This window comes from Anopheles nili, chromosome 2, assembly GCF_943737925.1.
Source record: "Anopheles nili chromosome 2, idAnoNiliSN_F5_01, whole genome shotgun sequence".
NCBI lineage: Eukaryota > Metazoa > Arthropoda > Insecta > Diptera > Culicidae > Anopheles > Anopheles nili.
In genome coordinates, this window is record NC_071291.1 from 16,574,774 (window position 1) to 16,713,334 (window position 138,561).

General features: G+C 48.2%; 16 protein-coding genes across 16 annotated transcripts; 9 read left to right on the forward strand and 7 right to left on the reverse strand.

Annotated features, from left to right (window-relative positions):
- Positions 1-16,547: 16,547 nt before the first annotated feature.
- LOC128721502 (ATP-binding cassette sub-family F member 2) lies at positions 16,548-19,688 on the forward strand. The gene is made up of 3 exons (XM_053815258.1): positions 16,548-16,608; positions 16,940-17,101; positions 17,180-19,688. Exons 2-3 carry the CDS (start codon positions 16,969-16,971, stop codon positions 18,892-18,894), a joined length of 1,848 nt encoding a protein of 615 aa, XP_053671233.1. The 5' UTR covers positions 16,548-16,608; positions 16,940-16,968; the 3' UTR covers positions 18,895-19,688.
- Positions 19,689-19,846: 158 nt separating this feature from the next.
- On the reverse strand, positions 19,847-27,659 carry LOC128731805 (uncharacterized). The gene is given in 11 exon segments (XM_053824947.1): positions 19,847-20,102; positions 20,169-21,111; positions 21,205-22,680; positions 22,838-24,751; positions 24,818-24,929; positions 25,006-25,474; positions 25,544-26,074; positions 26,141-26,938; positions 27,008-27,303; positions 27,367-27,487; positions 27,575-27,659. Coding segments are annotated over 11 exon segments (6,810 nt in total). The 3' UTR covers positions 19,847-20,037.
- A 665-nt stretch (positions 27,660-28,324) lies between these two features.
- Positions 28,325-29,518, reverse strand: LOC128730705 (uncharacterized). The gene is made up of 2 exons (XM_053823786.1): positions 29,334-29,518; positions 28,325-29,267 (listed from the first exon to the last, which is right to left on the reverse strand). The coding sequence occupies exons 1-2, from the start codon at positions 29,516-29,518 to the stop codon at positions 28,325-28,327; spliced, it is 1,128 nt and encodes a 375-aa protein (XP_053679761.1).
- A 1,196-nt stretch (positions 29,519-30,714) lies between these two features.
- On the forward strand, positions 30,715-32,710 carry LOC128731153 (arrestin domain-containing protein 17). Its single transcript, XM_053824251.1, has 5 exons — positions 30,715-30,835; positions 31,373-31,710; positions 31,803-31,985; positions 32,059-32,244; positions 32,316-32,710. The coding sequence occupies exons 1-5, from the start codon at positions 30,715-30,717 to the stop codon at positions 32,511-32,513; spliced, it is 1,026 nt and encodes a 341-aa protein (XP_053680226.1). The 3' UTR covers positions 32,514-32,710.
- A 111-nt stretch (positions 32,711-32,821) lies between these two features.
- Positions 32,822-35,175, reverse strand: LOC128732087 (X-ray repair cross-complementing protein 6). Its single transcript, XM_053825249.1, has 8 exons — positions 34,969-35,175; positions 34,292-34,908; positions 34,076-34,216; positions 33,741-34,016; positions 33,574-33,671; positions 33,218-33,495; positions 33,025-33,153; positions 32,822-32,953 (listed from the first exon to the last, which is right to left on the reverse strand). The coding sequence occupies exons 1-8, from the start codon at positions 35,173-35,175 to the stop codon at positions 32,834-32,836; spliced, it is 1,866 nt and encodes a 621-aa protein (XP_053681224.1). The 3' UTR covers positions 32,822-32,833.
- Positions 35,176-36,285: 1,110 nt separating this feature from the next.
- On the forward strand, positions 36,286-53,229 carry LOC128731393 (cytospin-A). Its single transcript, XM_053824510.1, has 14 exons — positions 36,286-36,453; positions 36,576-37,075; positions 40,993-41,716; positions 41,838-42,014; positions 42,101-42,202; positions 46,920-47,774; positions 47,841-48,150; positions 48,634-50,067; positions 50,278-50,429; positions 50,524-50,739; positions 50,808-50,934; positions 52,144-52,272; positions 52,541-52,815; positions 52,893-53,229. The coding sequence occupies exons 1-14, from the start codon at positions 36,286-36,288 to the stop codon at positions 52,980-52,982; spliced, it is 5,259 nt and encodes a 1,752-aa protein (XP_053680485.1). The 3' UTR covers positions 52,983-53,229.
- On the forward strand, positions 44,214-46,429 carry LOC128731395 (uncharacterized). The gene is made up of 2 exons (XM_053824513.1): positions 44,214-45,958; positions 46,061-46,429. Exons 1-2 carry the CDS (start codon positions 44,302-44,304, stop codon positions 46,285-46,287), a joined length of 1,884 nt encoding a protein of 627 aa, XP_053680488.1. The 5' UTR covers positions 44,214-44,301; the 3' UTR covers positions 46,288-46,429.
- Positions 53,230-55,003: 1,774 nt separating the features above from the next.
- Positions 55,004-59,075, forward strand: LOC128731394 (probable ATP-dependent RNA helicase kurz). The gene is made up of 4 exons (XM_053824511.1): positions 55,004-55,078; positions 55,145-58,506; positions 58,656-58,858; positions 58,936-59,075. Exons 1-4 carry the CDS (start codon positions 55,004-55,006, stop codon positions 59,019-59,021), a joined length of 3,726 nt encoding a protein of 1,241 aa, XP_053680486.1. The 3' UTR covers positions 59,022-59,075.
- Positions 59,076-59,105: 30 nt separating this feature from the next.
- LOC128731396 (5'-AMP-activated protein kinase catalytic subunit alpha-2-like) lies at positions 59,106-61,411 on the reverse strand. The gene is made up of 2 exons (XM_053824514.1): positions 60,719-61,411; positions 59,106-60,632 (listed from the first exon to the last, which is right to left on the reverse strand). Exons 1-2 carry the CDS (start codon positions 61,193-61,195, stop codon positions 59,403-59,405), a joined length of 1,707 nt encoding a protein of 568 aa, XP_053680489.1. The 5' UTR covers positions 61,196-61,411; the 3' UTR covers positions 59,106-59,402.
- Positions 61,412-62,425: 1,014 nt separating this feature from the next.
- LOC128732044 (ribosomal RNA processing protein 1 homolog) lies at positions 62,426-65,150 on the forward strand. Its single transcript, XM_053825205.1, has 3 exons — positions 62,426-62,656; positions 62,742-62,968; positions 63,044-65,150. The coding sequence occupies exons 1-3, from the start codon at positions 62,458-62,460 to the stop codon at positions 64,889-64,891; spliced, it is 2,274 nt and encodes a 757-aa protein (XP_053681180.1). The 5' UTR covers positions 62,426-62,457; the 3' UTR covers positions 64,892-65,150.
- On the reverse strand, positions 65,150-67,793 carry LOC128732045 (gamma-aminobutyric acid receptor-associated protein). Its single transcript, XM_053825206.1, has 2 exons — positions 67,612-67,793; positions 65,150-66,203 (listed from the first exon to the last, which is right to left on the reverse strand). The coding sequence occupies exons 1-2, from the start codon at positions 67,699-67,701 to the stop codon at positions 65,925-65,927; spliced, it is 369 nt and encodes a 122-aa protein (XP_053681181.1). The 5' UTR covers positions 67,702-67,793; the 3' UTR covers positions 65,150-65,924.
- A 307-nt stretch (positions 67,794-68,100) lies between these two features.
- Positions 68,101-69,887, forward strand: LOC128730715 (dolichol kinase). Its single transcript, XM_053823797.1, has 6 exons — positions 68,101-68,119; positions 68,542-68,783; positions 68,858-68,870; positions 69,129-69,247; positions 69,317-69,597; positions 69,671-69,887. Exons 1-6 carry the CDS (start codon positions 68,101-68,103, stop codon positions 69,885-69,887), a joined length of 891 nt encoding a protein of 296 aa, XP_053679772.1.
- Positions 69,888-69,982: 95 nt separating this feature from the next.
- On the reverse strand, positions 69,983-71,797 carry LOC128721488 (lysine-specific demethylase 3A). Its single transcript, XM_053815244.1, has one exon. The coding sequence runs from the start codon at positions 71,785-71,787 to the stop codon at positions 70,117-70,119; it is 1,671 nt and encodes a 556-aa protein (XP_053671219.1). The 5' UTR covers positions 71,788-71,797; the 3' UTR covers positions 69,983-70,116.
- A 4,428-nt stretch (positions 71,798-76,225) lies between these two features.
- Positions 76,226-79,554, forward strand: LOC128721487 (ribosome quality control complex subunit NEMF homolog). The gene is made up of 2 exons (XM_053815243.1): positions 76,226-76,284; positions 76,373-79,554. Exons 1-2 carry the CDS (start codon positions 76,226-76,228, stop codon positions 79,494-79,496), a joined length of 3,183 nt encoding a protein of 1,060 aa, XP_053671218.1. The 3' UTR covers positions 79,497-79,554.
- A 2,984-nt stretch (positions 79,555-82,538) lies between these two features.
- LOC128730726 (FERM domain-containing protein 8) lies at positions 82,539-112,136 on the forward strand. The gene is made up of 9 exons (XM_053823808.1): positions 82,539-82,606; positions 86,153-86,736; positions 107,251-107,582; positions 107,657-108,003; positions 108,655-108,816; positions 108,886-109,074; positions 109,147-109,276; positions 109,353-109,626; positions 110,425-112,136. Exons 1-9 carry the CDS (start codon positions 82,539-82,541, stop codon positions 110,550-110,552), a joined length of 2,214 nt encoding a protein of 737 aa, XP_053679783.1. The 3' UTR covers positions 110,553-112,136.
- Positions 112,137-112,871: 735 nt separating this feature from the next.
- On the reverse strand, positions 112,872-116,604 carry LOC128730737 (coiled-coil domain-containing protein lobo). Its single transcript, XM_053823819.1, has 6 exons — positions 116,572-116,604; positions 116,333-116,527; positions 114,165-115,180; positions 114,029-114,095; positions 113,630-113,842; positions 112,872-113,564 (listed from the first exon to the last, which is right to left on the reverse strand). The coding sequence occupies exons 1-6, from the start codon at positions 116,602-116,604 to the stop codon at positions 112,872-112,874; spliced, it is 2,217 nt and encodes a 738-aa protein (XP_053679794.1).
- Positions 116,605-138,561: the final 21,957 nt, after the last annotated feature.

Below are 138,561 nucleotides of genomic sequence, written 5' to 3' on the forward strand. Positions count from 1 at the left end.
GCTCTCTCTCTCTCTCTCTATCGCTCTTTTGCCCATTAGGCTTTGTCCTACCAGCGTACAGCCTTGTTCCCACCTGCCCGGGATATCCGATTCCTTTCCGTGCATCCTTCCATCCGGGAAGGATTCGTTCCACCGTACGTTCCTACGCCAGGGTATAACGTTTCCAGCCGAGTCTCGGGACATCTTCTACTTGAGCCCTTGTATGTGCGGGTGCGTGTGCACATACGATCACTTATGAGCCCTTCCCTCTAATGGGGCCCTCGTACGCTCTAAAGAGGAACACGAAGGACTTCCCGAGGGCTGCTGTTGCTACCATGTTTAGTTCCTTTAACACCGTGCTAATGATAATAATCCCGTCAAGTGGGCTCGAAATAATAACAATAATGCATTACGCGAGGATACGCGCGGGCCCTCGAGGATCCGGAGCCCACGAGGGATCCATTGGTGGCGTATGATGACAGACACTTACCAGCGCACGGCCGCTATGGGCCGTTTGCCGGGATTATGATGAACGAATAACACCGAGTCATTCGGAGCGGATTCGCCTAATGGAACGACCGCGTGAAGCGGGATCCATTACGCAATGTAATGGAAACGCATTCGTTTTCTGATGGAGCACATTCAATGGCGAAAGCTCCGGCATGACATGGGCGGGAACTTTTAAAACGCCACCGGGCGCCATGTGGCTCAGAGCGCGTGATGTTTCCAATTCCATCGATGACTTTGAAGCTGGCTGCTCGAAATTGCCGCGGTGTGGTTTTAGCACCTTTGTAGGGCCGTTGTGCGCAGCTTGTGGTTTCCCGTTCCGGTGATGAAAATGGCTCGAAACAGATTTAACCACGGGCCAAGGAAAAGGGCTTAAAAGCCGCTCCGTTAATTGGTGATCATTGTGACATTGGTCTTCGAAAATCCAAAGCGACCAAGCGACCTCAACGGCGACGCGACTCTCATGCGGGCTGCACTAACATACTTTGACGTATGCTAATGTCATTACCACACAACGCTCGAGTGAACAAACAAGACTTCCCAGGCGTCGAATTTCCAGACCGAAGCGCCAAAAAAAAACCTCGTTCCGTGCTGGTGTGAAGGGAATGGCGTGTTGAAGATACGGCCCAAAAAGGGCCTTCCATCCGCGTGCGAGCGATGGATTTGAAACGGAAAGTGGCTTGAGAACGACCCGGCAGGTAACCGGGAGTGAGTTAGGCAACAGATGGTGTCCTAACACGTTCTGCTGGGTGGTTTGCCAAATCTGGACGTATCGATATCGATATGGTACGCCGTATCAACTTACCCCGATCAGATTCTCCAGCTCGCCGAGCCACTCGTTGAGCAGCTTATCCGGATCGTCGGCCAGCCCCGCCATGATGGGAAGTCCTTGCGATTAATTCTGGGAAAATAGCGGAAAAAGAAAGCAATTAGAACGTGTATCAATTGAAAGCCAACTTGGATTGGAAACCCATTTTGGGGCCACCAGCATGTTATGTCCTTTAAGCAAATGTCATTTGTTTTTGAAAGCGTTTCTTACAATACATATTCAAGTAGCGTTTGTTGATCTGAAAAATTCATCATTTGGCGCATAAATTGATCATTAATACACGTTTTGACCAACGACAACCCGTTTTCCTCCTTCGTGTGCCGAGAAAACTGCGTTTGCTCATTCGTAGCTCATTTTAAATTCATTCAGCGGCGTGTACTTTGATTGCATAGCTTGCAGGCGCAATGCTCTGCGTGTTGCATACCTTCAGCTTTCAATCAACGCGCTTCAACAGCGTTGTTTTAAAAGCTTCTAAATGTTTCCCAACATGCTTAAAAACCTCCCAACCCACTGCTCCGCATTAAGCAGCTGTTTTATGTTGCTGTAGAACGATCTTCTGCAGTGGTGATTATTATTTCAAATGCATCATAAACCATTTCCTTCCTCCGGTTTGTTCCGAACCACTCGCAATCGAAACCCACCAACCTACCAGTTTACCGTGATAAAATTCTACTTCCTCACGCATGTAGCCCAGAGCTGCGTCGTGCAAACAATCCCGATCAAACAAACCCATCAGATTGGGAAAGTTCCGATTGCGAGCGCCTAGCGTCGGTTACACCAGCGCAGCATGGAATCATTGTTTACACTCCGCACAAGCCTTGTGGCCAATTTATCAAACTATCTACATCCAACCCGAGTGTGCGGTGCGTAGAATGGCCGATAAACTGGATCAACCACCGGCACGACCCCGGGACGGAAAGGGACGGATGCAGGCGTTGCGCAAAAAGTGGAACACACACGCACACTCTCAGGGAAAATTAATAACTTCCTGCCGCCATGGAGTGCATTCCAGCATATTGCATCGCAACCGAACGCACAAACAACGGGCCCCAGGCCGTGCAATTCGCATCTTCTGCTGGAACGGAAGAAGCCGCACCGAAACAACGACGCCACTTACGAACCCTTCACAAGGGGGTGCCACGGATTTTCCGCACCCCGATGGTTTCCATTTGGATGCTGGCCCTAAGAACGCCACGGTCTGGGTGCGTTGCGTGTAGGGCTATTTGTGCGATGATTTATTTTAATCCCGCCCGTGTTGCGTGAGTGCGGGAAATGGCGCGAAATACGCACTCCTTCCAGCAGGAATGCTTCCGCGCTGCCGGTTGGCGGGAATAAATTTAATTCATTGCGATTCGCTCAATTATAATTTTTCCATTTGTAGTCGGTACCAGCCGCCAGCCAAGATTCACACTGCCCGCGAACGGTGTAATGTCCATTACAGCACAGCTCGGGCGGGATTTATGTCGGCCGTGGATGGGATTTATATTATTTCTTGCATTAATTTTCACACGCATCCCCCTCCCTACGCATGGATGGGTTATTTTAGTATTCTACTCGAAAGACGAGCGCACGAGCAATGCGTAATGGCTCTTCTCGATACCGATACGTGGTGGAAATGCAACGTTTGACGCATTCTCCACAAAATGTCTCCTCCGAAGTGTCCCAACTCCGGGGTTGCCTTTACTCGGGAGGTTTTTCACCGTGGGGAGGCATTTGCATAGAGAAATCATAACCACCCATCGCTCACTCGACGTTCGCTTAAAATCTCGCCAGCACGCAATCAACTTGCGCAGTTTATGGCTTACCGCAGCAAGTAGAACGGCCCTCCTCTCTCGTGTTGGCTCGAAGGAAAAGAAGACAAACCCGTGACGTGACCCCTAATCCAGCAGAATGAAACAAACGAACGGGGTGGCACAAAGTGAACAAAAAAAAACCACACACACACACTAAACGGTGGTTAGGAGAAGGAAAAAAAACAGTGGAAAAGCAATTCACATCACCTTTCCCCAAACTGGTTGGCCCTTTTGGAAGCTCTCGCCCTTCTGCCAGCCCACCCCAAACAGGGAGCAAAAGTGGGTCATCGGAGAAAAAAGGCCAGGCTTGATAAACAAATCACTGCGCAGCCCAATTCATCCGGCAGCTTCCGTCCACCTCTGGTGAGCTCTATTCAAGAAAGTCTGACGCCCCACATCGAACGGCCCATCAGCGGAGAAGCTCAAGACAACGAACCTGTCACCCGGCTACCACCCCATGGCTGACGGCTTAATCCCCACCAGGGAAAAACCGGGTGCCCGAGCACTACCGGAATCGATCGGGAAGCCATCAAAAGCTCACACAACGGACGAGGACGACGACGACGACGATGATGAGCGATCCAGCGGGAACGATGATAAACGTTGCATAAAATTAAAAGCAACTCACCCTCCCGGGGGGGGTGGCTCCACGGCATGTCCACCCACCCGTGGCAGCTTAACTGTAAAAACTAGGTTAGTTTGTGGCCGGAAAAATGCGTGTCACCCAAGTCCACCCCAAGCCGAGCTAAAATGTGACACACACACACACACACAATGAACGACGCTTGAGCGCCAGAGCCAGAGATAGAGGGAAAAGAGCGATCAATAATTGGAAGCCCATTTCGCTCGCCGCTAGTGGGGGTGGGGGTGGGGGGGAGGGGGTGGTGGTGCTGGCCCTGGCAACACACAGGGTGGCCCTGGGGCACAACAATGAAAGCACAAGTATGACCTATAACACGCCGAGCAGAAGGGGGTCTTTCAGCTAAACGATCGTGCCGGCGGTGGAGTCTCACGGCGAGAGAAGCTCCGTTTAAGGGTTGGCACCAAGGGGGGTGGGGGGGGGCAGAGGGTGTTGAGGTAATGAGGCAGGCCGTGGCTATGGAACGGAACATTATCTAGCGGTGACGCGCTCCTAAGCAAGCTGGGGAAGCTTTGTGAGGTGAAGAAAAAAAGGGAAAACTAAAGCCCCAAGCGTTGATCGGCCGTCGATCGGATAGCATGTCATTATCTCGAAGGTTTAGTGCGGGCCCTTCCTGGCCTCCTCGCTGCGATGGCGCTATGCAAAATGGTTGAAGCCCCAAGTCGCCAGCCACATGGCAGTAGTTCCGCTCGAACGCAAGCCTCACGCGGGCTTGGCCGATAATGAAGCTGTTTGAGTTTCAAAATCAAGCGCGAAGAAAGTGGCCGAGGGCTCGAAAGCCTTGAGGGTAGAAAAGCATGGTGCTCGGAAGCGTACGCGCGGCCACGAGTGTTGTTTGGCGAACGACAAATATTTATGAACGCACTGGCGCAAAATTGGCATCACGCCGTCGCCACGCAACACGCAGTGGCGCGCACGATGCCCTTATATATGTATATGCGTACGAAAAGGGCCGCCGGCTTACGTGTGTGCAAATGTGTGCATCCGCTCCAGCAGCACACTACAGAGCCGTCAGTGAACGTGCGGAGTGTACTTAAAGACCACTTTCCTGCGGGGCCGGTTCTAGCGCTGGCGCCACGGCCCATACGGACCCTCAACGAAGTCGACGACGAGCTTTTGCGGGGAAAATTATGGCCGCAAATGCAAATGGCGGGCTGATCTCGCGGGCGCGCGCGCTTGCGAACGTTCGCTCACGCAGCCAATGCAAATGGGGCCACAGTGCCGTAATACGGTGGCGCCGTCTGGCGGCCAAAATGAAGCCATCATCAAAGGTCTCCGTCCTTGGTGGGCAGCGTTAGAGGGTCCAAATGGTGGACAATACTGGCGCACGATGGCCCATGGCAGGTGGGTCTGGGAGTTTCCGGTGAAACTGACACACACGACGCGAGATGTCACGTCAAGGTTCCGATGGGATTATTTAATTCCACGCCGTCACGACGGTGACAGTGACGTTAGAATGCAATGCGATGATGGACACGGTTGGCCGGCGTGTGGGAAAATTGTGTAAGCACGCGTTCAGCCGGGATAAGCAGCGGGATTAGACGAAGGATTCCTTCGTCCGGGAGGATTACACGGTTGGCTGTGGGAAAAGCCGCACAGCCTGGCAGGATCAAAAAAGGATCCCTAGAACGACTTTAAGCGGCCGTTAAGCCGCATTTATGGTAATGCCATCATTCTGCGCATTATGAAGGGCCTTCCAATGGCACGTTCGCGACTCAAAAGGTTCTCCCATTGCGGTGGCGGCGGCGGCGACTCCCTAAGTGACGCTAATTAAGCTATTCGCAATTGTTGCCATGCCGGTGCAAGATAATCGGACACATTCCGATGGGGCGCCTTTCCGTCGCTGATCGTCATCAATCAAGGCGTCATCATTCCCGACCTCGTGGCATGCGGGTGTCCGGCGCGACTATACGCGAAACGGTTGGCCAGTTGCGATTCAATCAAGCAAACTCACCCCCGTTACACTCGCGGAACGCGATAATCGCGTCTCGCGTGGTTCGGGGGGATTTCTTTGGAAAGAAAAAGGGTGCCCAGCTCGTTAATCAAGCCGGCCGGGGTGAATTGTGTGAAAAGGAAAGCACCCTTAGCGTTTCGGACCTTCTCGTCTTTTTGTGGAATCGTGTTTCGGGTTTTCTTTGCCTTTTCCCGATCCCAAAACCCGCCGGGCGACAAACAGATGCACATCAGATGGTGGAGTCCCGCATGGGGCCTTAATTCCGTCACTTTCGCTTGCTTCAGTCGGTCTCTGGTGGAACTGGTGGCGGTGGCGAGTGCTCACCAGCCGTACGTTTGACTTTGACAGGACCGGGATTAAGCGGGATTAAATGACGGACCGTTTCGTTTCTCACTCGCCGACCCGAGAGTTGTTTGGGAGTTGGAAAGGCCACGGTCGAGAGATAGAGAGACCCTCCGGGGAATCGTGTTTCACTGGCAAATTTCTTCGATCTTCCAAGGAACGAAACGGCCGCACGTTCGCTTTCGGGCCTCCAGCAAAGGGAGAGCATTCGTTGGGGTTCTGTCAGACATCAGACAAACAGCAGCATCGCGTAATGTTAAACAGATGTTTCGCCATTGGAGCTCTTCGTTTTTAACGCCCCGTAAGTGACCCGGGGGGAAATTGGAATTAGCAACCTAAGCTAATGCCCCGATAATTGCCGGTACCGTACTGTGGCGGGAATGCGATCGAAAAGGCACCGTCTGGTATTATTTCGGCACCCGTTGGCTTTCCGGAAGCCACACAAGCGGTGGACCGTTTGTTTGGTCCCGTGGGGAGTTATTACGAACGGGAAGACCTAGTCCAGTCCAGGACCTCTAAATGACTGTCCCTGGTTGAACAGCTGCACGCTTCGGTCCAGTCTTCGGTTCTCTGTGAAGCACGTAATTCACGGAAAGGATGCGGCTACAAGTGCGTCACGCATCCCTGACCAACTGTGAGCGTTTTTCCATCACAAAACTCCAACTTCGCTCCTAATCCGGAACGGTCTAGAAGACGGCGGAATTCGTCGGTCTTTAGGCGAAAGCGAGGCGGAGAAAAAAACAAACCTCCTCCCAAGTGAGACATTTACCACCTTTCTAGAGGGTCTCGGGAGCAGCCAAACCCAACTGCTGCTGGGTCCGATTCCGTACGAGAGACAGGGCCACCAAGCCACGCGTTCCGAGTGGGTATTCTAATTTCACGATTGCGCCTGCAGCGCGGGTTTACATTTCCGAGCCATCCCCGAGGGTGATATCCGATTCCCGGGATCCCCATCGTCCCTGGAATGTGTGGTGTCCCGAGAGAGGGCTGCTGGTGGTGGTGGTGGTGTGACATTTGCGTAGGGGCACTCCAGTTGGTCGAGTCGCCACGTGAGAAAGTTGATGGAAACGCAGCAATAAACAAACCCACTTTTCCGTCGAGTTTTATGGACCCAGACGCGTTGACGATGAAGCTGTCCAGTGGGCCGGCGACTGACCGCGAGGATGTCTCTCTTTTTTTTTTTTGAGCTCAGCTTCGTTCTGCGCACCCCAACGATATGTTCTTCGGTCGTGTTCAACACTGTGGCATCGCTCCCGGATGCATTTCAACGTGCATTCCTCGACCGGTACGGTAGCGCATCGGATGACATCGGACGTCATGTTGCATGAGAGGAGGAGTTCACACACTCACGGGCACACACACACGCACACGATGAAGATTGATGGACGCTTGGTGAAGTATTATTGAAATGCGATAGTGTCTCGACCTGCCCGCGGACCCATCTCGCGCGTGTAATGGGAGCTCCCACAAAAGAAGGAACCACACGCTGCAGCGTTGCCTCGTCGGCAGATGCCCTTCGAAGCGGCCATCGTACGAAGCGCACACACACGGGTGTGGGATCGGAAAAATGGAAAAAGAAAAACCCCATCCCCCAGGGCAGCGAAATCGATCCGCACAGCGCAAACCATCGATGGGACATTATGGCGATGTTTGGACAGCTCAATGGACAAATGGACAGCCAGTCAGCCAGCCGGGTGGTGGTGGTGGGGGTGGTGGGAGTGCACCGAAATGCCTTTAAACAATGTGTTAACATTTTCCGACATCACCAGAAACCGCGGACACAGCACTACCGGGTCGCAGGACATCCACCGAAAGGGCATCCCGCGAGTTCCGTACGGCTTCCGGAATGTGTCACGTTGCGCGATAAATGTGCGGCCATTTTTTATCCCCCTCCCACCCAGATCGATATCCACCCCCCATTTGCTAACTCCCCTTCCGGGGGTGACACTTTCGGTCGTTCGGAAAAGAGCAATGTCTATGCGTTTCCATCGCGAGGTGCAACTCGATCGTACCACGGAGCGGCACCTACGCAGGGTTTTTTTTTGGTCTCTCTGTCGCTTCCAACAACCGGCAGATGCTGAGACGTCTGATGATATTAATGGGGACCCCCATTTTCCCGCTCGAAGGCGTAAAAGCGCAAAGCGCAACACTCGAATCGTCACAAAGTGATTCTTGAAGATCGTAAACTTCAACTCCCTCCCCAACTGGATGGGATGGATGCAACCGTGGTGGGAGGAGTGAGCCGTTTGGGGGTGGGTGATTTTCTTTCATGGGAGGGTATGCTTTTCGACCGCACCGACAGAGAGAGAGAGCGAGAGAGTGCTTGAAGTGCAGGAGCAGGATGCAACAGCTAATGCTCGCGATCGATCGCGATCGTATTTTCGGCGTGCAGTTGTTTCTGTCGCGACTCATCCATCGTCACCCCCACCAGCCACCAGCCCGAGCATTATGATCATCAACATGTCGAGGTTCTCCTCGTCCCCCCCCTCCTCCTCCTCCACCCTGGTGGGTTATTTACGCGCGCCCAAACAAATTTGGCCCCTCTCTGCTCTGACCGGTGGAAAAAAAGCAACCAAAGGCAAAGAAAACGAAGACGGTCCATTTCCGCGCCGAAAAGGGCGCTCCACGCATTCCGCACGCGATGATCTCCGCAAGCATAGCAAACGCGGCGCATCTTATGCTTACAAGCGCAAGGGACCCCGCGTTCGGTTCGAGATGCACCGAATGAGGAGTGAGACCAAACAACAACAACAAAAAAACCCCGACAGAGTGCGTGGCCCAAACAAACGAAAACCCAACATAATGAATCATGTTGCGTCGGGTGGAGCAAGCGTTTCCGTCACCCCAATGGGGCACCGTGATCCACTTATACCAGCAAACGGTGGCAGAAGTGGCTGTTGGCAGAGCAGGAGATCAAGCAAAGGAGAGCTGAGTGTATGGCCGATAAAATTAATCCCAGAAACGCTACGAGGCGTCTTGCACCAACGATCGTAAAGCGGGGTAATCTGCATGACATGGTTTCTAATTTTTGTGACTCTCATACACGCACACACACACACGCGGTTCCTTGAGCTGCCCCATTTTGTTACTGTTATCGTCTTGATTTCGCGCACCCAAGCACCGATCATCAAAACCCGATTTTCTAGCCTCTGCGTTTTGTGTTTTTTGTTGTTGCTATCGAGCGCTTTTCCTTCGCCATCTTTTGTTTGTTTTCCACGCTTTCGTTCTGGCTTTCTGCCGCCATTGTAAACCTTTCTTCTCCGGTTTTCCTTTTTTTTTCCCCACTGTGGTTTGTTGCCGATACCGAGCGATTTGTTTGCAAGTTTATTTGTGCGCTCTTTTCGCGCTCCCTTCGGCCCAGCATCGCTCTTTGCGCCCTTTTGTTGTTCTGTCATCATAAATTGTACGGGCGTCTGAGTTCTGGTTTTCTCTCTCTCTCTCTCTGTATCTCCTCCTTTTTTTGTTATCTCGAAACGCCAATATCGAACCATCGGCGCTGGCGCTCCGTAAGGAACGCGAATCCTTGCCTTTCTGCTCGTCCTCCTTCGGCCGCATTGTTGGCGTGTGATTTTTATGGCCACGACACAAACTTATTTGTAATTTGGACGCGTGGAAAATGCACCGATGGCGGGTGGTGGAGCGTCCCTTCCGTCGCGATCGTGAATTCCGGATTCCCGCCCGGGACCCCGGGACTGATGGATCGGACGCGATATGCGACCACAAACTTAGACGAATCATCCCTCTTTTGAGCGTGTTGGAGTGGGGGGGGGGCATTCGTTTGGGCAGAAATTCCCAGGCCCCAGGGGTTGCCTTTTACGAGCAGCTTTATTATTATGGTGTTTTTTTTGTTGCTTTCCTTCTCGTGCGCTTTTTTTTTGTTCGATTGGCCCCATCTGCCCGTGCCCGTACCATTCCGTTGGCCATCCGCGAGTTCGTAAATTGAACGCCAAACATCCATATGCTCGAAATGCGTCTTCCCGCTATCGTCTAGCGCGATCAAACAAAAGCGATCTTCCGGAGGATGTGGAGGACTGGAGCCAACTCTTGGAACGGAAAAAAAAATCGTGGAAAACACGCTCTTGCTAAGATGCGGTTGGCCAAGCGGCCATGCTGTTCACTTAGAGACGAATCGACCATTGAACCATCTCTTTACCACATCGCAACCAGCGCAACCGTCTCACCTTTCTCTTTGGCCGATTCGCTCCCCCCCCCCCCTCTCACAAGCTCCCACCCCCCACGATCACCGAAAGCTGGAGGGGGGATCTTTTCTATGGCCGATTCTTCGACCCACCCCTCACTGGAGCCTATTTTAATGTTTCATTTCCATCTCCAACCCCTCTTTGGGTGTTCGGTTCCTTCCAGCCTCCAGCTCACCCCCTCTCCCTTCCACCCAGACACATACACACACACACACACTCACGTCCCAAATGCGCATAAGCAAACGGCGCGTGCTCACGCGGCACGGCTTAAGATACGCAAACGCCAAGCCAGCTCGAGCGCACACACATGCGCACCAAATAGGGGATGATGGGATGAGTGGGGGGCGAAGGGGGAAACGGGTGTCATGGAAATGAGGGGGGTGGGATTGGGAGCTCAAGAGCTCCATCGGCGACATGTAATAAAATAATCTCAACACCGCGACCGGCCAGGCGCGTGTGTATGGGTGTTCCTTCGTAGCTTCCCATTTGGTGCGCTCTCCGTGACCGACTGCTAACGACACGACGTTGTTGTCCCACAGCTTCCTCGGGTTCTTCGGTGAGGAGTCCGTGTTTTGGCCTTTTTTTTCAGCGCGAAACAAACCGCGCAAAGGCACACGGCCAGAGAACGCTAACGTATGGGCAATAACAATCATCAGGCGTTTGCGAGGAGGCGAAACACCGGCGAAGGCAGCTCAAGAAACGCGACCATGCAAAGCACCTCTCTATCGCGATCGATCGGCGAAGCGAACACTCGATCAGGCAAGTCCCTTAACCCACGGTTCGCCTTTTTCTCTCCACGATCTGGGCGACACATTGGCACCGTTCGCGTGGTGCGCCTCCACGCGCGTACAGTGTGTGTCACACATTTAGCAGCCCGCGGTGTGGACCTCACCTGACACGCTGCATGCACATCTGGAGTTGGGGCCACAAAACCTGTTTTGTTATTGCTTGGCATAAGAATAATATCATGCCAAACTATTAAAATGGAAAAAAAACAATGGTCGCTGATTGATTCGCTTTCCAGACCGATGCAAATGTCCTTTAGGCACACCCAAACGAGCGGTAGGGACGATGTGCGAAATTATGTTCGCACTTTGCCTGCCTTATCAGCCGCGATAATCAAACAAACATGCGACTCGGTGCATGTTCCCTGCTAATGCATTTCGATGTCGGTTCGCATACCAAAAGAACGAATCATCCAGTTGGCATCGGTTTCGCTCGAACCAGGCCCACGACGAATTGGCCCACGATAAGCGAATGGTGTGTGCCACACTGTATCGCTCGCTCGCATCAAACCAAAGCACCAGCAGTTCGGTGGGGACCTCACGAATGCAACCCACGGTAAACCCAATGGAGATCTTACGGCCGACAAACGGTCCTTAGGAAAATGAGCTTCACTGGGACCGGGTTTGGGCGATACGGGAGGCGTTTGAAGTGCGTCACCAACCACCAAGCACCTCTGCACCAAGCTTCATGGGTCGTGAGCATGGATTCGGTTCACTTACACGTTCCGGCATTATGCTGGTTGCACCGTTGCACGTTTAGCGCGTTCGAGACCTAAGCTACATCGGCTCGATTCGGACACCTTGGGCGAATGCGCAAATGTAAATGAGCCAAACCATGGGCACATCATATGGTAATCAATTTCACCGCCACGGCCTCAAAACGGGCCAAATGTTGCGCATCGTGTCGGCAGGATCGCGACCCATGGTGGGAAGTTTGTTCTAGACCAACCTTTGGCTTGCCAAGATGGCTCCACGCTTTGCCATTGCCAATCACACGCGGAACACCCTGATAGTCGTCTGCATGGTCTAGTTTTTCTAGCCAACCTAAGCCTACCCACCGACGGGGCCACCTGACGGCTTCTAGGAGCGATTGATCGATCGACTCTTCGGTCCAGTTGGTCGCCAAAAACCGGAATCAGAGCAGCGCCACCGTTTGATGTTCCGACCCCGACTGGCACGTTGCTGGAGGCACGAGGTTCGGGGGAATTTCAGAACGGGAATCTAAACGTGTTTTGGGTGGTTTCGAGAAGCCACCGGTCGCCTACGGGAAGGATCAACCTTGACGAACCAAACTCCAACGGTACGATAACGAGGAAACGATGTGCTTTGGCGCATTACTTGGTGGCTAAATATTCATCCTGATCGCCTGTTGGAAGATCACGCAAAGGTTCGCGGATCGTGTTGTGATCGTGCGAGGGATGTTTTTGCATCGGCAATTAACAAAGGGACATCTTTTCGCTATCAGCTGGCCCACCTACCTAACTATCAACAATATGGTTGCAACGTGCCGTGTCCGTGAAGCGATAAGCGGCGAAAGGCGGCTGCAGCTATAAAACTAAAACAAACAATGCCTACCGTTTACCCCAGGGGGCATAGGCGTTAAAATGGCCAATTCACCATTCCGAGATGGGGGTTGTAATAAAACGAGAAACTGCCAACTACTCGAACTGGCACTTTAAACGAGAGCGGAAAGTTAGCACCGTCCAAAATGGGCCTTTAAATTCTTTGAACGAACGACTGATTCAGAGAATGATACAAACCTTCCAACCGTGATTCACCCGTTTCTACTTTATCAGCAACGGATATTTGCCGTCAGTGAAATATGTCACGCATGTCAAACATCACATTAATTTCTGGCCTTCGCAAATGCACTCCGAGGTATGCTTTTCTGCGTGAAAAACAGACACATCCAGCTTAGCTGCCCACGATTGACAATTTCATTCGATTTTTGGGGCGACAATCTCGTCTCCGCACTCAACGAAGGTGATAAAAGTATTTATTGACTGGCATGAAACATTCATTATCATGCTCCGACGAGAGCCTCCGCGAGTGATAGTAAGGAAAAATAAGCCACGTTCCAATCAAAATGCCACCTCAATGTGACGACCGATGCTGCGGGATTGAACGCAGTTAATTGCCGATCACGCCCTACGTGGGCTCAATCCACCACCGAAAGGGCACCCTAAAGTGGCCTTCGAAGCAATCGACCATCGTTTGTTTTGATAATTTCATTAAAATACCATCAAAGCCCGCGTGCAGTGACCGAACTACGTCAAACCAAGGGTCTGCTCTTTCTCGTATTCCCTTTTGCCCGGAATCGAACACCCTTCCCGATGTCGTCGTGCTGAGCCAAGGCTCCCCGTGGAGCCGAAACACACTCACGGAAGATCCTTTCGGCCTTTCTGCCTCCCAGGCAGTGGGCTGATAAGGCGTGGGACGACCTGCAGTCGGATGCAGTTCGCTTTTCGAATCCCAAGCCCCCAAACCAGGGCGATCAGTTCGACTGGCCGTGGCGTGTCGATTGGCGTTTTGAGGGCAGTAACGACCCCGTTGAGCTCTCCTTCCCTCTCGTGAGCCTTTTCACACCTACTCATCTGCCCCGGGAAGGCGATTATTCACGGCCCGCTTCTCCACCCATTAATCGGCCCACGCGCTTGGTGGCCCACGGTAATCTATTTGCCTGTGCGCCTGTCTGTTGCACTCGCTTCGAACTCCACCCATATGGTCCTTGGCTGCACACATAATGCACCCGGCAGAGGGCAGCCCACACGAGAAAGCCCACACGCGCGCAAGCCAGGACACACATACACACATACATGAGAAGGACAAGCCCACGGAAATTGTAGCCCTGGAAGCTCGTAACACACGCCTGGAGTCACTTACCCACACACACACGAACGCGGTGGTCCTGCGGGAACTCGAATCCGTTGCCGAAGGCCGGACACCAGCCCGGCCGGATGGGGTTCACTTTCCCTTGGTTTTGCTCGGTGGGCGAGAATTGGTTCACACACAGTGACACGCCACCACACGGTCGATGCAATCCGGTGATCCTAGAGAAGGCCCTAGTGGCCTGCGCTCACTACACACTACACCAAAAAACGGGGAGCTGTAATGAACGGGAAGCTGTAAAGGTACGAATTGTATCCTTGCCGGCTACGGTCGAGATGTCCTTCGAGGGGCAGGATTATCGAGGTGCCAAACGGGTCAACACACGGGAGAAGCTGATAAATGTTGAGGCAGCCCAAGAACGCACACTCCGTTATCACGCCAATGGCCTTGCCCCACGCAGATACTACACGGAGCACAGGTTATCTGGTGTCTTATGTGAACACGGATACTTCCCCACCGAACACCACCAAAGGTGTCGCTAGCAGCTGGTACTGTGGGTGATGTCACGTGAAGGGTCTTTTTTTTTTGGAGTTCCTTCCGGCCGGAAGCTACACTGCATCGGGTGTGGGGTCAGCGTTCTCGAGAGAAAAAAAAGAAGCCCCCTCACGTAAATTCTGCACTCGCGAAAACAATGGCCGAGTGGGTGGTGTTCCACCCTCGGACACTTCCGTTTGCCAGAATGGAGAAAACTGCAATAAGAAACACCCGTTTGTACACTCGCGGTTGCTTGTTCAGGTTGCCACCACCCTGTGGATTGCGGGTGTATTTTTTTTTGTTTGCTATTTGCTGTCTCACTATTTGCGGTCGCAACAATCCGCAGGCATTTTCTTCTAGTCAAACCGAGCTATGAGCTTTGCAGCAGCCCATCGAGAACGCACCTCCCCCATAGCAATGGCACACCGCAAAAAAGGCGTCTTCCCCACGTCACAATCGCGCACATACACTCGATACTTCCGCTCGCTTGGCACCGTCCGGAAGTCCGATACAATGGCATCCCTTTTTAGATTGGTTTCCGACTGGACGCAGCCCAGGCCCACACCGGTTTCCAGGATGCGAAGGATCAACAACTTACGCTACGAACTTATGCTAACTGGGGTGTTTTGTTGCTGAAACAAAACTGAACACTAACGCACGGGACCACGTCGGAATGGGCCCTTGGCGGCGTGGAGCTTTTTTGTGCAACCCCACCACGGGGTTTTCTCAGCAGATTCCGCGTGCGCGACGATTCTCTCGCGCTCTCTAACGCTCGCACTGAGAAAACCGAAAAAAGAGAGAGAGAGAAAGTTCTCCCTCTCGGAGAGAAACCGTCCGCTGGCTGAGCTCGGGAATTGCGTGTAATAATAACTTTGTGTGAATTTGGGTGTCTTCTTTTGTTATCATTGCCGTGCTATGTCCGATCCAGATGATAATATTTTTCTTCGAGTTTCTTTTTATCGTAAATTTTGTCCCGGTAATAGATAAGATGGCATCTACACGGCCGCAGTACATACGCCATTATGGAAAGCACCGGAAAGCAGAACAGTTAGACTCAAATTGGCTGCAATAATGTGCAATTTCATGTAAAGACGTACTTGATAAATGCAACGAAACTATCTAGTGGCATTTAAGATAACATAAATTATGCATGCTGTAACGAGTGTTACTTCTAACGTCCGAAAAAATTGCATTTTTAAACGACCCACGTTTCGAATTAGAGCGTGGTTCGATATTTCTCTCTCATCATCTTCTCTGAGAAACGGCGGGAATTCTCCTGGTTTTGCTTCTCTTTATTGGTCTAAAAAGTACCCAACGAACAAATGGGAGCAATCTCGCTCTAAATTATCATGTGAGATAAATACCTGCAATACAGCACAAAAATCTTTTCGTTCAAATTTGAGTTAGAGGAGTAAATTTCTATTTATTGGAATCTAAAGAAGTTTTAGTTTATTTATTTATTTATTTATTTATTTATTTATTAAATCTTCTGGCTCGAGTGGCCTACAAGACAGAACAATCAAGCAAGACTTAACAAGATAACGCATAACAGACATGACGCAAAGTAAACAGAGTTATATGTTTATAACGAAAACTTTAAGTAGATAGACTCTTTGGTTTATCAGATACGAATATCCCGTCATAATGCATAGAAATATCACATTAAAAGTCCTTGTCCGTATTGTATAAGAGGACTAATCCTCCATCCTAGTTATACTATGGACCGGCAGCTATAGGCCATATGTCCTACAGTAGCAAATGATTATAATATCTGGGAAAACATTACATTGTGTAAATAAATAGTATAATTTCTGTTCTTTTACCAATTTTCCCACGTGGAGAAAGCACGTGTGTCACGATCATGAGCGTTTCGGTTCGCGTCTTGTTAATAAATTGGCGTTAAGATAAAGTCTTTGGCGTTAAGTTAAAGAAGTCTTTGCATGCGAAGTAAAAGGTCAACTTTAGTAAATTTTATCCAAACAAAAGTTCTACTAATTATGCATTGACGAACCATGCAAGTTTTGCCTGGAAATTTGAATCTATATCGCGCTCGTAGTGTTGTCGTCGTGTACGAGGTGCCGAACGATTTTGACATCTGTCAGAAAACATGTGTTTTTTTGATGCCTCCGCGCGCTGCACAATTTCTTCTTCTTTTGCAATCGTGCGGCCGATTTAGGTATAATAAGACGAGTGAAATTGTCCACTGATTTTCTTCTGGTAAATTTTATCGTATTACTGCAATCCTTCTTTAAAACCCGCGTTACCGACCGTTTCCGTCGTGTGCTTACAGAGTTCACATTTCCACCGCGTATCGAATGGTTTATTGTGCAACGTACGAATTGGTCGGTTGTGACGGAGACCGTGGAAAAAATTTGACGTTCCACCTCCGTTCGAACGAAATTCTCCGCGTACGGCTAAAATTCGCTTTCCCGGTTTCGCTTCGTTGGCAAAAATTATCTAGCGCACCGTTTGAGTGACTGCAATCTTACCTAACAGTTGCACTTTTTTGCATGCTCTCTTCCATATCACCCAACCCGAACGGGACCAGTTGTAGACCATCTCCACTCGTTCGACACAATGGCACCGGACAAGAAGCAAAAAGGCCGCAACAAGAAAAGCATCCCGGTGCAAAATACCAAGAAGGATGACAAGAAGATTGCGAACGGCGGCACCAACGGTGACGCGGCTTCCGCCGATATGACCGAAGAAGGTAAGTGGTCCTCCCGGAAGAGGTGCACCCTTTATTGCACCCGTTGGACTGATCGTAATTCTTCGACCCCATTTTTAGAGGCACTGTGTGCGAAGCTTGACGAGGAGGCACGAATCAACTCGGAAGCTCGTGCGTGCACCGGTTCGCTTGCCGTGCATCCGCGATCGCGTGATATTAAATTTTCCAATTTTTCCATCACCTTCTTTGGCTGTGAGTTAATGCAGGACACTATGCTCGAGCTGAACTGTGGTCGCCGGTATGGTTTGCTCGGTGCCAACGGGTGCGGGAAGTCGTCGCTTTTGTCCGTCCTCGGTAACCGTGAAGTTGCGATCCCGGATCACATCGACATATTTCACCTGACGCGTGAAATCCCTGCCAGCTCCAAGAGCGCCCTGCAGTGCGTTATGGAGGTGGACGAGGAGCGCATCAAGCTGGAAAAGATGGCCGACGCCCTGGTCGATCAGGAGGATGACGAGGCGCAGGAGCAGCTGATGGACATCTATGACCGGTTGGACGAAATGTCGGCCGATCAGGCAGAAGCCAAAGCATCGCGTATTCTGCATGGTCTGGGCTTCTCGAAGCCGATGCAGCAGAAGGCGGCGAAGGACTTCTCCGGAGGCTGGCGGATGCGTATTGCGTTGGCCAGGGCGCTGTATGTGAAACCGCACTTACTGCTGCTCGATGAACCGACGAACCATCTAGATCTGGATGCGTGCGTGTGGTTGGAGGAGGAGCTCAAGACGTACAAACGTATCCTGGTGATCATCTCGCACTCACAGGACTTTTTGAACGGCGTGTGCACCAACATCATCCATATGACGCAGAAACACCTGAAGTACTACACCGGTAACTACGAACAATTTGTCAAGACCCGCCTCGAGTTGCTGGAGAACCAGATGAAGCAGTATAACTGGGAACAGGACCAGATCGCTCACATGAAGAACTACATTGCCCGATTTGGTCACGGTTCGGCCAAGCTAGCCCGACAGGCGCAATCGAAGGAAAAAACGCTCGCTAAGATGGTGGCACAGGGTCTGACGGAAAAGGCGGTGGACGAGAAGCAGTTAAACTTCTGCTTCCCCTCGTGTGGCACCATTCCTCCGCCGGTGATCATGGTGCAGAACGTCAGCTTCCGGTACAACGATGAGACGCCGTACATCTACAAAAATCTCGAGTTTGGTATCGACCTTGACACGCGGCTTGCCCTGGTCGGCCCGAACGGTGCTGGCAAGAGTACGCTGCTTAAGCTGCTGTACGGCGACCTGGTGCCGACGTCTGGCATGATCCGCAAGAATTCCCACTTGCGCATCGCCCGGTATCATCAGCATCTGCACGAGCTGCTCGATATGGACGTTAGCCCACTCGATTACATGCTTAAGAGCTTCCCGGAGGTGGTCGAACGAGAGGAAATGCGAAAAATCATTGGCCGGTACGGTCTGACGGGGCGCCAACAGGTATGCCCCATCCGGCAGCTGTCCGACGGACAGCGGTGCAGAGTTGTGTTTGCGTATCTGGCGTGGAAAAAACCGCACCTGCTGCTGCTGGACGAACCTACCAATCATCTGGACATGGAAACGATCGATGCCTTAGCGGAAGCCATTAACGATTTCGAGGGTGGCCTGGTGCTCGTTAGTCACGACTTCCGACTGATCAACCAGGTGGCGGAGGAGATCTGGGTGTGCGAGAAGGGCACCGTTACCAAGTGGAACGGCAACATTCTCGACTATAAGGAACACCTGAAGAAAAACATTGCCAAGGAGGCCCGAATCAACACCACTGGGACGGGCAAGTGAAGTGCCGTGATAGCGACCGGTCATTCCTTCCCGTTATCCCACTGTTTACCTTCTCATCTAGCTTCTCGCCCACCTCCACACGACGCCCCATTTCTCCTTCTAACCTCGTGAAATCGAATGCGTTCAACGAGAGGATCGAACGCGTTGATCGTGCTTTACTCTTATATACATTCTAAAGGCTCACAAAATTGCAAACTCCCCATCCATTTTCTCTCACCTAAATCGTCAGACTGCTGCAGTAGCAGCAATTATGCCCTTGAAGGCGCAATCGTCATACGACAGCAGCAATAGAAATTCACTTAGTCCGGCGCAATAGCTAGCAATCAATCTTACCAAAACGCAACCGTACGTCTACATAGAGTACTGCTTCGATAAGAAAAAAATGGATTCAATAAAATTATAGCTCAAATTTATCAAAAAGCCACAAATCATCTCTCAACCGCATCGGATTCAGTAAGATAACGGAGGACCACTACCGTTCTACTAATTATTCTTGTCCCGTGTTGTTGAAAGAACACGCGGTAACATCCACCCTAACATCCCGCCAAACCTACGCTTGCTACCAAGCTGGACTAATACACGGCGACGCTGCATTGGCACGTATATAATTGGTAATTTATTAAACTATGTATTGCTCTACTGTGGTTTATTTTTTAACTACCTTATAAACACCAACAAAATGTACGTTTACATATATAGAAACGCAATAAAGTGTATCCAACTATGTTCTTTTTCCTTTCTCTCGATCCTCTTGCTCTAACTCCTGGTCTCCCTCTCTCTTTCCTTCTATGATCCTGTTTTCCTGGTTATATGGATACAACAGAACAGCTACCGTGTGTGGAATCTAAATATCCGATCATCGTTTGAAATGATGCTGCCTCCTGATGAAGAAGTCAACAAAATGAGTATACACATCGGAGCTTTTGGATGGAATAAAAACATACATAAGAACAACATTTGTGACAAAAAAAACTTTATTCTATTTCCAACAAACAAAAAGATAAAAAAATACATATGCTACATGATACTGGGGCACAAATACACTTTATGTGGAAACAACCCAACTGCATGGTCCACGTGGTACAAGAATCCTGTCTTAGGGGCGATATTATTGCGTTCATGCTACGCCCGCGTACATCCCACTTATTTCTTACTCTTGGTGAGTGGTCTTCCGCGCCGCTTGCGAGTGCTTGCAGGGTTAGATTCACCTAAAATTCAAATAATTGGATTTATTAATAACTCGTAACCGACAGTAGTCCTATCGTCTCTTATACCTTCTTCAGCAATCGGTTCCAACCCCATGGTGGATCGTTGGCTACTGGCATATACTAACGACTGATCAGAATCAGACTCAACCGGGTCGGTTGGTTTTTGCTGACTAACGGTTCGATTCGAGCTGCCCAGGTTCGAGCGAGCCGTAGTCGACCTGTTGGAACGGGACCGAGTCGACCGAATAGAAGACTGATTGCTCATATTCGATACAACCGATTCTGAGTCACTTTCGCCGGCTTCGGTCGGGTCGCGTGTAATCGTGTCCTTCGAACCTGCTCTACTGATACGATCAACCGACAACCTAGATCCGCTGGTGGAGGCTGTCGGTTCCAGTGATTTCTCCATCACTGCCAGCTGGTGTCGAGTGAGCCGTCGGTTCGAGGAGTAGTCCGACAATAATGAAGTACCAGATTCGGTCGTTACACCAGTGCCCACTCGCGATTGCACAAGTTCACCTGACTCTGGCGGAGGCACAGTTTTTGTCTTCTTTAAACGCATACTGCGTCGAGTGCTGCTTGCCGTAGAGCTGGCGAACGATCTCTCCGATGGTTCCGGCGGTTCCATTACTGGATCCGTTGGGCTGTTTGCGAGAGAATCAGGATGCTCGGTATCGTTTGATGCTTGCGAAGCTCTGCGCAAACGTTTCGGAGGCGTGCTGGTTGCAAACAATTCCTTCGCCAACGAACTAGCACGCGTTGAACGTCGCGGAGTGAGGGGTAGCATTGCATCGGGTGTCCCCGTTAAATTATCCATGGACGTATAGCGTCGACTACGTGAAAGCGATGGTGAGATGGGAGTGTTGGTCTCCTCTAGAGCCACGGATGTGGCTCGTACGGAACGCCTTCGCGATGGCGTGCGAGGTAGCTCGGGGGTTGCGCCCGATTTCTCCATTGCTGCCATCAGGCGAGTCTTAACATTAGTCCGTAATGTGTGTAGGGATTCCTCCTCAACGTGTTGCTCTTCGTTTGTAATATCCTTGGACACTTGCTGCGAAGAGGAGGATCCTGCATTCACCGTGGACTCTTGCCTTTCATCCACACTATTTATCTGTTCTACCGATGGACCATCTTCTGCTGGAGCAGGGACAGCAGAAGGTACGGATTCATTGGATTCATTCTCGTCGACAGTTTGTTGCTCTAACTTCGATGAGGTTGTATCGGAAGAACCATCGTTTTCTAGCAGCCCACCTTCATCATCAGATACGCGCAAGTCAATTTGCATCTCTTCACCTTCTATTTCCTCCGCCCTTGGTGTGTCCGATGGTTGCGCTTCTTGTGCGGCAGGGCTATGCGCAAGAGCTTCTGCTTCACTCTCATCGATGCTGACATTATCTTCGCTCCGATCCATTTGTTGCTCTGTGTTAGAGTCTACGTTATCGACAGCCATTTCTTGCTGCCCGGCTGATAGATTTAGCGCCCGCGCATCTTCTGTGAGCCCGTTCTCTTCTCCCTTGCTGTTTTTGCGGCTAGAACCATGTGCCTCGTCCGGCTTGACTGAAAGATTCATCGCCGGTACCTCCAGTTCATGGGCATTCTTCGGTTGACCGAACACCTTATCTTGTGTCGGCGTTTGTGCTTGCGTTTCGCGTGGCAACGTTGCAGTAGTTGACCCTGTCGTCGGTGACGTCGTCGTCGTCGACGTAGTTGCCACTGCTCCCGCAGATGCGTTCGATGTAGGAGCTGATAAGCTCAAACTGGAACTTGCGACACTGTCCGGCCACTGATCGCCACCTGCAACCGACAGATCTCTTGCGGCTACACCATCGGCTGTCTCAGTGCCGTCCTGTTGTGGGACGGATAAATCCTCCACTTCCGACGATTCCGCTTCTTCATCAATGGTGGGAGCTGCCGAACCTTCTCCTTCCATGCGATGCGTAGATGATGATGTTGTAGGCACCTGTATATAGTCCAGGACATGATCAGGATTCGCTACACTCTGTTGAACCTCCTGCTCTGCAACCTCTTGCTCAGCTTCTCCATCGTCATTTAACAAATTTTCCGGTATAGATTCACAATTGAACTCTTCATATTGCCATCCTAGAGGACTATCATCCACGTTGTATGCATCCTGGTTATCATCTAGCTCCCCATCTAGATGGATCGAAACCGGTTCGGAGAACTGGATCATTCCATCTTGTTTGTCACTGTCGCTTTCGGAAGACGATGTGGAGGAAGATTCATGGGAATCTGCAGGCGGATCTAGATGTTCTGATTTATCCCGATCGTCTTGTTCCTCATCGTCACTAAGATCGATCACTTCTAGCACGCTATCGTCATCTTGATCATCGTCTTCATCATCATCATCATCATCATCGTCATCGTAATCATTAGCATCATCGTCGTCGTCGTATGTGGTACCTTCTTCATCGTCATGTTCGTAATCATCTTCACCTTGTTCTTCATTATCAGCAATCGCATCAGAATGATCTTTTATCCCATCCTCTTGCTCTTCAGCAGAACCTAAGTTTGGCTCAACAATTGCTTGCAACACTACACCATCACATCTGTCGGAAACCTCATCACAGGGTTGCGGGTCTGACAGGAAAGGTTCATAAGTTCCGACAGTCATGTTTTCCGTATGCTTTTGTCTAGAGAAAAAAAAGATATTTTTATTTTTCTTGCCAAAATAACTCTGCCAAATGTCCTCACACCACATCGTTCTTTAACTATACTTACTCGGTAGCATTTAGTAATTGGTTCGGCAATTCCTCATCGAGGAATACTATCTCATCATCGTGATCGTGTTGTTCATCACTGGATGCCGCCAGTTCCACATCGCTGTCTTCCACAACGAACACATTTGCCTTCGATGGCAGTTCTTCATCGTCGTCTACTTGCATTTCTATATCCTGTTCCTGTTCCTCCACAGCCGGCTGTTGCGCCGAATGTCTATCTGACCTGCTAAAATCATCTTCGACAATATGATCTTCAATGATGATTGCTATATTGTTCCCACTGTGCTTTGACGTTTGAGATACGGGTGTTCCCGAACGAGATCGATGTATCGGGCGACGTCCAGCTGGTCCTCCTGACGCCAGCACCTGCTCCAAGCATGTGGGTTCCATTGTAACCTCCGGGGAGTAAAAGTCATCAGTGGACATACCGGATAAATCGAGATCACGGCGTATCACCGGGGTGGATGCAAAATCTGTTTCTGCTGTCGGTGTCGTGACTTCAGAAATTTGCTCCTGCGCCTCGTCGTCCATCACGCACGTGTCCTCAAGCGTTGCATCAGGTGGTAACTCAAACCGCAGTACTTTTTCTTCGCCTTCTGTGGCTAAGCGATCGTGTAGTGCTGGAGATACGTTAAGTCCTGATTGGGTCGACTTTAGAATACCCGGAGGCGTGTACGAGTCATCGTGCGATTCGGATGCGACGGCATCCGAGCAATTCAGGTTCTGCTGGTGTTGCAACTTCTTTGTAAATGGTGGCGTGGTCAGGAAAATGCTGGGTGAATGAATAGTAGATTTATTTGAATGAGAAGCCTCGGCCAAATTTGTCGTCGCCGTATCCGCACTAGCCGATGTAAAGTTGAACTTTGGTTTCATCGGTCGAAACTCCGGTATCACGGGGGTAGGAACGTCGAATCGGGCGAAATTTCTTACGGCGTAATTTCGCTCTACATTGCTGCATTCCGTTTCTATGCAGCGTCTTTTGCGCGGATTACCATACACGTCCTCCTCGTTCAGCATCGGTGAAGGAGCTTTATGGTCTGCCGTGAGGTCGTCAAATGATGCGTCGCACTCGCGCTGTCGCCGTTTATTCATCGACGGATCTAACCGCACCGGGTAGCATACGTTCAGGCTACGCACAGTTGGCCGACACTTAAACACTCCGAGACTAGGTTTCTCCAGAAAGGGTTGATCATGCAGTAAGCCCGTTTTCACGGCGGCCTCCTTGATAGCTGCGATCGAACGGTGCAATATACGCACTCGAAAATCAGCTCTATTGCGTATTAAACTCGCGCTGAGTGGTTCCAAGGGAGAAACCGAGGTCGGGCTGTGCTCCTCAGAGTTACACCTGCCCTTAGGACTCAGTTCACCCTGGTTGTGGTACGTTAGGTAGGCCAACTGTTGGCTGGTGGAGTCAAGTGCACTGTGGTACAATCCGAGAATTTCTTTGTGCACCTCAACATTCCGTCTCCTGCCTAACCTATCTACCAGCTGAACGGCTTGAACAAACTGAAAGTTCTGCAACAGATGGCCCAACATTAAACTGTCACTCAGCTCCAATTGACTGTCTTGCAAATGACGGTGCAGCACATGCTTCTCTTCTTCGGTGAGTGCAAACTCCAGCAAAGTGTTTGGTTTTCCCGCCCTAATGATGGCTTTGACGAACCAGACCAGTTGGCAACCATCCGGTTGTGGAGTGCGCCGCTGTAGACTGAATGCCTCCGAAATAAGATTGTTGCGTATGAGAGTTTCCAATTCGAGTTGCGGCGTAACTGGACTACCTGGAGCTTGTACAATTTTCAGAGCGAGATGAGGGGAATCCAAACGCAAAAGAACCGACACCATGAGCTCTCGGTGCCATTGCGGGTATTCCATAGCGCTGGACAGCGGTGAAAGGAAACATTCAACCGTATCCTGAAACGGAAGAGACAGAACTTCAATTTATTCCGATATACGGAGCATTGGTTACACTTCACCTACCGCCAAATTTCCATGATCCAGATGCCAAAAAGCTTGCACACGTCGTATCATACCAATTTTTAAATTAAATACACGAGAGAAATTCTCAACTTTACACACAATATGTTGATACCTTGTTGGAAAAAGCAGATCGATTATATTCTGGCTGTTACCATGATGTCGATAAGAATGTGGAAATTTGGTTTTACCTTTCTTCCTCCATCGCGGAAACGACATCCATAAGGAGATACATAAGGATCATCTGCTTGCGTTCGAGAGAGGTGTTTGGAATGAGCAAAATACGCAACGCTTTTTGCAGCGATTGCGGTGGATATAGCGGGTGGCTAGGAAGGGTGCTATCTTCGTGCCAAGCCTTTCGGAGAGTTTCTGCATCGAAGTCACGTTCAACAAGATTGTCTACGAAAAGCAGCCTATCCATAATTGGGACATCGGACAAAGTTTCTCTTGCATCATCTTGCAACATGCGTCGCCTTGCGCAATAAAATTCTGACAACCGAGAGTATGCGAACGGAACAAGCAAAGGAGAATCACATTCATTTTCATTCCCACTCTCGTTTCCTTCCGGGAGAATACCGATGTGTAGCATCCACTGGAGAACAGTTTGGTATTCCGCAGCTGCCGAAATCGAATCTGATTCTTTTGAGAGTCGTTCCTGAACTGAAATGGTATAAATGGAAATCGATTCATTAAACCTAGACCAAATCATCACTGCTGTTTCAACATTACCATTCGGTGGAATATATTCCTGACAGTCGTTTAAAATTGTCTGATATAATTCGGACAACTGTTTCATCTGACGCGTGCAATGCGAAAGAGCATCCTGTGTTCGGGTGTCAACCTGACGACCCGCTACATCCGTCAAAACCGATGCTAGCATACGGTTGCAAACCGTTTTCAATGTTTTCGATCGGTTCCAAATCCAGTCTGTCAGAGTCGAAAGTGATACGCCCTGCTCGGGATCCGCTCCCAAATGACTACCATCGGCCCACTGTTGAACACAACTTTGCAGAAACATTTGGCAGTTATATTCGAGACCTAAGGAAAGAATAAATTCACGTTGCTCTTTCGCAACACCGTCGGACGGGGAGATCGGTTCATGAAACTGGGGAAACAATGCCGCTCGGCAAAGCATCTCGTACAGTCCGGCTGGTTCGATGACGCTATTGGAACCGTCCATCTCGAGATACTCTAGCAGCTTATTTTGCAATCCACTCCATCGGTGCATCGATCGATTGAAGCCTTTAAAATTCAAGATATCTGAAAGAGAAAGATAACAAAAATTAACTGCCAATTCGCCATGATGCCAGTTAACAGAACACTTACCGAAAGCCAGAGAGCTCGGGTAGAAATGTTCCTCTGGGCGTTGTATTGAACGAAAGAGCACCAGCGATTGTTCGTTGATTCTAGCATGAAAACTCTCTTCATTCAGTTGGAATGCTACCATATGAGTGAGTTCCTGTTGCCAATCACAATCAAACGGCATCTCTGCCTTGTACCACTGATTCAAGTCGAATACAAGCACCGTCGTAGTGTCGTTGGATCCCAACCAACTCAACACACTCAACGTAATCGGCTCGTCTTCCTGGGACACTTTTTTCGTTACTGCTTGCACATTCAGAGGAATGCTTCCTGGGTCGTAGCTGGTCAGACAGAGCCGCGATGAGCAAGACAAAAACTGATCGTACACAAACGTACCTTGTTGGAGATATTTTTCCTCACACATTACCATATGCAGAAAAGCGAAAGCACCCTCCGGATGTGCATAAAATGTCCAAAGGTACAAGCAAGCCTTGGGATCATCGCTCGGTTCGACATAGTTAAGAGCCACTGCGGCGCAGTTCTCCGTGGGAGCAGCAATTCGATGCATAATGGAATGATGGACTAAATCCCATAACAGAATGGTACCGTCCGCGAATCCAATGCAGATAACCTTCAACTGTACTATATCCAGAATACACTCAACTGAGGCCTGCTCGTCATGACTGAGCTGCAATCCAAAGTATATACCACGATCTTTGATCGTTTCATGGTGTTTTTCCAGTTGCTTCAAATTTCCTCTCGAAAACTCTACGTGGCACTGCTTTTTTCCATTGCCATTCATACAAATTTCCATTTTAAATCCTATAACGAAATATATTATGTTAAACAAATTTGTACAATCAATAAAATACTGTTCTGAGCGATACATACCATTATTTGATAGCTTAACACACAAATCTATTAGTATAACGGTTCCATCTATCGTTCCGCAAGCCAAACAGCCCTGATATTTACTTAGCAGCCCTATCGAACATGAGCTGGGGTCAACAAATCGCAGAATGTTGATATTTTGTTGCATATCAATGCGTCCCAGTTCGCAGCAGCCGCGCAAGGATAGAAAAACTATCTGAGACTGTTCGGGTCCCACCCGCAGTGCCACGGCCAGTATAGCGCATTCTAGTGCCTGCACTTCCTCGACACATTCGATTGTACAATATTTCAATTTGCTGTGGTAAAAAAGGAACCATTTATTAGTGTAAACATGGAGGGTAGGTAAAAATGTTTCTCACCTTGTAGAAGCATTGAAATTGTGTGAAATAACCTTAAAGCTGGAATTGATGTTGAACACTTCCAGTACGGAACCTCGAGCATACCACGCAAGTCCATTTCGTTCTAGTATACCTCTTTTATCTGCAAGATGTACCCACCAGCAAGAATGGTTGATAAAAATATTACACCAATGTTTGCGCTTCAATTTGTTTCTTGTGGCGCACAAACCTTTGGCATCAGAACATTCGGCATTCCCATGCTCTCGCGTGTATTGCAGAACATTGACAAATGTTGGGCTAATATCGGACAACATAGTTATTCCTCCCACAAGCGAATGGTTTAATGATTTGACCAGAAAAACAATAAATTTATGCCAAAAACTATCACAACTTTTGTTCAACTGTTGTTTTCTCGTCCTTGTCCTGCGTTTCTTCTTTTTCTTCATACATACCGGTATGGCATGCAGTTGTCCCGCGCTGAAGCGTTTTTGACAGCTATGCAGCAGCTGCTACACGGACAAATTTTTCAAAAATGCAAACGAAAATTTTATTATAAAACTTATTATTTCATCAATTATGTTAACAGCTGTTCCACATTTGAATTTATTTCATAGTACCTAAATATCAAAAAAATGTTCACAATTTTTTGAATTTCATTTCAAATCACGAATATGTAACGGTTACCGAGGTGTATAGAGTTATGGTTGCACAATTGAAATTATGTTGCTAAGAAATCGTTATCTTATGGATGTAGCTTGCATGCGTGCATAATGAAAAAAGGTTTTAATACGTATATTTCGAACTATTTTTTATTCATACATTATGTATATTTACGATGCTTATATACGTTCAAATCATTTATTCACAGCCGACCATTTCTACTTCTAGAATAACCCAAATACCCATCGAGAACGTGTGGCCTTTGCGCTAAAAATAAATAAAAACCTGACATGAAAAACCAATGTTAATTACATGGTCCCTACTTACAATTTATAGTTGGGGTAGCAAAAAGTAGCGGGATTTGAATGTCACTTGAGGAGTTGGAACTTTCACTAGCATGCCTAGCTGAAAGTTTTTCCGTCGCATCAATTTCCGTTGCTCGCGTGTTTCTTGCTCCGGTACTGTCGGCGCACTGGAGCACGATTCTTCCATTGGTTGCATTTTGGCATAATTGGTCAAGAAAAAACTGCTTCCTTTGCTCATCACCTGGTTGTCCCTTGTATACTGCATTTATGTAATGTTGCAAAAAATCGTAAACATTTTCAACCTTCTCTTCATTGACGGCATGCACTAACGAGCCCCCGTGATCATTATCATGTGTTGTGTTGATAAAACTGGTATCATATAATTGGGTTTTCAAAAATTGGGAGTTAGGCCTACGAGGCAACGGCCACCAGGAATTATTGAATTTGTTCTTCTGCGTTACAATAGTGATCATTGGTGTCGTTAAATGCATGGGTATTTCGGTTACACTAGTAGTTTTTCTTGCCATAGGTGTGTCGGTGTAGGGCAAGATATTTAGATTATCTTTGTAATATTCGTCTTCAAATCCTGCATTACTTTGTTCATTCTCTGACATATTTCCACTATCCAACGATCTTTCGACGAGTTTCTGAAGCGTCATTAGAAGCCGTTTTTTTGTATCTTTCCGACAACAAGGAGGACAGGGATCCATAAGTCTTCGAAGTATCTCATATCGACATGGTTCATCATAGAGCGGTTTACACAGTTCACATCTTCGCTCCAATTCCGCAATTATTTCCTCCAATTCGGCAATCAAACGATTCTTCCACATATCGGGAGATTTAGTCGTTATTAACCCGCAGGCCATCAGCCTGTGACGGAAAAGTTCTGCCACTGAAGCTTTTCCTCTAATTGAGTGTAATGGTTCTTCGTCGTGTTGCTCTGAAGAAAAATATTCACTACAGCATAACACAAACGGTTATAGCATAATAGGTTTAGTCGCAGACTGCACAGTTAATACATACCCGTAATAAGGATGATCAATTTCTACGATTTGTCGTCGCAACTCGTCTGTTTGTCTTTTCATTTTAGACGGACTGGACCGGAAAGACCCCCGGCGCCTACCAAAAGTTTTGAAAATAGAAGCAGGTCGAGCGCATGCTATCGAAACTAGACATAGAGACACCACAACAGCGCGGACGATGATCATTCTGCCTCAATGTTGCTACAACACTTGTAGACAAAAAACCCTCGCTGTCTCTTACTTATGGACGTTTTCATTGCCATTCCATCGGATGCTTTCTTCGTCCGGTACACGATCAAATGAATTTATTGTAAACAAACGTGATGCTGGTTCAATCTCTAAGCCATCACATTCGAGTAACATTTAAAATTTAATTTGAACAAATTAAATATAAAACAAAGCATTGCTGGAGTTTGATATTGTTTTTGTCTGCCAAACAAAACTAACATGTCTAGAAATCAAAACATGAAGCTTGACTGTAGCTAGACGCTGCACGATGACCCTCACCATCTTCTTCGTACTAGAGTACACGAAAGACTTGAGACGGCCACAAGCGACGAACCTTTTAAAAAAGCTCAGCAAACAATACTCCACCACAGACGACGGGTGATGCGCAATGAAAGGGTGGGTGGGTGAGTGGTTTGGATGGAATAAACGTGACTTTGTGGAGCAAGCGAAAAAAAAGACGGATGGCCCTTTTGAGCAGAACAAAGATGGGTGTTCAAAAACGGTAAACATAAAGCATAACGTAGTGCGACGATGGAGCACAAGTGGGGATCACGTTTGTAAAGCTTTACATCATTTTATTCGTATCACGCATACATTGAGCTAGTCGCACCCATACATCGAGAAAATAAGGGTGGAATCACCCCAAACTGGTACAAACACCACTGTGGGGCCAACCGACACGAGACAAGGCTGAAAGTTATGCGTTGGTTCATTCGTCTGCTTCAACCTGGAACTTGTGGTGCGCTACAGAAGCAAGTTATGATTGAACAGTTATGGGGCATATGTAAATCAGTGATTGTGGTGTGTCTTGCTCGAGTGTAGCATAAATGTTTCCGTTGATCAACGATCGTTGAAGAATGGTTGAGTTTAGTGTTACTGATTGGGTTTGATTTGGTGTTATTCAGTGCCTTTGTTAATAATAACGTTTCAAATGCGAGTAGAACCATTGGTCTAGAGGAGAAACAATACTTGCGCATCCCATACACTCTTTGGTAGTGGAAAAGCTTCAAATCGGACGATCGTCAATCGTTGTGACGATCACAACATCATCAGCACCAGTACCGTCTCCACTCAATGACACCACGGTTGGGCGACGTTGAAAATACACATTACTCGCTCCAACAGGAAAAGTCTGCCGTTGGTAATTTTCCAGTATGCCACGAAAATTGCTAAAGTTTCTGATCCTCTTTGACAACTCGTCCCTGCTGTACTTTCCTGGACAATTCCTGTCCGGACGGGTACTGCTGGAGCTGCAAGATGATACACCGGTTCTGGGTAAGTTTGCGTATGCTATGTGGCGTAACGTCGTATGGGCTTGTGAGCTGAAATTGATTCTCCGCTAACCTTTAACCTTGGAGGCCGCGTCCAACGAGCTTTTTTACCACGCCTATGTGTCAGTCCTGCCAAGGTCCGCGCATGCTTGAGTAATATGCGAGCTATGCCTCCCCTTTGGTTTTTCTCATTTCAATCAAGTTGATTATATCGTAAGTTTTTCACAAACTACCTATAGCAAAATAATAATAACATCCAAATCTTACCATTTCCATACTCTAATTAAGTACAAAATGACAAACCTATACGATAAGATATGTACTATGTTGTTCTTATAATTTGCCAAGGGGTTATTTAAATAATTTTGAAAACTGCATTCATGTTTGCTGAGTTGGGCGACGTATCCGTTCATCCGTTCAGGATGACATCATAATTAAGGCCAAGGAAAGGGTATGGCAAACAGGGACGGACGAATTATTTGCTGAGGCTATTACGTAAACGAACGATTCAATTGATGATGGATGCTTTTCCCTTTTATAGGACTTTATTTTCATGTTGTTGGCGAATGCGTGGTGCGAGTGCGTTCGACCCGGCACGAGCGATCGTACGACAAGGAAAACTATATTGACTTTCGCATGAGATTGCTAGGCGACTCGGACAACCAAGGTCCTACGATTCTGTCCCCCGGTATTCATAGCTTCCCGTTCAAGCTCGGTCTACCGGTTGATCTCCCGTCGACCTTCCTTGGACGGTATGGTTGGGTGCAGTATTTTTGCAAGGCCGGTCTGCGTGAACCTTCCGGGCTAATTCACAAAAACCACCAGGTGTTTATCGTAATGAATCCTATTGACTTGAATCTCGAACAACAGTATCTGGCGGTAAGTGACAAACAAAAAATTTTTTACGAACGATTCGTATTACTATTCTTGCACTAGCAGCGATGTAACCAACGGTGTTCTTTTATTTCTAGGATCCTTTTAAATGTAACATTGAGCATAATCTCGGCATGGCATGTGTTGGAGGAGGGATCGTAAAGTGTAAGATAATTCTCGACCGAGGTGGCTACGTGCCTGGAGAGTCAATTATGATCACAGCGACTGTGACAAACGCTAGTAGTGTTACGATTAAATCGACAAAAGCTGCACTCACAGAGGTACGCATAGCATGGGTGCGATATGTTTCATGGAGGTCACACATCCTTTTGAATGCTTTACTATTGCTTACAGACGATACAGTACTTTGCACGTGATAAAGTCATTCAGACAGAAAAACGAGAGTTGGCAGTGATAGCCCGAGGAAAGATACGGGCTGGTCATAGGGATGAATGGCAGAACGAATCCCTCTACGTGCCACCACTGCCACCAACGAACCTGCGTGGATGTCATTTGATAAGAATACAATACGACGTTTGTGTAAGTACATGTTTCTTTTGAAACGATATGATATAGTTAAAAATGTATTTTTTCTATAATTTCCTCAACAGTTCTTAATCGAACCAAAATCGTTGGAAAAGCAAATCAAATTACAGCTGCCTATAACGCTCGGTACGTACCCCTTCAAAACCGCCGATGGTGACGACACAAACGAGTGGGCCGAAACCATTTACAAACCGGAAACACATTATCCGTCCACGTTGCCCATCTTTCGACCATGGTTGCATGAAAAAAATGATGAAAAATAAGCATACGACATGATCTAACTCGCCTAAACGGTCGACATAGTTGGTTGATTAGCGTAACAAGTAGCACTAGTAGGCTGCGCGGAAATGAGCAATGGCCGATCGCAGGTGGTGCCATACATTAAAAATATAGCCAATTTAATGAAAAGGAGAAGAGAAAAAGGGAATACTTATTCCTACGAGCAAACGCGGAATACATTGGGAGCAAATATTTCTGTGACAGTTGAAATTACAACATATGTAAAAATATTAAAACAATAAAAGATTAATATAAACTCTTATAATATTTATTCGCTCAAAATTTTTAAACAGCAATGGATAGATTAGTTATTTTCCAAATCTCGAATTTTGGCTGCTAAGTCTGGTTTTGTTAGCTTAGAAATCCCGGTAACACCTTGTTTTTGAAGGTATGCCTTCAACATAGCCACGGAGATATTCGTTACCTACAATAACACAATGAACAACAATGTGGCTACATTCATTGTAAGTTGATGGATAGTTAGAATGTACTTACATTGCCTTGTTTTACCATTTCTACAAGATCTTCGTCATTTAACGATTCCAACCTTGCGCTTTTGGACCTGGGTTCATTTTCATTATTTGCTCCTTCGTTTCGACGACGCTTGGCAACTTCCTCGGGATCCTGTAACATAGAAATAGATCATTACTGTTTGTTGCAAATATCATCCTCGTTGTCCGAACTATACCTCTCCAAACATATCCTGCATGCTGGCCATAATGGGTTCTAATTTTGAATCAATTTTTTCATTATCTGGCTGCGAAGCATCATATAGTTCGGCATCTTGCTCATCAAATAGCAGCGATTCGATATTGATAAACAGATTTTGCGGCAAAGGGTTGTCAAAGTGAGCGGGATGGAATTTAAATTTGATCTTTTTGATGACAAATTTGAACACATCTGTCTGCTCGTCGGTCACTTCAGGTATTTCGGCATCTTCAAGAATGGCTAGTTTTCGAATATCAGCTAAAATGTAAACGAAAGTTATTTAGATCAAATTAAATTATGGCGCCAATTGCTTGAACTGAACTAAATCTGTCTTACCGGTGAATGGAATGAACTTGACTCTAAAGCCAACAGGTCGACTGACTTCTCCGGATGGAACATCTGTCGATTCTGTTTGAGGTATCAATGCTACCAGTCTAGAAAAATACCGTTATACATTAACTGTTTGTAATTATTGGCGATAGTTAGTACTTTGAGATAGTTACTTTGAAGGTTGCTTTCGGCGCATAGTCAAAATGCATAAGGCCACCTGCTCCTTTTCAATGCATTTTTCATAAAGTGCTCGAAAGAGCGTCGTCGAGCCATTGATGTAACTTTCATTTGGATACAGGAACAAACTGGGCCTAATATGGTTGGTTGTTTTGACTGAAAAAGCAGGTTTGAATCCTAGAAGACGTATGCCTGGAGGTAAAATCTGCTTCATAAGCACGACTTCCTCTGGCTTGAACGACACGGTTTCCCCACCAACGGTTATTGATTTCCTAAAGCAAAAAGGGTCCGCATACAGTACTAATCGTAGAAATACTAATTTTACTGTTACCTCTGATTGCCTGGTAACAGCGCTTTGGTTTCTTCTTCTTCTCGTTCATCGGAAAACGTGCTAGCCATGTGCACTCGTTTAGAAACAATCACTTGGTTGGTTGATCTTAACAATTTAACCTTTTTAGGCATGCGAGGTTTTCTGCAAAAGCAAAACCGAGTTTAAAAATACCCATATGTATTTGGAGAACCATAGTTGAACAGCCTCGATACATGCCTCGATAACGAATACACATTAACACCAAGTGAAATAGAGTCGGATAGATGCCATTTTAGATGAACTATACTTCGATTTTGATAGTTTCTAACAAATAACCGTTGAAGTAATAGCTCCTTCGATCTCTGGTATACCGGTGCTGCAAATTCATCCGTATCTTGATTCAGCACGGTGCATATAAACTCTTTATAAAATTTATCGCAATCGAATGTGTCGCTCATGGGAACTAACTCAAAAAATATTTCCTTCTGCTGTAGATCTCTTGCCTTTACAAGCGTCTGCTGATATTCGCTGCTGCTGCTTTCGTGCGGTTGATCATTGCTGGTAAACAGCACGATCGTGGATTGCTCCAGTTTGTATCCGCAATGGGAAAACATTCGAGAACAAAGCCAAAATACGTTCGAAAGGTTTGTGTCGTGAGCATGCCCGTACAATGCATCAAATCCGAAAAAGTCGTCTGATTCACGCATTCCCCGTAGTTTGCGTATCATTTCAACAGACACGGCACTCAAAGGTAGATATATAGCGCACTGTTTTGGTGCAACTAGTCCCGGTTGAAGTGGTTCTCCACTCTCTGGCGTAGGACTGTTTTTAATGTTGTAAAACACTACTCCCATCTGAAAAAATAGTACACCATCTCTATTGGTTCAGCATTGCAAAGATATACACATACGTACCAAATCCTTTTCGTTGGTGACCACTTTATTCCGCATCATTGCTTCAGTAATGAAAAGAGTTTGTAGAAAGGCCGTATTTGAACCATCTTCAAACATATAGCCAGCACAATCGATAACCAATATAATTCCAGATCGGCCTGTAAAAGGTTCGTCATACTCATCGTCATCTTCTTCATCCGAGTGATTAGACCGCCAATTTGCACTCATGCCTGATAGTTTCACTAGATTTCGCCAACAATAACAAAATTAAGAGACCTTTGAACACTTCAATGGTTCAATTCGCACTGTGTGGGATGTCGTGTAAATTCCTGAAAGTGGCGCGAAGAATGTACCACCTATTATTTATAAACAAACCCGAGACCGGCACGGGCCACTGGAACGAGCTATGGATAACTGTCATGCGCTAACGGCACTCGCTGTCAACAACGCATTTTTTCGGATAAACAACAAACGGTGAAAATCTCCCGTTTGCGTTTGTCCTGTGTATTTTGTCCCAGTGTATTTTGTGTGGTAAAAATTGAATGGCAATCTTTCGCCAATTTGTTTAGTTCAAAAGTATACATTTTGGGTGAGTTGTATGCATTTGTTTATGTTGATAATTGCCAGTTTTGCCATCACTGCAATGCAGTCCCAGCTGATGTAAAACGATGCCGGTTGGATTATTGATCCATGTTTTTGTTGTAAATATGTATGTGATTTACATGTCCCTTTATTGCCTCAACGAATTGAAATAAATTACTTGTAATTTGAAAAATTGATGGAATCAGATAAGAAAATTACTCAATTATATGTGCAGATAATTTAATTAGTTAGTTTACAAAGAAATATTAAAATTGAAGTTTGTTACCGGTATTTTTGATAGAATAATTAAAATAGAAATAGCACTACTAACTAGTAATAATAAAATACTAGTAAATAATAAAACTAATACTAGTTATTGTATTTAGATTATCGATTATTATTCGACTCACCTTAATACCAGGTTGATATTTTGTTGAGAACAGCACCAGCTTTCATTCTCACTAGCTTCGCAAGGCCGATACGCGTAACTAATTACATGAATCATTTCCCCTAGCATGCCTAGGCTTATCTAATTTGTTGATGTAAAAGAGTATCGTCATGAAGAAAGATAATATTTCTTCCAATGTTTTGTGAACACAAACACAATTAAACAGGGGTCTGGAATATCTGAAATCTTATCAGTTGAGCGCACTTGAAGCCTCCATACGGCCAGTTGAACACACCATTTTTAGCCTTCTCGATAGTAGACAGTTGTTCGCCAAAACTTCACGACGTACGGTGAAAAAGAGTGTAGCTATGAGTACATTAAAGCAGAAATTTCGAAACGTTTTTTCGTGGCAGCACGATATTTACGATTTCGAACCTGTCGCTACAGAACCTAACAGTACTGTGCAACCTTCAGATATCCCCAAAAAAGAAATTAAAACAAATCGATTCCTGAAAGGAACCTCCTCAAAACCCACGGTATAGTATATAACTTTGTGACATAGGTTATCTGCAAATTAAGCCCCCGTACCTGTTTTTCAATATGTCTAAGAATAGATATAATTCTGTGCTAAAAACTGCTCACAATTTATCCTTTACAGATAGTGTCTAAGAAAGGAGGTACCAACCAAACTGCGAAAATCAATAAAAAGCGACTAAACCAAGTAAATATAGCTAGAAATTCATCGGTAACTTCGGCGCAGCTAAATGCTGCTGTTCCCCTAGTGAATATTCGACGGGCGCCATCAGATAGATCTGTCCTATCAGAGTTCGACAGACAGCTGCCACCTAGAACGCGGCCGGGAGCAGTTACTCGTCCTGCAACGGTAGCTACTCTGGGAACATTATCATCAGCCGTTCAATCCGTCACATCAAAAATATCGAGCCGTGAAACTTCCTCTATTTCTTCCACACTACCAAATACCGCACAAACAGGGATAACCGTTCTACGTAAAGCTCCTCCGGCTCCGGTAGATAACAACGGTGATAGTGAAAGATTGTTTCTACGTACACCTAAAAAACAACAACCAGGATCACCTACTACTCCAAACCGAGCCTCAGTTAAGCGAAAACCTTTGCTGAGTGCATTCGGAAGGCAAAGGTAAGCAAAGCGAACAGCATACAACATTTTCCTGTTGCTCAAAATGGAACATCCTACCATCCTGTTGCTTAAACCATTTGTCCGCTAGCATGATAACTATATTATTCTGCACACACGCTCGTATGGTTGCCCGGTAATGCCAAACGGTGTAAACTGGAGCAATCCATTTTACTTTCATTTAAAGGGGGGATTAAGAGGACTCTGTAGTTCTGTGGATTATCGATGTGATGTAATTAGCCGCACTGTATGTCCCCGGTATAATTAGTTTAAATTGAGACACGTAAACCCCTGCGGGTAATTCTAATTCTTATAGAACGCGGAGTGTGTCCTCGCAACTTTGCTGCGCGTAAAACCATACAAATGTTAAATTTCATTTCCAAAGGAAATAATAAGGTGTCTTATAGGCGGTAGCTTACCCGATGATCGAGCGAAAGAAGACACATTTCTATACTCGTTACTTGGCGCTTGAAATGCGCAATATTACGCAAGAAAGCGCCAGATAATCCTAGAGGGAAATGAAATGGTTGACTATAATGTAAAGTGCACTGGCGATCGAGAAGTACAGTTCACATTTCGAACACAGCCCAACGGTTTGAATTTCGGAGCCCGTTTCGGAGGGTAACGATCTACAACGGTTGACAGTGGTCGAATAAAACCGGTTCATGCGCATCGCTGACCTGACAGTTGGCTGCACCATTCGAACCGGTTGGTTGTTGCGTCCGATCGTGGCCGTGTTTGCTTGCGCTGACATTAAAAAAATGAAATGAAAAATTAGCCCCGTGCTCCGACAGTTTACGTTTTTCGCGGACGCTTCCATTTGAGTGCTACCGGAGCGGGTCGTGTTTCTCTGGCACGCCACGAAACCGTGCCGTACGCGGTGAAATAGTGTCGTGCATTCGTAGAAAGCATCCAAGATGGGCGACCCAACTTACTTATGTGTCTATTTACGAAAAACAGTGCATCGAAAACTGGACGTGTAACGAACGTTAGTGAAGAATGATCGCCTTGTGAATGTTACTGAAGCGGTGGCTTCCAGTTTGGTGGTTGATTCGTGAAAGCAGTGGGTTTCGTTTTGCGCAGATTGCTTATTCTTAAACGTGCGCATGCCCAACTAGGTCCGTGCGAAATAGTGTTAATATGTGGCTTTTTAGCATCCAAGCAGGCTTCCCTTAGTAGCATCGTTATTGTGGATCGCAAACCCCAACCACTATGGTATCGCCAAGCTGAGGGAAGAGACGTGAGCAAATTCCCGTTTCTGTTGACTTCTCCGATGCGATTTCCACGGTGGCTCCGGCGTTAAAAATCAAAGCTGAGACACTCGCTATTTCCCACAAATCTTCTTCTCTCGATGTCCGTCACCCTTTTTTTTCTCAAACCTAAAACTCAGCACACCCTTGCGCTTTAATTGATGGCGTGTGCTTTTGGCTATGGTTCATTATTATTTACCGTATGTATGTTTCTGGGCTGCTTTCTCTTTGAGAACCGAACCGAGGCACGTTTGGGTCCCGTCGTACACGCTCTCTAGACGGCCGTGTGGCGCCTGGCGATCGCATCGCCGTTTCTCTCGTGTATCTCCCTCAGTTTTCCATCCGTAAGATATTGGTCTGCGAGCAAATTGTGAGTGCATCCGAGCAAACCATCCCTCAGCAGGAAAAAGCGGCTCGAGTGCAACCGACAAGATGATGTGGTTCGCCATTGGCATAGCCACATCGTACAAAACCATATCTATCCCGAGCAAACTGCTGGAACGTCAGAGCGATGCACAAAAACACGAAGCTTAGCCCTTTTGGGCTATTTGTTTGTAAACAATCAGCATCCAAAACACGTTGGCGAAAAAACCAAACAGATAGCACTGACGAGTTTGGAAGCGGTCATGTTAAAGGTCGTCATAATTGAGGCAGCAATTAAATATGAGTCCCACGACACTAACAAACAGCGTGCTCGGACATGATGATCGTGAATTAGTTGAGGCAGAGAATGTTAGCTAACCGATGGGAAAGAATGCTTTGTGGCTTACGGTGAATTGAATTGCAAATCTCCAATTCTCGTTGCAGGAGTATAAGCGATCAATAGCATCGAGAATGCAGAAGTAGGGAAAATAACCGACACAATTTATTAGAACGTTTCCCCTAGAGTTCAGAATTGTAAACCATCTCCCGGACATCTCCACGTGCCGCTGAGTCGCACATTGTAGAAAAAAAAACACACATATTGATACACCTTTGCTACCTATTGTAAATCACGTGTGATGGCGCAACGCGGCACAAATTACGCGCCAGTTACACGACCCTGTTGGTAGAACAGCATTTCGCCTTCCTTCGGGAACACGTCATGGGTGCATTTGTTTCAAACAAGATATACAGGAAGTGGTGCGCTCGCATCAGAATAGGTGGGACACTCGGCGATGAAATGCGCGAATAGCTTTGGTTTTATTGGCGACAATTTTCACCGTGCCACGCTACCCCACGCCCACCCACATCATGGTCCAGGTGCTAGAAGGTGCCTGTATTGGCAGGGTTAAATTAATGTACCGCACTTTGCCACAAAACCGTGTAGGAGAAATAATTAAAAACGAAACACCTGTAAAGCGACGCATTGGCGGTTCGCTTGACTGGCGTTGATTGGATTCGATCGGCACAGCGAGACACACGGGGGTTTTGCGATCGCCTAGTCAGTCACACGTCACCGTGGCCGCTGCGGCCGTTGCGGTCGTTTGCGCACGGTCAGGTTGTTTAAGGAAACTGAACCTGACCTTGGAACGATAAGATTAATTGATGCACCTACAATTGTCGCATGCGGCGTACGAGAACTGCATCGCAGAGTTTCTGATGGGGGGAGATACTAGAGATGTAAATTCCCTTTTGCGGTTGATGTGTGTTCTTTTTTCCCCCCTTTCTCTCTCTCTCTCACCCCACGTGTGTACGCGTGCCACACTCGTTTTTTGCCAACCTTCAACTGCGGTGCGCGCAAAAGTGCATACACAGATGCAGTGCGCTTTCGGGAGGCGATCTTTGGCGATCTCTGATCCTCGCGTCGGAGTCTCTTGTCATGTGCGATGGGGTAAGCCGCCAAGCAGCGTATCAAATTGCTCTCGTTTACGGTGGCCTGTGTGATTGCTGCTATTGACGCACGCAGAAAAAGGGGCACATTGCACATACACCAAAGAACGAGCGCGTGCAAAACTGAAACAGACACATCACATGCGTGTGCAACCTGCAACTAGCGCATGGTGCAGCTTTTGTGCGTGGTTTGTTCCGATATCCTGACCCCCGGACCACGCCATCGCATGCGCTCGTCGGTTCTGCAGCCCGTTTAATCCAGTTTCAAACAAACTGCAAACCTGTTTGTGTTGGTCGGTTCGAGCTGGGGCATTTACGGCAGCTGAAACTGTCCTGTTTCGATAGACGCTTGCATTGGGATGCGGGTGATCCTCAGGAAAACCTCAGGCAACACTTCACATGTTGTCCTACTCCCCTCCCGGGATTCGTTCAAAGTTTAACAGGGGTCAATCAATGCGTTCGATGTGCGGCACACCAATTGTCGGAGGATACGCTTAAACCAGCGCACTAATTTGATTATCAATCTCCAGTGAAACTGAAAACAAAATAATGGCATTCCATCGATAGAACACAGACTACTCTGATCACGTTCTAACTAAGCTTGCAAGTTGAACAGTGTGCGAACAGGAGCACGAGCGAGTAGTGCTAAAGCAGTGATATTTTATCATGTCAAAAGAAAGTGGACAAGGTTAAGCAAAAACACACAAGGCAACATTGCGGTGTCGGTGGTACCGTCTAGCACACACATTCCACTCCTGCGGGAAAGGATTCCCGCCCCTCCTCCTCACGAGTCTGCGGCACCCACCACCCTGAGCAAGAGGATTAAACTATGATCAAACTAAAATCCTTGTTCCGTAGAGGCCAAGGTCCGTCGGGACCGAAACATCAGTCACAACAGCCGGCATCTTCCGCGGTCGGGTCTGGCCATGCCGAAGGTGCCACCGGTGGTGGCCTGTCGGCAAATGGTGGCGCCCTGCTGAAGAGTGCCGCGTCCGTATCGAGTTTGGATTATTCCGTTGTCTCCAAACCCGCGCAATCTGCCCGTGGAACCGGTGGGCAACGGTTCAACGGATCGAAGGAAAAGTTGGATCACTCGCATCATCATCACCATCATCATCAGCACCATCATCACCAACAGCAGCAACAGCAGCAGGCACAGCAGCAGCTTTTGTACACTCAGCATCACCATCCGAATAACCAGCACAGCAGGACGGCATCAGCACAGATAGCGCAAATGGCGACCGTGTCAACGAATCACCTGAACAAGCTGGCCTCAGGAGGTCCACTGGGTGTTGGAGATGACGGTGGGCATCTCCACGAGCGTGCCGTGGACGTTGCAAGTGGCATGAGCGCAAGCATGGAACAGCTGACCGCTATCAATTTCGTAGGCCCGGAAATGGGGGCCTCGAACCGGAAGGAGCACACCCAAGCGTCTCCCAGCACGAACGGTCGTGTGGTCGAGCTGCAGGTACACCTTGAGAAGCTGCAAAGCGAAAACCGCCAGCTGGAGGAGAAGATGCACGAGATGAGCAGCGGCCAGGATGAGCTGTTGCTGTTGCGTGACGAAATCGTAAAGCTAAAGGTAGGTACACTACTGCACACTGTACGGATGACGGCAGTGGCTTTGGTGTCCATATCGTTTGCCACAGTGTCGTTGACAGCAATCACCGAGTTTTGTGGTATTTCGTTTCATTTTTCCCCAGACGTTGCACGAGCACAGCACCGGCGAGCTGCACCGGTTGCTGAACGAGAACGAATCCCTCCGGGATCGGCTGAAAAGTGTCGTCCAGTCACCGCTGTCGGATTCCGAAAAGCAGCAGCTCATACGCAACACACAACGGTTGCACAGTTCCGCACCGGCATCGATCGCGCTTCCGAATGTAAGTGTTCCGGTTTGTCCGACCGGTCGAGAGTGACCGCTCGTCCTGACACGTTTGTTGCTCTTGGTCCTGTGGTTTGCTTACAGATCATGGATGCCGAAGGAACACCGTGCGTTACGCCCGACTGGGATAAGCAATCGTCTAGCAGCGAGATAGCAGTGGCGTGTTTGCAGGATAAAATTATTCAGGTCAGTCGCACGCATTCCATTACATTTTCGGGTGGGGTAGAGTAGATTGAAAAGCTTTCTTTTAAGAATGATTGATTCCTTACCTTCGATGGTAACGACAACGTGCGTCAAAGTTCAAAAAAAAGTTCTTCACAGTGTCGAAGAATTGTACTAATGTCAATTTGATGTTGCCTAACACATCACCTGCATGTCCAAGAATTGCCCAAACAGCAACATATTCACATATTTTTGGCAATCTTTTCAAATTACTCGAGATGTTATGGATATTTACCAAAGTTCAAATGCAGACATTCCTCGACCTACACTGTTTGGTCAACGGTTGGCTCTTGCTTGATAACGTGCCCCATAGTACAAACTGATACGACACAACTGTAAATGGGTACGTGTGTTTTCCGTATTTATTTTATTCCCCACCGTAAAGGCTCCCTACGCATTCTCAAGGTGTCTCAGGTATCATGCGCTGGTTAAAGAAGGGTGCGCCTTGGATGGTGTAGATAAGATAACCGGCTGAAAAAAGTACTTGGCGTCTTATAATGTTGCGGCTGTTTATGCAATCTGATTCACGGTGTCTAAGTTGGACGCGAGATATGTTAGTAGACATGGCATGTGAAAAAATATCGTTGAAATTCCAATTGGAATTGCCGCAATCAGAATTGTATTGGACGAAATGATGAAGAAAGGGGTAGAACCGAGTGCAGATTGAATAGTTTATTGGAATCCTATAAAAGAATATCCTGAAAATGTATCCTGATTTTGTTACATTTTCCGATGCTCTCCAATAGATAATTTATTTAGTAAGGGATTCTCTTGTTGAAAGCATGCCGCAATACGCACCCTCAAAGGACGCGCGTGCTATTAGGAATTATTTAAATGCAAATTCAAGCTTTTGTGCTCAAAAGGACACGCAAAAACAGGACATCTCATGTTCTCAATGCCTGTGTCCCTCTTCCTCTATGCGCTCAATGATGTCTCGTGTGTCCTTAAAAAGACATTCTTTTCGATTTGTGAACCATTGACGAGATGGAAAAAATGCATAATGGTCTTATGCGCTGATTGAAACTTACCGACGAGAGCGAGATAAATTCCTACTGAAACAGCTGTTTCTGTAGCGACCGTTCGTCCTGACAGCCGCCAAGAAACGGTCTCCTATGGCCGACCGTCACAGGAGCACGCTCACAGGCTACGTACATTTTTCGCTTTGTACCGGCATCGGTTTGTCTCCGTCCTCACAACGCCGTAGAGGGACCGGCTGTTCCCTTTTGTGCGTCGCTTTTTGCCCCCTGCATGTACGGCATTTAATTGCTAACTGCCTGCTTCCTTCCTTCGAGGGCACTTCCGATCTCTCTACGGCGACAACGTGTAGGAGAAAGAGGGAAAAAAAGCACACAGGCGGGAAAGCAGCTGGCCAGGCTCGCGGGCGCAAAGTAAAAGCAACGGACGCGCGTGGTCCCTAATGCATTGCGTGTATCGTTCGTCCCTCGATCGTTCTTGGCGCATGCGTGCGCACGTTACTGCTGCTGCTGGTGGTGGTAGTGGCGCGTGCTACGATGCAGGACGCAGGAGGCTCAATGCCTCGAAGAAGGGCACATTGACGTGGAAAAACATTGGGGGAAACAGCACCACCGCGTGACGAAGGGAATCGGGACATATAAAATCCTGGGTGGTGGTGGCGGTATGCGAGTGTAAATTTTTAACGAACTTTTGGCCGTGTCGCAGGCTTCCCCTTGGTTAAACTATGCGACCGATCCCCTGTGCCTGCGGTCTTTATGCTCTCTTTTCCGCTTGTGGAAAAGTTTTCTACAACGGATACGCGCGTACACACCACCACCCGAAACCATCCAAACGGCCGGCCAGTTGGATTTCTTGCTTGCGCAGAAGGCTTTTAACCGTTGCGCAGCAAGGACGTCGGTCTTGGGTTTGGTGCGATTCGTGGCTCCCTCTTGTAATGCCTTGTCTGTTCGCTCCCTGGAATCGTGAATCCGTGTTGCAAAGTGAAACAATAAATCGTGGGGTGCAGTTGTGATTTCGAACGTTGTTGTGCAAAAGTTCAAAACCGAGACGGCTTTTGTAAGTGTGTCGTGAAGAAAGTCACCGTTAAAATGACGTCACAGCATAACTACACCAATCCGGCCTTCTGCCAGCAGAGTGAATTCTATACGCCCCCCAGGACGCCTCACGTGGGGTCACTTATGTCGATCGCAGGCACCACCGGCTCGACGGTAATGCAGCGTAACGAGCAGCTAATGCGATCGTACAACCGCATATCGTCGAAGATCGTCAACCGCCAGCACAGTTTGGCCTCGTTCGACCAACGGAAGCGAACCACCGGTTCCCCAATGCCGGGAGGGAAGCCATTAGCCAGCACCCGGCTGTTGGATCGCTACGGTTCCGTCGGTGCAAATGCAACTCAACAACAGCAGCAACAGCAAGGCACAAGTGGCAGCCGCTATGCGTTGGTCCCGGTGGAGGAGATCCCCGTCAGTGTCGTGCGGAAGTATAGCGTCGTGAACGAGACGCAGCTGTCCCTTGGGAGCGTTCCAGGGATCTCACGAAGCGACGAGCTGCTCGATCGCGTCGGAAGCGTGCCAAATTTGAATGGCGGTACAAACGGCCGACGCCACGATCGCGCCGTGGATAAACTGAATCGAACCATGGAGCAAGACGGTGACGAAGAAGCGGAGGAAGTGGACAATCTATCACAGCAATTTTGTAGTTTGCCTCCCATGATGTCGTCTCATTCGACGGCGCTTGATCAGCATTCGAGCTCACGGTTGAAGAATGCCTTCTCGTCTGATTTCGGCTCAAAGTCTTTCATACTGTACGATCAGCGCAATAATCAGCGTTTCGAGATGGTACCGACCGAGGAGGACGAGGAGCTGGTGGACGAAAATCAGGAGATCATTCAGATGCACAATGGTCGAGCTCATCGGTACGCCATCATCCCGAGTGTGGCCGATGACGAGGACGAAACCTGTCTCAGTAACGATGGGAACGGTACCGATGAACCTCCAACGGCCATTCATCGGTCACCGTATGCATCGACCGTGCAGCAACGGTGTGAAAATTATAAACCACAGCTTCCAACCAACGCCGGAAGTGGGTCAGCTACGACCACTCCTTCCAAAGGGAATCCGGGTCGTGAGGAAACGACACCGACGAAAAAGAACCTTGCCACACAAAAGCTGCACGAGCTATTGACGACGCCACAAAAGAAGCCACCAGCAACCCCAAAAACTCCTTATCTCTGTGGAAGTCAGCCGTTCAGTGCAACACCAACCACTACGCCACGACGAGGTGCAATACCACCTTCTGGACCTTCAGGAATGATAGTTTCCAGCACACCGAAGCAACAGCATCATCATCTTCAGCCACAGCAGCATCCGCAGCAGCAGCAGCAGCAGACATGCATCCCGATCCCTACGACGGCCATCATAAGTCCCCGTTTGAATTCGGACATATACAGTGAAAAACCTCTGCCAGATCCGAAGAAAACGGGTAGCTGGGGTCCGGCTCCGAGTGAATCAAAGTCCTGGCAAAAGATGGCCAATGCTTCCGCCACGATCGGTGCCGTTTCGCTAATGTTGATCCTGTGCGGTTTCATGAACTCAGGCCTGAGCCTCTACATGACCTCAAAGTTGGGTCGCGAGTTTTACCTCGATATGGGCATTTTGGCTGGATTTTCCGCGATCGCGCTCGGTATACTTGGCTTCAAGTCACGCCAGTGTGACTGGCTGCCAAATCGCAACTATATGTCAGGTAAGATCTCACTGACCGAGGCGCTAAATTGGACGGCATGCTGTCCTTTTTGCGTAACATTTAGCTCACAATATATATGATCCTTTTTTTTGCTATCAATAGGATACGTGCTGGTTACCATCTTTTCCTTGCTCAATTGTGCTGCGGAAGTAATACTGATGACGATGCACCCATATCCAGGCACACCGCTGAACGATGTAACGACGGGCATAATTTTGGGGCTTTCGTCGTTGATTATTTTGCTGATCAGTCTCGGCGCGATAACCTCTCGTTGGTGCCGCGCGCCACCACCAGATAATCGCGTGGACGTATGCACGACTGGGCCGTGAATGACACACTCCTCGAAGTATGATGGGAAATCGATCCAGACGAGCCTTTAAAACCTTGGTATCGAAGTTGTTTGAAAGAAACATGGATGTGAGTTCTCCATGTTACGCTAGACACGGTTTATAAAGTGTATAATAAGTTAAGCTTGCTACAATATTTATTGTGAAACGTTGCAAACGTTGTGTAGACAACGGACAGGATGGAGATCTTAGTACTTACGATGTGAATAAACGCAATGAGAACATCAGAAGCTACAGGTTGTCGTTCATTTCCGCACAAAGTGTGTGATCACTGATGATGGTGGTGTAAGAGAGCCGTTTCCGCGTGCGTTTTTCCATCGTTCCATCCATTTTTCCATCTTTTATTCCCTCTCACGGATCTCGCGATACATTCTTTGTGATTACATTAATTATCATTAATTTTCGGTTGGCGCAATCGCAAGAATTTAGCGCATGGCAGGTGCAAACTGCGACTCGTCAGCTGTTTCCAAAATTCAGCTGTTGAAAGGCATGAATTAGGCTTACGACACGGTTTCTTCGTTTGCGAATCAATCATTCTTTGCTTCAAACTCTTTTTTAGCAACGTAACATAGGTAGCATTGCGTTTTTGTTTTAAGCAAATTCGTCCTTTATAGATGGAAGAAACACACTACTCGACCAACGAGGAGCTTCAGGCGACGCTTCAAGAGTTGGCTGATTTGCAATCACAAATAATGGAGCTGCAAACGGACAACGAGCGGCTCGTGGAGGAAAAGGACGTCATTTTTCAATCGCTTTGTCGGCAGACTGAAAAGCTTGAAGATTCGCGTACACAGATTGGCACGCTGCAAAACCTATTGCTGCGTGAACCGAATCAGCAGGACGTGACGCCGACCGATCGCGAACAGAAGCTGGTCGATCTGTTAAAAAGTGCCCAGGACGAGCGGGAAGGCTTGATGTTGAAACAAGAAGAAACAAACGCTGAGGTGAACGAGCTGAAAGGAATCATCGACGAGATTACTGGCCAAGTGTCACGGTCCCTGGCTCGGATCAGCATGCTTGAATCGTCCCTCGAAGCGGCAAACGCCGAAAAGAAGGATGTTAACGGTCAGCTTATGGAATCGAAGCAAGATTCTTCCGTAAAACTGATAGAAATCAGTCGATTGACCACGCTGCTTGAGAACGCCCGGGCTAAGATTGACGAACTCGAGCAGGACCGTGCGATGGGTGATAAAACGGATCTAGAGGAGCTGCTGGATGTTGCGCGGAAGGAGAAAGACCAGCTCGAAACGCAGGTTGCGTCGTTGCAGGAGCAGGTTTCCATCAGCCAGTGCGAAATTCAGAAGCTTAACGAACAGCTTGCCCGACTGAACGAAGAGTGCAAAGTCGTGCGCAATAACGCCAAATGTCTCATCTCAGATTTGGAATACAAGAATGAAACCGTAACGCAGGAGAAACAGAAAATTGCAGCCGACTGTCAGCAGTTCCAAGAGTCTATCAACGAGCTACAGGTAATGGGAACGAGCTCCTTTTTTCCTTTCTCCGAGAACGCATTTCTAATTTGCTACACTCAACAGGTTCAAAACAAATGCCTCCTGGAGGACAAATGCCAGCTGGAAACGCTGCTATCGGAAACGCAGAAGCACCTCGGTGAAACCGAGCGCCAGCTAATGGAAAAGACTGAGCAACTAAACCAAGAAACAAGACTTTGGAAACAGGAAGCAGACGAGTGGCAACACTTTCAATCCGACCTGCTGATGACGGTGCGAGTGGCGAACGATTTTAAGACTGAAGCACAAAACGCGCGCGAAAAGCTAGCCCTCGACAATAAGGCCCTGCGCGAGAAGGTGCGCGTGCTCGAGCAACAGATGGACCAACTAAACAAGCGTAAGTACACACATTATTCGGATGATTTAGGAGTATGCTGCGAGATTGTATATAGCGTTGCCTGAAGCTGTAATTTAGCGTTTTATGTATGACAATTTGCATATGCTACTTATGAACTTTACTGAAACTCGATCATTATTACACCAAAACGTACTTAGATAAAAGATTTTCTTCACTATCCTTTTGAATGTTTATTTGAACCTGAGTTTCATTCGTTTTTTTGCAATTTTTATCATGCTTGAAAATTTATTAGAAGTTGTGCTTGTGTAACAGCGTACATTTACTTATTTCTTATTGCAATTAAATGCTCAGAAACATTCTCAAATTGTGAATCCAGCTTAGAGACTGCTATGGATCACCTCTGCCGAAAGGTATAAAGACCAAAGGGCTGTATTATATCGCCCGTAGCATTTGTTTTCGATGATCATCAGCGCTTGGTAGTAATAGGAGAGGTAGGAATAATTTGCGTTTGATATTTCGCAGAACCGTTCAATGGTATCGACAGTGCAAACAATGTGCAGTTGAGTTATGAACGCCTAAACGTTCTCAAGCAGGATTTGTGTGCCTCGGTTGAGAATTTGAACAGTTTCGGTCGGAATGTGGACGAATTTTCACATCGAGTGGAGTTGCTTCGAAAGCAAATGAGCAACTTTCCTCTAGATAGAAAACCGCCTCCTTCAACTTCATCCGTAAGTGTGGCAAACGATATGGCCAAACCACAAGGAACCAAAGACAGCGCAGTGCGTGCTGGCAGATCAAGGAATGATACTGATTCGGATGAGCCACCTCCGCTACCGAAGACGGAACCACCAAAGATGGTTGTTCGATTTGCTGATGATTACTCCAGCGCAAGCGAAGAACCATCGGATAGCTTCGACTACAGCGAGTCAGAAAACGATGAACCGAAGGAGGTTAATATTGCAACGCGAAAATCAACACCATTCCAAAACTCTGACGATAACTATTGGAACAAGATGCCACCGTCGGGGAGTAGTAGCTCGGAAGTAAACGAAGCGAGTGCAACAAGCGATGGAAGCGATGGAAGTGATGACGATCTTTCCCAAGAAATTGGTGAATATGAGCTGATGAATCCACCTGCATTTCGGCCGATCACAACGCTCCAAAGTACAGAAAATTTGTCCCAAAGTTCGTTCGGTTTGTTGAAACCAATTGCGCGATTTGCGTCGAAAAGTACGCAAGATTTGCGCTCTTCTATGCAGGATGACGAAATGTATTACGCGCAGCATAAGCATCGGCATCGAGCCATCAACTTGGCAGACTTTGGTTCCGGTTTGCTGTACTCGAAGAGCACGAATGATCTTATCCTGCCTGACATCGATGGATTAGCGCAGCACAAGGCTTCGTGCAATTTGAGTAAATTTCGCCGGTTTCGCTACGAACGTTCGACCAGTGGTTCCAGTTTGAATAATTTAGCGAAAGTGGATCGTCAGGAGGTGGCTGTTCGTAAAGAGGCGCAAGAAAAGACCACGGCAAAAGATAATTATGCAAACGATGGTTTAAATTCGAACCTGAGTTTATTGCACATTAAAAGTCGACCAGATGAACCGCCTAAACCCGCGGACATGGAGTTGCACACGAGTGTGAAAAGATCGAACGAAAAGAAAAAATTCGAAGTTAAACCACAACCCCTACCGCGAACGGACAGTAATTCAAACGAACGCAAAACGATCGTATACGTAATAGACGATCAAACTAATCAGTTTGTGCTGGAGGAAGAGCTTCTTAGACGCAAACAAGAGCGGGCGAGACAAGCCCCAATCTGGCAGGCACCTGCTGGTTCAAACACCAAATATATTCCGAGTTCCGACTATCATCCAGCCTCCGAGAGACTGTACGAAAACATCCCATATCGTAAAAGTATAGTAGACAAAAATGTTTCCCTTAGGCATGATTCCAGTAAGTTTTTCTTTCCATCTCCGGTTTTCATGTTTGCTTGTATACTACTCTGTGATCCGCTACTTTGTACCGTCGTGTCGCTTTTTGTGTGTACTTTATTGAACTGTGTCTGCCATATTGCAAGATTGACTGATTTATTCCCATCTGCGTGCTCCGATCAGCTCAAAACTACGATCATTCAATATTAAATACGTCCCTTTTTGTTTGCAGTGCTGTCATCTAAAGATGCACAAAATTCTCTCATCACAACCGTGCAACAGGAAATGGCCGTACGGCGGCAGCAAAAATCGGCCATCCAGCGGCAAGATTCGAGGCTATCGGTAAAGAGTCTCATCGAGAGTATTGAAAATTCAGCAAAACAGGTCAGTTATCCACTACTCTGGCAGCAGAATGGAATACAAATTTGGTGTCTGTTCGGTGATTTGATGTGGTTTGATTCGTCTTTTTTTGTTTCAGACCAAATTAAATAGTGAGTCACGATGCAGCTCCAGTTGCAGCATCAACAGCATTCCGGCTGACAGCGATCCTACCGTTGTTGCAACCAAACATTCCTCTCTTGGCAGTGCGAACGACAACGCTAACAATAACAACAACAACAACAACGAAAAGGACAGTATCAGTAACAGCAAGGGTCACGTTAATGGCAATAGCAACGATGAAAATAACGTTATCGTAAGTGTTGATTTGTCAGCTTCAAAGAAGGATGTGTAATGATGATTCTCGCTCTCAAATTCTTTCAGCAAATTCCCGTACAGACACCGGCCAGCGTGCAAACCGCATTGCCAGCCAAAAGTCCCCTGCGCGAGCAACAGCAACCGACCGTGGGAAGCAATTTAAACAGCAATTCCAAACCTACCGCCCTAGCAGGTAAACTACGGCCACGTGTCTATACGAAATGGCCTCCAAAGTAGCTCGCACGTGCATGTAGTATTATTTGTAAACTATAAGCCTGTAGCAGTTGATGTTTGGGCTTGAGATTCTGGTTTATTTTATTTGGTATATTCGGTTTATGGTACCTAAGCTTACAGTTTTTTAGTGCCCTTTAGTGTAGTATAACAATTGATTTTTCTTTAAACAAATGCATCGAATAAATTATGACACTTTAGCGCTGTATATTCCCTAACCTCCTAGTGTAGTTTGTAGACTAACGTTAACAAAGAAACAATACATTATCCGTTACAACCGTGGTTTGTACAAGGCCCTACACGGCACCATGAGTATGTTAGGTACTACTAGGTGGGGCTCCAGAATTGTAGGATCGTTATTAGAACAAAAAAAAACAGTTTCGTTTTGGTGTTTGTGTTGGAATGTTTTAGCCACAATCATGTTCGAATAGTTAACGACATTTAAAAAAAACTTTAAACAGCACATGGTACTCGTTTGTTGCGCCATTTTTCAATCTAAACCAAATGTAAATAAACGCAATATAGCTGAAAATCCCCGAAAGCACAATTAACAAGGCATATTTTGCAGTTTTCCTTGATTTACTTTGCCTAGTATAAATGCCTAACACGAGCTTTAATTATGTGTTTTTTTTTCTTCTCCAATTTGATGCATGGCAGCATTGTTGCTCACGTTTGATAATCACGTTTGTTTGGTGTGCATGCAAGCCTTGTTTCTAGTCGCACTTTATATCTTCTTTAACATTGTTGGCGAACATTAACCTATAGGAATGTTTAGTATACTAATTCTACTGTCGAGTAAGTATAAACTACAGTAATAAAACGTTTTACCCGGCACGTTGATACGAACGTCTCTTAATATGTTGAATAAATCGTCTTCTTTCGGTTCGTATAAAAATAATGGACATATTTGGATCAAAATTCACAATGAGAAACACAGTCAATATTCGGTTAAAATATAAATGCAATTGGATGTTGTCTGTTATTACACTACACCACCGAAATTGGTTTTATTAGTATAACATTATTCTTTCTATTATTCTTTTGTATCTTTAGTTTTGAATTTTCAGTGCTTCGTTTTTCTCAGCCTTCATCCTACATTCATTCTCATTGCGTTTCTTTTTTCGTGTTTTTATTTATTTTTTGTTTTATTTCATTTTCCAACAACTTGTAGACACAGTAATATTGATGAAAAAATCGAATCTCATCACCAGCAACAATGGTTGCAGTGCGCCGTTAAATCCTGCAATTATTTCTCATAAAACGATGGATAATGTGCGACGAAATAGCTACAACGACACAAGTATGTAAACTTGCCTACAACTAACACTGTTTAAAAGCGCTACGGCCTAAACTATTCCTTCGGAAAAGCGCGTGCATCTCTGATAAATTCTATCAACAAATTCGTCTATTGCTTTGTACCTTATAATTTTCTGCTAGTCTTGAGTAGAGTGTGTTTCGAAGCGCATAGTTGCATGCCACCAGCTAGAACAGATCAGACGTTGGTTGTGCCGTAATACAACAGTTCGATATCTTGTGTAATGTTTTATTTTTTGTTTTTCCTTAAACAGGCGAGCGGAAAGATCCGCTGAATGCGCTGGTGAAAAATGGAGGCTCCAAACGCAATGCACTGCTAAAGTGGTGTCAAAACAAAACGGTAGGATATCGGAATATCGACATTACCAATTTTAGCTCCTCGTGGAACGACGGTTTGGCTCTGTGCGCCATCATGCATTCCTACCTTCCCGATCGCGTCCCGTACGATAAGCTCAACCAGAACGATAAGCGACGCAACTTTAGCCTAGCGTTTACGGCCGCCGAAAGTGTTGGCATTCAGACGTCCCTGGTGAGCAGAAGAAGCGGAGTTTGTGGGACAATTCAACCATTATTAACACGTGCCATGTGGTTCATTCTCTCCGACAGAGCATTGACGAGATGTGCCTCGAAGAACGACCCGACTGGCAGCAGGTTATGAGCTACGTGACGGCCATCTATAAGCATTTCGAAACATAGACCATCAACGCAACTGTGCATTCCAATTGCATATTTTACCATTTTTTACCGTAAAGGCCTTTGAAAGTCGTCTACGCAAAGCGCTGCCGCCATCAACGCTGCTGCAGCTATCGGACATCGCATTCCTGTATGGTCCGCTTCTTTTTTTTATTTGTTATTTATTTTATTAGATAAACATTCTCAAAATGATTTGCTATTTAAAATGGAAAACTATCGATGTTGTTGAAATGTATATACAATGAGGAAAAAACAAGAAACAAATCTGTCTATTGTTTACTGTTGATTGATGACAAAAGAAATGAAAGAAACTTATTGTAAGAGAACACGAAAAGCAACCGTTCAAGTTCTTTTAAATAATAGATTTTGTATATTTAACTGTTTATTATTATGCTTAACGGCATATGTAACTCAATTAAAATATACGAGCAGCAACATGGCTTAACAGTTGAAACATATTGTACGATAAATTTACTGTTCGTTCGGCAACGAAATATACTCGCCAGGATGCGTTGGGCTGGCCACGCATCGCATGCAAGCCGAAAGAGGTAAAACAAAAAAAAAGGGAATAAAAACTGCCATCCAGATCAAAGGCCAAAACCGACAATTTTTCGCAAAAGTAACAGGAGAGCATACCAGCTAGGAGTAATCAAATTTCAAAATCTAAACGCTTAAAAATGCGCCAAACGCTTCACGTGGTTTAAATATTTGAAATGAAGTGTTTTTATTTAACAATAGATGGCGCTAATTTCGCTTGAGAGAAAAGATTTTAAATTTCACTCATAGGTGGCGCTACTTAAAAATTGAAATTTTTCACTAGTTGAAACATTTCAAGTGCTCGAATTGTTTTTACAATTTATTTAGCGTCATCTATGAGTGAAACTTACACATGAAGAATTTAAATACTTTTAAGCGTTTGGCGGGTTTTTAATGTTTTGAATTTTAAAAATTGTTTCCTCCTACATGTTATGTTCTCCTGTTACTTATGCGAAAATTTTTCTCAGTTTTCAGATTGCCGTGCGGTACAACTTTTTTCAATTTTTATTTTGTCTTTTACGCTTTGCACGCTGATTCAATTCGTTTATAGTGAGCATGTTACTTGCGATTATATACGTTCGCAACACCATGCGTACACATGTTGTTTCAATTATTCACATCATCTTTACAAATTGTTGATACATTGCGGAAAAAAGAGTAATGATTACACTAGCTATTTTTTATTGTTTGCTGTATGTATTGTTATCAAAATGAATTCATTTAAAATAATAGATTTAAGGTTTTTTCTAATAGCTATTCTAAGCCAATCTGACACACAACTCAAACTAAACAATTCATTTGTCCGATTATATCTAGAGCTTACAAGAAATAGTAATGAACTACTTTATAGAAATGTATTAAGTATTAAGTATACTGGCCGTATTAAGATTTGAATAATTTTTTGTGAACTGAAAGGCATTTCCTCCCAACAGCCGCAGATAGCCTTATCCCGGGCTGACTCGGTAGTATTTCTCAATCATGTATGTCATATTAACTCCGCTCGTTTTTGAAAATCATGTGCTACAGATGTTTTACGTGGATGAAAAGATGCCTTCTGTTTAGTGACCATTATAATTAATAATTCAATGCAAAGAACAAGGAATGAAAGTATAAGTTGCAGGGAATTCGATGAAGCACGCACTATAAAAGGTCCTTTGCTTAACGACAGACAACTTCTGCACATTTTCAAGGATTGCAGAGAAGTATTACTGCAACAATCAACTAATTAAATTGGAGGGGGTATAATTGAAAAATTCTTCACAAAAATGATTATGAGTCGAAACGCACGAATGAAATGTTTCAGTCATGAAATATTTCACAACAATCGGGAAGCATACACCGCCTAGAGTAGTAAGCGATCATCTGTCAGAATATTGCCGTCTCGACTAACTGCATCGGGCGCACGTGTTGTGACGGATGTAAACAAACCGATGTCCGTACCGGTTTCGATCGCATGTAACACGGGTTTATGTGAAAGTACTATCATCATGGGTAAGCGTAGATTCAACGAAAAAGGTCGCCGAAAAGTAGAAACCGTCATCGATGATACGGAAACCAAAAAGGTATGGCAAGCCCGTGAAAGGTTTCGCAAACACGCGACTCAATGGTGGTTCTTTCGTTTCGCTTAGATCAAACTAGATTTGGCACCCAGTGGGGAGTACGGTGCGCCGGACGATGCAAATGCGTTGGTGCTTCCCTCCAAAAAGCGTGCCACTAGAATCAAACGGGATCACACAGTGGTGACAAAGATCCTGTCGAAAAAGCAACGCAAACGGTTGGAGAAGATTGTCGATCAGAAAAAGAAAAAAGAGAACCGATCTTCGCTCATCGAATCGCTGGTGGCCGTGCAAGCCACGACGGAGGAACTGAATAGTTTTCAAAAGCTGAGTGATGTGCAGACGAAGGGTTTGAAGCAACATTTCAAGGAACAAAAGTACGGTGTTACCTTGGCGGAGAAACCTGTCGTCAACCGGAAACAGCAGGGTGAGACCAAGATTAGAAGTCTGGTGGGCAGCCGGCGAAAGCGTTTGGCATTATTACGTCAAGCCGATCCATCATCGGCAGACGAACAGGGCGATGAAAGCGAACGCGACCCCAACATAGCGGGGCTGTACGAATCGTCCTCGGAGACATCCTCTAGCGAAGAGGAATCGGAATCAAATACCGAGCCAACGACGATGGATGAAACGACAAACGTAGATGATGGGAGTAGTTGCCCACAAGCGACAGGGACTGATGCTGCAAAGAATGAGCCTCCAGCCGATCCTGAAGGTGCTACAACAAATGGTGTAGCGGAAAAGCACAGCGACACGGTTCCAACGAGCGACGCGAAGCCTGTTGTGGTGGATCGCAAACCTGCCACGTACGTGCATGTTGAGCGGGATCCAAAAATTCAAGCCGCCCGCCTGAAGCTACCGATTCTGGGCGAAGAACAAGTCATAATGGAGACGATAAGCGACAACAAAATAACGATCGTTGCAGGTGAAACGGGAAGCGGAAAAACGACACAAATTCCGCAGTTTCTGTACGAGGCGGGGTACGGCGAACGGGGGTTGATTGGTATTACGGAACCGCGCCGCGTGGCTGCCGTCGCCATGTCGAAGCGTGTCGCAGTGGAGATGAACCTATCGACGGACATCGTTTCGTACCTGATCCGTTACGAAGGCAATGTGACGGAGCGCACGAAGCTGAAATTCATGACCGACGGTGTCCTGCTGAAGGAGATTGAAGGCGACTTTCTGCTCAGCAAGTACTCGTGCATCATCCTGGACGAGGCGCACGAGAGAAGCGTGTACACGGACATACTGATGGGGCTACTGTCGCGCATTGTACGGCTGCGCGAGAAACGTGGCAACAATCCGCTTCGCGTGATCATCATGTCCGCTACGTTGCGCGTGCAGGACTTCACGGAGAACAAGAAACTGTTCCTGGACACCCCACCGGTCATCAGCATCGATTCCCGCCAGTACCCGGTAACGGTGCACTTCAACCGAACAACGCCGGCCGATTATCTGCGGGAGGCGTTATTGAAAACGGTTAAAATTCACACCAAGCTACCACCTGGCGGTATACTGATCTTTCTCACCGGACAGAAAGAGGTCAACACGATGGTTCGTAAGTTGAGGAAACTATTTCCGCTTCGCGAACGAAAGGACGAAGCTGCCGAGGCAGCTGTTGCGGATGGAAAAGCAACGACCGTTGATCAGGATGAATCGAAGGACGACGAAGAGCTTGAGTTCGACGAAGTTCCGGGGAAAAAAAGGACTCGCAATAAAACGCTCGCGGCGGGTGGAAGGAGACGAAATCGAGGCACCGTTACGTTACCAGTGCTGCCTCAGATCAACCTGGACGCGTACGATCTGCCCCATGTGGATGATACCGAGGCGGATCTCGCGGAAGAGATGGATTCTGAAAGCGAGCTAGACGAGGACGATATGGAAACGGAGAATATCGGTGCTGAGGAGCTTGAAAAGAGCATTTCGGAGCTGCGAAAAACCGATCCGCTGTGGGTGCTGCCACTCTACTCGATGCTTTCGCCCGACAAACAGCAGCGAATCTTCGAGACAATTCCGGACGGAGCGCGGTTATGCGTGGTGGCCACGAATGTGGCCGAAACGTCGCTCACCATTCCGGACATCCGGTATGTGGTGGACTGTGGTCGGCAAAAGACGAAGCTGTACGACAAGACAACCGGTGTGACGGCGTTTGTGGTGACGTACACCAGCAAAGCGTCGGCCAATCAACGAGCAGGTCGTGCCGGTCGAGTGGCACCGGGTCACTGTTACCGGCTGTACTCGAGCGCAGTGTACAACGATGAGTTTGTCGAATTTGCCCCACCCGAGGTACAGCAAAAGCCCGTCGACGGATTGGTGCTGCAGATGAAGTGCATGGGCATCGACAAGGTGGCGAATTTTCCGTTTCCATCGCCACCCGATCCGGTGCAGCTTCATTTGGCCGAGCAGCGGCTGTTGCAACTCGGTGCCCTGGAGCAAGTAATTATGCGTGACGCAGCCGCCCGTAGCGGCAAGATGCAGCAGAACCAGTTGATAACGAGGGTGACGGAGCTGGGACGCACTATGGCGGCCTTTCCGGTGGCACCTCGGTTTGGGAAGATTTTAGCACTCAGCCACCAACACTCGCTGCTATCGTACGCCATCTGTATCGTGGCGGCCCTTTCCGTGCAGGAGGTACTGGAAGAGGTGTCTCTTTCGGAGGAGACGGCGTGCGGCACCGAGAGTGGCAAACGCTGGCGCCAGAAGCGGAAGGCTTGGGCGGGCATGGGTGAATCGTTGCTGCTTGGTGACCCGATGGTACTGCTAAAAGCGGTCGGGGCTGCCGAGCACGCCAACAGCAAGGGCTTGCTGGAGGAATTTTGCGAGCAAAACGGCATCCGGTTGAAGGCGATCCGGGAAATTCGAAAACTGCGCGTACAGCTCACGAACGAGGTGAACGCTAATCTGCTAGAAATGAACCTCTCCGTCGATCCGGACATGCCACCACCGTCGGAGGTTCAAACTCGGTTGCTCCGCCAGCTGTTACTCGTGGGAATGGCGGATCAAATTGCCCGCAAGCTGCCCGAGAGTGGCATCCAGCTAAAGGCGGACGCTCGACGATTGAAACATGCGTACAATCTGCCCACGATCGACGAGCCCGTGTTCCTGCACGCGAGTTCGGTGCTTCGTCGACAACAACCGGAGTGGATCTGTTATCAGGAGGCGTATGAAGCAGTTGTGCCGACGGATACTGGTGCGGAGGATGGCGGAAAGTCGAAAATGTTTCTCCGTGGCATAACGGCGATCGAACCCGAGTGGTTGCCCAAATTTGTGCCAAGCGTGTGCAACATAATCGACGTGCAAGAGGAGCCGATTGCGCCGGTGTATAACGCGGAAAGTGATACGATCGAGTGCCACGTGAAGGCTACGATCGGCAAGAAAAGTTGGGAGCTACCGTGCTCGCTGGTGGAAATGCCCAAAACTATGCTTCGATGCAAGTGAGTATCATGCTCTACGGCAACTGCAGGAATACACCCAGAGTGTCGTTTAGGGACAGAGAGACCGACTGGACCATCATCTGGAGCGTTGGTGGTGCTAACGTGGAGTTTTGAAGGATCGTTCATCATTTTCTTTTTTTTTTACGCAGATATCTACTGAAGTTTATACTTTCGGGTAATATTTTCAAAGAACTGAAACAGTTCCGGAAGATTCTCCTATCGTCACCCGAATCGGTATTGAAGCAATATTCGGCGGCCGTACCACGAATCGATGCCGCCCTAAAGCTAATGCTGGCGAACGAAGTCTTCTCCGCCCAGCGTTTGGGTGAGCTGTGGAAGTCCGATTCGAAATGTAAGCATCCGAGAATCGATCCGATCCGTGATGGCTAGGAGGTATCGCGTATAAAATGTTCCTTACTTTTCTTTCAGTTTTCCTCAACGAGTACAGGGACTTTTTGCCAGTGTCCTGCCACGAAGACGTTGGCAATCTTTGGCCTCCCGCAAGCACACGGTAGGAGGACCCCCGTGTGGTTTTGGATATAGGTATATACGTTTGAATATACTATTAAAACAGCATGGTAAAATACAAGTGTAAGCTTTATTGTTGCAAGCTAGTGTCAGTGGATGAAACTGCGTTTCTTTCGCCGATTGGATAATGTGTATTTCTTTTCCTAGCAAATTTTCGAATACCTAACACACCAAGTGCACGTGTTTCCAACCGAATGAAATCCGAAACCCGATGGCCCAAAGCCAACTTCCGGGCTCCGCGTCCTCGTCCGCTTTCTATGGTCTACGTTTCTAATCTAGCAACTGTGGTAGTTTTGCTTTTTTGGCTTTCATCTACAGTTTTACATTATATAGTACTGTTACGCATCTGTTTACGTGCAGCTACGCCACTAACGTGCCAGGTGCGCTATCAAGGCACCGCACATCTCGAAAAACTCCATCGTGTGGTGGCCGCTGGGTTGAAGGTTGGGAATGCCCATACCACCGAAACCGACCGGCGGAGGCGGCGTAAGGCTTTCCATGATGACGTCATCGCCCTGCTCCACCTCGTCGTTGGTGAGTGATTTGAAATCTAGCAGATAGTTTTTGGGATCGACCTGATACAGCTGGAGCGACATTTTCACGTGCTTGTCGTTACGCGCATTGTATTTTCGTACGCGCACATGGTACGGGTTGATGATTTTCCACTCGAAATCGAGTGCCTTCATGGCGCGGTACACCTCCAGCATGATGTCGTTCGGTTTCGATTGCGACCGAATGCCCAGGTGCCACTTGGCGCGCTTCACAGGCGTACCGCGGTGCTTATCGATGGGCATAACGGCCGAGGGTGACATGTTGCTCAGCGCCGGCGTTGGCACGTTCTGAGCCGCCGACATAACCGGCCGCTCGCGGAGCGGAGCAATGCGCTCGGGATGGATCGACGGGGATTTGAAGGATTCGTTGGGTGCGCCTTGTGTTGCTGCGGCCGCACCACCAGTGCCCGCTCCCGCCAATGGGACTCCGAATTTGCTGTCCGCGCCAGGCGGCGGGGGACTGGCGGCGACATAAAACTCCTTCAGCTCCGCTTTGGCAGCCTCGTCCGCGATTCGCTTGTTGTCGATAATGAGATGGTACGCGATCGCAAGCTGATCGTGCGGGTCTCCACTCAGGAGCGCGTTGTGTACCTCGTGTTCCTTGACGCCAAACTTGTCGCACACCTCGCGGATGGCGTTAGTATCGACGACGCTGCTGTCCTGCTCGACAGGCGACGGGAACAGGTACGCGGGCAGGTCCTTTTGGAACCATTCGTGCTTTTTGATCTCTTCCACCGTGGCCCGTTTGAGTGGGTCGACCTGCAACATTTGGCAGAGCAGACTCACCACCTGTTTGTTAAGATACTCCGGAATGGGGAACACGCCAGATTTGATTTTGCGAAACAGTGTTGGAACGTGCTCGTCGTCGAATGGCAGCGTGCCGCAGAGCAGCGCGTACAGTATGACACCGCAGGACCATATGTCCACCTCGGGGCCAGCATACAATTTGCCCGAGATAACCTCTGGCGCGGCGTAGTTTGGAGAGCCGCATGACGTACGTAGGAACTCCCCGTCCAGCATCATGTTGGAAAGACCGAAATCAGCAATCTAATAGCAGAGAGGGAAAGAAAAATTAACAAAGTGTGCCTCAGCATAAATCTCTGGTTTGCTTCGCAGATTGGCGCGCTGGTTACCTTTACGTGACGGTTGTGATCGAGCAGAAGATTTTCCGGTTTCAAATCACGATGCACAATCATGTGCCGGTGGCAGTAATCCACACCGGAGATAATCTGCTGGAAGAAACGTCGCGCTTCCGACTCTTGCAGCTTCCCGTTCTTAACGATGTAATCAAACAACTCACCCCCACTCACATACTCCATGATCATGAAGATATCCGTGGGAGTGGAAATGACCTGGTACAGCTTGATGATGTGCGGATGGCGGAAAAGCTTCAGATTTTGAATCTCCCGGCGGATCTTGCCTACCACATCGAGGCTTTTGATTTTCTGTCGGTTCAGAATCTTGACCGCCACCTTGTGCTTCGTTACCTGATGTTCACCGATTTTCACCTTCCCGAACGAACCCGTACCTAACGTGGCCCCCAAAATGTAGTGGCCAATCTTCACCAACGGCTGGGCCGTCGGACCCGATTGTGAACCTTTGTCGGCCATCCTACAGTGCCGCTGAATCGTACCGTGCCAATTTTATGCCTCGGAATTCCGTCGCAATTCCGCAATAAAAAGTGCCCTTCAGTTTTTGTGTCTTTTTCTCTACACTCCTGTGACCTCGAATAGTTTTTTATTTATCTTTCGCGTATGCGGTAATGTCACTACATTCCCAATCACATCTTCGCTAAAGATTCACTTATTCAAGGAATATGCTTCACAGTACGAGAAAAATGTACGATTTTTCAGTGGATTTCAGCAGTAACTTAATCGTAAAACGAAAACAAATAATTAATATCCCGTGCTATTGCAATGACAGTAGTACTCTGTTCTTGACTTCCTGCATATTGTAAAATTTTGATCGTATTATGTTTTGGGTCGGTCTACAGACTTAAATTTCTTCCAATTTGTGAACTCGATGTGCCAATTCTGGGATCTTATAACACTATTCGAATATTATTATTTAAATTATACTACGATGCTCGTGCCACCCAAGTTACAACACCAAAGCAAAACCCCTCACAATACTGTAATTGTGGTCTGCTAATGTCAAAATATACGCGATGCGGATAGTGGATCACATTGCAACGTTTAAGGACAAATATGTGCATTTTTAATACTGCAAAGCGAGTACGACTAATTTTAATATTCAGTAAAGCAATTTACCTCATTACTCTGTTTTGGGTAATCGATTACTTACCATTCATACTTCTTCTTCGATGTAAAAATAAGTACCACAGAAAAAATGTGAAGATGATAAAAAGTTAGTAAATCAAACTGAAACAATTTAAAATTTATTCATGAATGAATACGCGCTACTGATTGAAATTTAAATAAATACATTAAGAACTGAATAGGCTTCGCACGGCTATTTTGAATCTATGTAAACGATCTATTTTGATCTCACTGTCGGATCCTCCGTGTAGTACCAGACTCGTGGAATATAGACGCAAAGCAAAAACGTGGATGCTGCAAGAGCAAATCCATGATCATAAACACAAGCAATGTGCCATTCAAACAAAGGACACAATAATACACGGTGTAGCTCGTTGTTTCAAAACGATAAATTTAAGGATTTTAAAGTCAATTTATGCCGTTTCGACTAAATTTTCTCGTGAAAAAGTGGCTGATACATCTCTGAATGCAATTCCACTGAGCTATTGGTTAAAGAGATTGTGCTAATTACAAATTAGAAGTTACTTGATTCAGGCACGTGTTGGCGGGCCTGTACAAAACCACCAAGGATATTGTCATAAGCGAACGAAGTGATGGTGGTCAAAGACGAGTCCACGGCAACGCAAAACGCTGCTGCAAATGCCACGATGAATTCTTCTTCCGATAAAGCATCAATAATCGCTCAGGAGATAAAATTCGCCCGAGCGCTTGCTGGTAACGATGCCACACTACGCCGTCGAGTGTTGAAGAACCTTAAAACTTGGCTCAATACCCGCAGCCAGAGCACATTCGGTAAACCAGAATGCTAGCTGGTGCAGTGGATCTGAACAAGCGCAAACTTATGTTTTTCCCTCTTGCTCGTTGTTTTTTCGAAAAGCTTTCAGCGATGCAGATTTTTTACGTCTTTGGAAGGGACTGTTCTACTGTATGTGGATGTCCGATAAACCATTGGTGCAGGAAGAGCTGGCGGAATCACTCGGATCGCTAGTGGGATGCTTCAGCCACAATGTTCCGGTGGCAATGCAGTTTTTCAAAGCCTTCATGGTGACAATGGGAAACGAGTGGTTTGGGCTCGACCGCTGGCGAATGGACAAATTCATGATGGTACCTATTGCAATTCCAAGTAGCTAGAATGATATACAATTTTTTCTACTATTCATCCCTGTCGTACTTTTTCAGCTCGTTCGACGCGTTACGCGTCATGCGTTGCTGGCAATTCACGAAAACGGATGGCAAACGGAGGATGTGGATAAGTTTGCACAAACTATCGAAGCGACCATCCTAGATCGCGGCGCGATGTCTTACGGTTTAATGAACCACTTTAATGATTTGATCCTGAATGAGATTGCTAAAGTCAGCGAAGGAGAAATCCCAACGTCGGTGGTGACACAGATTCTTGAAGTGTACATACGATGCATGCTGAAAACTGATGACTCTACGGTATGCTCGTCGATCAAGAAGAACATATTTCACGCGCTGATGCAACAATCGGAGTTGGGTCAGATGTACGAGGAAAAATTCCAGATGTGGAAGAACAGAAATTTCGTTACCGGAAACATTGACAACGTAGAATTTCATGTTAGTGACGACGATGAAGAAGAAAATGACGAAGGAGTGATGGACACGAAGGAAGCTGCGGAAGAAAATCAAAAAGATGAAAAAGAAAATTCGAAACAACCATCCGAAGGCAAGGACGACGATGTGATGAAAAAAATAATTGAGGATGATGGATTCGGTGAGGACGAGGAGGAAACATCGAATGAAGATACAGCGAAGGTGTACGATCCTCGTGCCGGTAAAGTGAACGTTGATATTCCTCAAATCATGTTCGATCCACAGCAGGTCGTCGCGCTTTTCGAAAAATACTGCTACAAATCCTTCGTGACGACGAAAGCCAGGAAAAGAGTGGTTCAACTGGTAAAGCAATTCAAAAAGTTTGCTGCTGGAGAGTTCCCGTTGGGTATTAAGCGCGTTCCCAGCATCAAACCTAGCGATTATGCCGTTAACATTAATGAGAAGGTCATAGAAATTGAAAACTTTCGCAAGGAGCTGTTTGGGGAGAAGCGAAAGAGTCTAAAAGAACGTAAAAAAGAAAAACGGCTTCTGAAGAAACAACAGCGCGAACAAAATGCAGCCAAAAAGCAGTTGCAGGCTACCCCCGGCGATGAAGACAACGATACGCCAGTGGATGAAGTAGATATTCCTGCAGATGACTGTAATGCAGCAGCAGAGGCCGATAATATAGCAGCCACCACAAATCAAAGTAAAAAGCTTGGCAAAAAACAAGACAAGTTGCGCAAAACAAGTTCAGCAAAGGCAAGAAAACAAATCAAACTTGATCTATTGCAGCGTAGGAAGGATGAAAAGATGAAGTTACTTAAGGAGCGACTAAAGAAAAGAAAGGATGCGGAACAGGCTAAACAATTGGGTGCAGTAACGACTTCTTCGACAAACGGGTTCGCTAAGGGCACATTTATAGATAACGCATCGGCAGTGATTAAAAAAGAAAAGAAATCTAAAACGCAAGACGCAACAGTCGAACAACGAAAAACAAAAGAAGTAATGGCAGCTGCATCTGTTACATCCGCAAAGAAAAAACAACAATCGAATGGAAAGGACACAGTGAACAGCAAACCTTTCCAAACGGTGGACGAGTGGTCGGAACCGCTTAAGGAAGGAGAGCAAGAATATTTTATTCCTTCTCGAAAAGCGAAATCGGTTGAGAAAGCCAGCAAGGTAGCTATAAAGGCAAAAACGCAAGTAACCAAACGCACCTTAAAGAGAGTGTCAAACGAGGTGGTAGCTGCAACAGAAACAAACGAACCGATTACACCTGGAAGAAAACGCGTCAAGATTGCACTAAATAAAAATGTGGCACAGGATCTGGTGGAGCATATCAAGCAGGTAAAAAGTTCACCACAGCTGCCGTTTGATTCGAGAAAAAAACCATCTAAAAGTCTCCTGAAGCCGAATCTTATACCAAGTCCTATAAATCCGTTCTACAAGAAAAAGATTGGTTTGAAATGAAGCAGCCCATTGAATCGATGATGATCCATGCTGGAGTTAGGAAACAGTGCATTGCGTGTTTAATGCAAAAAGTGTAGTAATTGTTTCATGTTCAAATAAAATTAATTAATGCCAACATATCTCATTGCATTGCTATCTTTTACTTATTTGACCTCTCATAGGCGAACTAACTATGTCACGCTGCCATGGCCAGATTACTAAATGATTTCCAGTTTGCTCAGCGCACAGATGTAGTTTTTTATCACCGACTGCATCCAGTAGGATGCAGATAGGAGACCAATCGACTCTAATTAATTTAAACTCCTTAGAGTGTTGCCTGAACAGTAATGGTATGTTACAGTAGATGAAGGGGGCATACGACTCACTCCTCTACGTTTAACCAAACTTTAGATTTTCCAAAGCGGAGAGTGCTACTCGAAAATTGAAGATCATATTATTTAGTGCCTTTACTAGACAATCGATTCTAGATCCAGACGTGTCGTTCCCAACAAAAAACAGCGCTCGTTTATCTAATATCTTGTTACTTTCTCAGTGCCATTTATCTCGAAAAAAAAAAGAACATTCCTGTAAGTTATTTTTTTGTTTTTTTTTTTCCTTTAAACCTACTTATACATTTTTTTTCTTATTTTTGTTTTAAATAAAATACGTACCATTGAATAAGGCTAGTTTATGTAACTACACCCATTACAAATGAACCACAGATATGGGAGAAAAAGAACGTAGTAATGCTCTGAAGAAGAATGCCTTTCAGCGAATGATCATCGCTTAAAGTTTACAACAATCTCCGATCAGTATAGTGCGCAACAGTGAAGGATGCTAATGTCGCACAAATTTATCCTAGAGGGATCGTGTTTTTATAGAGTGGGGGAAAAAATAGGGGATCAATTGATGCAGCACAATATACTTAAGAGACGACGGCTGCATATTTTTTGTCCTTTTTTTAACATCACAAATTTCAGTATGTGTTTTTGCTTCTTCCGCTTGTTGCTATTACATGGATCTGCTTACTCTGTAATCAATGCACGACGCTTGTTCAGTTGTTGTCAGTCGAGTTGCCATAAACGTTCTCGTCCGAGTAAGCGATGTAGAGGAAATAGTCCTCTTCGTGGTGCTCGTGGTACAGCGAACCCATGGTGGCCGACGTCGGTGGAATGACATTATTGACGAAGAAAAATAGAGCGTCCTCCGGGCGAAGATGGATGCGTTTGCGAATCAGGAAGTAGAATTGTCCTACAGTTAGATCGGATGGAACTAGGTATTTCTTTTTATCTAAGTCGTCAATCCGTGCCTTCGGTGCCTTCTCGACAATCACCTGTAAAGCGGGCACAAGTGAAATAGAATTACAGTCAAACAACATTTTGGAACAGCATGTAACATGGAAATAATAATCAAACAATCATCTATGATGGTGGTGGTCTATTTTCATCCATCCTTTATCGTAGCCAATCGAAATGAGATGCCGGACGACAAGAAAAGCTTATCAATAATGAAGCTCTCTGCCAAATATGACCTCATTTCCAGCAAAGGTGGCGGTGCGCTATTTCTATTATGACGCCTTCTCCATGTTTGTTTGCATCCGCAAAGATTTTGCGCAAGGGTTTGTTTACGCTTCGCATAACACAACAGCGGAAATTGGTGAGAAATATTCTGGTATATATCCCGAAAAGACCAATATTCTTCCACATCGATAACAGTGAGACAGGTTGTGAATTCGATCGACATCGAATGCTAGGTAAATGATGGTTGTTTTTGTTCTGGCGAGCGAAATGAAAGTCGTACGATTTTTCACAAGTCAAATACAGCTGATTTGAAAACAAGCCGAGGCTGTTGTTTGTGTTCACTTTGTTACCCATGCGCACAAAGCAAGCAGCGACGCACACGTACACTCGTTCCCCGTCGGGTGTGCGTGTCTACGTGAGAACGTCCGCTGCTAGTACTGCGAAATAGATACTTAATGGATGTGGGGGCCAAGGATTTTTCTTCCAAATATTTCCTGTTACAAAATGGCTGATGATACTAAAATATCATAATCTACTGGAAATTAATCTAATTTACGGTGATTAATCAAGACAGAACTCAGACATTACCATATCCTAGGGGCTCTCAAAAAAAAGGCAAACAACACCAGATCAAAACAACCCCCAAGAAATTATCTACGAGACACTTTGCCAGATGGTTTCGTGGAGCCAATATGATGGGAATCTTTTTCTAAAGTTATAAATACATTGAAATTTCAAAAGTCCAGATTAATTTTACTGCCGCTATGACGGTATAATCTCGTCATGGTCGACCAATAGAACGTATCGAAAAATGAAACAACAAAGGAACCTGTAACCTGACATGAACGTTTCCATGACGCAATAACCTTGAACAAGAGGAAAAGCTAAACCGCGCCATACCATGACTGTAAAGTTGCAAATTTGTTCAAGTGTTTCATACGGAAAAGTGTTCGTATTTACCCAATATAACGAGCAGTTTTCCTTCTTCAGGAGGTAAAGTTTACGATAGAGTGGAATTTTCATATCCCCCCACAGAATCCATCTGACTCATCGCAAACGACTGTGTTCCGATTATGGAAATGTTATGGTACGCATATACACGCCGCCGAGCGAGATTGCCATACGAACGGGCACACGAAATGTAATGCAAACAAACAGCCACCATATTTCATTTCAGCAAGAATGCCAAACAAAAAAGAAAAAATAGTCAGCTCTACTTACGGGTACACGGTCCGGATATTTGCGTCGAATTTTATCTCCCTCAGCCTTTCGTTTCTCGAATGGATGTTCTTCCTTGTATTGGAACTTCATTTTTGCGATTAAGCTGCGAATAATTGTTGCTTCACTACAAATTTCAGTAATATCTTTGAAAAATGCACTCTGCGCACTTGTTTCCGATTCTAAGTTCGTTTTCACAATGATGAAAAGTGAAAGAAACGACATGAAGTAAGGTACTTTTTGACAGCAATGCACCAGAAAAGAAAACAGGCACTTTTGACACATGTGATTAAACATTTTCCATGCTCAGAAAAATTGAAATATATATCCGTTGTAAGCGTTCTAAAGTAAATACAAGAAAATATTTTATAGTATAACATTAAATTTATCATTGAAATAATATTTTTCAAGAATTCATAAGTGATTAAAAAATTTTGTTTCCAAAAGGGTTTAACAAAACATAATATAAATAAAACAATTGACAGCTTTATAATGCTGGCACTTTATGGATGTAAGTATTTAAAATCACAATAAATCACATGAGTTGCCGTGCGAGTTGAGCATTAAAACAGTTATGCGCTTGTCTAGTAAATCTGTGGCAACGCGGTAAGGTAATCTTTGATCGACAAGGAACATTATTTGCAATGAAACAAATTGGTTCTATGTTTATTCTTTCCCATAGACCTGGTGCTAGCGATGGATGGTGGTTGTCCCTTTTGCTGCCTGCCTGTTATGCTGCAACCGTCTGGCGGCCATATCAACATGATCGTTATCAATATTTGCCACGAAATAACAAGCGCGCGGTAATCGTAACCTTTGGACTGCTTTTGCATTCGTTAGTCATCCGAGGCCAACTGCAATCACGATGGAACAGCCGGCAAGCGACTTTGCTAATGTTCCTAGTATCAGGACTTTCGTCGCTGCTGTTTTCAGTTTGCTTGGGAGAAAATATGCTATTTTGTGCAGTAGCAGGCCTATTGCCTATCCTGTTGTATGACACCGTATTTTTTATGTTGTTTCGGACCATGCCAAAGAGCTTCACCCTCGGCGAAGCTTCCGTAGTAAGCCAGGGGTATGTACTTTTTACATACTTCTCATTACTGCAACTACCACCTGCGATCGTAAGATCAGATGGAATGCCCTCAGATATGCAAGCAATCTGCTACATTCTGCAGGTGAGTTTAAAATTGGTTGTTAATTAGCCTGGAATCGTAATACAATTATAATTCGAAATCTGTCTTCCTCGCAGCTCGGGTTGTTAGGCATTTCGTTGCTGACCTGGGCGACACACTCACTCAAATGGCTTCGAAGTTCAGTTTTATTCTGGATCGCACTGGGAATTGTTAGTATTTCGGTGGCGCTTTGTCCCGTAGAAAATGTGCCAGCAATCACTCGTTTAGTTTTGTTTCTCGTGAGCGATGCGCAAACGATGACCACTACCGGGATTTACCTAGCTCTTCTGTTAACTACCGTATCGTTTGTCACATGGCAATTTAACTACGGTCGTCGTACCACTACAGCCACTCGCAAGGTGTTCCATTTCCTTATTGTTCTGGTTTACGGCCCGGGACTGTGGTACCAATGCCGGCTACTTTACCTTACAAGCGGTTTAATGCTAGCTCTTTTGGTTGTGTTGGAGGTAACTTCAGTCTTGTAATCTAGATAGCACTACGAAAAGTTGATTTCGATCGTTTGCCTTATTTCACAGATAGCCCGCCTTATACAACTATTTCCCGTGGCAGGCATACTCAACTCGGCAGTCAATTTATTCATTGACGAAAAGGATTCGGGTGCAGTAGCTTTGACGCCTATATATCTCCTAGTGGGATGTTCTCTGCCTCTTTGGTTGCATCCATCGCCTTGCGATCTAACCAACTCTGGCGGACTGCAAATGCTTACGCTTTTGGCTGGAGTACTGTCGATCGGTATCGGTGACACAGCCGCCAGCGTGGTTGGATATTACTTTGGCAAACACAAATGGAGCGGTGAGTATGTGGAAAAATGGTGGTTCTGGACGAAAAAATAGCATCTTAAAATCCTCTTCTTTCCGATCAGCTGTTAGTAATAAATCTGTCGAAGGCACGATTGCCTCGGTGCTGCTGCAAGTATTGACTGTTAGCGCAATGTACTGGATTGGCATGGTACATTTGACCGTGAGCAGGGGGGCTTACGCCGGGATTGCCATTATAGTGAATTCTCTGATCGAATCGAGGACAGATCAAATCGATAATCTTGTACTGCCGCTGGTCACTTATCTGATATTGATTTGTTCCCCATAATAAAGCTCTGTGATCATACAAAATGCGTTTAGGTTCTCCTCTGTAAACTTGCTGTTTGATAAAATGTGTACACACTTAACTTTCTGTTACAATTTATTCGCATAATCTAAATAATTTTTCACTAAACTTTTAGCGTCCATGACTATTTTTACACATTTGCAGCTGTTTTTTCTACCATATAAAATATAAAATATGAATCAAAAATAGGAACGCTACTTCATGATCTGCATTATAAATTGCATTTCATACGTTCGACAGTATCGTTGGTCATCATGATCAACGGGTTTGTAATACAAGAAATTGCATCTTTCACTGTGTGGTAGATGATATTTTTGATCTGTAGCTTATCCTCATGGTTCGAGTGTGTTTTGCTGAGGTGTCGGAACTCGTTCGTCAGTTTCAGGCAATGGGATATGTTTTCCGGCGATACAAAATCTTCTGCGACTTTGATGCAGTTGTGCAAATTGCGTACCTGATGCGGTGCTCCGGCCGGTATGAATATTGCATCCCCAGAGCATTGTACAATCGCGTATCCTTCCACGTTGTACTCTTGTTGCAGACGCTTGCGCATGTTCCGATCTAGATACCATTTTTGATCGTGAATGGGATCGTGATTTGGTTTGATCGTACCTCCACGTTCAAGTTCAATTTTGTTTAAAAGGGAACGAATTTTGTCCGCATCCTGAGCGTGGTAGATGTGCCATAAAGCACCTGGGAGTTCCTTGCGCTTTCGGATACGCTGCCTCGTGAGGTAATCACAATCCTCTCCATCTATAAGCTCCACAATCTTGTCGTTGTAGCGCTCACGGGGCACGTCCGACGGTACACCGACGTAAACCATCACATTCACCGCATCCGATATATCCAAATGAAGGTTGGTCGTACCTTTATTCGGGTGCAGCGCCGAACCATATGCACTGTACATTTTGGGGCCTAAATCAGGCTTTACAAAAAAGCTGCACAGTCGGCTTGCCAGGTTGAGTCTACCCTCACGGCGCGTGTACTCGGCTAATGGTAGCGATTTCATGAGATCGTAGAATCTCGTAGGCATCATTTCGGCGAAGTCGTCTCCCGGAGGCCAATCTTTCAGCTTCAGCATCATAGACCGTTCGCGTTCGTCGATCAAACGCTCGCCAATTGTTTCAAACCCATCCCAAAATACTTTCATTGGATGTCCGCGAACAATTTTACCGTTGAGACAGTTGATCAAATCGTTCACTTGATCACCAAAATCTCGCCCAAACGATTGCGGTATCCAGAGATCCATGTTCATTTTGCTTGAAACTCCCGACACCATGACAGGCTGCCCGCGTTCCCATTGGTCGTGAAATACGCTGTAATTATGCACATCCAACGGGTCCAGCAGTCTCAATAGTTTCCCATTGCATAGCCACTCGTGCGCCACATCCGAATATAGCGAGCTCGATTCCGTCAGGTTCATTTTCCGTTCGCCTTTACTTCGAAACATTTTCCCGACGTTCGTGCTTTGATTGTACTCCACAATTTCCCGCTCATTTGTGAGATCATCGTTACTGTTATGTCCCTTCAAAAAGATGAATTCATCGAGAAAATACAACACAAACCGCTGCACCCGTTCGCGTTGAATGCTAATGCACTCGACGAAATCGGCCAGATGGCCCCATTCATTAGCTAAGTGCGGTGTGAGTGTTTGAAAAATGGCGGTTTTATCAAATTTCACTACCTGTTTCATAATTATGGCAAACGTTTTTTCATCAATTCTCGCCGATGGCTTAAACCTATTTTCTTCGCTGTAAGGTACTGGTACCGGTACTTTTGACGTCGCTTCAATAGGTTTCTGATCTTTTCCCCCATTCATTGATGAATCAGTTGATAATGTGCCAATTGATTGATTTTGATTGACATTTTTTTCTCTTTTCATACTCTCGTCCTCAATTATTGCTTCGTGTTTTACAAAATCAACTTTGAAGGGTTCGATAACGTGGTTTTTCTGGCTATCGTTGCTCAGGATATCATTTTTTGTTTCCACATTTTCAACCAGGATTTTATGTTTCGTTCCGTTTGTTTCCTCCATCCGGTTTGCCTCAAGTATATTTTGTTTCGAAGGGTAATCACCATTACTATTGGATACGAGTTGGCTATTTTCACACAAAATTCTATTTAATTTTTCATCATCATCCGGTTTCCCAACCAGAGACTTCATCTCTTTACTTTCAAGTAGCTGTTTCATCGTTTCATCTAGCTCCATATTGTCATCCTTTTTGGACTTCGCCGAGATCTTATACAGCGACTCATCGAAATGATCGCCATCGGTGTGAATGTCGCGTTCGAATCCTTGGAAGCTGTAGGTTGACGTTTTATCCATAGTTTTATCTTCCGAGTGTTCCACATGATGGTGTACACTTTTATGATACTGCTGTGAAAATTCGACCTGACACTTAAACGGATCATTGTCATCCGAAAGTGTATCAAAATTGATTTTATCCAACTGGTTGATGCTCTTTATAGTTACTGAGACCATTTGTGTATCTGTTGTTTCCTTACCGTGAACTGTGATAGGATAAATGAATTCCAGTTGATCTTTAAAATTTCTAAGCAAAGGTTCTCTGCTTAGAGGACATTCGCAGCTGAGGGGTATCTCCAGAAGCGCACAGATACCATGCATTTGCCTTACTAGTTTGTAGAGGCAGTTGCTGGGAATGATTTGAGTCAACATTAAACACTTCTGATCGTGCGGTTCTTTTGTACCAGTGCACAGCAGCCATCCGTGAGCATCCTTATCTTTGGTAGTCGAATCTAGTGTAATGATGCCATTCTTTCGACACTGGAGAAGATTGGACGGAAAGTTCAGTAAATGCGTAAAATGCCGTATCATATTCGCTTTTACCTTATAACAGTCAATGCAGACCACAAAACCACATTTCGAACAAACCCAATGATGATTGAACAAAGTCGTTTGACATACATCGCACATTTCGCGTACACCTTGCACGGCTTGCTTCCAGGCTATTGTTTTATCTAAACGAGCAAACAAATAATCTTGGTAAATTTTCAATGTATCTTAGCAGTAAATCTAACTACAAAATAGTAGATATCTTAGCAGTTCTACGAAATAGTAGATTGCTCACCTTCGGACATGTGATCAAAATATGCTTCTTTCTCCTGATGAAATAGTTCGCAGAATTTAAATCCCACTTGACCGAGCAGAAATTTGGACTTTTCAATCGACAAATCTGCAGGCACCTTTTGTAAATTGGAGCTCCATAGACTGGTGTCCGCTTCTTTGGGATCAAGGTTGGGATTGGCAAAACCGTACACTTCGAGTTGTCCCGTACTGTTGTACCTGAAATGTGGAAATAGTAAAAGTAATTTAAAGACAATAAGTGTAATTAAATACAATAAGTATAATTACAGTATAACCAATATTTCTACAAAATTTGTTTACGTACTTCAGTTTGCGGAATGCAATAAAGCGACAAAAGATGAGGGAGGCATTTCGTGAACGCGCTGCAGCCGATCGACCACATTCTCGGCATCGGGGCAACCGAGAAGCAACCTGATGACAAGGTCCATTTTGCAGAAACGGTTCCGTTGGATGATCGTTTTTCGGTTTGCGCTTTTTAGACGAATCTCGTTCTTTTGACGTATTTTTCCGTTTGCTTGTGTGAATATCTTCATATAGGCCATCGATTTTGTTAGTCATATTAGCAATTGCCTGATTAATAGCAATTGATGGAAATATATTTTCTGTCTCCGTACGCAACGCTGGTTTTGTAAATAAAATGTAAACATTACCAGTTGACCTAATGTGCCTGGAGAAAATTTAAAGATAAATACATACTTATGGTCGCTACAGAAGCTGATGGTGGCGATTCATTTGCACATATTTGTGATCCAGTAGTTTGGTGGCTTTGATGCTCTTCTTGGTCAGTTTTTAACATTGTTGTAGAATCGTTATTCAAATCTAGTATTTGCTGTCGTGCAGCTTGCACCTGTGCAAACAATTGCTGCAAATTGTATTTTTGCAATTGTTCCCCTTTAACCAGAAATGAATCGGAAAGAATCATATAAAATGATATTTTGGTTATACGATAAATTTGCATCTGGATTAATATTGTCGTAAAGTACTTACATGTTACATTATTAGATGCTTGCGGAGAATATATACCAGCTGCGATATTCGACTGAAGAGGAACTGCAGCCGATGAGACGATAGCGACGTTTTGTACTGGTGTCAAGGAGTTGCTTTCCTTTATATTGTAATTGAGAACGGGCTGCTGGCTGGTCCGTTCATTAGGAAGAGCAACCAATTTAATTGATGTAGGCCTCTCTACATTATCCATATAATTTGCGGTATAAGGTTTCGTGTCCAAATTTAAAACTTCATTTTGATCTATGTATTGGCTTTTTTTACGTACAGCATCAGAAGCAACAGTTGGCGCCGAGGTCGTAACCAATTTATGCGAAGAATTAAAAGTTTCTATGCTAACACTATGCGCGGGCGGTGGTTCCGAAAGACAACCCGAAACAGATTTCAAAATATTCAATACTCTGCGGCCTTCATTATGTTCCTTTTCATTTGAACTGTACTGAACAGATTGATTTTTAAACAGTGTTGAGTTAACATCTGGAGCTCCGTATACATGTCCAGGAGCTGGAGACGTTATCATCGGTTTCACTATGGACAGCATTAGATTCGATCGCAGTTTAGATACCACTACCGATTCTCCATTTTGGGCAAATGTTTCTATAGAAGGATCTGGAGCTTGCCGACGTTCTTGCCTTTCCTGTATCCGACGATAGATTTCTTGCTGCGTAGGTCCAGAAGGATAGGTACGAATTTTTTTGTCAAACTTGATAAACGAATAAAAAAAAGTTAGAAAACTTTGAACATAATCCAAATAATTACCTTTACATACCCTTCGGTGGTAGTCAGTAAGCTCGCCATGAGCAACGTTCAGCTGAGAGCTTGTTGATTCCTTAGTATTAGCTGCAGAAATCGGTAGCTCCACAGTGTGTAAATTATTTTTAGTTATGTTTAACAATGGTTTCGCGTAAGTATTCGAATGTGACTTTTGATACGAAATTCCTTCCAACTCCGATCTATTTGCAGATATGATAGGCTGCGTTTGAATCCGTTTTTGTTCATTGTTGTGTACAGTGGAGGCAAAACCAGATAAACCTGCGTTTTGGGACGTGGGATTCAGATCACGAGGAACGATGTTGTAAACCGTCGTTATGTACTCTTCCTGTAAAAAACAGTACTCATAAAGGGTCTATCAAAATACACCATTGTATCTTTGGATGCTTACTTGTTTTTTTGATGTAGTCGGAACCGGCTCTAACATAGCTACCGGCTTTAGTCGCTGTGATTCTATTTTCACTTGGTAAGGCACCTGGCCCAGTTGATGTTTTGCTAGCACGTCTTTAAATGTCTGTCCGATTGATTTTTTCTCTATAATGTTCTGTAGTGGAGTTACAAACGATGGAGCACCACCACTGGGGAAGGCAACGTGCGCAACGCCAGAGTTGGTTTGTTGCATGCGTACCGATGATGACGTGCTTGGCGTCAAGTGGTCTGATGAGTCAGTATTTCGGTTGCTGTTTGCAAGCGAGTGCAATCGATTCTGGTACATCTCTCGATAGCGTTGAAAATCAGTCTGCAAATTTTTCACAATTAGAAACGAATGATTATGCCTATGATGCACCACTTGCCTTATCTTCCGATGACATTTTGCTAAACTATTTTCGATTCAACATCAGATTTTTGAACTGATTTTTGACTGCATGTTTGTTGTTGAGTTAGAACTACACTGGCATCATCGGAAAGCAGAACAATAGTTTTGTTACGGCACGGGATGAAAATAATTTCTAACACTTTTGTTTGTAAGCACAGATGACCCTTGAAAATGTCAGAATTGTCTGATGCATTCATGAGAAATGCGTATTTCGCGTCCGTGGGAGGATCGAAAAGCAATTCGGTTTACTTGCGGTTTTTCCATGGAAATAATCACGTACGTTTCACAAACGTTTTTCATGCATATATAAAGATAGGTATTGAGCTCGGTAACACTAATGATTGCTACCAATTGTATGATTTTTAAAATTAACTTTTGCTGTGGTACGTGATTACATTTACTTGTTGTATGGCGGCTGTACCAAGGTTGATGGAGGTAGCGAACCTTCTCCATACCTTGGTGGGCTGTCACGGCATGCGATTTACACAACATTATCAGCTGTCTCGCGTTTCATGTGCCGCGTTGTTGCTCGTGCAAAAAGTATTGCATTAGTACTACAGAAGAAAAGCAAAATAAATCACTCAATTGGAAAAACAAATCAGTTGTTTGGCAACTTTAAAAATGACTAAAACGCGTTTCAATACGTACGACGTAGTGTGCTCTGTAACAGAGCTACAAAAGTTAGTAAAACCAAGCAGTTCAGTCATGTTTTTGTGCAGGTCATTGATATTGAAACATAATTATTTTAACCAATATTTTCCAATACAGGTTGATAGGCATGAGAGTCAACCAAATATATGATATTGATAATAAAACCTATCTGATTCGTTTGGCACGAAATGAGGAAAAAGTGGTACTGCTGTTGGAATCTGGTTTGCGTTTTCATACAACCAGCTTTGAGTGGCCCAAAAATATGGCACCGTCCGGCTTTACGATGAAATTGCGTAAACATTTAAAAAATAAGCGCTTGGAGAGCTTGCAGCAACTTGGAGTGGATCGTATTGTGGACTTTCAGTTTGGCTCCGGCGAGGCAGCATACCACATAATTCTTGAGCTGTACGACAGGGGAAACATTCTGCTCACCGATTGCGAACTGCGCATTTTAAATATACTCAGGCCTCACGTAGAGGGAGAAGAGCTACGGTTTGTGGTACGTGAAAAGTATCCTAAAGATAGGGCTAAGCAGGACAATGGTCCTCCGTCGATGGAACAAATCAAGGAGGCGATTCAGAAGGCACATCCTGGAGACACTTTGCGAACCGCATTAAACCCGGTGCTGGAATACGGTGCATCGGTGATCGATCATGTACTACACAGTCGTGGCCTATTTGGTTGTCGCATTGGTGGAGAGCTTCCAAACGATCCGACGCTTCCCAAAAAGGTAAAAAAGAAGCAAAAAAACATCGCAAAAGAATTCTCTAAGGTATTTGATATGGAGACGGATATGGCACCTTTGATGAGCGCAATAAATGATGCAGAGAACATGCTTAGAGAAGCTCAGAGGCAACCATCTGCAGGGTTCATTATACAGAAGAAGGAAATCAAACCGAGCAAGGAGGGCGAAAAAGAGGAGTATTACTTCACCAACTTGGAGTACCATCCGTATTTATACAACCATTACCAAGGAGAACCGTTCAAAGAATTCGAATCGTTTACTGTTGCCGTCGATGAGTTCTATTCGTCTTTAGAAAGTCAAAAGATAGACCTAAAAGCATTCGCGCAGGAACGGGAGGCGCTTAAGAAATTGTCGAATGTGAAAACGGACCATGCGAAACGTATCCAAGAGCTGACAAAGGTGCAATTGGAGGATCGAAAGAGAGCAGAATTGATTTCCCGGAATCAAGATCTGGTCGATAAAGCATTACTCGCGATACAGAGCGCACTAGCTGCGCAAATGTCGTGGATTGCCATACAGGATTTAGTAAAGGCTGCCCAAGCAAACAAGGACCCTGTTGCGTCATGCATTCGGCAGTTGAAGCTTGAAATTAATCATATTTCTCTGCACCTCACCGATCCGTACGCGTTTTTGGATGACGAAAGTAGCGCAGACGAGGACGACAGCGATCGTGAGGATGACGAGGAAAAGCTCGAACCGATGGTAGTTGATGTTGATCTGGCCCTGACGGCTTTCGCCAACGCGCGACGTTACTACGACCAACGACGATTCGCGGCCAGGAAAGAACAGAAAACCATCGAGTCTAGTTCAAAGGCTTTGAAGAATGCGGAACGGAAAACGATACAAACGTTGAAGGACGTCCGTACGCAGACGACAATCTCCAAGGTACGGAAGGTGTACTGGTTCGAAAAGTTTTACTGGTTTGTGAGTTCGGAGAATTATCTGGTGATCGGAGGACGAGATCAGCAACAGAACGAGTTGATTGTGAAGCGGTACATGCGATCTACCGATATTTATGTTCACGCAGAAATTCAAGGCGCCTCGAGTGTCATCATAAAAAACCCAACAGGTAAAGAAATTCCCCCAAAAACGCTTCTAGAGGCTGGCACCATGGCGATCTCGTACAGCGTGGCATGGGATGCAAAGGTTGTGACCAGTGCCTATTGGGTTTACAGTGATCAGGTTAGCAAAACGGCTCCTACCGGAGAGTACCTCACAACCGGTAGTTTTATGATTAGAGGACGAAAAAATTTTCTGCCACCATGCCACCTTGTGCTGGGATTGTCCTTTCTCTTCAAGCTAGAGGACAGCTCGGTGGAACGACACCGAGGCGAGAGAAGGGTTCGAACGTTCGACGAAGAATCGATCGCCAGCAAGGATGACGTGCGATCTGAAATCTCCGAGCAAGTGGATCAAGAAATCAAGCTGGAAGATGACGAATCTGACCTGGAAGAGCAGCATCAAGAGGAGAAACCGTCCAAAACTGAACAAGCGTTGGAAGCAACAACTAACAAAAAGGATGTGCTTTCGCTAAAGGTTAAAAAATTATCAATTTCGAAAGAATCTTTTTCAAAGTCGAATTCGTCAGAGGATGATGTGAAGGAGCAGGAAGCTAACGTTGTAAATGAACCAGACAACGATGACGTTGACGAAGACGGGGAGATGCCCCAATTTCCGGATACGCACATAAAAGTGGAACACGATACCGGTAAGGTTTCGGTGCGAGCGGATCCAATGTTGAAGCGGGTAACTTTGAATCCGGATGCCGAATCGGTCATTTTCCTCGGTGATGATAAACCGTACATCATTCAACCGGCGGCTCCTCGCAAGAAGCAAATATCCAAGAGCAAACAAAAAGCAAAAGATCAGAAGGAGAAAGAACAGAAAGCAAAGGAAAAACCGAATGCTGCACCTAAGGACGACCAGCAAAAAATGGGCCAATTAAAACGCGGACAGCGGGCCAAGATGCGCAAGATAAAGGAAAAGTACAAGGATCAGGATGATGACGAGCGAAAGCTGATCATGGAGATACTGAAATCGGCCGGTAAACAAAAGCCCGATGAGGCAACAAACGAGGACACCGAACATAACCAGCAAGGAAAATTCGGCGGAAAAAGCAGTGATCAAAAGCGTACGCCGCGGCTAAAGCCGGGCGAGTTTGAAGAACTAGGCGATGATACGCCGGCAGCGGCCGACCTAGATATGCTGGACACACTCACCGGTCAACCGGTGGAAGAGGACGAGCTGTTGTTTTCTATTCCGGTGGTGGCACCGTATCAATCGCTGCATAATTACAAATTCAAGGTCAAACTAACACCTGGCACGGGAAAACGTGGAAAGGCCAGCAAAATGGCGTTGCAAATTTTCCTCAAAGACAAGCAGTGCTCGCCACGCGAAAAGGATTTGCTGAAAGCGGTCAAGGACGAAGTGCTGGCGAGAAACATCCCTGGAAAGGTTAAACTGTCCGCGCCCCAGATGCAAAAGGCTCGAAAGTGATCGAGCTCGATAAGATTTATTCATGTTGTTGACCCTTGAGAGATCGCGTGATGTTATTTCTGCCCAATAAATAAACATATATATCCATATGAAAAACTAGACGTTCAGTTTTAGTTATGTTGCACCGAATGCGCTAAAGTAGAAACGATTAAACGTTCTTGGAAGTGCTTTTTATGCTTTCAAGACGATCACATTGCTTCCGAATGGTTTGCGGTTAGTGCGTTTTAACGCCAATTTCAAAGGAGGAAAGTGTTATAACAACACTGTTGTTATAATCACCAGGCGCACGCTCTGACTGCTATCAAACGCATGCTCTCTCCTTTTGGGTCTCCATTTTTCTCTCTCTGCTATGCTTCTCTCGCAGTTGCTCTCTCACTCGTTATTTTTCGATATCCTTCGTGAGCAGACAACAACAGTTCCTTCGTACAGAAACGAAAACACGACCACTTTATCCGCCCGCTGATAGAGCATGCGGGTTTTCCAGAGACGGAGCGAGTCTGCAAGTGGTTGAACGTACAGCCATAAACCAACCCCAGTTCCAACGTGTGCGGCCACACAGGGATACTCGTTTTGTGCGCTGCGTGTACCGTGTGTGTACATTTTCGAGACACAGCTAGGAAACAAAAACTGTAAAAACTCGAACTGATACGAAACTGCTGCAAAACCCTTCCACGATGGTCCTCAGGTGCATTAGGAAACGTTTTCCAATAAGGATATATTGGGATGCCTGCTTGAACAGCTTCGCCTAACTGAGGACCGGAATCTATGGATGGGCGTTTCTGGCTATGGATGGTAAAGTGATAGGGGTTTTTCTGATAGAGTGAATCGCGGTTCTGCGATCGATTTCGGTGCAAGAATATGAACTAGTGGTGATTCGTATCGCAAGGTGGTCGTAATTATATTTCCTAGCGGACATCTCTGTACAAAATTTTCATCTTGGGTGGGTGCTTTGGTGCAGTCCGAGCTACTAGTTACCAGTGAAGAGGGAACGCGCGAGTGGTATTTCCAACATTAGCTGCACAAAATTGTGGTGAGCTCTGGTGCTGCGAAATATGTCCTCCCAGCGGACGGGATGCGCATTTCCGTGAAAGCGAGAAATCCATTTCCACCACCATTATGGTGCCCCAGAAAATGTCAAAATTTTCATACATAAAATATCGATCGCGTACCGTTTGCATGTGTTGTTGAAGGCTCGGATATCCTCGTCCTGCCGTTCGTGCTATCGTCCCTCCGTCGTGTTGACGGCCTGCTCGCATATCGACACATACACTGAGAGGGAAAACCCATGCGCACATAGTCGAAACGATAACAGAACACACACCAACTCGTGGCCCCACGGTAGCCAGCAACTAAGTACGGCACACCGTTCGTCCAGCAAACAAAACGTCACGCGAAAAGGACGACATTGCATTGCACCGCGGATGGTAGCGTTGTGAGGGGTCCGAGCGCCAGAGAAAACCTCAATAATGGTGAGGAGAACGATATGAATAAGATTGAAGAATTCGTCTAGTCGGCTCCCATCATGACCGTTCGTGCCATTGAACGTATCCTTGCAGTTGCTTTAAGAAAAAGCTTTTCGAACGCTAATTTGAATCAGCATAACAACCAAGCGACAACAAAAAGAGCAAACAATGATTCATGAATGCATCCTGTGCATCTCGTTGAAGCTTTGCAAGGTGAAGGTTTAAAAACGCCCACCGAAACCACATCCTGGCTACAGGATAGCACTCAGGCGCAGTTCCAGTGTTGTTCGGCCGAGCAAACAAACGAAATCAACCATCATATGCTCGCGAGCGTGTGCGTGTGTGTGCTAAACAAACAAAATTCTTCTGCAATAGCCCGACTCCGTCGACATCGGGTCGTCAGCGCCAACGTTGATGCCGCTGACAACAGCACTATAACTGACAGGCTCCGAGGAGCAGCCTGACAGCCGCGGCATCCGTATTATGCAGATGTGGATGGAATAATGGGTTTTTGAGAGAAACAAAAAAGAAACGCAGCGAAGCGTACGGCAACCACGGCAATAAATCGTTGAATAGTTGATAATAAAGAGAAAGAGAGGGTAGGAGGGGGAGGGGAGGAAGTGAGAGAAGAAGAAAAAAGAAGAGAGAGAGAGACAGCGAGAGAAAGCGCAGAAAAACAGGACGATTTCCATGCCGAGTTCCACAGCGGAAGCGAAAAAGAAACGTACACCAAACACCACTTCACGCAACCGTGGCCGTTTACAGATGGCGAGCAAGTGCTTTGTTGATGTTCGTCGCGTTTGTGCAATGGAAGAAAATTGACTGCTGAATATTTCATGCGAGCCGCCCACACTCGCCGCGAGTGCGTTCGTCCCGCGTTTGGCAGGGACCGATCTGCGAGAGTGATGGTAATCGCCCCGAACTGGCCAGAGGCGATCAACAATGTCGTCCTGTTCGCGAGCGTCGCGAGTGCTGTGTGGTAGTGGTGCGAACATCACACCGAGTGTTTGACGTTTTTGTACGACCCTCGAGCCCCGATGGAGACGCCCGATGGAGACGCCCGGTCGTAAATAAACGCAGCACTGTCCCGTAATGGTGGACGCGATGGAAAATAGTGCTAATGAGCTTGTCGGCGAGACATATGGGGGGGGTTTTTCGTTGTTTGCCGCTGATTCGGTTGATGACGGGAAAATTTTAATCTCCTATTTGTTTGTTTCTTTTCCCTGGTTGCTGCGATTATCTCACTAGCTTCAGCACCTGAAGGACCAAAAGTGCTCGGTATTACAGTGAACCCCGTGAAGTAACCGATTTCTGTTCAAAGCGTGTACGTGCGCGCGCGTGTGTGTGTTGTTAAAGTTCCTTTCAAAATGGCGAAGTGTAGCGTTTGTGTTCAGATCGGTCCAAATCGTGTGCCGCGAGCTGCGTTTGGTGTAGAGTGACGTGGGTGCGAGAATACGTGCGTCGAATGTTGCACATTCGATCGTTAGCAAGCGTCTCTGTGTCTCTGTGTCTGCCACTTCGGTATCCGTTCGCGTAAAACATCAGAAACCTTCCCTTAAGCCGCCTTATCGTAGTGCCAATGCCGGTAGGAAATGCTTCATACTACAACAGAAGAAAGTATTCCCCACAGGCTCCACCGGATCACCAGTGAGTATCGTTTTCCATCGTTCCCTGCATCGGTGCTATGAACGTTTGTATCCTCGCGTTACTTTGTATCGTCGATATGATGTGAGGAATGGGGCGCGAAATCAATGTATTTTTTTAAGGCACACATGAGCTGCAATATATAACTACCGTCTCTACCTCACTACAGTGCCACCGTGGGCGAAGAATTCACCTGCGCATTTGTTGCTTCCGGTGTCCTTTGCAAACAAATGACCTCCGACCGGCCATTACTTATTTACGCACCGCGGTTCACCCTGCCCGGTACAGGGGCGAGCGCTTTGAAATTCAAATTATACAGCCCATCCAAATCATGATTGATGAATGAAGGGCCAGGCTCTTTTTCACGTTCGCGTCGTTACAGAGCGGATGTAAATGGTCCCTTCCCTTCTCGCTCGCACGGTTTCCGAATGCCCAGCCCTGGGTTGGTGATTTATTTATTCGTGCTTGCCAATCCGGACGCAGATCGATGCTTGAATTTATACGCTCGTAGCAATTATTACGCTACCGCTCGTTATTTTCCAACTCGCAGTTCCCGCGCCAGTAGCAGCGGTCGGTTTTTGCTACTGATTTGCACCGGAAAAATGCGATTTTGCATGAAATGGCATTCACTCTATCACGTCCACGGTGGTTATCTGCGGTGGGTTTTTTTTTCGCTGCCGTTGTTTGCCGAACGCCATTTGCAAAGGGTCTGTTACTGGCATTGAGGGTGAAATATGCCCTGCTTTTAAGCAATGCGCTCACTCCTTACACTTTCAATGCCGCCTCTCGATCCGCCCTGAAGCTGTCCGTTTCACTCCGGTGCTTCGGTTTGCCTTAGCTGTTTTGCGGCTGACAGGTGGAGTTATTATTAATCGTTAGAATGCTCACCCACAGCCCACGGCAAACGAACGGTGCAGTAAACGACCACATGGAGGATGTAGCGTGCAGGAGCGATATTGAACTATTTTTCAACGTTGTGCAACCGGTCAAACTGTTGATTAGCGGTACTGCTGTTTGTACGAGAGCAGCTTGCTGCTTAGGAAATGGAAAACACAAGCGCCCGCAACCGAGCCGCTCGTTTCCTGGTGCTTCTTTTCAGCTCGTCAGCGCGTTTCAATTGTTTTCGAGTAAACATGCTTCGAAACGAGGCAAAGAGCTCGTCCTTCTTTCGTCCAACGTCCCCGTGGGTGGTCGGTTTAAATTAAACAATTCCTGCGAGTGCATTCGAAAATGCAAGGTGCATTGCAACGAGCTGCTGCAACCATTCGTTGCCAGCCCAATGGGTATTTCTTTTTTATTCATTTTGCTTGCTCCAACCAACGGGCTGCGTGGCAGCAAGATGTATGATTGCGAGCGACCGAGAAAAGCACCCGCTCGGAAGTTGCGCTCACATCCCGTGATTAACGAGCGCCGGTGAAAGCAATAGCTTTAAGTGGCACACGATGACGAACCGAAATCCTGGCATGTTGGCATGTCTCGCTGATGGCGTGATTAGTTTCCCGTGCGCGCGAGATTCTCGACTTGACGCGGTTTCTCTCCCTCTCTCTCTTTCTCTCTCTCTCTCTTCTGCTATTTCTCTCTTGCTTCTGGTCCTTTAACAAGCTTTTCCAGCTAGCCAGCGTTCGCGCGAGCCTCGTGCAGCTAGTGCTGACTTTTTATTTTCGCACGAACACCCAAGCAAACCCACGCCAGGCTGACGGTGGGTGGAATTTCATTTGCATGGAATGTATTTATGTAAATATCTGTAAACAACGCATTCCTTCCCGCTGCCAGGATCGAAGCGTGGTTGCCGCCTACCCAACGGTGCTATGATGAATGTTTGCAGAAGTTTAAGGTTAAGGTAGCAAGGGTGCGTACGTGCGTGCGTGCGTGCGTGCGTGCGTGAGAGCAAGTGGATGCAAATTTTAGACCACCTTTCGGTGAGGCGCCTCCACCACGGACACCACTGCATTTATCGCAGATGTAAGACCAAACCAGGAAAGTTGGAACGAATTTTCCTCCCCATCCGGGTGCGCATATTCCTGCAAGGGCAGAAACAAACCAAAATAATAAAAAAAAACGATCGAAACAACAAACCTCGGGAGTGGAGCATGACGCATAGTTTGCTGGCTTCCTGCATCGCTCCATTACCGCCTTCGAGCCGTTGGTTGATGTGGCTTCGACTGCTAACGAGCAACGAAAAACACGTTGACCCACATTTTCGCAGCCACCGTGCTCGGCATGAGCCATTGTCCTTCGTAATCTGTGGCATATTAACTTTTGGATAACTTTCCCGTACTCCCGGGGTTTTCCCTGGAGTGGGGAAAGGGATTCTTGATCGCTGGCATGCAACCACCACCACCACCACCGGCAGGAGGTGGCAGTTTAAGCCGCGTATGTGTTTGATTTATGCTGAGCTCGTACTCTCTCTCTCTCTCTCTCTCTCTCTCTCTCTCTCTCTCTCCCTTCATCGCACTCCTGTTCGCTTGGTGGGGTCTGAACGCCACAGCAACAGCCGACAACATCCTGTGTATGAGGGATGCGAAAAGTTGGAGCAATTGTGCGAGTGAGAGAGGTAGAAGCGAAGAGACCTGCGGGCTGGAGCTTGCAGGGGTTTATTATGCATGAAAATGTCCCTGGGACTCTCGTAAACATGCTTGCGAACTAGTGCTGATTCAGTGCCGCCATAATTTATGCGCAATCTTCCACCACAGTTCGTTTCCGTGTGGTTCGGTTCATCGCACGAGCGCCAAAGGGTGTTGGTTTGGACGGGAGTCGTCGGTGTTGTTTTTTTGGTTTTGCTTGTGTGTTTCCCTCGGATGCAGCTGAAGGATCCCGAATCCTGAGGTCGCTTCGAATCCCACCGAGGGATGAGTCATTGTCCTACTTTAGCCGCTGGACCAAATTGGCTGTGAATGTGTTTTTAAGGATTCGCCACGGTCGCCGGTTCTCGATTTCGCCATTCGCCTCGATGTAATGCTGCCAGGGCTGACTTTCCTTTGATGTCTCCTGGCGTCCTGGCGACCTGCATGATGAGCCCAAATGTCGCTCGAGAAGGTCGGATGTGTCCTTGCTCTGGGCACGCGTGTGTGTGTGTTTTTGAAATCCCCCGTGTACCGCGTGATGGCGGTGGTTGGGTCTAATTTAATCCTGCAACCGTTTGCCACACGAACCAAACCGTCGGTGGCTGGCTGACGTGGCACAATTCATGCTCCATGGATGCTTTTCGCTTTTCGTGGAATGCATTATCCTCGGATGGATTGAATCAGCCCGGAAAGTGCCGGCAATCATACGGCAATCAGCGTGTCCCGCTGAGCTTTTGTGTGTGTGTGTGTATGTGTGGGCGGGGGTGGGATTTTTCGAGACACACGCCGTTACCGGCCCATTACCGAGAAGGACTCTGACACCGGTAGGACTTTGACACCGTCATGCTCGTGCTTGAAAACGGCCGTTTTTCCAACTCCCAGTTCAGTAGCTGCCTTTTTTTCTTCTTCCCTGTGTACTCGCGCCTAAGTGTCTCGATTTTTCCGGCTTTTCTCCGCCCTCCCCCCCCCCCTCCCCCCCAAACAGGTCACGAGCGTTCCTCGGTGAGTACGGGCGCCCCGATGGCGGCAGCGAAAGGAGCCGCTCGAATGGCAGCATCTCGTCGGTTGCCTCGTGCGTCAGCAGCATAACCAGTGCAGGATCATCGGCCGAACGGACAGCGGCCGCGGTTGCGTCGGATGCAGTGAACGGAAACGCAATCGAGCGATGCACCGATAGTGTGGGCGCGTCCGGGCCCGAGTGCTGCGTCCAGCGTACGGTGCAGGGTGGTTTAGGTGAACCACCCCAACAGGTGGCCAGCCGGGTGTGTGTCAGTGAGAGTGTAACGAGTGCCGGTATTGGGCCGCAACGTCGTGTGCCACTTGCGAGCGTCATCAATTCGAGCGGTGAGCCACCAAATGGACCCTTGCTGCCGTCTCCGGGCGTGCCAGCGACTCACAACCGAGCGGGAGTGTCCGGGCTGGTATCCGGTAACCGTCCGGTGTCCCTGGCCGCAGTAGGTTCTGCTGCCTCGTCCGGTTCGGTGGCAGGACCGGGCCAAGTGTCGAACACGTTCGCATCCATCAGCCATCGGGGCAGCAATGACGAATTTGGATCGCAGCTTTCACCAGGTAAGTCACGCTTTGGCCGAGATTCCAGCGATCGATACGGTGCCAGGCATTCGCATTGGCCAAGCATTCGCAAAATCTGGCACCGAAATTGTTTGCGGGTTGTGGTTCTGGCATTTCACCGAATTCCAGCCGCATCGCTTTAAAAGCGCAAATATCGACCGACAAATTTGATCGATGTTGGCGTTGTTTCGCGGAATTAAGGAATGTTTGTTCGCTCTGTTACCTCTTTGCCGGAGCTGCGAAAACCAGCGAGTTCGTGGAACTAACCGGACTGTTATAGAGTAGACCATGCCGCAAGGCAAACAATCAACCCACGCTGTTGATCGTTGCAATTATGGCACGTGTATGTCCTGGCGCTTTACACGCGGCCACAGCGCGCGGCCAATTTTGAACGCGATCATTATACAGGTACTTAATCGATGGTTAAGAGACGCCAAAAAAAGTCCCTTGGCGAACCAACATCGAACAAACCACCTAAACAAAGCCACAGAATCACAGGGGATTTATAGCTGGGGCTGGGGAAGCACTATAGGATCGAATCGCATCGGATGCACTAAAGGGAAAATGAATGCTGTTCATGGAAAAAAAAGAGATAAAAAAGGATACTAATGCCATTTTCTTGTCGGACAGTTACGAACATCCTGTGGGAATGTTGCTTATGATTTGAAAGCTTTTCATCTCATGCTGGACAGGCGTCATTCTTGAAATCCTGAAGTTCCTAGTATCTCTCTCTCTCTCTCTCTCTCTCACTCTCATTTTCGCTCTAACTCGCTCTGTCTCATAAAGCTGTGGATTTTTATTTTTTATCCACCCGAAGCCATGCACTCTGGGATGCCCTAGTTATCGTATCCTTCCGGCGGTCTGCAAGGAATTTTTGATATCCTTTCTGGGATTGATACAGCAACGCTTCCTCCGGTATATCAAACGTTCGTTTAATGACAACATAGCTTCGTCGAAAAGGAAACAACCGCATGAATGAGTTACTGGTGCGTTGAGGCTTGCATCCTGCATCAGGGCCTCAGGCTTTCCGAGCAATGTGTCCTCGAATTTCGTTGCACCAAGCGTGTTAGAATTGAGCCGCATTTGCCAGCCACAACGTACTGGGTTATCTATCTCTCTTTTACTGGTACAGCCCAATATGCTGGCCAGGACTAGCTAGAACGCTCAATTTGCTGTAATCAATAGCTTATAGACTTGCTTTATTTTTCGTTGCCCACAGCATGGTGGTTCTGCTGAGTATCTTTCCGAGATGATGTCCGTGATCCTACTCAACCCACAGGAACTTTTGCTATCGTACAGCATAACGCAAACCAACGTCCAGAAGAAGTGGATCCAATCGTCTAACGTTGCTAATTGCTGCGTGGCTGCCTAGATTTCGGCATCAGGGCGCATTATTGTCCCGACGAGCCAACGAATGGACTAACTTTTAATCAGCCAATTGCTCCCACTATCAGGCCATACGGTTGATGCGTGGGGATTAAAATTAACTGCTCGCTCTCGGCCGTGGTGTGCTCGGCACGCGGTGTAATTTATGAGTTCAGCGAACGACGAAATTCGATCGACAAAGTTATCCTTCACCGGTGCACGTTGGGTGGTGGATTGGAAATTCATTTCCCAAATCGGGGGCAACCGCGCTGACGTATGGCTCGGATGTGACTTGCATTCTTCACACAAACATCGATGGCATGAGCCCTTTCGTGAGCTGGTTGCGTGCTCTGACACTCGGTTTGGGCTTGGGCGCATGTCCTTACCCGCCTCAGGCTCATGGTTTGGTGTAACAAATCGAGGGAATGGAGAACGGAGAAATGTGAAATTAAATAACCCAAAGCGCCCGCGACCACGTGAAGGACTCCTACGACGAGCTCCGTCTTGATTGGGAGTCCTCCCCCAGGCAAACGGCCCTTCCCTGCAGGCTCAGCCGAAGGACGAACGTCACCGAGCATATGTTATTTGCTCGTGGTACGCGAAGGAAAATTAACCGTGCATCGGCATGGTATGTGGAAATCCGGCCAATCGCGTGCGTCGCATGCGAGAGGGAACTGGAAAAGAAAAAAGGAAAGAACCTCCGGCAACCCGTGCAAACACTCGAGCTTTCGTGGAGTCGGTCGCAATGGATGGCAAGATATTTGTACGACTTTCACCACCGGCCACCAAAACAACGGCCTCAGGGGGATGGTGGATGGATGGGTGGGGTTGAGGACAAGAAAATACAAATGAACGTGAATGTAGTAGCACTGTGTTTGGCGCTGAGGGAGCAAATATACCGCCCCAGAAGTTGTTCAATTTGGGTCTTTGGTCTTGGTCTTTTGTTGCTTGCAAATTCAAAATTATCCGTTTTCATAGGCAAAATCCGACGCGGAAATCCTTCTCCTTAGCAGCACGTGCCACGTGGTCTTTCATTTTCAAAGTTGGATATCACCGAAATTTATATTATTTTGAATTTTGTCGAAACGGAAGTTTGTACTAATTTTGACCACGAATGAAAAAGGATGACCACGTGGCACCTGCCGCTAAGCGGAAGAAATTCAGCGTCGACTTTTACATACCAAAAGGGGCAATTATGAATTTGTTCTTGGTGAGCATCGTGATTGCGCTACGATCGACGATTTTTACTGACAACGATCGGAGGCGAAATCTATTAAATTTGGTAACCCTTGGGTGACAATTGATGTTCGGATCGTAATCCTGTTGGTGCATGCATCGTCACAATATCAAATTTGTCGCTTTTGGCGTTCAAAATCCGTCGTCGAAATCCTCCCGATTAGCAGTCGTCGAAATCCTCCCGATCCACGCGTGCAAGAACCACTCACAACGACGCCAGATTTGGCACTGCTGATAAAAATCGTGCGCCATGGGCTTAAAGATTACTATTTCGGATAACAGGAGCAGCACGTGAGCGCAACAAGGACAAGCTACTATATTTTTGTACCAGGCGAGCTTAGAAGGTGACCATTTCCTGCACTATGGAGTTATGCGTGCTAGTTGGACACCGTGTTTGATCATGCCGCTATTTTCATATAGTTTTGTGATAAAAAGATGCTCAATGATATGGAGAACAGTGGTTTAAGTAAAAGAAATTTATTGCACACAGTTTTCTGTTATGTTCTGTATCGAAAAAGGATTTAATGTATGCAGTCAGACAATTTATTATGACCGGCAAAATTCTGCGACCGAATTATGACCAGTAAGATAAGACGCTCAAAAAAATGCTACAGTGTGCTTAGAAATATGTGATCGATAGCAAACGAGAGCAAATGAGATGGGATGCTGATTATCATGCGCCAGAAAGATCGACGATATGTACTGATAACATTTGGAGGGGAAATCCATTAAATTAAACTCCGGCTGGTGCATGTAACCTCTTCGACGCATGATCTCTCGTTACTAGCGAATTGAAATTTGGCGATTTTGGCGTTCAAAATGCGACGCCGAAATCCTCCTGGCAGCGGTTTGATAAGAATTTTGTGATATTCACGTGCGCTAGAACCACGCATGACGACGCGAGATTTGGCACTGTTGCTAAAAATCATGTGCCATGGACTTAAAGATTACTATTTCGGATAACAGGACAAACACGTGAGCGCAACAAGGACAAGCTACTATATTTTTGTACCAGGCGACCTTAGAAGGTGACCATTGCCTGCACTATGGAGTGATGCGTGCTTGTTGAACATCGTGTTTGATCAACCCGATAATTTCATATAGTTTTGTGATAAAAAGATGCTGAAAGATATGGAGAACAGTGGTTTAAGTAAAAGAAATTTATTGCACACAGTTTTCTGCTATGTTTTGTATTGAAAAAGGATTTAATGTATGCAGTCAGACAATTTATTATGACCGGCAAAATTCTGCGACCGAATTATGACCAGCAAGATAAGACGCTCAAAAAAATGCTACAGTGTGCTTAGAAATATGTGATCGATAGCAAACGAGAGCAAATGAGATGGGATGCTGATTATCATGCGCCAGAAAGATCGACGATATGTACTGATAACATTTGGAGGGGAAATCCATTAAATTAAACTCCGGCTGGTGCATGTAACCTCTTCGACGCATGATCTCTCGTTACTAGCGAATTGAAATTTGGCGATTTTGGCGTTCAAAATGCGACGCCGAAATCCTTCTGGCAGCGGTTTGATAAGAATTTTGTGATATTCACGTGCGCTAGAACCACGCATGACGACGCGAGATTTGGCACTGTTGCTAAAAATCATGTGCCATGGACTTAAAGATTACTATTTCGGATAACAGGACAAACACGTGAGCGCAACAAGGACAAGCTACTATATTTTTGTACCAGGCGAGCTTAGAAGGTGACCATTGCCTGCACTATGGAGTGAAGCGTGCTAGTTGGACACCGTGTTTGATTATGCCGCTATTTTTATATAGTTTTGTGATAAAAAGATGCTGAAAGATATGGAGAACAGTGGTTTAAGTAAAAGAAATTTATTGCACACAGTTTTCTGCTATGTTCTGTATCGAAAAAGGATTTAATGTATGCAGTCAGACAATTTATTATGACCGGCAAAATTCTGCGACCGAATTATGACCAGTAAGATAAGACGCTCAAAAAAATGCTACAGTGTGCTTAGAAATATGTGATCGATAGCAAACGAGAGCAAATGAGATGGGATGCTGATTATCATGCGCCAGAAAGATCGACGATATGTACTGATAACATTTGGAGGGGAAATCCATTAAATTAAACTCCGGCTGGTGCATGTAACCTCTTCGACGCATGATCTCTCGTTACTAGCTAATTGAAATTTGGCGATTTTGGCGTTCAAAATGCGACGCCGAAATCCTTCTGGCAGCGGTTTGATAGAATAATCGATAGAATTTTGTGATATTCACGTGCGCTAGAACCACGCGTGACGACGCGAGATTTGGCACTGTTGCTAAAAATCATGTGCCATGGGCTTAAAGATTACTATTTCGGATAACAGGAGCAGCACGTGAGCGCAACAAGGACAAGCTACTATATTTTTGTACCAGGCGAGCTTAGAAGGTGACCATTTCCTGCACTATGGAGTTATGCGTGCTAGTTGGACACCGTGTTTGATCATGCCGCTATTTTCATATAGTTTTGTGATAAAAAGATGCTCAATGATATGGAGAACAGTGGTTTAAGTAAAAGAAATTTATTGCACACAGTTTTCTGTTATGTTCTGTATCGAAAAAGGATTTAATGTATGCAGTCAAACAATTTATTATGACCGGCAAAATTCTGCGACCGAATTATGACCAGTAAGATAAGACGCTCAAAAAAATGCTACAGTGTGCTTAGAAATATGTGATCGATAGCAAACGAGAGCAAATGAGATGGGATGCTGATTATCATGCGCCAGAAAGATCGACGATATGTACTGATAACATTTGGAGGGGAAATCCATTAAATTAAACTCCGGCTGGTGCATGTAACCTCTTCGACGCATGATCTCTCGTTACTAGCGAATTGAAATTTGGCGATTTTGGCGTTCAAAATGCGACGCCGAAATCCTTCTGGCAGCGGTTTGATAAGAATTTTGTGATATTCACGTGCGCTAGAACCACGCATGACGACGCGAGATTTGGCACTGTTGCTAAAAATCATGTGCCATGGACTTAAAGATTACTATTTCGGATAACAGGACAAACACGTGAGCGCAACAAGGACAAGCTACTATATTTTTGTACCAGGCGACCTTAGAAGGTGACCATTGCCTGCACTATGGAGTGATGCGTGCTTGTTGAACATCGTGTTTGATCAACCCGATAATTTCATATAGTTTTGTGATAAAAAGATGCTGAAAGATATGGAGAACAGTGGTTTAAGTAAAAGAAATTTATTGCACACAGTTTTCTGCTATGTTTTGTATTGAAAAAGGATTTAATGTATGCAGTCAGACAATTTATTATGACCGGCAAAATTCTGCGACCGAATTATGACCAGCAAGATAAGACGCTCAAAAAAATGCTACAGTGTGCTTAGAAATATGTGATCGATAGCAAACGAGAGCAAATGAGATGGGATGCTGATTATCATGCGCCAGAAAGATCGACGATATGTACTGATAACATTTGGAGGGGAAATCCATTAAATTAAACTCCGGCTGGTGCATGTAACCTCTTCGACGCATGATCTCTCGTTACTAGCGAATTGAAATTTGGCGATTTTGGCGTTCAAAATGCGACGCCGAAATCCTCCTGGCAGCGGTTTGATAAGAATTTTGTGATATTCACGTGCGCTAGAACCACGCATGACGACGCGAGATTTGGCACTGTTGCTAAAAATCATGTGCCATGGACTTAAAGATTACTATTTCGGATAACAGGACAAACACGTGAGCGCAACAAGGACAAGCTACTATATTTTTGTACCAGGCGACCTTAGAAGGTGACCATTGCCTGCACTATGGAGTGATGCGTGCTTGTTGAACATCGTGTTTGATCAACCCGATAATTTCATATAGTTTTGTGATAAAAAGATGCTGAAAGATATGGAGAACAGTGGTTTAAGTAAAAGAAATTTATTGCACACAGTTTTCTGCTATGTTTTGTATTGAAAAAGGATTTAATGTATGCAGTCAGACAATTTATTATGACCGGCAAAATTCTGCGACCGAATTATGACCAGCAAGATAAGACGCTCAAAAAAATGCTACAGTGTGCTTAGAAATATGTGATCGATAGCAAACGAGAGCAAATGAGATGGGATGCTGATTATCATGCGCCAGAAAGATCGACGATATGTACTGATAACATTTGGAGGGGAAATCCATTAAATTAAACTCCGGCTGGTGCATGTAACCTCTTCGACGCATGATCTCTCGTTACTAGCGAATTGAAATTTGGCGATTTTGGCGTTCAAAATGCGACGCCGAAATCCTTCTGGCAGCGGTTTGATAAGAATTTTGTGATATTCACGTGCGCTAGAACCACGCATGACGACGCGAGATTTGGCACTGTTGCTAAAAATCATGTGCCATGGACTTAAAGATTACTATTTCGGATAACAGGACAAACACGTGAGCGCAACAAGGACAAGCTACTATATTTTTGTACCAGGCGAGCTTAGAAGGTGACCATTGCCTGCACTATGGAGTGAAGCGTGCTAGTTGGACACCGTGTTTGATTATGCCGCTATTTTCATATAGTTTTGTGATAAAAAGATGTTCAATGATATGGAGAACAGTGGTTTAAGTAAAAGAAATTTATTGCACACAGTTTTCTGCTATGTTCTGTATCGAAAAAGGATTTAATGTATGCAGTCAGACAATTTATTATGTCCGGCAAAATTCTGCGACTGAATTATGACCAGTAAGATAAGACGCTCAAAAAAATGCTACAGTGTGCTTAGAATTATGTGATCGATAGCAAATGAAAGCAAAGCCAAGCGAAGATCTGGTGACTTTCGCTCGCATCATTTGTCGAACGGGAACACGATGGTTCCAATGAAGGAAGCGGGGGAAAAGTATTATGCCTCCAAAATCCGTGCCCTCACTTCGCGCCCTACCCACTCCCAGGTGGGACGAATGTCAATAAGATGCAAATGCGTGCGCCAGACGGAACGAGCGGAAGGCGCGTGGCGTTTTAAACAGTTCGTTTAAACGCTGATGGCCCCATCAATAACGAACCAAAATCATGGTGAGGGCATCGAGGGCGGGGCACGCTCTGGGATGAAATATTCAGCCCCACGGAACGAGCTTTCTCGTCTTCTCGAGAAGAGAAACAATATACGGGAAAGCGAACGCCAAGACGTTGAGGCCGTTGTTCGAGCGCGGTGCTGCATTATTAACACCTTAATGTTATGAAATCCGGTATTGAGTATTGCCGGAAAATATGATCCTTCACCGCGCGTGGAGTGGGTGGGCCGTTTAGGTGAGGGCAAGTTTTTCATTCCGCCCACCCCGTGCAGAAATCGGAACAATTTCGTTATGCTCCTCTCGCTCTTGGTTGTGGCACGCGCGCAAAACATTCGCGAGGCGTTTCAGGGAGCACCTCCCGGGGATGGCGCAGGAAAAACTTCCGAAACAAATTTTCCCAGTTTTCCGGGCTCCCGGCCAGTCCCACCTCGAAACGCCGGAACTGGAACCGCCGCACGACAGGTTTTTGATTTATTCGTCGGCCCACCCAGTTTTCGTGCTGGAACTGAAGAGCCTGCGCTCCTTTTGCGCCACCTCACTCTCCTCTTACACCCCCGATCCGGGGCCCCTAAAGTCACCCTCGGGGAGCATCGCGAAATGGAACAATAAAATAGGGGGACGACAATTCGCGCAAAGCGATTTTCTATAAAGTTTAAGAACTGATTGCACCCGACAGTGTATCGCCGTCGTCACCGAATGAGGCCGGGTGTGTGTGTGTGCGATCATTTCCGGATCATAAATTTTCCGCTCACCCAGCAGCAGGGTCCCTGGGTAGGAAAAACCCACCACGAACACGAACCGACCCGGTGCTACATTATGATCGAAACACCGGCCAAGGCTCTCGCTTTAGATCCTTTCTCTCTCTCTCTCTCACACACACGTTTTCTATGCTCATTTGCTCTCTTGTTCTCACACACAGCTGCACTGGGGCGGCTAACGACGGGCTGCTTTGATGTGCTGGCACCATTTTTTTGTTGTTTCGCTTTGTTTTCGCGCTCCTCGCGTACCCTAGCCAAGTTGTTTATGCAGGCGTGCACGTTAAAGCTTTCGCTAACGAAACAACAATGCTCCACGGCACACGGGTTTGTGCTTTTGTTTTGTGGATCGGGTGGGGTAGCAAAAATAAAACAAAAAAGAAAACGCCAGCGCGCTGCAAACGAAATGGAACGGTTTCTTCCGGCGCTACCGACGTTCGCCGGGGTACGAGCTGGCTTTTCATTCTGCGCATGTGTTTACCTTCCCATAATTAGCTCGCGCAAGATTATGGCCGATCTGGAAAAGTAAACTTCACGCTCGATACCGGCAGACCCATCGGAAAGTCACCGCTCGAATTCTTCCACGAACTAGGACGTCCTTATACACGTGAGCTGGTGCTCGTTCGGCAAAAAACCGGCAAAGAGAGTTTGCTCAAGTTTGCCCTCGTCTCTCGCGTTGTCCTTGCACCTTGGAGTGGAAGTGCGTTTGAAAGCTTAAGTTTCCCACCCACACCCACGGGACGGGCTCAGCAAAACGCTTGACACGGGCCTTTGATTTCGTGTGGCACGTGGAAAGTGGGTTTTTCCACCGCTCGTGAAGTATCGATTTTCTTCGCCAGCATTCCGGGAAAGCGCCTAAAGAGGGGGCTCAACAATCGGCCATGGGAAATGCCTGGAAAGTGGCTCCCCCTCACACACACACACACACACACACACACTCACACATGTGCGGCAGGCACTATCGGGCAGGCAGGATCTTTAATCTCGCCCCGGATGAATAATATGTGAGCCACTGGCCATAAATCCTGGCCCGTATGCGCCGAGTTTCGGGACAAAGGACCCGGCGAGCCGGAAGCAGGAGCAAAATCCGCTTCCAGGACGAGTTGCATGTGCAGCATCACTGCCCGGTGCACGGTGCAGTGTGTTTCTTCGTGCATCAGTGCACCGCATCAGGAGCGCATCGACGCAGGTGCCGTTATGGGCGTTCAAAAAAGCGAGTGAAAAAAAAATCCTCAAAGTGCCTGCTCCGGTCCGGCTTTATGGTCGCCGGTTTTGCCTCGCGTGAAAAGAGTTGCCTCAAGTTGGCTCAAGACACAGGCGAGTCCTTGAGCGCTGAAAGCACCTTGTTCGTCCTGTTCGTCCTGTTGCGACAAAGTAGCGTCCCCTGCCGAGTCGGCGAGTGTTGATGTGATCATTCACGGGTGCACCGTTTCGGTCTCATATGCGGGCATAATGTGCACGTTTCTGCTCAACCCATCTTCATAATAAGGCGTCGAAAGCGTCGTTCTTTGGTGGAGTGGGTGATGGTGGATGACAAAACGCAAAAGAGTTTCCTTTCACGGTTCGCTCAGCGCACGCGTTTGCGGTGGACCATTTGGCGTGGCTCAACGCCCGTTCGTCGAAGGGTCACGCGTTTTTCCACACGAACCTGCCATCTCGTATCGCGAAATCATCAACCTGGAAAGAAGGAGAAAACACAAGCGGACACCTATACACACACACACACACACACACACACAAAGAACCGGGACGGGACCTTGAACCTTTGACACACTTCATTCGAGTGGTATGTTTTTATGCTTCCGTGGTGAAAAGGCGACTCCACGCCTGACCCAGGATCATCGTAATGATCCCTGGTGCGAGTGGTGCCTGGTTCACTTGCGGACGCACATTCGCGGGACCATCGAGCACGGGGAAAAGTGAAACAAAAAAAAAAACACCCCGTACCGTGTAACTTACATTTCAATCCGGGATCACGGGTTGGGTTTGTTTTTGAGCGCCCCGGACAAGGGTACGAACGTGTAAGTTAATGCGTTATGCTTTCGACTCTCGGCACTTGAGGCTCGCTTTTTTCTCCAGTGTTCAGTGCTCGTTTATTTTGTGTGTCATTATGCTTTTTTCGTCTTCTTGTTTGCCCCCCGCGGGATTGAAATTCCATCCGCCTGGAACAGAGGGGAACCTTAAAAAGAAAAACCTTACACTCTAATTACATTAACCTTCCGTTGTCGCTGTGTTGCGTTAGTTAGCACGAAAAAAAGGAGGCTCCAATAAAGGCAGTCGGCTAAAAAGGGGCCAGTTTGAGCGGGTTCGTGTTAAAAATAGTCCTCCTTTGCTCTCCTCACGCTCGTACCCACCCATCGTCGGCCGATGGAGATAAGGTCGGAGATAATTTATTGATTTTCGCTCCCACTCCATCCATTTTTCGCTTTCCCAAGCAAGCCGTAATTAATTTATTTTATAATTGATGCAATCGAACGGCCAAAGATAAAGCATCCGATCTGGACGGCGTGCGTCGCGCTCCAAAGAGCGTCCCTTTGGGGAAAATCGAGCGGCCACATCTTCATCTCGTGCGTTTTCTTAGCCCCTCCTGTCGTCCTGCCGCCGGTCACGAGCCGCTATCAAAACGAGCAAATGAATAATTAATACAGTTAATGCTCGAGATAGCTCCGGCTTCGTGCGGCATGATATGGCACGCATGCCGTATGAATGTGTGTGTGTGTGAGTGGGGTGCTTGGGTAATGCAAATGGATATCCGGCGCACATTGCGCGCGCTCGGTACTTCTCGGAGTTGGTGGTGAGAAAGGACCAAGAAGGAGACTAGTAGAGTGGGTGAAACTTTCCCGCCTGCTCGGGCTCGTGCCCATGAAAATCAATAATTCAAAGCGTCCATCTTCGCGGTGGAGCTTTCCGAGCCGGTGATGGAGGCGCCTGGTGCCGCTGGTGCTGCTGCTGCATGGGATCAAACATTGGGCTTTATTTTATCATAATTGCCCCCGGGTCCCCCACCCACCAGCACAAGTTTCGTAAGCGCTAGCGTAATTTGTTTATGCAAATGTCGGCCTATTATTGGAGCGGGATGTTCTCGGAAAAAAGACCCCTCCCCATTCGAGCGGTGCCGGTTCGGCGAGCCAAAAGAAAGGAAAAATGAAACGAAAAATACACCCAAAAATGGGCCTCTTTGTTTCTTTCCCCGGGGTGTGTGGGGGGAGGTGAGAGGGACACGTTTCGTAAGAAGGTGGGGTCTTGGGTGGGTAATTAATAACCTCGACGGGTGGCGCCGTGCTTGTATGATTTACCGACGTTTTGCACGAGCAGCGAGCAGTTCTCGAACGGAATACGGAATCTAGGATGCTGCCGGTTCCTTACGCGGTCTAGACGCCATTGGCATCATTCCGCTCCTTGCATAGCCTCGCTCTAGCGCGCCCGTGTGTGTGTGTGTCACGTGTGGTTTGAAGCTCAAATACTGAGCCCCCCCGCCTGAATGTGGGGTGACTTTTCGCCTAACGAAACCATTCCTTAAGCACGCCAGAGCGCCTCCTTTCCAAGCGATTGCATTCAGGCGACAATCTACTTCCACGCACGCGAGCGTGAGACAATCCGTCCGTCCGCCGTCCGTGTGCGTGTGTGTGTGAGCGTAATCTAATTCCTAATGGTACTCAGAGGCGCGTCGCGGCACCGGTCAAACCCGGCCCCGGCCCCGGCTGCTCGATGTCTGTGTCGTCGGTGATGGAAAACTCCTGGTCGCTGTGGCGATTGCCGACGCCGGCTGATGCTCGATTGGGTTGTGGCCTCACCACATCACCGCCCATCCCCGGTAGCGATGGAGGTCCCACAGGGTTGCTAGTGGTGGGTGGTGAAGGGTGGTGCGATGATTTATGGCAACATCGCGAACCATCCGCACAGCAGCAGCGGCAGCAGCTCAACCTCCGGCGGACATTTTCCGCGAGCCGTTTCATCGACGCTCGAAACCCGTTGTGCCACCAGGCGTAGATGATCGGGTTGAGCAGGCTGTTGGCAAACCCGAGGACGGCCAATGGGCTGGCAATGGCAAACTGCAGCCCCCGACATCGTTCCTCATTCGTCGCCGGATCACACGCCACGTACATCAGGCTAGCGATGAAGTACGGCACCCACGTCACCACGAAGCTGCCCGTCGTGAACATCACCACCTTTATCGCTTTCCACTTGGTCGGACCTTTACCACCACCGCCGGTCGCGTTTGTCGTGGTCGCGTTGGGCACCGTTGCGTTTGGTCCTGTGCCACTTCCGTTCAGCTGCTTGCCCGGTCCACCCATCCTTGAAGCTCGGCGAGATGAACAGCAACGCGATCGAAGACAGACGCATCGCCTCGAGTCACCATCGGAGCGCGCGTGTTCGTCCTCACTGAGAGCTCCGGTGTCCGTGTCGGAGGGTGCGCCCAGTTGCGGGCGTGTATGTACCCCTGACGGAGCTCCTCCACCCCGGAACAACCTCAAGTTGCCGGTTTGAACGCCACGCAGCTCACGTGAAGCCTTCTTCAGTTGGGTGACGCGTCGGAGCGCTTTCTGCAGGATGATACTGTACAGCACGATGACCAACAGAACCGGCAGGATACCGACGACTGCCGTCAGGATAACGAGCGGGGGTGGTGCCAACCGGATGAACCAGCACGTCCGTCCATCCTCGGTATCTCCTCGCCAGCCCAGCGCCGGCAGAAACCCAATGACGAGTCCTGTGGCAAACAGAGAGAGAGAGAGAGAGAAAAGCGTCCTGTGAATGGATGGCAACGGTCGGGGGACGATGAGCAACCTACCGATGAGCCAGGTGGTGGCGATCAGGATGCGTGCTCGGGTACGCGTCAGATAGCGCTGGTACTGCAAACCGTACAGGATGTAGAGGAACCGATCGATCGCTATCAAACCCACGCTGTACACCGAAACCAGCGACATGGACACAATGAGACCTGCGAAGAGAGAGTGTGTGTGAGAGAGACAGAGAGAGAGAGAGAGGCATGATGGTTGGTGCGATTGTTGGTGGTTTGCTTTCGGTGAATCGAAAGGGGTTTGGTGGACGGATAATTGGATGGTTCACTCGCATGTTCGAACGCTGGTGGTTGACATGTAAACGAGGCACAATTACAGGCCGGTATCGGTGCCGTGTCGCGTATCGGAATTGGGTTTCGATCGAGTTGGCATCGGGGTCTCCCGAACGGGTGGGGTGTGTGGAAAAACCGCGGAAAACCGTGGAAAACTGCACCAAACCGGCCGACGGACGGACGGCCGGACGTTGATGGACGTTTAATGAGACGGTTCTGGTATAATCGCATGATTGAAAGCTTTCAACTCATTAGCCACGCGGCTATTCCACCACCGCGGCACGGTATCCTTCGTGGAATCCTTCGCTCTCGGTTCATGGGAGACGCGCTGTTTGCCTCGTGCGTTCGCTTGTTGCTGCTGCCGCTTCACTGGCATCATGTTTGCCATTGGAAGGGCTTTCTGCTGGAATGCGTCCTTGTTTTGCGTCCCGAAGTCCAGAAGGCCATCGATCGATCCTTCGGCGAAAGAATGGCTGTGGTGGGTGGGTGAAATACGGGACAAACAAAAGAAGTGAGCCACTCCCAGGGGTAAGAGGCAAACGATTGGAAAATTCCACCGGGAAGCCGTCGGTGAAAAAAAAAAGAGGGAAAACTCGAATAACCCGCATCGCTAGCTCCCACGGTGGGTGGCAGAAAATTGCAACCGTGGGAGTGAAAAATCGATGGAAAGTGAAACAAAAACGCGCCCGCCAATCCGAACGCGTGCAAACAAACAAACGTCACCGAAAGGAAAGATCGACGAAGAAGTTTTCCCCCGGCCAGCCGCTGCTTCATTCCACCTGCCTGGTTTCATTGCCTCGACGGGCGCCATGCCACGGAGAGACACCCCGAAGACTAAAAGGGTTTTTGTTGATTTAAAACAATTTGGATGCATTTAGCCCACCGCTTCCGGCGCTATTTATCCCACCCCCACCGGCGTTGGTTTTTTGCTTGGTTCCATTTCGCTTCGATTCGTGAGTGGCGCCTTTTCGCCGTCGATCGTCCGTCGCAAGAACGTCGCAAGAACGTCGCAAGAACGTCGAGCACCGAGGGGATGCCTTTCCGACAGCAAAGCGATGGAGAATGCATTCCATTTTCACGTGATCGTATTTTTCGCGTGCACTGCCAACGTCTGCCGAACAACTTTCTGTCGAGCACCACCCTCGTGGCTGGCACTTCTGCTACATTAAATTAACGCGCCTTGCGCTCGAGTGCAGCTCTGAGGTTCACCCATACCGCTAGGAGGGCTGAAGGACCCAAAAAAAAAAAGGGTGCATACCACCATAGCACCAACGAGGTCTTTCAGAAAAGTCATCGAAAATTAAACCACCACCGCCGCAGGTGCTTCACCACTCGCTTCGGTTTTGATGACGACGGCGATGATGATGATGATGATGATGATGATGGGACTGCCACGAGTGCCACGTCGTGTGGTGGTATTTGTTACTAGGAGCCTGGGGGCTGGGGACTGAGAATTTAAATCCGCCTGTCCCCGTCTCGAGAGGACGCTTTTCCTCGCGTGCATATTCATTCGTTTCGCGCGTCCCAATGCAGCCAGGACGGCGGAATGGAACCGCTAGAACCCGCGCCGCTGCACTGCTAATTAAGAGGGGTAATTTGAAATAATTAATCAAAGTACGTCACGCGTTCGTTGACGGAATACACATACCGGATGGTCGGCACACATGACACCTGCTCCGGTTCCCAGCACTCCGGCCGAACATGGCTTTCCTTTTTCGGATGGGAATCGGGCGGAATGGCGCAGAAGCATATTTCACCCGTCCCACGTGAATAATTGCTCGCAGCGAATCGAAAGACGAGGCTAAAAAAAAAAGTGTGTGTGTGCTTCAACGGTTGAGCATCGCAAAACTCCCCCATACACACACTCACACATACGTGTGCGGAAACGGTACCCGGAAAAGTCAAAGGAGATATATAATAGACAGATTAATTCATTAGCTCTCGTCTGCCAGCCGGTCGGTGGCGCTTTTGGCGTGGATCGCAGGATATGATGAGGTTTCGCCTCGGGACCGTCTTGCTTGTGGCCGACGTTTCGTTTCATGTTCCATTGCTCACGAGGTCAAAAGCGCAAAGAAACCGACGTGCGAGTCCTCGTGGCGAGCGCTTAATCCAACCGGCCAGGAGGACCTCCGCAGGCGAGCTTCGTACGAGCTTCCGAAACATGTTTATTTCATTTCACGAGCGACATTTCCGAGCTGGCGCATAAATAAGAGCTTAATAACGTGGCTCGCGGAAAGAGCCCGGAGGCTCCCGAAAGCATACCGAAAGGATCATCAGCCGGTTGGTGTGGCCAGAGGGCGCTTTAAATCATGGGTCCCATCATAGCTCCGGGTGGATAATCGACTGCATGGGAGACATTAATCAGTTTCACAGCGGGCTGAGCAAAGCTGGCACGGAATTAAGCCTCCTCTTGGGGCTCGACCCGGCTCGGCTCGTTGCTCATCCGGTGCATTCACGTGTGCACGTGTGTTTTCACTAACTCTTGCAGTGCGGGAAAATTAGAGCACTCAATCTGGGCCGGATGGAACCGGAATTTAGTAGCGTAGTGAAGCTCGGTTTCGATTTCACATTCTTCAAACACTACCACTTTGGACTAAAAACGTTCCGGGAAATGAAAATGGATAGTTTTTCGTCAGAAAAAACGGATCGCTCCGATTTGATTAAATAACGATTTAAGCGGAAGCGTTCGTCACGGCTGTTCAGATGTAAGCACGCAAATATTCAGAGAAATGTTAGGCGTAAATTGAATCGAAGCGTCCTTTTGTTAGATTTTCCTTCCCCGTATCCGACGCTTTTCTTCGAAGGGTTACCAATTCATTTTTGTCCCATTCCACTGATCATCAGTATCATTAGCCGTCCGGGTTCAGTTCCGGTTCGAGTCCCACTCACCCAATAATCCCGAGCGTCATCAGGAGCGCATTATTTATGGCGATTGGATAAAGATCGGTTCAATCAACGATTAATTGACTGCCTGTGTGACTGTCCTATTCGAATCGCACTCTCGCTGTGGTGCGACAAAAAACGATTGCACGTGGAGGCAGAAAAAGGAAGCCTGCATTTTGCTCTCGTGGAGCGGAAAATAAATTTGATGCGATTAAATAAAACGCGAGGGAAAATACATAAACAAAATAGGCGGCGCAATAAATGCGACATGCAACAGCGTGGAAGCGATTGCAGCAGCGGTGAAATGTGACCCGTTTTATCGTCCGCCTGAATGGGGCAAAAACCAGGATGCTCAGATCCTGTACGTTCCCCGATACCTTGAGCCCATTTCCGCAAGTCGTGCCTCTCCGGTTCCGATACGGGTTGCCAAGGGCAGTTTTGTTAGTTCCATTGCACTTACCTATCATAATGGCACAATTGTCCTCGCCGCGAAGCTCACGGGGCGCGTATTGGCCGTAAATGACTGCAAAGCCAGTCAGTAAATCGGACACGGCAACGTTGCCTAGGAACATGTACGTGGTGTAAGGTTGTTGGCCTGCAATCGAGAGAGAAGGAAATAACGTATAGAGTAGGTCTTTGAAGTGATAGTCTGCAGCAAAAGAAGACGAAAATCAACCCTAGCGAATCACGCATTTGAACGTTCCGTTATGAGAAAGATGAACTGCATTCATGGACGCTCGGGTTAAATGCGCTCAGTTGCAGGTGCGCCATGTTTACAGCTGATCAACTCCAAGCGCATCGTTTGACTTCATCGTAAACACGATCGCGCATGTTTACACAAACAAATGATCCAAAAAGATCAAGCAGCTTTCCCAAAGCATGGCCTGCTGCGTCGGTTGAAAACGTCACGCGATGCTCGAACTTTGACATTTGCCGGCGCGAGTATAACAAGCTGACGGGCTGTGTTTTAAATGCTGTTGATTTGCTGCGACCTTCACGTGCGTATGCTTACCTTTACGCAGCAACAGCGCGCTGGATATGACCACGAGCAGGTTGAGTATTATGATGGCGGCGCCGAGCATCGGGATAAAGATGTCATACAGCAGCAACGTCCTCTTTTCGGCCGAGCTGAACGTCGTCACGGATTGTGTGGTCGTCGACATTGGATCGGGCCACCAGTCCCAGGGCGCAGGACTCGGTTTGGTTGGCCACACGTAGTAGAAGTAGCGTATCCGGTCGTAATCATCGTAGTTTCTCACCTGCTGTGTGCCCATACCGCTCTGTTGGCCTGCGTTGGCGCTTCCGGACCGCACCGGAAACGGTTCCACGGCGTCCTAGTTTAGGGTGGGTGTTTTAAAATTAAAATCAAACATTAATTGCTACCCGGACGTAAGTGATGCGGCTCCAGCTCCGTCTCGATAACTGCTCGACAGCATGCTGAGAGTGCCCCTAAAGCTCGACCCTCGACCCTGGGTATGGCGCCCGGAAGTGGCGTGTCTAATAAACCGAAAACAGCCGTGGAAAAGGGGAAAGGATGGCATCGAGTGGGGACGAAATTTTGGTCTCGATCGATCGATGTTCGGCACCCGCAACGAGGCATCCTTTGAGTGGCATGCACATGCACTTTTCATCGACCAAACCAGTGCACATGGACGCCTTTCGCACGGAAGTGTGATTTCTTGTTCGCTTCCGGTTCTGCCCAGGAAGTGGGTTGAGTTGGTTGGCACCCGAGGAGATGAAAATTTAATTAAACAAAAACGAACTGCCCTGGCCAGCGCCGACGACGCCGACGATGCCGGGCTGAATATGAAGACAAACTCCAAAACGAACTCGCTTCGAAAACCGGCTCCAAAATGGACAGCTTAATGAGTCGAAGCTGGCCCAGGGAAAGGGGGCCGTCGAAAAGTTTACGTTTTGATTAAGTTTCCCCGACCGACTGACTGCCAGTTGGCAGCTGTAGTTAATGGACGTGTGCCGAAGTCGCGTGAGTCTTGTTTCACCGTTCGAATCGGGCGCAGTTCCAGCAAACCGTAGCGAACAAAATCGACGTGCCGTTGCAGCTGATTGTTTCGCTGGAATACCGGGGATGCATCTCCATATATGCAAATGTCGCGGCGGTACATCTAAATTACTTCTGTTCGCTCTTTCGAACGGTACAGCGCCGTTGTGAGGACCAGCAGCTTGGCGAAAACAATCACGTGCCCGATAAAACCCGCGGCATTATGTTTGCAAAACCGACGTTCGTGCGTATGCGAGCTGGGCAGGATAATGTTCCCAATCAGCGAGAACTGAATGCAACGAACACGGCACCAACGCCGGTATGCTGGGAAAAGCGCGTGGTCAGTTCCGTGGAAATGGCCCGTACACGTTGCGTTAATGCGAACTCCCGATTTGGGTGGGCGTTTCCCGAGATGGATGGGTGGGGGTGGGAGGAAGGGGGGTTGCAATTGTGCATCAGCACCCAGAATGCAACCGATGGAACCGATGCATTGGCCAGAAGGGTGCATTCAAAGCAACGATCCACGGTGAAATCACGGCGAGAGCTAATTGATACGCGGAAGAGTGAATTTTAATGCGATCCTTTGTTCGATCGGACTCGGTGGGGTTGAAAACTTTAATCCATGGTGTTACTCATTGTCTGGTACAATTTTGAACGTGTCGCACACACACAAACACACACACACACACATGCACGGGAAAAGATGGCACCCTCTGACGGGGGCATTTATCACTTGGATCACAGACGGGAACGGTTTCGTGCAAAATTTCGCGAACTCTTATCGCACTTTAGCACACCGTGGCTCATGAGGTCACTAATTCAAGCAGGTGTACGGAGAGGGGAAAGAAGAGGGGCAGAAGGGAGGAGTGATTGACTCCACCCGCTTGCACAATGCACCGGAAAAATGGAAAGAAAAGCCCAACTCACTTTGTAGCCGATAGAAGCGCGTTTCCGACTCGTGTGACTGAATCGCGGCAAATCCGGCGCCAAACTGATCCACCCGGCTCTGAAAGCCTTTTTTGGGGGTTGGTGGTGGTGTACCTTACCCCCCCCCCCCCCATCCACCTCTTTTCTATCCCTTCGACACTATCACTCTCTCTCTCTCTCTCTTTCTGTCTCTCACCGGTGCGTGGTATAAAAGCGAAGTATAAATATTTACCCAACGTGGCGATGATCCAAACGTCCGAATGGGATTCCTAAAGCGAGGGGGTGGTTGATGATGACACCGACTTGCGGGGTGGTTGGTTACTGACGACTGGTGGGGGTTTGAGGTTGCGTCGTTCGCTAAACAAATCCCCAACTCCAACCGACTCGTCTCACGGAACTGATTCGTCACCGTTCGAACCTCACCCCTAGAATGGCTAATGGCGCTGTGTTCGATGAGCGTTTGTAATTTTGTCTTTTTTTTTTGCTGTTTCGCTTCACTACTTTGTACACCTGCACATCCAGCGTCTTCTTTAGCGTCGGAGCGACAGCGGCCTAATGAAGCGTGGTGGCTCATGCGACCTGCTTGCGCTTGTTTGATGTAATTTCTCACCAGAGCTTCCAACCCCGGGGCGCGTTCGATAAGATACCGCTTTTATCAATTAGCCGCACTTACCGGGCGAAATCAGAAATCGGGCCCTGTCGCGGTGACATGTGTTCGAAGGGTGGCATTAGGCGATGGCAGCGATGGCAGCGACCAAAGCCGCCGGCTTTCGCTTATCGGCTTCGGTTTTGCCAGCGTTTGGTTTCGTGTGTGCGAAAGTACCCTCTCCCTGGTGGAGCTTGGATTTTTGGAGTCATGCGTAGCACTAACACAAATGGGGCACAATCAAACACATGAGAAAGTGCTGTTGCCTCGTATGTCTTATCCTGTCGATGTCCTGTGACCTATCTACAAATCGAACAAGTAGGCGTTGTCGCCTTCTTCGATGCCGGAATGTTGACACTTACATTGCATATTCATCGAGATGAGGCTGACAAAAAAACATTTACTCTCTCTCTCTCTCTCTCTCCCTGTGGAGAGATGCTAACCATGTCTCTCTCAACCTAACAACGCAAGGTCACGTCGGGGTTGCTTCCGGTCCCATACCGACGAGAGCGAATTCCCAAGCACGTGGATGCTGCAGAATCGAATGTTGTGCAAATTAGAACATCCTCTAAAACGTGCCCTCCTTTTTCTCACACATCCGGCAGGTCCTTCGTCGAGTAATGGCAACGCCAACTATCAGCTAGGTCCGGGACATTCCAACGACTCGAAACCAGCGCCTGTGACTCCACGAAACCCGTACGGTAGGCATTCGTCAGTGGGTTCAACCGGCCCAAGTCATCCTTCCGCGGTTTGCGCGCCCAACATTGGCCCTCGACCTGAGGACAATCCATTCGTGGCCAATCCACCACACTCGGGTGGAGTCAACGTGAACGTAACTGTGAACGTCGTGACACGACCTGCCGCCAGCACGATGACGACGACGACGGCAACGACGACCAGCACTACGACCCTGGCGCCCCCGCGACCGATGCAAAAGGTACAAAGGTCCTTCCAGGGGTGGTTATTCGATGGCTCACTCACTCTCTCTTTCTCTCTCTCTCTCCTTAACAGGTGATCCCGACGGTGGTCTACCTGATGTCTCGGATCGCTGTACATATGGAGATCGAGGGTACCGCGCAGTGCCCGGCGCAGGTGATGCTTGCCGCCGCCCTTGGCTGTGAAGAACTAGGTATAACGAACAAATTGCTGGCCCAAAGCGTGTTCGGTCTGTGGATGACGAGCCCGTTGCTGGAGGTGCAGCTAAAACCACACCATCGGCCATATGCGGTGCGTGTCGCCTGGTCAAAGCTGCTGGACAAACACAGCCACGGGAATGAGCTGGAGAAGCTGTCCGACGAACCGATGACCACGCTGCGACGGAATGTGTTTTTCTCGCGCCGTGATGAGGAGAAAATCAAGTAAGAACCATGCTTCAGGAGGTCATGTGTGTCCTGCTCCGTCTCCAACGGTGTCTGATCTCTTTTCCCAATACTTCGAATCCTGCGAATCTCGAGAAGGCTCCCCCCTCGACCCTGGCGTTCGGGAAAATAAGGCCCGTGAAAGCGCTTTCCTCGAAGGAGAAAGTGCTTGCGAATGACATTTCGTCCTGAATGGCACCGGGCGAAAGCGTCGAAGAGCGTCCGAGCAACAACCGATCGGCCGAAGCGAAATTCTAAGGACTTGTATCTACATGCGTTGCGAGTGATTAGATTTTCCCAGAAAACCCGGTAAAAGCAACGAACGTTTCGAGCTGAAGGGCATGATGAACGGGCTTCGTCCGTTTGTTAGAATTGCCGGTCCATTGCGCTGTAATAATAAGCCTTTGTGTCTTTCGTGACGTCGTGCTTCGATTTTGTGACGTTACGTGAGGGTTTTTTTTTGTGTCTGTTCGCTCTTTGTTTGAGATCGAGCGTTCTAGAACGCATGCATTTGAATCGATTAAGAGGTAGCTCGTTCTCAAAATCCCAATTCTTAGAAGCCAGATAGCCGTCCTTACTTTTCCACCCAAAATAAAAACTCCACTTCCAAACTGTCACTCTCTACTCACCTACACACTCGACGCCTTCCAGGGACCCTCGGATACTGGAACTGTTGTATGAGGAGGCCCGCCACAACGTGCTGCTCGGTCGGTACGTGATGGAACCGTCACAGTCGATCATGCTTGGTGGTATCCAGGCCCGGATAGAGCTCGGCCCGTACAACTCACACACTCACACCACCAGCTACTTTCGGTGAGTCTGAAATCCTAAGCTGCTCAAGGAGCATGCTTCGATGCTTACGGAGTTTTCTCCCTTTCGCAGCGAGAACCAGTTTCGCTTCCTGCCAGCCCACGTGGCGAAGAGTTCGAGCTGGTCCTGGTTGCCGATCAGTCAGCGGTCGTCGGCTGAGGTCCGGTTGCTGGAGCAGTTCAAACGTGTCCCGACGACGGCCACCACCAAGAAGCTGATGCGGAAGTACCTCGAGTTCTGTTGGGGTCTTCCGTTCTACGGGTAAGTCGAGAAAGGGATCCGCTTGGCGGTGCACCAATTACTGAGCTCTTCTCAACACGTGTTCTCCCTCAGGGCGGCCTATTTCCACGGTCAAGTCGAGCAGCCAGTGCGAGGCCTCATGAGCTTGATGCAGCAGAAGGATCTACCCGTGCTAATAGCGGTCAACGAGCGAGGGATCTTCGTCATCGATCAGATCGAATGCGTGAGTCACAGAAGATCCTGCCGAAGGAGCATCTCTTCGTTAACAGCCTGCTAACGCCCTACTATTCTCGCTATAGACACTGCTGCTGGGACTAAAGTACGAGGAGTTCTCGTGGGAGTACGCCAAACCAAGCAACGTGAACGACCCCGAGTGTTTGCCGTGCATTTTCCTGCAGTTTGGTGCGGTCGAGAACGGAATCGCGGCCACGAAGCTGATGCAGATTTTCTCCCGCCAGGCCGCCATGGTGGACGCCTTAATCACGCACTTCATCGAGCAGGACAAGCGGCGAAAGGAGAGCGGTGCGGACGTTGACCAGGGCGCCGGGGGGCTGGCCGACAACACCTACGTAGGTGAGTGGGTCTGATTCTTGTGGGTCGAAGGGTTTGTCAAAAAAAAAAATGGTACCGCTTGAAATGTGGAGTCAGCTGTCGGGGACGGTTTCCAAAGTCGGTATAAAGTCCTTTCGGTCGTGGTGCTAGTGCGTGCGTAATCGATACGCAACCGACTGGTTCAAAAGAAGGAGAAAAAAAATGGAGTCCCCTTAAATAAATGGACAAAAGTAAAGGGAAAAGAAAGCGCTGGGACCGCCGAAGGCAACTCGCTTGACGAAGGCACGACATTGTTTCGCAACGTTTCATGTTCATGTTCACCCCGATGGCCGTAAAGTTGGTGGAGAACTTTCCACTCGTGACCCGTCGCTTTCTGGGAATCTCGGGAGTAAATAGCAACGGAAAAAGGACCTTTGGTGGATAGACGCAGGCATGGCGAAATGTGTCCGCACCATGCTGGTGCTGTAAGGATTTCGAGGCGGCCATGCATCGGCTACTGTGGTGTGTGGTGGTGTTTGAGCGATTTATGCTCCTGCCCAACATAGCTACACCTCGAGACCTGGCATCGAAGAGTGCTTTGAAAATAGCCAACGAAAGCAGAAGTAGGGAAGTAACCCTGCTGTTGGTTGAATTGCTATTTCTTTTGGATCTAATGTGCTACGATAAGCGATTTGATTCACTCGAGGGTGGGCAGATAATTAATGCACACACTCACACCTACACCCATGAGGGTTTGGGGGGTTGTAGGGCACGCCACCCGTACCAGGTTGATTGATTAATGCGCCTTTTTCTACGCTCTCTCTCTCTTTCTCTCCACAGAACCAAACCCAATCAAGAACAACGGCATTGGCGTGTTGAGCAACAAGTTCTCTCGGCTCACGTTGGCCACGTTCGACGACGAAGGGCGCTGCATTGGCCAGACGGGCTCGTTATCGATAAGCTATTAACATTTAATTCTCATTTAAGTTTGGCACCGCGGAACGGAACGAAGCAGAACCGTGGGTTGGTGCGAGCGCCCTTGCGGCTGGACGGTGATTCGGGTTATTCGGTCGAACCGGACGCAGACGTTCTGACCCGGACGTTTCGGTGGATGAGAATCGATAAGAAGGACGAGAACGCGCGCGCGGAGAAAGGGAACCGCCCAACGCACGAAGGCAATCGAACTGGTTGAACAAGCGGGTTGAAATAATCGCAAAGGGTTCCGTTGGTGTACTTTCCGTTTTTTGGGGGAATACGAATACGAGCTCCGTCTGCACGTCGTCGCTGTACAGTAGTTGTAGCCGCCATTTTCCATCGCAAATCCTTAGCCTCCACCCCCCCTTCTCCGCCCCTTCATCCCTCCCCCGGGAATCCTGGCCGAGCTGATCCGCAACGTGGGTGGCGAAGGCGCAGACGAGAAGGTTGGAAAATCGAATTTACTTGTACATATAGTTGCGCGTACGTTGAAGCGAAACAGCAGCAGTTGGTGCAACGTTTGGTGCCGGCGAAACGTCGCTCGGGACCTCCGAGGGCGGTGGGGAGGGCTACGGTGACAGGACGGTGTCCTTAACGGTTTCGTCCCGCAGCCATCCGCGCGTAGATAATAATACACTAGAAGGACACAGGCCAGGAAGCGCGAGCGAGCGAGCTGCTCTAACTCGGCGATCGCGAACCAAGCAGAATCTCTACAAGATACATAAAAAAGAAAAGGCAAAGAAAGGCAGAGAAAAAAATATAAAAAATCGTAAAGTATCACTTAATACACATGAAATGTTAGCTAAAGCAAGGAATGAATCGTAAATACATCGCATAAATGCAGCAAATAGTGTACAGAAAGTATCGTAGACAGGTGTCGGGCAGCGTCGAAGGTCGTCATCATTGTAGCGGAAACAAAAAATAAAGGGAAAATTCAGGAACTGCGCGAAGTGGGAGGCGTTGGGTGGGATCGAAACGGGCTACCAAAGGGCGGAGGCAAGAGAAAGAGAATAATTTTGTACTACTTTAATTTAAGTGTACCCAAGGAAGTATATATATATACATATATATGTATACACGTACATACATATACAGTGCATATACATCTAATCTATATATTTAGATATTTTGTACTAACGCAAAGAATGAGTATCCTTGGGGTAATCAGGCAAAATTAAAAGGCAGGCAAATGGCCACAGGACATGGGAGTAATCAAGTAAACGAACTTAACCGACGCCGAACAGGGCAGAACCAGAATCAATCATGCTAGGTGTGGACGTGGGTGGATGGCGGGCGTCGGTAGGTAGAGAGATAGAGAGAAAGAGAAAATTGATAGCAAGTACATTTAAAACAAAATCGGAGATCGAACGAAGAACAGAAGGGTAGCAAAAGAAGAAAAGAGACGAGAAAACCCATGAGGAAACAAATAGAAGTATCGTACTAAGGAGATTAAATTCGAATGAGTAAAGAAGACGATAAAACAATCGGTTAGCAAAAAAAACGGTATATACACTAATAGTCAAATGCATTAAAACAACAAAGATGATAATACAATCCCTCACTTACAAGCATTACACGCCACACAAACACATACACTCGAACACAAGGTACTATCGCATAACAGCAAGGACGAGCGCGAAAGGACACACGAAAACACGACATGCAAACAAACATTAGTAACCGATATCAATAATGTAAGAAACAGAGCGAATGTGGATTTTTGGCGTCCGAGAACGCGAGAAAGCTATTCCAGCAGTGTAATAAGAAGTAAATAAATGAAACAAGGGTAGCAGAAGAGGAAAGACACTTCCCAACAGACACGTACACAAATACAGACACACTCAAACCGTCTAGGTTATCAAATCGCAACAAGCAAGCGGCATCTGTTTCTCTTAGCGAAGGTCGCAGCAGCTGCAACTAAAAGCTATCCGTTCGGGCAGGTGGAAAGCGGGGCGGGGGACGATTTGATTATCACTGGCATCGTCGAAGGAAACCCGGAACCGGATAAAGAGAGCTAGAACGCGAGCAAGAGGACGTGAAGCATCGAAAGAAATATAAATAAATAAAATCCAATAGAATCGCGAAACATGTACGAAAAATTACACTACTTTTGAATAAAAAAAAGGGTAAATCAAACGATATGAACACCGATTGCCACCATTTTGTGCCTCCGGTCCAGGGGCTTCTCAATGTGTTCGTCACAGAAAGAAAACCGACTGTAGGGTCACACGTTGTTGGATTTAATCACACCAAACCACACACCGGTACTTTGGACCGAAAAGACAAGCCTTCAAGGACTTCAAGGACTCTCTTCACTCGTCACCACCCTCGCTGCGATCACCCGGCGACTCGACGTCAGCGCCAAAGAACGGACGTAATCGTTCGTCCTCGCGCAGAGCTCGCCGCAGATGGTCCGCCTTACGCCGATATTCGTCCTGCAGGTTCTCGAGGCGCATCTGCAGGATGTGCTTGTCACGCTCGAGCGTCTCACCCTCGGCGATGAACTTTTCGTACTCGGCATCCTCGAAGTGCTCCTGGAAGCGTGACAGGAAGCGCTTAAGTGATTGCTCCTCGGTGATAAGCTCATCGCACCGATTACGCAGTTCCTCCTCGAGTCGTCGGTAGAATCGACGCAAATCAGTCGTGCAGTCGCGGTAAAGCTCCATGACGCGGGCTCGTGTCGGTGGCCGTTTTGTGGTGTCCCCAAGCCGCAGTAAATACGGTGCCAGGAAGTCCGCCTGTTGCTGTTTGATCTGTTCCTCGCGAGCTTTCAACGCCTCGTACTTGGCCAGTCGTAATTGGCGTGCTTCCTCGTTGCGTAACGGATCGAACAAGCTGCTGGTCAGATGCGGTGAGTCCGTCTGCTTCTTTCGTTCGGCCAACATTGTTCCAATTTCAGCAACACGTCGACGAAAAGCCAGTGATGCGTGTTCCTCTGCTCGCAGCTGTTCCTTCAGCAGCAGAAACAGGTCGAGTTGCGATGGCTGCGGATCCCAAGGGTTTGACTGCAAAGGAGAGAAGGTTCTTGTGATGCGAATGTGTGAGCTTTCAACGACTGGGTCCTGCATACCACGTATCCTGACGTGCAGGTTGGATCATACGGGACTTCTTCGCCCATCTCTGAGCTGGGAGGTTTGATGAACTCGTGTGTCGATGCCGTGATGCAGTCTGCACCATAGTGAAATTGCAGCGCTATCCTGTTATCCTCGATGTAGCAGTTGCGTAGTGCGATGTCCTTTACCGGCTCTTTGGTGGGGTTCTGATGGAACTTCTCTGTAATGTGCTGAAGAAAGTAAGATGAAAAGGGAATTGTATGGATTCGCTAGCCAAGACGCAAACCGGACTGTGGTTGTGCGTTGTTTCGCTAGATGGCGCTGACGTACGGAGCTTTAAAAGCCTCACTGACAGCATTGAGTAACGAGAAAGCGCACAGTGACCGCGGTGTGGACGAAATTCAGGCGATTCTTACCGTCAGCTTGCTCGATTCCCTTGTGATCTGATCCTTGGGCGTGTTGCGGAACTCCCGGTAGTACAGCCTGCGAAAAAACGAAACGAAGAAATTAGCAGTAGCTACCGTTCGATTCACCTCCATTCCGGTCACTTACAAATCGTCGCGTCGCTCGTAGTGCTCTCGAATGTAGGTCGCGTGGTAAAAGAGCGTCCGCAACGCATCGAACCGGTACTGATGGAAAAAGCGCATCTCGTACTCATCCTGCTGGTGTCGAAGTGATCGCAAGCAGTCCGGACGGCCCTTCCGGAAGCGCTCTTCAGTCTCACCGGAGCCATACTCGAGCCGCACTTGGCACAACAGATCGTCCCGGTTGGCGTACCATTCCCAGCGTCGAATGGGCCCATCGTAATCGAGCGTCTCGTACACCGTAAGGCGTTGTACCAACCCGATCAGGTTCCGGTAGGGTGCGAATCGCTCGTGAATCGCCTTCCGGAAGTACGTCACCTTCGCGCCGTCTGGGAAGCGTTGCTCGAAATCCGTCCGGGACACGACCAACGGTCGAACCCAGCTCGCGGGTAGATCCAGGTGTTTTTCTTTCTCGATCTCTTCCTCGGTCGTGAGTGGGTCCTGATCCTCGGGCACGGCGCAATCCTCTCGCAATTCGTACGGTTCACCCGGCAGGAAGTGCTCCCAATCGCGCCCTTCTGCCAGGTCCCATCGGAGTGCAGCCAATCCGTTGGCCGGATCCTGCTTGTTAACGTAGTAGTTATGCTGTGTCCAGACGCTCTCGATAGCGAGGTAGTCCGTGGAGGCCACCTCACGCCGGAAACCTGTCGAAGGTTCGACGAAAAACGCGCTCGGAGCTCGCAGGACACGTTCACCTGTGTTCGAGTCAAGTTTTGTCTCGCGATAGCCCGGTTTATAACACCACGGTGCATTCTGGAGGATAGCGACCCACGCATGCACACGGTGGCCTCGTTTAGGGTCCGGTGGGGGTTGTTCTAATCGTTCCGCTTCCTCCCGTTCAGCCGCCTCCCTGCTCGCTTCCTCGGCCAGCACTTTGGCCACTTTTTCTTCCTCGATGTTGAGCAGATACTGGCTACGCAGATCCGGTGGTTGACGGAGCTGATATTTGTTCGGTGGCTCCGGTTGAGCTTCGTCGCCACTTTCCTGCAAGATGAACCAAAAACCTGAGTTAGTCCTTTGGCGATGACGTGGGCGAAGGACCTTCCACCAGAAGGGCTCACGCGTTCAACAGTTGGTCGTTTTTGTGCGGCCAAATGTGAGCGCCTCTGGGCGTAATTTCCTTCGCGTTTCAACTCCTCGATTCCCGCGAACCCGGGTGGCTCTTTATTTATTTCATTTTAATTTCAACCCAGTCGTTATCCTTGCGTTTGCTAACTCTCCTTTGCGCGCGGCCGCATGCGTCGATCGTCGTGTGCGTGGTTTTATTAGTCGTCCTCTCTCTTTCACTCTCTCTTTTTCTCACCTTCTGCTTCCCCGATCACACACATGGGCAAACACATGTGGCTGCGCATCTGCCAGCAGCTCGTCCTTGCTGCACGGGCACGGGGTTTCGAACAATTTTCCCGTATTTTGACGGCCAAGTGTGGCCCATCCGCACACGATGGGGTCAAATTTCGAACCCCCTCAGCAGCGCCCTACCCCCCGCCCACCTGAGCTGAAACCCCCAACGAAACGTTCCTCGGCCGGATGTCGCCCCCCCTGGGTCGCTCCGAAGGGCTTCACCCTGTGTGTATGTGTGTTCCGTATTTTTTTGTACGTTCACTCGGAATGCCGCAACAGCATCCGGTCGTGGTTTTCGCCGCGCACAATGTTACGACCCACGTGCAAAAGGGGCCCCGAGGGCCCTTCGTAACCCAAGCGAATGGGCGCGTAATTTGAGTCGAACGAAGATGAACGACTTCTTTTTTAGGTGCTTATTTTATTTTTGTTTTTCGGCGGTTTCCTTCGCCATCTTCTTTCCGGCTTTTCGGTGCAACCGACCGGTCGGTGCCCTCATTAACGCTCCGCTGGGTAGGTACGTCCGGCCGACAAAAAAAAGGATGGGAAAAGGATAAGGAGGGGCATTTCTTTCCCTTCCGTTCCCAACCCTACTCCTCTTCCCCCCATCACAAGGATGCTCGAACGGGGGGTGACATTTGCAACGCCAGAGGCAAATTCGCTTAGCATGCATGGAATTGGCATTGGCTAGAGAACAGATAAAAATGAACGAAAAAGAACCCAATCAGCGTATGGAAATGCGTCTCCCACCCCCCCGGGGTCCTTAGTGGGTGTCCTACAGCTCCCACGCTACCTTACCTCTTCCTCAACCGGCACGAACGGACACGGGACGCGTTGCTGATCGTTGGTGACGACTTCGCGGGTCGCGTATCCTGAAACGACACAGGCAGCGAACCCGTTCCCGATCAGAAAACTGCACAGCAGTGTTGCCAGCTCGAAGCTGTTCGCTCGGCGACGCTTCAGCACCTCGTCCGGAGACACCAACCGGGTGGGCTGTGAGGGAAGAAGAAACAGGATTAAATTAGCGAATAAATCACGTTCAGGTACAGGGCGTTCAGCGTAAAGGGCATTTGGTCGGTTTGTCGCTTAAAGTTTTCGGTGAAACTCTCCCAAAACCCCGCATTCTGGGACGTTGAATTTCGTCACGGCCCCGGCGATGGTGTGTGGTGCTTTTTTTCCCAGCTACGCTATTCCGGAGGGAAATAATAAGTAGAAGCACCAACAAGAAAAAAGAACCGAAAAAGAAACCACGTCAGAGTGCACCGAGCACAAATCCTTCCCCGGTGGGGTGGTCAATTAAGGTGGCGCAGGGTTGGTGGAGGAGAAGCGGTCGAGCACTAAGACAGAAAAAGCAATCTACCGGCGAAAGGTGTTGGCCACCCCCGAATCCCCGAAGTAAGAGATTGCGATCGAGGTGGTCACATCACCCGACCCGGCACACATCGTGTCCACTTTCACCGTGCATGTACTTGACATCAATCGTAAGCGGGGAAAGGAAAAACCTCGAAGCCACGCCAAAGCCGTCGGCGAACGTGGCCAAAAATAACGCCAGCGAAAAGGGTCCTTTTTCCCTTCTTCCTTTCACCGTTTCCGCCTGCCTTTATTGAAACGTCACACACTCCAGTCCACAGCCTCGGTTTTGGGCGCCTTATCACTAGACGCACGGAGCACATCGAGCAATCTGAGGGTTCTGGGAGTACGGGACGCATGGGGAGAGACCGCAGCGCGGGAGCATAAGCGCAGCATAGCGCCGCATCGCATAATGCACGTAAAAAAGAAGAAAAAAAACACACACACACCGATCCGTCGCTCCGATTCGGTCGGAATGATGAACGGGACGCCCGAAAACCGTTGCCCTGTGAACGGATTACGGATTGATGTTTCACCGGAGGATTCGCCGGCGTACTTTGCCTCCCCGTTCGTCCGTGTCCTTACCGCGCTCGCTTTTTGCCTTACCTTCCGTCGAGCACCCCTCGGGCAAGGACGAGGCTCTGTTTTGAGTTTGTGATTGAGATTGAATCCCGAAACGCATAAAACGAGAGAGAGAGAGAGAGCCACAGAGCCACAGAGTGATGTGGGGACTTGGAAGGGTAGAAGGGCCCAATGGCAAGGAAGGAGTACACACAAGAATAAGAAAGCGATCTAGGATGGGGTAGGAGCACGGTAGAAACGATGGTAAAGAAACACGCGCGCAAGCACACGCAAGAAAACACGTTTCAATCCACCAACGAGCGATTGGTGCGAATTACCGAACCGAAGGTCCGGACCTCCATTTGGGCCACTCGTGCGCTTCTGGTGGGAGGAAAAGCGAACGAGTCTACCGAAACCAAACGGCGCAGATAAATTGAAAGGCCCGCATACGCAATCCCGGCCCGCCAGGAGCCGAGATATCCTTCGATCCTCGGCCCGGGTGGGAGTGATTGGATGATTGGGCAAAGAAAACAGGGCAAAAGAGTGGGGCCCCCAAGAGGAAGAGGAAAAAAAAGAAGAACAACCTCCCACCCCGCAAAAGTACAACACGTACCGCCGGCGCTGGTTGAAAATGTGGAAAAGCCACAGCGAATGTGCGAAGCCGCCGAAGCAAAATCGAGCCAACGCACCAAACGAAAACAAATCATCGCCCGAAACTAAAAACAACGGCTCCGAAACATGTGAGGTAGCGAGGGCTCTCGACCAGAGGCGTCGGCAACAAAGCGAAAAAAAAATGAAGGAAACCCGGCAAGCTGAAAGGAAAACCGACGAGGTGACAAACGAGACCGGTACCGGTAGCAAAGATTGCCTTCAAAGATCCTAGAATGTCCTTTTTTTTCATGTTGTTGGTGGCACTACTCATACGGCTGCGTCACATTTCCTGCGCGGCCAATCCGACTTATCAGGGCCCACTTTTGCAAACATCCATCAAACGAAATGAAGCGCTTGGGAAAATGGAGAAAAGAAAAAAAAACGAGGACCAAAAGCGAACCAACGGAAAAGCTCTCTGTTCGTTTCAACCCCCCCTCCGAAAAGCAAAAGGAAGCGAGAAAAAAAAAACCTCAGAAAACTACGATGACGGGAGCGGAATCGAAAATGAAACACTACTAAGGTAATTGCATTCGTTCGCACATACTCGCACACACAAACGCGCACACACACATGGGTTAGATGGCTTTTTGCCGGGCTCGTACCTTACGAGCTGGGGCTCTCTAGGGACGGCTTTTCCGCAGCACCGAAGACGGCTCCCGGGCTCGGTTCTGCATCCTCGCAGCGATTGATGCATGATGAAACAATCGTAGTGGCGCAGTTTTCCCACCCATCCACCCACCCAATACTGGTTTCTTGCCCCGAGGTGTTTTCTTTTCCGGGCGCCAGGATTTTCCCTCCCGACTCGAAGATGATGGAATCGATGCCGGAGCCGGAGGTTCAACTCGTTCCCGGCGCTCGAGGGCCACTCGGAAAAGGCATATGCCTTTCCGTCTTCGTTTTAATTAAGGTGTCGAGTCGTCGCGCCGGGGGTCACCTTGAGTGGGAGGCAGATTGCCCTGCCGGCCTCTTTGCGCTCCTGGCTTGGCTCCTAGCCTGGAATGATCGACCAAATCAATCGATCGTTGGGGGCCTTTTAAACCACCACTGGAAAGAAGAGCCATTTGTTGGGTCGCCAATGGTCGAACGCTTTTCCGACTTGAAACGGGGCCGTGGAAAGGGCTACTCGAGAGAAACCACCGCACGGTAAGTTTGGAAAAGGACGAAAACGAAAACGTGCAGAACAAATGCCCATGAAGTACAACGCCCAATAAAAGCATGCTTTTACACTGCCTCAAGCGCGAAATAACGGTCTCTGGGATAGCCTTTTTCTGCATCCAACGCAAAGCGATGCAAAGGCAAAAGCAATCACCCCGACCGGGCACGGTTTGAATTGCTTTACAGCTTTAAACATACATTTGTGGTACGTTCACAAATCACAAACCAAATTGCAGCCCAACACGACGAATACCATCCTTTACTCTTGTCCTCTTTTTTTTTTGCTACGCCGAGATTGTACCGCTCATTTACATCGCACTTGCAGGAAGCGTATCGCAATTTATTGCACTCAAACGACCTCCCGAACCGACGGTGGGCTGCGTTAGGGATGGTCAGGATTCGAGCGGCCCGGTATCCTTGAACCAAGCACAGTGTGATTGGCTGCCAAAGCAAAAAGCAAAAAAAAAAGCAACAACAAGAGAGCCAATTCGAATTTTTAAAGCCAATTCACTTCTAACGCCCCAAAACATCAGGCAAACGGCCGTAATTGCCAAATAAAAAAAAATTGAACATTTCTAAGGTTCCCCGGGTCTGACCTTGCGCCGATAGCCGCCATCGGTTGTTTTGCTTCGTTTCCGTGTGTGAGTTTGCTGTGTTTTTTTCCCTTGCTGTTATTTCTGGCATTTTATTTTCCTCCACCGACGCGAAACCTCCACAGACCAATGGTTGGGAAGTGTCGGAAGAAATTTAAATTCCATCTTCCCACGACCAGAGGCGCAGTAAACGACGGGTAGCAGGTACAATTACGCTTCACCGGGGGTTTCCGTTCCGCCAGGGTTCGCAAGGATCTGTTCGCCAGCGCTCGCGCTTCCCAGGCCAGGCGCAGCTTCTTCTTGGCCTTTTTCCTTTTTGGGCCCGATCCAGCCCATCCGACGATTCTGTGCCAAGGCCATCCCTGGTCATTGGGAAGGTAAAGGAACTGTGCCAACCTGTGGGTGTGTGTGTTTGTGTGAAGGACCAAAGCGTCACTTTCACCCGCCAACCGACGGACAGGGAGTCGGACTTTTATTTCATTTCAATCCTTTTTTTTTTTCAATCTTTTGCTTCATTTCTGCCCCCGGTTTCTCTTCCACCAATGTGTAGCGTGTGGACGGAAGGGAAGGAAGCATTCCTATTTACTTCATTTATGTTTTGACCACCGCACACATAAGCGCAACGACCAGCTGGCTGGGACGACGGGCGTGGACAGGAAAATGAAACAAAAAAAAACATTCATGGACCAAAGTTTCCGAAGGGAAAGAGCTTTTCCTTATGTTGTGTATTTTGAAGCTTTCCGTTCGGCGTTCGTTTTCCACCCCTTCGCCCCTTTCCTTTTATCTGTCTTTGTCCTCTTCGCTCCTTTCTCATTCTATCTCGCTCACTAGACTAGCACGGACAACCGTTGCAATGCAACAAGTTGAGCTGCCTCCGTTCCTGCAGTGGGATCCGGAAAATGCACTTGCCGTACACTGCTCGGGGATTTTATTCTCCCACCTCCCATTAGATTCGTGTGCCGTACCTTTGAAGGGAATTTTGCACACACACACACACACACACACATAGGGACGAAAACAATCCATTCCTTCAGCTCACCTGCGGCAGTAATGAAGGCAGTAAATGCTGACCTACGACGGGATCGGGCAATTATGTGAGCGTTTATTGGAGGAGTAAAATAAAACCAAATAACACACCTCCGCTTTCAATGCGAAAGAGGCTGAACTCGGGCTAACTAAAAAAAAAAAAATGATCGGACGCAAGCAAAAAAAGAAAAGGCCACATCATGATCATCCCTTTTTGCGATAACCACTTGCCCGGTAAGAGGTGAGCATTCCACCATCGACGGTCGTAACAAAGTTATGCGTTTTTCCCAGCTCCCTTTTGCGGGAAACGGATCCCTCCCCGACAGAAGAGGAAGAAGTAGAAGCTGGAGAAGGAACAACGGCAGCAGCAGCAGCAGAATACCCATCAAGGAAAGTTAGCGGAATCGCAGTTCGGTTGTAAGCGGCGGATTACGGGCTACCTACGGGTCGGTAATGGAGTGTTAAGTGGATGAATCACATCCAGCCCAAGATTGACATCCTCGATCCGGGCCCCGGAAGGGCGGTTCGTTGAGGGGCTTTATGTTCACCGCGTCTGTCCGCTCGCAACCCACCGTCCCCCCGGCAACCTTTCGGTGAATAAACACGCATAAAAATAACACCGACACCTCGATTATGGGCTTTTTTGCTTTTGCTTTCTTCACTGTCTGAGGACGGATTCGGTGCATCGGCCTTGGGTGGGGATTGCCTTTTTTTTTTACAACCCACCCAAACACGCCAACTCCACGGTGGTAGTAAAATCGGATTTGTGAATGAAACCACCCCCTCGCAAGCCCACCGACCGGTGGTCGTGTTTGCGAAGCGTTTATTTATGTACTTATGCTGGGAAATGCCCACCCGGTGAAAGGGTGGGGGTGGGAAAATCGGTAACAAAACACTCGAGCAACCGCATGGCACAAAACGAACGAACGAACGAGCGAACGAACGAGCGAGCGAACGAACGAATCCCGTATTCCGGTGCCGCCGGTTCGGAAAATCTTCGAATCCTGTGCGGAACGGAACTCCACCACCACCAACACCACCAGCGCGCCAGTAATAAAAGAAAAATGAAATACACGAAAGGCAGAAATAAATTTGAAACCGATGCTCGCTGTCTGTGTGTGTGTGTGTAACGGGAAGTGAGAGAGAGAGAGAGAGAGAGAAGAGTGAGAGAAGGACGACGACAGCGAGCGGAGGAAAAGTTGCAACGAGAAAATGATGTGCTAAGGAGAGATAAAAATAAAAATACGTATAAAAATGGAAATAAAATTATATCTCTCCACCGGGTGGATGGGAGTGGTGTGGGTGGGTCGATGGGTAGGTGGAAGAAGGAGCCAGTTAGGAGGTGGTTCGTTTTTACTCTTCTAGCCACGCTTCCCCCCCCCCCCCTTCCTCCAGCACGCAGCAGGACGAGCGCTCCTGCTTCTTTTTATGAGTTTTTGTGCCATTTTCCGCCCACAAAATCCGACCGGCTTCTTCTTCTTCTTCTTCTTGATTGTCTCCGGGCTTTCCGAGCGTAGTCGTAGTAGCCAGCCCGGCAGTGGTAGTGGTACCAGCACTGATGCCCTCGATTCAAGGCTCGTCCTCGTCCTTGACAGTTGTTTTTCCGTGCGCCGGCAAACGGCGGGGGAAGGAAAATAAAACGAACGATTTCGGGGGCACATAAATGCGGCCAGTGCCAGCATTAGGGTGGTTGGGTGGGTGTGTCACTAACACAGCCACACACCGGCACTCTGGCTGGGTCGGTGTGGGTGGGGGAGGGGACGGGTGTTCATTCATGGAAAGTTTTTCCCGCTTTTTGAGAGCCAAAGAAATCCCATTTTATTACGATCCTGCCGGAAACCAGCTGAAGGGCAGGCGGCAGCCGGTGCAAAGGCGGGACGCCACTGCAAGACAACAAACTTATTCCTTTGCCTCAGCCCCCCCCCCCCCCCGCCTCCCTTTGTCCACCCGAACAGGGGTGTAGGGCAGAGACCTTCGGCGCGTCTGCGTTCCGTCTCGAAGTCGAAGTCGAAGACGCGCTTCTGCCGTTGCCGGGAGCAGTTCCGAAGACGTAAGGAAGACGTAACCTTCCTCAACAGAGCGCTTGGGTTTCTTTTCTTTCGTCTTTTGGCCCCGTTAAGATGGGCCACTTCGAGGATTAACCCGTCAGCAGGGCGGTTCGTTGCTTCTTCCGGTTGCTGATCCGAAAAGGGGTTTTGGCTTTCGGCCTTTGGTGTGGAAGGTCTTTCGCTCGGTCGCTCGATGAAGGAATGGCAAATTTATGGCGAGACGGTTGTGGACCGGAAGTGCCCATGGTTTAACTCTTTAATTAATCTGCCACCGGTAGGTGAACGAATTAAAGAAGAAATATGATCCAAACTCGTTCGCGTAATAGCAAACCATCAATGATGTGCCGTTGGTTTTTACTTTTTATTTTAACTCACTGTCAAACAAAGAACTTAAAGCTGAGTTGACAATAAATGCATCTGAAATACTCATGCTCATATTAGTGATAATTATCATTATTGATCTGTTTAAGATTGTATACAAATATTTCCAAAAATACCGACCAACAGCTCACGTCGGCAAATGATTGAAAAGGAACCAAGAAGTAAGACGCAAAAATGATTTCCGCCACTTTTTCGTGCCACAGAACCAGCCCATCTTCATTCCACGAGATCGAGCATAATTGCATCGCTGCATCTTGCATCCCAAAAAAGCGCTCACTTCCATTCGCCCGGCGAGTATGCTGGAATTTGCGAAACGAACGAAACGCGGCCAAAGCAAAGATGCAACACCTCGAAAGAGACGAAACCGGGACGAAGGATCGCAACCGAGGGGTTGAAGATGATTTATTGTTTGTGGGTTAATAAAAATCAGAGTATCGGTTTTCTCGCTCGTCGTTGTCCCGTTTGCTGAGCAAACCGTCCACCGTGGCTGTGGTGGCGAGGACGACGAGGACGAAACCGACGAAGCAACACTCCCAAGCGCACACATTTGCCCGCTCGCCGACGTAACTTGGTAAGAAGATTTAAGCGGATCAACGTGAACACCGGTTTGGAGCGAGAGAGAGAGAGAGAGAGAGAGAGAGAGAGAGAGAACCGAACGAACCGAGGGACGGTCGGATGTTGCAAAGTTTTTCCTTCCCACCAGAGACGACGATAAGCGCTGATGATAATAATGATAAACTGTTCTCCCTTTGTTGGGTTCGCTCCCTTCCACAGCCGTTCAATGCGAGGCAATTTCCCTTCCGGGCGGGAAGAAGGAAACAATGGGTGGCAGAGCGTGATTGTGTTGCGTAATTAATAAGCAAGTAATTATGATATTTATTTGATTGCTCGCATCGTGCTCGATGGTATGCAAGCGATGCGCACGGAACAAGGACGAACGGCACACGGGCTACCTTCGGGAGCGGATTAGCAACGGATTACTGACACCCAGTGCTTTGCACTTCCGTTTCCTTCACGCATTTCCGGTTTCTCGTGCGGCATCGCAACATGTGCGCGATTGGGTAGTTTTCTTTTAAAGCGAGCTTGCAAACTTTTGCCTCCCTGGGGGAATGATGATTTTTCGACAGCGCGAAAGGGAAAAGGACGATTTCACGGTCCTCCCACGACAGCTCGATCGCTTAGGACTTGTGAGTAGAAAATCAACTGCCCGGACCACCCACCACAAACCACCCACAATTGGGTGCAGAAGCACGGCACTCGGCTCGAGAGTTTGAGCTCTCGCAATCAACGATGTACATAAATTTGGAATGCGGCAGCATCAAACCCGTCCACTGCAACCCGGAAGCAACTGGTGGCTTTGGTCGAGCAGACACCAAACTATTCGCCGGCGGCCCTATTTTGGAGGAGGGCAAAGGCGTGAAAGTGCCAGCATTACTGACGATCTTCGGCTTCGGAAATTATGTCGCACCAAGCATGTGCTAATGGGCCGTCACGTGCCCGAGCGTCCGTTGGCGCTTCCGGAATGCATCCTTCCGGTGGGAGGCTCGGACGGCCCTGGGAACGAACGGGTTCGAAAGTTTCGCCCGCACAAGTGACGGCGTGTTTGTGTGCGCGCTGAAAATGAATTCCTACTTTTGCCCATTCGCGTAAGAAATTGTGCATTTTTTTCTGCGCTGTCAAATGGCTTGTTGCACGGAGCGGATCCTTTGGCTGTTTTTTTTTCACGGTTTACGCGCTTTCGAACAGACGAACCCCGCGCTGTCATCGTGGCGCTGTCAATCATCCCCGGTGCACACCAGCACGCGGCCATCCGGAGGCTTCAATCGTCAATCTCCGGGATCAAATTACCATCCCACCGCAATGCATCGGAGTGGCATCGACGCCAAATGCGCCCAATATGCCCCGAGTCCTCCCGGAGTGGGGGCCACATTCTGCTTCCTTGTTTTGGGATTCCGTTCGCCTTGTGGCACATGCCGTGATCACGAAGAAAAAAAACACCCTGTGCTCCAAACGGTGGAATAGCAGCAAGAGAGAAAAAGAGAGAGATAGAGCGAAAGCGAACGAAAAAATAACGCCAAACGCACAACGGAACAGGTTGCTTTGAGGGAGCATAAAATGCAACACCAAAAACTGAAAAAAAAACGCTCGACACACCCGGCTGAAGAACGGGAAGAAAAAAGCAACATAAAAACGTCCGCAGTGTCGCGCCCGGCTCGAGATGATGATGGTTGCGGGCTGGTGGCTCCTTCGGTTGCCAAATGTTTCCCGCACGCATTGAGCGGGTGCACGAAAAGGGTGCAAAAAAAAAACAGCCCTGAACTGAAGCCTCCCCCTCCGGGGGTTGCTAAGGTGAACGAGAGCAGGTGAGAGGCTTGCGCGGATCGAGTCCGTGATGCGTTTCGAGGGCTCCAGCCGCAGCCGCAGGACGTTGAGGCGACACGCGAAGCGACTTTCGGTCAGCCCCAGAGCCGTACGCAGGACGCATCGCGGTGACGGGGCCCTTTCCGTGCAGTCCTTTTGGGAGCCTTGTCGAAGTCGCCCGTCCGTTTGTCCGGCTGTCCCCGATGGCTTGTTTCGTTTCGCTGGTAAATTGTGTTGTTTGTCAAACGCAAGAACCTGCCCCATGCTCTTCGTGGGCTCGATGGGGCACTGCTGCGTTCTGCTTTTCAAACGGCATTCTGTCAGACGGAAGGGAACCTTCTACTTTGACGCTGGTAGCATTGATGAGTGGAGCATAACGTTGGGATTATTTCTCTCTAAAAAATACACCACTCCGCGTTCGGTCCGAACGATTACTATGCAAATGTGAGTTCAAAAACTGCCACACTTCATGCAACGTTCACCAGTAGAATGCTCCCTTGGCGCCCGCGGGCAGTTGGAGCCACGGGATTACGTATGCATGTTTGAAAAGGCCCAAGCGCTAAGGGCATCCCAACGACGTCTATCGACGCGCGGATTACTTCACGTTCCTTCCACAAAAAGTACATCTGCGTCAGCTGCAGATGTCCTGCAGAAGGGGGGCCGTTACGTCGCGATCGCCAACCAGATGTAATGAGCACGAAAAATCTGCCGTCATTATTTGACCGATTCGCGCGGGGTCATTCGCGTCAAGAAGGACTCTCGTGCGCCGCGTCCGAGAAACAAAACTGACGAGTGCATAATTTAAACGCGTCCATTTCGTTCCACCGGGATCGTCTGCTCGTTATACATGTGTGTTTTTTTTTCGGTAGCAGTCCTTCGAACACAAGGTGGAAGCACTTCTGGTGGAACCGATTTCGCGATCGATCGATCGATACGACAAGCGATTAAACGGCCCTAAGGTACGTCCCCTCGGTCCCCACCCACACGGGAACCGTTTAATTGCGCCGTAATTGATGTCAAGGTACGCACCGAAACAAGATTTGTCGTCGCAGCAACGCAGCGTCGCGTTCTTAAAGCCACCGTAATTGGCTTTCCCGGGCTGGCTTTCTTTCCCGAGCGCCGTTAGGGTCGATCTTTCGCTTAAAAAGGGCCTCGTGTTGCGTCGCGTAGCGTGATAAAACCGCACAACGCCTCAACGATCGAGTCCGTGTTATCCCGCACCACTCCTCCATTTGGGTCTCTCCCCCCTTTCCCACCCTTTTAGCTGCGCTTATTTTAATTTATAATTTCCCAGCGCGGCGCGGAATTCCCGGAATCGCGAAGCCGCTGGGTGTCCCCCCGTGGCGCGGATCGCGTCTGCGTCGATTAGTTAGATAAAAACGTGAGTTGTTATCGTGTGTCGCTGATACGTCTGAGCAAACCCGTCGTTCCGGCCCTCTTCCACCTTTCGAGGACGAGGCGCAAAAGGCGCCAGCGAAAGGAGCGAAAACGCATCGCAGAAACGGGCATGGAATTCGCAAACATTCGGCCACAAGCCGCGGCACAAACTGTCGCAATGTGCCAACACACACACATGCACGCACGCACGATGCAGGGTTGTAGGGTTGCTGGGTTGCAGGGTTGCAGGGTTTGGAGGGATGAAGCGAAAGTACAAGCGACCAACCGCTCGGTCGTGAATGTTGGCGCCCTAACCGGCTTAGTGTTGGTCGCGAAATCAACCCCCTTCCGAGAGGGTGGCGATTATCCTGCGCCGAATGTTGTCGAGTCAAAGAAAAAGAAGAAGAGGAAGAAGAAACGAGAGCCTACATTCGACGCAACCCTGGCTAGAAGGGTGTTCCGTTCCACACCGAAAGCCCTGGCCCTTTATCGCCCCGGCAGCTGGCTCGCGATCTTGGCCGATCCGATCGGTGCCCTTTTTCCGCCACGCGAACCTCTCGAGAGCCATAAAATAACACTCCGACAACCGATTTCCGCTACCCTGCCGGTGGTTGGGGCTCTCTGGCAAAAACGGGCGCATAAATAGCGCAAGGTGTTAAAGACGGCGCGGTTCGCTCGAAAGGGATCCAGCAGCTCGGGGCCGGTGATCCTTCGCCACGCAACCGCTTTTCTGACGCTTTTCCGGACTGAGGAAGCCTTCGGACTGGTGGCAGGGAGTGTGGTCGTAAAATTCACCATTTTACATCGCCCTGACGTGACGGCGCGGTTGACCGCGCCCGAGGGATGCGCCGTCATCGGTTGCCGCACACGCAAGCGGCGCGGTTCCGCGTGTTCTGGTGCGTATCGCACCGAATTGCAGAATATAAATTTGATTTGTGCGGTTTCGGGTTTTATTGGCCCACGGTCGCCGGCATCGCTGTGGTGCGGGCGCGGAGGAAGTGGAAGAAAGTTTAGCGATTTCCGAAATTCAATTTGTTCTTGCAAGCGGAGCAAAATAGATTTGTGCGCTTCTTTTCACTCGGTTTTTTTTTGTTTTGTTTGTGCTGCTTCGCGCTGGCGGGAGATTGGGTTTTATTTCCGGAGATGTAATGTTTTTTGGGCGCACAGTTGATGACCGATTTTAAATGAGTCATAGTGGTTTGCAGAATATAATCCTTTTCGAAAACCCCAAAACTAATAACCCATGCAAAAGGAGCTCAATAAAAATGGATCAGTGAGTGATTTAAATGTTGAAAAATTAAATCCAAGAATGATGAAATATCTTCTCGCTCGCATCGCATAAAATCCGATGAGCAGTCTTATGGAATAGTTTCCCAAAAAAAAAACCTCCGATTTTTAGCACATATTTACGACGGTCTCAATCCTGCGGTCAGCGATTTGCTCTGGCCATCGACGAGCCATAAAGCCCTCGCAGTTCCGAGGCACAAATTCTCGGACCCGCGTGTTTTGACGACTGGCATTTCTTGCCCAAAACATGCAGGCATGTTTATATTGAGAACAATAAAAGGATTCCACACACTCCGGCGAGAAAAAAAAACACTTTCTCACACACATACACACACCCAAACAGTGCGAAAGCAGTCCCTCGCCACCGCGGTAATGGCGTGCAAAATGCGCATTTTATGTTATGCCACTGCCAAAAAGGACAACACAAGCGCGTCCTGACCGAGCTGTGGGGTCGCTTTGGCATCGCCCATCGGCAAAAAAGACGGCCCAAAATTACCTTCGCCAGGGCCAAGGCAGCCGGCAATAAAAAGTATTTTATGGGCTTTCGCGTTCCGTCTGACCATCGCGCGTTTCTGACACGAAAGACCCATCCGAAAGACGTGAAATGAGCCCGCAAAGCAGCGAAAACGCACCACGAGAGCAGTGAGGTAGAGTCGAAACCAGATCCAATCGACTTCCCTCCGAACTGCTGCTGATGCGGCTGTCTCCGTGTTCTATTTGCTTTTTGCTGATCCATGAGAATCGGAGCGGCCCTTCGAAGAGCTACGAGGTGATCTTTGATCTCGATACTGTTCGTTTTTTCCCCCACAACTTTCGTACATGTTAATAAGCTTTTTCCCTACGCGCCCGTTCGGTCCATCCGCCTTTGTTTGGCGCCCCCTTTTTCGGCAGTCGCAGCGTAATTTAATCCCGGCGCGCGGTGTCCCGGGATCGAGCGATCACGTCCGTTTACGTTGGGTCCGGAAGTCTAATGAAAAGGACATCGTCACCGGGCCAGACTAGGCCATCGTTGGTGCTGACCGTGTTTCTAATTGTCCCAAACAGCCGGCATTGTCTTGAGCCTGGCTTGGTCGCTGATGGCCCATGGCTGCTTTTCTTGCTGGTTTTGTTCAAGGTGTGCGCCTGTTGCGACTGCCGGACAAGGATTAACAGGACACCAGCCGACAGCAGCCCCTGGGCGTTCATTCGGCCACCGGACAATCAGTCATCGAACGTTACGGGCGCAAAAAACCGGAACCCATAACCCGTCTGTGGCGCACGGGATTCGGTTAAATCTTAATAAATGGCCACTTAATTGATATTTGAAAGCAAAGGCCCACCGATGGGACGGAGTGTCCTTTCGGTGCCGTGGCGAAAACAATAGCCGACCGGTCGTTGGCCGTTGCAATCCCCGGGACGGAGAGCGACTTTGTTTTTATTCGTTTTTAAGTTGCCTCATTTTCGGGATGCGGGAATCTTTAGCGAGCGAGCGAGCGAGTGAACTGAATGAATCAGGAAAAAATCCACCCGACCAGCTGGGTTGGTTTTGTTGGGATGTTTTTTTTTTTCAAACACACAGCCTACTTGATGGACAGTGACCGGGGCGCTGGAAAAGTGATTTGACGAAAGGCGAAAGACGAGGAAAAAAAAAGCACACTTTCTTAACGGTTTTTGGTTACCATCATTTCGTTTTCGAGCTGACAAAACCTGTCAAGTGTGTTTTGGTGTCGGTTTAGAAAAACTGTCCAACCCCGGGATGGGCGCACAACTGGCACATCACAACACGAGCAGAAAAGCATAAACGAAACCTTTCAGCGGGCAGAAAACAACACCGCTTCTATGTGAGATGTTCTAGAGCAGTTCAGCGAATTCATAAAACCATCGTCGTGCTCCCGAATAAAACGCAAACGAAAGCACGCCTTCGCAAAACTACGCCTCTTCGCTAGTTTGTTGGATAAATGGAGCCACATTCCCGTGCCCGTATCGGACGGGATTACGAAATCCAACAAATCAATCCACGGCCAGCTAAAGATGCGAAGCCACGTCCTGCGTCACCAGCGGCATAAAGCACACAAACCCCAAGGGCTGGTGCCGGCGGGAAAACCCCAAAGTGCGGCATCGTTTCGCGTCGGCACTGCATCATCTTTAACGCTGCAGGCTGCGCACTCGTTTCGCCCAGTCAATCGCAGCCATTGATCGCCGACCGAACTCTCGACAATTATAGGCCTTCCCTTCACGTCTGGCCGCGTCCCGAGAGGTGGAAATTTACGAGGATGCTGCAAACCACCACGTTTGCTCCCTTGCCGGGGCCTTGCGAGTGCAATCGAGCGAACACCGGAGCCTGGGCGAGACTTCGTAACGATGATTTCTCGCCAACGAGCGACGACGATGCCCCGCACGGTTCGATGGTTGTGGCGTTATGGCGTTATGGCGTTCTCGGAAGCGCGCCTCGGAAAGCCTAGAAGGGCCTAGAAGCACGGGCCTGCAGGGCACACACAAGGGCGCACATTGTCTTTGGCGCACGGCTGTTTGTGCTTACGCACGGCACTGCAACGGTCCGGTTGCCAGCTCGGGGTGAAATGGACGGAAAAATGTATGTAAATTGAGATTTATTGCAATCGCCTGCTTCGCGTTTTGGCGGGCGGGATTCACTGGCCGGGTTGGGTCGATAAGAATGAGATGCGTGGCGCTTCTAAGGGGTTCGATTCGAAAAATGGCTCCCGCATGCATATATTTTTGCACCCCGTTCACTCGGACACTGCGTAAGGATTCATCATCCAGCTGGGTCGTAGATTTTGTGGGGAGCACAAGCTGCACACAGGCTGCACGAATGTCCTGCTGCGGGTCGAGAGCGAGCGAGGACACAAAGAAATGGAAAAGCGGGAACATGCACGGAGGTTCATTAGAGTTCGTTCTGGCTACTCGGCTTGCCCAGAGGCGATAATCAACACGAACGTCGAGCACCGTTAAGGAGTGTGACCCACATTTCGAGGGACAGGTGAATCCTGTCGAGGATCACCCATTCGTTCTCAACTAAAGCGCATTTAAATTGAGCACGCACGCACATTTGTTCGCTGATCGTTGTGTTGTCCTTCTATTGCAACGCCGTTTCAGCCAACTTCTGCATTTGGTTGAAGGTCTCCAAAGTAAGTACCTTCTGGTCCTTCAGGTCCTTTCTCACGTCCAGTGTGGAGTGAGTGAAAGCAAACCAAAGACGCACCCACAAAAAGCGCGATAATGATGACAAGGATAATTTGCAGCACTAACCTTCCATCTTCCAGCCAAAAGCCGGTGCCGATGGCGAAATATAATCATAACTCACCACCATCGCTGGAAAGGAACCTCGCGAGATTCAATCTCAATTTCGCGCACCTTTCGCGTTGCCCTGCATTGTCCCGGGCTTCCTTTGGTCCTGCGGTTTGCCCCAACCGGAAGGCCGACGCGTTGTATCGACGACAACCACGTGTGTGTGTGTGTGATCAATCCACGAGGTGTGTGTGTGTGCGCGCACGAAAGCTCCACCCTTTTGCAAGTGCGTGCATTCGCTTTCGCAGTTTGCTCCCTTCGCTTTTGGGGCTTACCGCGCGAAGTAAAGCGGATGGAAACGGAAACTTAATCCCGGGAAGCGAAAATCAGCGACCCGAATCGAGGCCTGGACTGCAACCAGGCGCTCCGGATCTTCTTGCGGTCGTCTCTCCACGAGAAAGGGTGGCCTCAGGAACAGGTGGAAAATACGGGCGAGCTCTGGCGGCGAGACATGCAACGGCAGCCGTCGTGCAAATTTATGAGAAATTATAATGCTTCATTATTTCGCTGCTCGATCGCTACGGCGGCGATGATGATGCACACGTAGCATATGTTGCACTCACGGGAGGTCAATAAAGCGAACCGAAGGAAACCGAAATAAGTGCATTTTGAGGGCAATTATTTGGCACACGAAAAAAGGTGGAAAAGGTACCCGACAGTTTTCGTGCGTGCGTCTTCTTTTCTAACAGCACTTAATTCGTTCTCGCAAAACGGCCAGCTTGGCCGGGTTAGGATCGCGCACTATTTCATGCCAACCGGCTCACCTTAAATGGGTTAGTTCTCGGTCAGCGCACGTCCAGTGACCCTCGGTGCCGGTTTGCACGAGCTTGAAGTGTGTCGAGATATCTTCGGCTCGCCAGATAACTCCACTGATTAGCGACAATCAATTAACGGCGGCAAAAACGGTATAGCCAACAACATAAAAAAAGAGCGCTCGTCTCATTAGCTCGCAATTTATTCGCCTTCACCGCGAGCGCGATATCGACCCGGCCCGGTTTTTCCGGCAAACGCTTGGGGTGTCTCGGGAAATGCCCAGGGGGGACACGATGGTCACCACCCAACACTCGATCCACTCTCTTGCCATCCCGCAAAAGGATCCCTCAGCACGAGAGTTGACGCGCGGTTTAACGACGAACCTCGGTGGGCCCGGTTCTGCGGTTTCGATTTCGATTTTGGCTCCGGTTGGGCCCCGGGGGCGCGTGTGGAAAATCGTAAGAAGCGAATCTTATTATTATTGCACCCGAGCGATCGTGGCGTACCGATATCGGAGGTGGTATTTTTTTTTGTTCGCGACCACGCGAGATTCCGCCAGCTCAGCCGAGGTTGGTGCACCCTCGAATGCACATCCCCCGCTTTTCGCGTCCACTCTCCCTTGTTCGCACGCTCTCTCTCTCTCTCTGTGTCCATCTTTCGCCCCGACGATCGATCCCGATCGGGCTTTCCTTGACCGGTTTTGACGGATTTGCACAACGAGACGGGCCAGAAAATGAGGAAGCAAACGCGCGAAAACGGCGAACAAATTGGCTGCGCAACCGGTACGCGTACGGGGTGCCGTGGGTCCCGCGGTGCCGAAGATGATGAAGACTCATCCCCTCCTTTTTCCCTCGCCCGTCAGCGGTCGGGGTGGTGCGGTATAAGATGGTCTGAGTTATGGTGTAATTGTAGAGGCCTCCGCGCGCGACCCGGTCGGGCGGGATAATTTAGGCAATTAGTGCCCCGATCGTAGGGGTTGGAGCTGTTGGGAAGGCGAGTTGAGGGCAGGTTTGGACGCTACACTTCCTTCTTCCTTGCCCGTGGTCATCGCATGCCGGCAGGTTGAATTGTCTTGAGCCGGGTGTCTTTGCTGTGGATTTGTTTTATTTTTTTGCTGCCTCTTTCAAGTCAATATCGCCCCCCTGCGACTAAGCGGTTCGATAATTCGATGCATTCTATTTAAATTAATTAAACGCACACGCGGTGCGACATTTAGCAGCGGGTCCGCGCCTTCGCGCACCGAGGTCGGGCTAATTAATAGATTATTGAACGCACAACGTGCGTCCCAGCAAGAGGTGGGCCCTTTATGGGCAATGGCTGCTCGCTCGTACAATGTTGCGTGCGAACGAACCAAAGGCTACGAAATGCCACAAGGCTGCTGCTCCGTCGCTGATGATTTATAGTCCGATGGCTTTGGGGGCTTTGGCTGATCGCTTGTGGGCATCGCAATGGATCCGATCTGATCGTGCCAACAAACCGTGCGACCTCGAACGGTGCAACTCCCCAAAATGCATGCGGTGCATCGGAATGAACGAACGCGCTGCATTACCACCTAATTCTCGAGCTTAATCCCGGGTTTCGAGTTCGCCGAAAACGAGACGGCTCGTGCAAAACGAGCCAACCATCATTAAGCTCACGGACTGCACGAACTCAGAAAAAGGACACTCGCGAGTGAGAGTGAGAGAGAGTGAAAGAGCGAAAGAAGGACACCCGAAAATGCTGCAAAACGCCACGACGAGGCGGCATTTATGACGGCTTCATTTCGCAAAGGACTCGGGGGGTGGTCGCAGTCCTGGGCCGTGTGGTAAAAGAACAAGAAGAAACCCACCACCGACCAGAGCGTGGCAATCGGAAAACACATGCTTTTCCGACCGCGCACCGAATCGATTCGTCGCGGTCCTGCCGAATGTCGGTTTCGCCTGCCAAAGGCGTGCTACCGGCGTGGGGCCACCAAAACGTTTGCCAAAAACCCACCCCGGAAACCTCGGGCGGACACTTGGAGGATGTCCGCGTGGCATCGCGACCTCAAAAGGGAAACCCGTTCTAAGGGCTGGGTATTTTCTTTTTTTTTAGTTCATCGAAACCTCGCCCTCTCGCTCTCACAAACACCACACCATTTGGGACCCTGCCAGCGGCGGAGTTGCAGCGAAAACAAAAAAAAAAAAAAGGAACACCGAGTTGGGGGCCACCACTAATCAACTAATGTCCGACGAGCGGTCGCTCGAGGCTCTCCACCACCGGTGTGCCGCACACATCCTGCGCGACTTGCCACGTCCCGTGGCTGCAAAATAAATTATCTCGTGATAGTCCGAACGCTAATGTTGTCAGACGAGGGCCCAGCGGTCCATAAATTTCCGTCAGCTCGAAAATCACGCGAATATAATCGCACCCGAGGGCCGCTGGAGGGCCGCCGGAGGGCCACCGCAGGTTCGCTAGAACCACACCGACAAGGGGTGGGGGTGGGGGTGGGAGAGACCCGGGACGGGATTACCCGCGACCGTTCGCGTTTTCACATTCTGCGGTTTTGCGTTTGCGAGCCGCGGGCTTTCTTCCTTCTTTTTTTTTTGTTGCATTCACTTCGCGGCCACGTCAACCGACGCGCGTTCGCGCATTCCTTCGTCGTCCTGGACCTTCTCTCCTCACTCCCCCCCCCCCCCTCTCCCTCCACGCACCCAACCGCCCCCCTGGACGCCCCGAGAGACACACAGCCGCGGGGACACACTTGCATGCGAGCTTCGCGCTATCTTATCCGCATCGCCTTCGTTTAAATTACAGCGATTCATTTCGATATAATTTTTCATCTCACTGACTTTGTTGATGTCGTGCAGGATCTCCCCGCGCCCTTTTCGGTGCCCTGCCCTGTCGCCTTTCCGGGGTGACCCTGGCGGGGTTTTTGCTTTCCGCGGTTTTTGCGGGCATCGGTGCCATTTCGCGGGCCACGTTTTCCTCTTCGCTCGGCTGTTTTTTTTTGTTGGTTCATTATTAGTCTTCTTTTTGTATTTCGGGCGCTGGTCGTTAAGCATCTGCAGTGGGAGATGGCTCCCTGGTGTCGGGTATGCGGTCCATTATGTGTTCGCGAGTTTTGGGGCGGCTAATTACAGTGCGTCACCACCGTAGGGTTCCATTTCACAAGTAAACGCTTTTATGTAACACCTCGTGGAACGCGAACAAACTAGAGAAGGACTTTCTGAATGGACAACAAGCAGTTGAATATGCTTTAATGGGGATGGATTGGATTGGAGTGTTATATTAGAAGTTGACAGGCCTTGGGCGGGTTGGATCTCTCTTCAGCATCATATCTTTTTTGTAGACCGAAATTGTCATAATAATCGTCTTGCGTGCCATAAAATACCTAACATATGTGTTGGTACCAACAATCAACACTCGATCGACACATCTCATCAGTTCTCGAATAATTTCGTCATCAAAACACGACTAAATTGTTCCCCAAGCCGTTTGCGGTGGTTCACTGTTCGGTGGTTTGGTGCGATCGATCGCGATGGCGCTTTATGCTGCGGGCGCGAAAAGTTCCCTCGCGTGGCTCCCATGTATCGTTCCCACTTACCCCTCGGCTCACGACACAAGTTTGTCGCGGTTTCATCCCCACGATTAGCGCTGGATCGAGGCTAACGAATTTCACACCGCCCTGTAGAGGCTCTGAACGCCTCACACCATCATTTCCTTTGCTGCTGCAAATTACAAACGCACCCTCGAAAGGCGCGGTTCCCAGCACGAAGGGCGTCCCACAAGCGAGGACGCGATCACAGGGCTTGAATCCGCCCCAATCCCCAATCCCCGGCTTCATCGCCTCTCGGACTCGCCAGACCATTTCACGTACTTTTTAAGCGTATAAGGTTTCAACGTCCGCTGCCGCCGTTATAATGCATATTATTTACCATTAATTTAATTTAATTCATCGTCCCCGCGATGACGACGCCGATGGTGGTGACGATCGTGATCGAGGGTACCTTCGTTCGCCCTGGCCGGGCTGTGGCGTTGATTCGCGCATCAACCCCCGTAGGGAGTTCGCGAGCCACCCTCTCGTTCATCCCTTTGCGCGAAACCCGGCACAGTATGGCTTCGGTGTGTGTATCTTGTCTCGTCCGCTTTGGACCGCCGTCATTCGCATCTCCGCTTTGCTCCTGCATTCGCGCACCGTGGGCTCCATCCAAGGCCGGATTTCGCATCACTTTGCGCAGCATCGCGATGTCACTTGAGAGCGAATTCCCGCAAATCAATCTGCTTTAACGCGAGCGCCTGTTTGTGCGCGATCGATAGGACGCGTTGCGTGATGTTTCAATCGGTGGTTACAATCTTTTTAATTACATTTCGAGGGATTTTTGACGCGAATTCAAAATACCCGCAACGGGTCTTTCCACTTTGGCTGAAACTAATACACCTCGGACTTTGATTTTTCATCTTCTTTTCCTTCTCAATGCGTTCGTATGAGAGTAACTGTAATTTTCACCCCAAGCAAGCAAGCAGGAAAAAAACGCGCTCCAACGTCAATTCCCAGACCGCACCGACCGGAAGGGTCGCTTCGGGGCAGCAGTTTTGCAAGCGAAGGAAGCCAGGACGTGAAGGCTCGATCCCACAGCCCGTTGGGTCCTGCGGACGTAAAGTGCTTCCTTTCCACTTGCGACCTTGATCGGTGGGATCGAATAACGTCCGCTGGCCACATCCGCCCCAAAAGAGGCCGCCACGGGGTCGGAGTGAAATAAAACAAAAGAGGCGAAATAAAAGAAACTGGCACGAAATTGCACCGCTTCGGTCGGCGGATGCACCGTGTGGCGGCTCAATTTGCAATCGAAGCCCTTTGGCGTACCTCTGGCGAGCCTTCTGCACCCAAAAGCGGGCTCCGTTCGAGCAAATCGAGGACGTTGCGCCTCGCGGACATGATTTACGGTGCACGGGAAATGATTTATTGCCACCCATTTGTTTAACCTTTTACGGGCTAATCCGCCTCGACAGTTGTCGCATTTGGTTCGGCTTCTTTTTTTGTTGTCATTTTTACTTTCTGAGCTTCCCGCGGCAGGATCGGCGGGCACCGCGAGCTCCCGACGTAAGCAAATGCGCCCGGGATCGGCACGGATCGGCTAACAATTAGATAAATAGTTGCGATAGGCTCCGTCCGGTGACGTTACGAGTCCTTGCGCCTATCATCGCCACCAGGACGGGGCGACTTCGTGACAGGATAACGCTTTCCCGGCTCTTCTGGCCGGGCGCGGTTTGCCTCGAGGCAAGGATTCAGGTCGGACAAGGATTCGGGTCGGGAAAGCGGGCAAAAAAAAAATAAAACACATCCCGAAAGAGTGGCATTAGCTTTGTTTGCGAGCTGGGGGCTGCGGACCGGGATTGACTGAGAACTGTGAGCTGGCATAAAATCGAGTATTTAATGGTTTCGTCCTGACCCGGTCCGTACCCGCGTGTCCTTTTGCACGCTGCCACGGCAAATGGGCTCGTGGAAAGTGTTGGGGTTGTAATTTGTGCGTTGTTTTTCTGTTCCTTTTTTTATTGCCAAGGTGCGCGCGGGTCCTTGCGATCCTTTCCCCGGGACGGACGGTCGGCGAAAGGGTTGCTGAAACGGCGGCTTAGCAGGCAGGACTTGTTTGTTTTGTGTTTACCCAGCGACTTCTTGTCCGTTTGCGAGAGTGTGTTGTTGTTTCGTCGTTGTTTTTTTTTTCTCTCTCCCGAAACTGTGTTCTTTCTTGTGTCATCCTTTTTCCCGTTCATTTGTTTGTCTTTCACTTCCAGCTTTCTTAGACGCGACCCGGGAATGCAATTATCCCCGGGACGGGCCGGAACGGGAACGTCCTGCCAGCAGGATGTGTTTGCCGTGGCGTGATTTCGGCTAAGCAAAACTGACAAATGGAATAAATATTCATATTTGGCCCACCCGGCAGGAGGGTTTCTAAGGAGGCATCCGGAAAAGACTCAAGGGTTCTGTTTGTTGCTTCGAGCACGATTCGCGTTTTTCTTCCGGATGATGCAGCGGAAAATGCAACCATTAATACCGTGCCATAATCGCACCGGAAAATGTGACATTTATGCGTTATTAATTGCACGACGATCTATTTTTCACGCCATTCGACGTCGCGGTGCCGAAATGATTGATGCTAAACAAACCGAGCCGAAATGGTTAATTAAAAAATATATATTAGGGATACCCGTGATTGTGGGCCTTTTTTCCCAGGATTTA

What these genes read in the sequence shown, in the direction of transcription:
- LOC128721502 (XM_053815258.1), top strand. Translation starts at nt 16,969, where the DNA reads ATGGCACCGGACAAGAAGCAAAAAGGCCGCAACAAGAAAAGCATCCCG. An exon ending in CGCCGATATGACCGAAGAAG is followed by an intron (nt 17,102 to 17,179) that starts GTAAGTGGTCCT and finishes CCCCATTTTTAG; the next exon opens with AGGCACTGTGTGCGAAGCTT.
- LOC128730705 (XM_053823786.1), bottom strand. Translation starts at nt 29,518, where the DNA reads ATGATCATCGTCCGCGCTGTTGTGGTGTCTCTATGTCTAGTTTCGATA. An exon ending in ATTGATCATCCTTATTACGG is followed by an intron (nt 29,268 to 29,333) that starts GTATGTATTAAC and finishes GTTATGCTGTAG; the next exon opens with TGAATATTTTTCTTCAGAGC.
- LOC128731153 (XM_053824251.1), top strand. Translation starts at nt 30,715, where the DNA reads ATGCCACGAAAATTGCTAAAGTTTCTGATCCTCTTTGACAACTCGTCC. An exon ending in CAAAAGCTGCACTCACAGAG is followed by an intron (nt 31,986 to 32,058) that starts GTACGCATAGCA and finishes TATTGCTTACAG; the next exon opens with ACGATACAGTACTTTGCACG. An exon ending in GAATACAATACGACGTTTGT is followed by an intron (nt 32,245 to 32,315) that starts GTAAGTACATGT and finishes TTTCCTCAACAG; the next exon opens with TTCTTAATCGAACCAAAATC.
- LOC128732087 (XM_053825249.1), bottom strand. Translation starts at nt 35,175, where the DNA reads ATGAGTGCAAATTGGCGGTCTAATCACTCGGATGAAGAAGATGACGAT. An exon ending in AATGTGTATTCGTTATCGAG is followed by an intron (nt 34,217 to 34,291) that starts GCATGTATCGAG and finishes TTGCTTTTGCAG; the next exon opens with AAAACCTCGCATGCCTAAAA. An exon ending in TGCAGGATATGTTTGGAGAG is followed by an intron (nt 33,154 to 33,217) that starts GTATAGTTCGGA and finishes TCTATGTTACAG; the next exon opens with GATCCCGAGGAAGTTGCCAA.
- LOC128731393 (XM_053824510.1), top strand. Translation starts at nt 36,286, where the DNA reads ATGAGTACATTAAAGCAGAAATTTCGAAACGTTTTTTCGTGGCAGCAC. An exon ending in AGTGCATTCGGAAGGCAAAG is followed by an intron (nt 37,076 to 40,992) that starts GTAAGCAAAGCG and finishes CTTGTTCCGTAG; the next exon opens with AGGCCAAGGTCCGTCGGGAC. An exon ending in ACGATGAAAATAACGTTATC is followed by an intron (nt 50,740 to 50,807) that starts GTAAGTGTTGAT and finishes AAATTCTTTCAG; the next exon opens with CAAATTCCCGTACAGACACC.
- LOC128731395 (XM_053824513.1), top strand. Translation starts at nt 44,302, where the DNA reads ATGACGTCACAGCATAACTACACCAATCCGGCCTTCTGCCAGCAGAGT. An exon ending in AAATCGCAACTATATGTCAG is followed by an intron (nt 45,959 to 46,060) that starts GTAAGATCTCAC and finishes TGCTATCAATAG; the next exon opens with GATACGTGCTGGTTACCATC.
- LOC128731394 (XM_053824511.1), top strand. Translation starts at nt 55,004, where the DNA reads ATGGGTAAGCGTAGATTCAACGAAAAAGGTCGCCGAAAAGTAGAAACC. An exon ending in AAAACTATGCTTCGATGCAA is followed by an intron (nt 58,507 to 58,655) that starts GTGAGTATCATG and finishes TTTTTTACGCAG; the next exon opens with ATATCTACTGAAGTTTATAC. An exon ending in GTGGAAGTCCGATTCGAAAT is followed by an intron (nt 58,859 to 58,935) that starts GTAAGCATCCGA and finishes CTTTTCTTTCAG; the next exon opens with TTTTCCTCAACGAGTACAGG.
- LOC128731396 (XM_053824514.1), bottom strand. Translation starts at nt 61,195, where the DNA reads ATGGCCGACAAAGGTTCACAATCGGGTCCGACGGCCCAGCCGTTGGTG. An exon ending in ATCACAACCGTCACGTAAAG is followed by an intron (nt 60,633 to 60,718) that starts GTAACCAGCGCG and finishes CTCTGCTATTAG; the next exon opens with ATTGCTGATTTCGGTCTTTC.
- LOC128732044 (XM_053825205.1), top strand. Translation starts at nt 62,458, where the DNA reads ATGGTGGTCAAAGACGAGTCCACGGCAACGCAAAACGCTGCTGCAAAT. An exon ending in CCGCAGCCAGAGCACATTCG is followed by an intron (nt 62,657 to 62,741) that starts GTAAACCAGAAT and finishes TTTTTCGAAAAG; the next exon opens with CTTTCAGCGATGCAGATTTT. An exon ending in GAATGGACAAATTCATGATG is followed by an intron (nt 62,969 to 63,043) that starts GTACCTATTGCA and finishes GTACTTTTTCAG; the next exon opens with CTCGTTCGACGCGTTACGCG.
- LOC128732045 (XM_053825206.1), bottom strand. Translation starts at nt 67,701, where the DNA reads ATGAAGTTCCAATACAAGGAAGAACATCCATTCGAGAAACGAAAGGCT. An exon ending in AATATCCGGACCGTGTACCC is followed by an intron (nt 66,204 to 67,611) that starts GTAAGTAGAGCT and finishes CCCGCTTTACAG; the next exon opens with GTGATTGTCGAGAAGGCACC.
- LOC128730715 (XM_053823797.1), top strand. An exon ending in CTCTTTTGGTTGTGTTGGAG is followed by an intron (nt 69,248 to 69,316) that starts GTAACTTCAGTC and finishes CTTATTTCACAG; the next exon opens with ATAGCCCGCCTTATACAACT. An exon ending in AAACACAAATGGAGCGGTGA is followed by an intron (nt 69,598 to 69,670) that starts GTATGTGGAAAA and finishes ATCAGCTGTTAG; the next exon opens with TAATAAATCTGTCGAAGGCA.
- LOC128721488 (XM_053815244.1), bottom strand. Translation starts at nt 71,787, where the DNA reads ATGAAAAGAGAAAAAAATGTCAATCAAAATCAATCAATTGGCACATTA.
- LOC128721487 (XM_053815243.1), top strand. Translation starts at nt 76,226, where the DNA reads ATGACTAAAACGCGTTTCAATACGTACGACGTAGTGTGCTCTGTAACA. An exon ending in TCTGTAACAGAGCTACAAAA is followed by an intron (nt 76,285 to 76,372) that starts GTTAGTAAAACC and finishes TTTCCAATACAG; the next exon opens with GTTGATAGGCATGAGAGTCA.
- LOC128730726 (XM_053823808.1), top strand. Translation starts at nt 82,539, where the DNA reads ATGCCGGTAGGAAATGCTTCATACTACAACAGAAGAAAGTATTCCCCA. An exon ending in CAGGCTCCACCGGATCACCA is followed by an intron (nt 82,607 to 86,152) that starts GTGAGTATCGTT and finishes CCCCCCAAACAG; the next exon opens with GTCACGAGCGTTCCTCGGTG. An exon ending in TGGATCGCAGCTTTCACCAG is followed by an intron (nt 86,737 to 107,250) that starts GTAAGTCACGCT and finishes CACATCCGGCAG; the next exon opens with GTCCTTCGTCGAGTAATGGC.
- LOC128730737 (XM_053823819.1), bottom strand. Translation starts at nt 116,604, where the DNA reads ATGCCCTTTACGCTGAACGCCCTGTACCTGAAC. An exon ending in TCGTGCCGGTTGAGGAAGAG is followed by an intron (nt 115,181 to 116,332) that starts GTAAGGTAGCGT and finishes TTCATCTTGCAG; the next exon opens with GAAAGTGGCGACGAAGCTCA. An exon ending in GGGAATCGAGCAAGCTGACG is followed by an intron (nt 113,843 to 114,028) that starts GTAAGAATCGCC and finishes TACTTTCTTCAG; the next exon opens with CACATTACAGAGAAGTTCCA.